Below are 111806 nucleotides of genomic sequence, written 5' to 3'. Positions count from 1 at the left end.
TCTGTTGTGTTGCATCAGTTTAAAGCTGGCAAGCTGGTACATCTAACTGCTGATTCAGAGAGGAGGTTGATCAGAGCAGGAGAAATCACCTGCTGGACAAACTCTGATTTGTTTTCGTGGCCAAACTTGAAAACAAAAAAGGAAATGTCAGCAGTGTGAAAGTATTAAGACATGTTCAAGCAAGGGAGGGACTGAGAGAAACTCACTGTTCTCATCAATCTAGTTACATCTATAGACTGAATACAAGACATGCACGCAGCTTACTGGTGTCACTCATTGGTCTGCAAATTTTTCCCTTTGCAGCCTGAAGTTTGCCATATTGGCGGTCACCATCTTGGTGTTATGAAGCCAGAAGTGACCACATTTAGAGGTGCGTGCAAATGCAAAGTTTTCAGAGTAATGCAGTGTATGCTTCAGGCAGCCAGCTAGTTATCTCACAGGATGAGACTCAAATTTTGGGAGCAAAATAAACCTGTGCAGCGTAGCAAACCAGTCACCCCCTTATGCAAATCTTGCGTGGTGCCTGGTGGGTGTGCAGAGAGATTTGGTAACTTGAAAAAAAGACTTCTTCTCTGCTGGAAAAAAAGAACAACCATTCTAACACCCATGCAGAGCTCCCACATGTTTGTGAGTGTGGTGAGTGCTGTCACAGATATCTGCTTATTATGGCTGGGCATTTCAAGCACTAATGTTATTTGATGGAGCGCAGGTTTGGCCTTGTGGTTAAATGCGCCCCATGTACGGAAGTTTTAGTACTTCAAGTGGACAGCCGCAGGTTTGATTCTAGCCTGTGCCCCTTTACAGAATGTCAGTCCCCGCCCTCTCTTCTACGATTAATTGAAACCTGTCCCCTCGGTGCAAACACAGGCAGGTGAGGTGAGAAAATTATATAGCTATATTTTTTTCTGTGATATGTAGGGGAGAACGGGGTTGGTTGTCACACTTTTTACTGTTTTGATGATTGCTCATCATCAAAACATCTTTCAATAGTCATTCCTACATTAAATTGAAGCTTAAGGTGTTGGCTTGAAATGTGTATCCCTCTCATTTTCCAACTCATTGTAACAAAGAGGCAATTAACTATCAAAGACACTCTGACACATTGTGACAACCAACCCCATCATGCACTGTGGGGTTGGTTGTCACACACTATGTGGTTGGTTGTCACACACTATGTGGTTGGTTGTCACACACTATGGGGTTGGTTGTCACACACTATGTGGTTGGTTGTCACACATTATGGGGTTGGTTGTCACACACTATGGGGTTGGTTGTCACACTATGGGGTTGGTTGTCACACACTATGGGGTTGGTTGTCACACTATGGGGTTGGTTGTCACACACTATGGGGTTGGTTGTCACACTATGGGGTTGGTTGTCACACACTATGGGGTTGGTTGTCACAATGGTATTTTAATGGGAAAAATCTTTTAAAAAAGGCAAGAAGGAAGAACTAAATTTGAAAGTTTAATTGCACTGACAAGTGATAGGCCTACATAACTTAATGCATTTTAACATAAAATGAGGAACATGAACAGGAAACACATCTTTAGGCCAGCCTATATAACAACATAAAGAACAAAACAAATAGGCCGAACAATAATGGCCGACTCAACTAGGCTACATGCAGTCACTGTCTGAGTTACAGTGATGGCAAATGTAGGGTCTGCACACTCCAACTCATTTCACCATGCATGATTTTGCCAACATAGGGGTTGGTTGTTACATGTGACAACCAACCCCAAAGAGAATGTGACGACCAACACCAGCTGGATTTTTTTGCTAGCATCAAAGCTAACAACCATCTAACAACTACTTAGCTAGCCAATAAAAGCCTAAACTATAGCTTTCCCCTCACACTTTGTAAGGGTAACACTTGTTTTGATATAAACCCATCGTTTAAAAGCCTAGAAGAAAAATACTGAGGAGCTGAATATTTACAATTTGACATGAAAAACACAAAAAGTCCTCTCACCTCAAGTTCAGCTGTCTTACTCCAGAGAAGACTATGTAGGTGAGCTCTGATCCTAATTCTGGACATGTCCATACCCCAATTTGAGAGACAGCGCCCTCTGGTGGCGAGATATAACGAGTGTGCCAACCAACCCGTGTGACAACCAACCCCGTTCTCCCCTACTGCATTATTAAATTAATGCAGTGTGGTTACATGTTCATCAATGGAGGATGAAATCGTATTTTGAAGTTGTGTCTTAAAGTCTATCTTTGCTGGGTTCAGCTCTCTGACAGACCCATGGAGAGGGAAAGACAACACTCAGACTACACCTCACTGTGTGAGCTGCAGGTGAATGAAAACACTCCAGTGATGGAGGGAATATGTTAACTTACAATCCGCCTAGCATAATTGAGCGTTTGCCTCGAGCTGGGTTTCTGTGACGCAGCAGCTTTGCGTGCATGAGTACTTTTTACAACCATCCAGGCCTTGCATGCACAGTCCCTGCATTTTTATACTGTTTTGAATCTCATAGTGTTAAACCTGTGTTAATTTACACAAATAGTTCTACTTCTTTTCTTATTTAATGCGGTTAGCCTTCATCTTCTTCTGCTATTTAATGCTAGCTTGCTTACAGCTTTTATACGTTCTACAAGCATCATCTGGCCGGAGTGATGCATTACAACCCGTCACCATTGAAAACAGAGGGTCATTTTATTTTTAAGATAAAAGGAAAGTTGCATGAACTATTTGGTTTTCCATAAATTAGCCTTTTTGGATGTTTTTCCAGTTCAATAAACCACACAGGAAGACGTATACTTTGTCTGATTTCTGCATTAAAAATTCTATTTGAGGCTCAAACAACACAAACACATCTGAGAGGTGAAGCTCAGTAAATGCATTAGCTGTTATGACACCTAGCACACAGCTAACAGCACCGATCTGTCACTCAACATGTTTACGCTTCTAATTCTGCATAACTTTATTCCTGAATATGATTCAGAAGAGCGAGTTTTCAAAAATATCCCCCCCCCTGAAAGGTTGATGAGTGTGGAAAAGCGAGATAAAGACCAAACTGTTTCCTGCTATCATGTTTAATGCTGCTGTTAATTTGGACACTTTAACATGAAGCCTGATGGGGATTCTCTCACTTTTGGTGCCAGCCTCAAGTGGCCACTGGAGGAACTGCGGTTTTTGGCACTAATAATTTGGCTCGGTTTTTAGCCCCAGAGTCTGCTGTTTGGCTGTATCACAGGCTCTTCTGCTCCTGGTATTGGCACGGTTAGCATACGTCAAAGAGTAAATTATCATCAACAACCACTGACACATTAAAGAGCATCTTAAGCACTGAGGCTTTTTGAAATGACAAATAAGTACACGCCTGCTCAGCACATTTCCTCCTCTGTGGTATCACTTAAGGTTAAGCTGTCTGAATGTCAAGCCCTGACTACAATGAGGAGACTGATGTGCTGAGTGCACTGGGCCTCTCCCCACCAGTCTGATTTGGAAAGACTTAAGAGGTTTCCATGTGTGCACTAAGCAGCAGAGAGGGGGAGAGAAAGGCAGAGATGTTCAAATGGAGCAGAATCTGTCCACGTCTGAGCCAGCCAGCCTGTCCCCCCCTCCTTCCAAATGTACCTCTACCACCATCACACCCACCCCCCACCCATTACCTCTCTGCCTCCATCTCCCATTCCTCTCTATGTAAAAGGCCTGACATGCACAGGCTATTTTTAATAAAAATGAAATAGCCTTGTTGCAGTGAAGCGACTCGATGCAGAGTGAAGTGAGACTGAAACAGCGATTTGCAATTTAGAGCTATGTCACCACCCATCATTCCTTTCCTGAGCCGGCAACCAGCAAATCGTCCTCACGCTTTCATCCTCTATCCCTGCCTTACATTTCACACATATCTCATAAGCGCTCGCACTCTAAAGACTTCAAACAACAGTGAATGACATGTTCTGCTGGCAACGAGGTTTTGGAGCGCTGCTAAAGCAGGCAGAGATGTAAGCCGTGAGAGCTCAGTCTATGCTAATACACAATAGCCGGGGAAGACAAAAGTGTTTCTGGATGAAGCACTTCTTGCATTTTGTGAGATTTAAGAAGATGCCAAACAGATGCAGATGCTGAACACGAGGCATTACAAACAGTATGAGGGAATTGCTATAATTGGTGTGCAGAAAATCAAGGCTGGTTGTCCTTCAGGAAGAAATGTGCAAAAGAACCGGCTATTTATTAATATTAAATATGATCAAATGCACAAATTGACTCGATTCTAAAGCTTCTCTTTTGAAAGTAGGTCAGTATCTGGAGTGAAAAAGAACATTGGTTTCAATTTCATGTGTCCTTCCTTTCATATGAGGCATATCATTGTGGATATATCAGAAACGCTTGGGTTCTTATTGTAGAGTGCCATCAAAGGCTTCTGCGTAACTATAGGCCCCCTCTGTGCTTATTTGCATTTAAATTAATCAAAGCACATGCTTCATTGTACATTTATTTAGTCAGATCACAGAGGAGGCTGTGCACGGTGTCAAGTACCGTATGTTCTTTAGCCAGCATACTATATGATAGCAGGACGTGCGGGGCAACCTGAAATCGCACTGTAAATCTGTGCAGAAGACGAACGCATTCATGAAAACTTTATAAAAACGTCTTTGAAGGCTGCATCCCTGTGCACCCATGACTCATGCCGTGTTGCTATGTGTGTGAGAGAGAGATAAGGTTAGACTCCATACGTGCACAAAGGTGGAAACCCGATGCCGAAGACTGACTTTCATTGCAGCGGAGACAGAGTGATGGATGCAGGTGGACAGAAAAACTGGGACTACAAAGTGTAAGCTGCCGACAATTTCCAGTTCATCAAATTTCAAAGATCAATGTCCGTGATCTGACTCAAATACTAACGAAAGTTAGATCATTAAACTTTTGGGAAACGAGGACAAGTCATTGATTAAATTATTTATGAGTCTAATTAATCTCTTAAGGGGAACTTCTCTCACCGTCAGGCATTGAGGCATGGGGGGACCATCTTTAAAGGGACGACATCAATCACGTAATGTCCAGGCACTTGTGTGTGACAGTGAACAGTAAAGTACCTGAGCTCCACCTCACCGCCGCGCCCGCGGGCTGTAGATTAATTGAAAAATTTTAAGACCACACTAAAGTCTGCAAGCATGCCGGAGTGATCGATATCACACAACAGCCATGGGAAAAATATGAATGACAGCGTCTGGTATAAAGGGAGTCCTGCTCTCTTATCAGACTGTAATGTTCATAGTTTCTGTGCAGCTATTTTTACTGCAGCCTGCAAGCGCTTCAGATTAGCAAACAGGAGGAAAATCTGAAAATGTCAAACTTCCTCAGTGTAAGATAACAAGGAAGACGTCAACTTCTCTTTGTCTTTCACTCGTGTGTCTTCAAAACTGCAAAACAAGGGAAAAGAAAGTGAAATGGGGAATGTATGACCTGAAATAAACAACAGAACAAGACCATTTTACTGTGCAGAGTTTAGGATAAATAGAGGTAGTGTATGTGTGAAAATAAGTGCACCACGGCTGGAAACAAGTACGTCTGACCCAAAGCCAGAACAGCATGACCCACTGCCTGATATTGTGTAGGCTTTCCTTTCATCAGATCAGGACCAAAAGAGCTCTGACCTGATGAGACATGGACTCCTCTAGACCTCTGAAGTTGTGCTGTGGTATCTGGCACCAAGATGTGAGCAACAGATCCTTTAAGCCCTGGAAGTTGCAAAGTGGGTCCTCCATGGAGCAGACTTTGGGCCCGATCTACTAAAGGTTTGCGTGTATAAAAACACGTGCAAACTTGATCGCGCGCTCAAAGCTGACGTACTAACCGGGAGCAAATGGGATTGCGTCTGTCAAATGAGCAAAATAGCACTCGCAAATCATTTAGCGCGTTTGCCTTCATGAATATGCAGAATACATGCAGATCATCAGGACGCGCAAAATACTGGGAGGAGGAGATGCAAATGTAAACATTTAACACACGCAATGTGATCTATCAAACCTGAAGCAGATAGTGCGCGCTGTATTTGCGTCTATATTTAGCAAGTTTGAAAGGCAGGTGCAAACTGGCACATTGTAAGGCTGATTTATACCTCTGCGTCTCCCCTACACAGCAGGGTCTGACGCGGACTTGAGCCCCACATACTTGTGCGTCGGTGTGTCCGTGTCGCGCAGCAATTCTCCGCCGAATCACTAGAGGGCAGTGCGCTCTCTCTGATAGGCGGTCGCCTGCTTCCTGCCCCGCTACGATCTCTGTTTACTTTTCCACAGAGTTTCAGAGCGTGTTATGTTAATCTATAGCTGATACATATTGCTGTTTATCATACAGACATGATTACATGAAGAATAGAGAGGAGGAGATGAAAAACACAGCCGATGTGCGGCCGATGTCCGGGATCCCGTTCATTGGTCCCGAGCGGACCAATCACAGGGCTTGAGGTCTGTGTCGGCTCTACGGGGAGTTACATTTTGGAGGAGGTGCACGTCAGCTACGTGCGTAGGCCTCGGCGTAGGTACGGGAGCTACGCGGACCCCCGGCGTAGGGTACGCCGTTGATTCAACGCAGAAGTATAAATCAGCCTTTACGCACACATGGCTGCGGTCACTGTAACGCTCATCATACCATCGCTTTACAACATGCCCGCAAAAGCTGGGCTTACAAGCATTACTACATGTTTTAGTCAATCAAACCAAGAGAACAAAATAATAATAATAAAACAACACAAATTCAAAGCAGTTCAGCACCACGGATAGCGACCGCATCATTCTGACACCCACTTTAACTTTTTCATATAATGAGAGCACAGTAGGTCACTGTATCAACAGCTATAAAGTTTAGTCAAATTGGCACAGCGTCACACATGTTCACATACAAACACAAAATCAATATGAACTAGGCCTACTCACCACTGTCTGGACGAGCCTTAAGCTCCGCGGACTTGTCCACGATGCACTGTATGTCCATTTTCTTTGATCTGTCATTCTCAATAGATAACATGACATGTCCACTCAGTCTATTCTGTCCCATCGTGCTCATCAAGGGGTTTTTAGTTAGTTTTAACTTGGAGAATGATTGCTCACTGAGCTGCGCCAGGCAGCTCTGCGTAACTCCTCATCTCGTGCTTGCAGCAGTGTGTTGGGGTGAATTGACTCAAATATGTTCCCAGTTCCATTTAAGCTGGTGAATCTTTAGGACAGTTGCTGGATGATATCAGGCATTAAAAACGTTCACCCGGAAGTTGCTCCCTGGGACAGTGAGGCGACTGTCTTCATCCAAGTGACGCCTAACTTTTCTAGAGCAAGAGTGGCAGACTTAGCCTCATCAAATCGCTCTCTAAACTCCATCAAAACACTGATTGCATTTTGGAGTAGAGTAGATGTGTTTATTTAATCGGCAGATCTTCTGTTTTTTTCTCACAGCATTCACCTTTTCACAGATGGCCTTCCAAATCGTGTTTCTAACGCTGAGATGTCTCTGCTGGAGTTCACCGATGTGTTTATTTCCCTCCTCCACAAAGACCTCCAACTCCATGGCTTCAAACTTCATTTATCGCTTAAGGCCACTCTGCTCTCTCAAACTCTCCATGGTGACAGCCGATAGCACACGCAAAATCCTCGTGAAATAGGGCGGTCCGCACCACTTTTGCACTCGTTATCATTTGCGCACGCAGTCTTAGTAGATCACCCGCAACACGCCCAGAAATAGCGCGTGCAAAATTATTATTTGCACACGCAAATTAGCGCTCGTTATTTGGGATCTTAGTAGATCAGGCCCTTTGTTGTCCTGCACATCCCACAGATGCTCGACTGGATTCAGATCTGGGAATTTCAAGTCAACACTGAAATGTTGCTCCAGGCCACATTCTTTTTTGCTCTGTGGACCAGTTCTGATGCTCGTGTCCATTGTAGGTGCCCTCGGCAGTGGACAAGGGTCAGCCTGGGCACCTTGACCTTGACTGGTCTGCAGCTACATGGGTGTGTTCTGACAGCATTCTATCAGAACCAGCGTTCACTTTTTCAGCAGTTTGAGCTCCGGCTGCTCTTCTGTTGGATCTGACCTCACTACAACACATATCCTGAGCCTTTGCTTACCATAACCCTGTCACTGGCGCACTGTTGTCCCTTCCTTAAACCACTTTATGTAGGTACTGAACCCTGCAGACCGGCAACACTCAACGAAAGCTGCAGGTTTGAAGACGCTCTGACCCTGTCGTCTCACCACCACAATCTGGCCCTTCTCAAAGTCACTCACATCCTCACACTCACACTATTTTTCCTGCTCCTAACACATCAACTCTGAGGACTAAATGATCCCCTGCTGCGTAACATTTCCCAGCCCCCGACAGGTACCATCGTAAAGAGATAATATGTGACACTCAATTCACCTGTCAGTGGTCATAATATATCGGCTGATCGATTATCTTAGTTTGTAGCACTTAAATTGAACATCCAGCTCTTTGCTAATCATCTTGAAATGAGGCTTTAAAATGAGGATTCACAGAGAAAACAAATGATCCTGACTACATGTACTCATGCTTGGAATGAGATTTCCCAGAAAAAAAAAATCTTGGATAAATTCACAGTCACACTTACGAGTCATTTAACTGAGTTTTTATTCTTCTACATCTCCACGCTGCTTCTCCCCTTGTTCATTAGTTCCCAAGATATTAGTGAATGGAGGACGCAGCTTTATGAAGTTTGGGGGTTTCCTTTCGGTTCATGTCAGTGTTCATTTAGTTAATGAAATTATGACGATAAATGTTTGTCAACGACTCATTTTTTCATGACAAAAACAAGACTATGACGAGTTAAAGCTGGGGTTGGTAGTCAGATTGAGACACACTTTTTGTTATACTGGTTAAAATGATCTTTATGTCCTGATGGCAATCAATACATAATGTGTTCTTAAAAAAGAGTGAAAAAAAGCTGCTATCTACAGCCGGAGTAAACCTGGGAAAACACCAACCAATCACCGTTTTTGGGTCCCAAAATTTTAAACCAATCAAATCCTATCCTTCCGTTCTGCCCGCCTCCTGCGCGTACATTTCCCCGGCGTGCACTCCCCATCCCCGTCCCCTGCCTCTGCTTCCCCTGACTCTACTGACTGCCCCTCTCGCTCGCTCGACCTCGGGCCTGTCCCTTATGACCCGATGAGGTGCTTTGCTCAGGACTGTAGTCCGGATCAGAGTCTAAAGAGCTCTCACCACGGGGGCTCTGACAAGTAAAAGAATAAATCCGTCCGGACGCTGTAGTGATGACGAGCCGGTTCGTGAACACGTTGATCTTTAATAACCGGTCTCTGTCGGCCGTGATCACGCCAACCAACAAAGCAACAATCAATGTTTGAATGAATGAAGAACTTCTCCTCTTGTCTTTCCTCTCTCCCGCTCACACACTCTACACCTCTCCTGATGCCTTCACTGACTGTCAACACTGTAGAAATTAAGAACATCTACACTGAACACGTTTAACAAACAGTAGAGCTGTTACAGTTTTATATATGTGTTATAACTTTTCTCCTGATATCATGTCACCAGTACAACTGGATAATGCTAGCATGATAGTTGTGAGTACTAACAGCAGCCATGTTTGTTTGTGTTTTTAACTTTCACTATGATAATGTTTTGGTGAGGACCGGTTTTGAATCAGTCACGATCATAAGGTCATGAATCAGCGGCGCTCGTGCATGGGGGGGAGGGGTTAGACGGAGTCCTAAAGACATGCTACATTCAAATTCATGCTAGTTTTCGGAGACTACCAACCCCAGCTTTAAAGAGCATCACTGATAATAAAAACTCTGACGAACATATGTTTGGATTTTGTTTACGAGACGAGACGAACGGACAAAAAGAAACCCATAATATTAATTTTCCTGTATTAAGAACTTAGATCACTTTAACACACTGTCTGAAGTGCAGCATTGACTGTTTAGGATTGCAGGAGTGCTCATATTGCTTTTTTGTAACATTTGAAATGACCTTCAAATGCCAAATGAGGACTGATTTTAAGTTTGAGTAAATTTCAGAGAGCTATTCGCCATAAAAAGGGTAAATATTTGTACTAAAATAGTCGCATAATTAAAAATATCTGCTGCAGCTTCTCTGTCTCCTGCTCCTCTGCTGTCTGCATGTCAGAGCTTAGCAGGGTCAGCCTGACACACACAGGAACACACTAAGAACCCTCTTTACCACACTAGATGTAAGCTACCCTCCTGAGACCCGGGGGGGTTCTCAGGATCAAGACTTTATGAAACGGTGACTAACTGTTCTGTATTCAATTCAAAGTCCTCCTGTTAACATTCAAGACCATCCACAACCTCGCCCCCCCCATACCTGTCCGACCTCCTCCATGTTCCCACTCCCTCCCGCTCCATCAGATCCCCTTCCTCCATACACCTGTCTGTCCCCTCCGCCCGTCTCACCACTATGGGGAGCCAAGCATTCAGCCGCTCTGCTCCCCGTCTCTGGAACTCATTACCACCTCAACTCAGAAACACTGATTCTTTCCCCCCATTTCAAATCACAACTCAAAACACATCTGTTTAAAACCGCCTACTCCATCTGACGCCAATTGCTCTGTCACTTTTTATTGTTTCTATTTTCTTAACACTGTCAGTTTATATTGTTTTCATTTTGAGTTTGATTTTGCTTCCTTTAATGTGTAAAATTTGTGTATGTATATATATATATATATATATATATATATATATATATATATATATATATGTGTGTGTGTATCTGTGCGGTGTCCCTGAGTGCAGAGAAAGGCGCCTTTATATACAATTTATTGTTATTATTATTATAACTAAAAGGTTGTTGTAGTGTTGTTGTTGTTCCCTATGAACCAGCAAGAGGCTTGACATGTATAGTCTTGCTCCTTCCACTCCTCACTGTACTTCGCACGCACGCACACACACACACACACACACACGCACACGCACACGCACACGCACACGCACTGATGATCACAGGCAGCCACCGTTTGGATGCACAGCACAGAACTAAGCACAGGTAAATAAGAATTTAAGCTCAGTGTGTTTTCAGGTGATTTGTTGAGAGAGTCACTGCACTGAAACTATGGCTGTTTTTGAAACCACCTACTATACTTGCAGTACTTTTCAAGATTCAAGATTCAAAGGTTTTTATTGTCAATTTTCACTGTATATACGAGACATACAGGAAAAACGAGATGCTGTTTCTCTCTCTCAGCTTTTAAATATCTAAAAATTAAATATAAAATACAATAAAATATAATAAAATACAGTTCTATAAAACATCCTATGTGCACAGTGCAGGTAGTGCAGTGACAGTTTTAAAAATGGACAATGAAAATAGATTCCAGTGCAAATGATATTAAGGTGCAGACAGTACGTACTGATTTGGCTAAAATTCAGTATGTAGTATGAACAAGAGCAAAACCTGCAGTATGCCAAAACTCCCTGGATGTCTACTGATTTGGGAAAATGTCTCAGTGTGCATCAGACCAGTCTGCCTCACGTGCTGTTTCCCACAATGCACAGCGCTCGTTCCTCTTTTTCTTTTTCCTTCTTTTTTTGACGAGAGGAAATCTGTTTTTGGGTGCTGTGGAAGTTATTGAATTACATACAAATCACTTCTTAACTTTTTAAATCATAAGCGGATGCTAAAGAAGCAGTTTCTCTATCGGCTTTGCCGCTGTTTGAAACAGGAAAATCCAGTGACGTCCGGCTCAGCATGCTGCATGACAGATCAAACAGGACAGTCATACTACATACTAAATTCAAACGCAGTATGTGGTAGGCTGCACCTACTGCCTACTACATTAGTAAGTAGTTTGTAGCAGGCCGTTTCAAAAACAGCCTATATCTCAGTCATCTACATGCTGGACTATGCATGCTGTGTGAGGACCTTGGATTTGAATTATCTTTACTTTTGCACCAAACGGAAAATGCCTCACCAAAACATTTTGGGACCAATGCTTGAACCTTTACACCTTTTGTAAGAAGTCTTTTTTAAAAGAAAAATCTCATCCTGCTGTTTTAACATCAAACCTATCACTCACTGTGAATATGAAAGGCTCTTTCCTCAGCGTGGTGTCAGTCCTCTGATCTGACACCGGCCCCCTCACAGCAGTCACAGGTGTTAAAAATAACAATGTAGGAATTGTCATTCTTAGTGCTGAAGGTCTCTTTTTTTTTTCTTTTTGAGGTCATTAAGAAGAATCACTGTTAAAGTGAAGTGCGTTTCATAACCAGCTAAAACTCCTTACTGGAGCTTTAAAATGAAAAGACGAGAAGACAAATATAAAAAGGAGACAAAACCAAGAACTTATCCAAACAAAAGACAGATCACTGGATTACCAGTTGTCTCCAGCACAAAGTGAAGTATCTCCAACAATCTAAACCATGTTGGCAAAAATAACCCACTTTGGGGAAAGAGATAAGGAGGGAAAAAACAGAACAGTCTTCACCACATGCTGCTCAGCGTGAGTGCCAGATAGCAAGCTTCAGCACTACCTGCTCCCCTGTAAACCCTCCTCCCCCTCGCTGAGTGCTAATGGCGCTCAGGTGTGCAGCAGTTAGAGGGAGACCAGAGACACCTGAGCGCAAGTGACGGTCATAACTTACCCTAAATCGATTGCAAATAACGAGACAATTTTTTTTACAACCAAAACAAGGCAGTGAAAAATACCGGGGCACATTTTTCACAAACAACCAAGGAAGTGCAGCTGGCATGGAGGCTGAGTGGTAAAAAGAAGAGACTTGATTTAAGAAACTGTCTTTGTTAAAGCTCTTGTTTTCTATTCATTATGTGTAATATTGAACCCTTTGTGTCGTCTCTCAGGTGATCCTGTGCAGAATGAGTCCGACCTGGAACGCTGCTAGAAAAGACGGTGAGATGAAGACTCACTATTCGGAGACGAGACAGATAAAGGAAGACGACACAAAGCATAAGAAGACAAGATGGACCATCATCTGATCAGCCTATCATTGTTCATCCTCTGAAACAAACTGAGCCATGGCTGCACACATTCTGCTTCTTCTTCTTCTTTTGTTCTTTAAAGTGGACAGGAACAGCCTCTCGCTGGTTGTGGGTCTGTTAGAAGAAGGGCAGGACTTGGGAGTATCAAACAAAAAACAAGCATTACCTCATGCAGAGAACTTTTTGGGAAGTTTGGAAGAAAAGGAAAGCCAGTTTGAAGATGCAAAGGAGGCTGCGAGACACTTCCCAAATGTTGCTTCCAGACTTAATGACAGAAAACGAAATGATTCTGACATTAAGGACAACATGAGGAGGAAAACAGTCACGCTGAAACGCCCCGAATCTGCTGCCAAATCCATAAAACCTAAACATAGCCCTGAACTCGCTCTGAACCGTCTGAAAAGAGGCAATTTGACTAATGGAGAGCTTGATGGTTTAATTAATGCTCCCAGTGAAGATGAGACGTACGCTCTTCAGACTGAGCCCCACTCAGAGGCAGGTGTGGATGACGTGGTGCTGCCTGAGAGGACGATCGCAGGGTCTAAATGGGTCAAGGAGGCTGCACGCGGTCGGTCGGGGCCTCAAGCCGGGCCTCGCTCTCGCCGCAGGAGGAGCTGGCTCTGGAACCAGTTCTTTGTGATCGAGGAGTACAGAGGGCCTGAACCGGTGCTCATCGGACGGGTAAGCTGTTAACACAACCATCTGTCATTAACCTGATATGATTGTTTGGAGTCAACACTGGGGCATGGGGAGCAATGGATGGATGGTGTGTTTGTCTGTTTCACGGTCAGGTAAAGAGTGCACATGCTTCTCCTCCTCCATGAACATACACTGGGTTCTCTCTGCAGTGAAAAAGAAACACAATCAAATGTAGTCGAGTCGAGGACATGAAGCATAACTTCTGACGTATATTCAGCGCCAAAAATAATCTAATTGGCTACCTTTGTGATCGTTGGATTCACAGCCAAGACATCCTTTACATTAATGAAGTTCCTCTAATGAAACAAGAACCCTCGGGGATAAACGAACATTTTTCTCATTGTTGAATCATTTTCAGGTTTAGCAGACGTGTCCTCACAGAAATAGGCACCATGAGAAATAATTGCATCAACTTTGTGTCTTCTGGCATCTTATTGCATGTTGTTGAACAAAAGCACGAACATACACTACCAGTCAAAAGTTTGGACTCGCCTTCTCATTCAATGGTTTTTATTTATTTTAATTATTTTCAACATTGTAGATTAATACTGAAGACATCAAAACTATGAAATAATCTGGTTTTACCATAATCTGGATTACAACAGTAGTCAAATCCATTGTGTACTAACCCTACCTCTGAACAACTCAACTGATGGTCTCAAACACATTAAGGAGGCAAGTCATTCTACAAATGAACTCTTGACAAGGTTCATGTTAATTAGAAACCATTCTAGGAGACCACTTCATGAAGCAGACTGAAAGAATACCAGGCGTGTGCAAAGCTGTCATGAAGGAAAAGGGGGCTACTTTACAGAATCTAAAATATAAAACATATTCTGCTTTGTTTAACACTTTTTTGTGAATTAGATAATTCCATATATGTTCTTTCATAGTTTTGATGTCTTCAGTATTAATCTACAGTGTTTCCAATGATTAAAATAAATACAAACCCTTGAATGAGAAGGTGTTTCCAAACTTTTGACTGGTAGTGTACATGAGCATCAAGTGAAATTTACGTTTTTTAAGTTGAGACAGATGCATGGAGGCGGGGAGAGCTGGTTCATAAAGCACACCTGCTGCAGGTAGCGACCAAGCTAACACTGCCCCCCTTAGATAATAACTCAGCCTGCTCTCCAGTAATGTAAAGGATTGTTCTTACGTTCAATAGTGGCCTCACAGAGGTAGCTTGTGAAAATTCTCATGCTGTTTTTTGTGATGCTGCTTCAAATGCGCGTTGAGGTTGGTCGTATTAAACTTCCCCGGTTCTGTTCCACCACATCTGCAACGCCTTTATACTGCCACACGGCCGACATCACTCCTACTCCTAGCACACGCTGTTGTTGTGATCACGTGGGCTCTGCATGCTGGATCCGGGCACTGCTGGATAGAAGTTCTGAAGCGGAGTCTGGAATGGACTGCTTATATCAGAGATTTTAGATGCAGGCCGATAAAATCCGATACTGGATTTTTTGGTTGATATCGGACCGATATCAATATCAGATCGGGACACCCCTAATTTCTAAACAATCAATTAATCAATGAATTGATTACATCCCTAGGCAGCAGTAACACCTGGTATTTTTTTAAACACTTACTCAGGTGGCCAACCCCAGCTATTCACCCTGTGACAGCATGCATTAATCAACCACCTGAACCAGACCTGACCTACAAACCACCTACTTTATGCATTAAAGTAGCACTATTGTCAGCCCTGAGCACCACAGTGTTCCCTAAGGGCCCGACCCCGCTGCAGGGAGCAGACAGAGAGTGCTCTCTGTCTCTGCCACAAACCCCGCCGCTGCAGCAGGAGGATCCGGGGCTAAACAAATAGACGACATTTAACTTGGCTGGCTGACAGTTGCCCTTATCACCCGATCCCTGTCAGTGCAATCAATTAAAAGTCCAGCAAAAGCAAATGCCTCCCAACATCACCTGGGAAGCTGTTATAAGTTACAGTCATGCACATAATGAGTTTTTTATTGCCCCATTATTCCTCCGCAGAGATATTTACATTTACGTCGATGAGTTAACAACAAGCTGCAACTTCCAGTGTTGAAAAATGATGTTAAAGAGTTCATTTTACAGCAGAATGAAACATTTGGTCTCTGTACATCATTTCTTTATCCATGTAAAACTGGAAGGGGGCGGCTTAGTCTTTCAAAATAAGGTATTGGCACAAACAGAAGACGACCGTGATGATAAAACAAACCCTCATTCTCAAGACTAAATCATAAAGACCAAATTCTTTTACATTTTTAAAGAAAAACTTTTAAAATTGTCACATTTAAATGAAACAAATATGATCAGGTCTGTAAACTTCTTTCTGTTTTGACTGGGAAATATCATCAATCAGTCAATCTTTATTTATAAAGCGCCAAATCCCAACAAATGTTATCTGAAGAGCAGGTCTAGACCGTACTCTATGTTCTATTATTAACAAAGACACAACATCAAGACAGGGTCAGATCCAGTCCCATCTTACAGACAGGACTCAGTCTGATTTCATCTTAATCCACCATGAGCAGAGCACTTTGCAGCATTTAGCAAGTTACAGTGGCAAGGACAAACTTCCTTTAACAGGCAGAAACCTCCAGCAGGACCAGACTCATGTTAGACACACATCTGCTGAGACTGAGTTGGAGAGAGGGATAGAGGGAGATGAAAAGAGAGAGAGAGAGATGATAGTGGTGAGACAGATAGTAGTAGTTGTAGCAGCTGGAGTCTGGCATGTCCACAGCAGCAGAGATCCAGAGGAACCTACGAGACAAGGGAGCTCAGGGACTCCAGAAAGGTCTATGGTTAGTAACTTTAATGGGACAGGGAGAGTTAATATCACACATTCACTTTAAGACAGTCTTTATGTGCTTGTCATTTCACTCTGTGGCTCCATATTTCACTTCATTTACAGCTGCTTAGCGTCTCTGCTGCATTGATAACCATTATCTTGAAATCAGAATCGTAACTCTGCCTAATTTTGATCCACTTTGTTTGCCTTCAATCGCCATGTCTTTATCTTCTGTCCCTCTAATATTGGAGTTGTGAGTGACAGCTGGCCTCAGTCATCAGGGGTGCACTCTCTTTAAAGATAAGTGACGCCGTCCACTGTTGTGCATGAATATCGGCATTTAGTTACTGAAACAAATATGAGACGATCTTACTTTTTCAAATTGATTTCAATGAAGAAACACTTCTTTTTTATTTTGTATATATATGCAATTTTTTGTGGCATTTTTGCCTTTATGGATAGGACAGCTGAAGAGTGACAGGAAATGCGGGGAGCAGAGAGAGGGGGAGGACATGCAGCAAATGGCCGAGGCTGGAATCGAACCTGCGACCCTCTGCAACGAGGACCATAGCCTCTGTACTTAGACCGCTAGGCCACCAGCGCCCCTTGAAACCTGTCTTTTAATCTGCTTTTTAAATTGAACCACGGTCTGTTTGTAGCTTGGTCTTGGCCCCAACTCTCCCTTTTTCAGAGAGTCAGCCTTTCCAATCTGGCGACCATCATCTTAAGGCTTCTTTACGCCTCTTCAGAGACTTGAAGCTGACATTACCAAGACTATGTCCATGTTTTATACAGGCGAAAGTTGAGACTGATGCTGCATTTCTTGTTAATAATCAAGTGAACCTGTGGATGAGCTCCTTGAAGCAGGTGAACTCAACTTCATGCATATGGGGGAAAAGCTGCTCTCCAAGTTTTACACTTGAATCGCCTGTGAGGAGTTTCTAACTGGCAACCAAACATCCTGAAATCTGAAAACTGATGCAACAACATCGTCTACAACAACAAACAAAACCTTCAGCAGCGTGATTGATTGTGTCTGTGTGGTCGTTTTTTTGACGCCTGAAACCGCTGCCATCTGGTAGATTTCAGACCATTCACAGCACACTGCAGAAACAGCCTTTGTTTACATTCTCTACTGACAGTAAGTGATACGACTGCCTGTTTAAAGACGACAGGATGAGATTTCTCTCTTTTTTAAGGTTATTTTTGGGCTTTTTGGGGCTTTTATGTATCTCTTTATTGAGAGATATGACAGGAGAGATGGAAATTGAGAGACAGAGGAATGACGTGCAAATGGCTGCAGGTTGGAATAAAACCCATATTGTCTGCTTTGAGGGTTACATCCTCTATACGCTTTGTCCAATGTGTCATTAAAGTAATAATAAAACTTTATTTATATTGCACTTTTCAACACAGTTAACCACAGATAATGAAAGCTCATGCACTTATGCAGATTACATTAAAAGAGTGTTTCTAACCTTGAACATTTACACATTTAAATTGAGACAAATAAATAATGATCACACAGTAACAGCTTTATTTGAAGGTGTGTTTTGAGTAGTGAAATAAAAAAATGGACTCACAGCAGGTCGGATCTCTCTCTTTAACAAGTTGGTTGAAAGATCCTCACAGGTGCCTTGAGCAATATTTGATTTAACTAAAGAGTAAGTTGCATCTTGTTGTAATATATTACTGTTATTGTTTTGTTGAGTTCTTTATGTATTCTATATTCAGTCCCTCCAGGATTTCGCAGGATTTTTTTGTGATTGTTGCGGCCCAAAAAGCCTGATTTTGCGGCAGCTTTTTGAAAAAATTGCGGTGAAAGTTGCGATTTTGTTCACATCAAATAATAGCACCTTAAATAGTAAACAGACGCCCCGTGGTTGTGTCTGTGTCACTAACACACACTGGGGGGTAAAAATCCTCAATGAAGAGTAGACAGATGCATGGAGGTGAGGAGAGCTGGTTCATAAAGCACACCTGCTGCAGGTAGGTGACCAAGCGAACACTGCGCACCTCAATCTATAAATAATAACGTTGTCATCGTCACTTGTCCTGCCTGCTGTCCTCTCTCTTCACCCGTTCTCTGTGCGTGTTTTGCTGTTGAAAAGTGCCGATCAAGTGAGGACTTACGTTTAGGGAAGTGAAGTTGATGACAAAACCGATGACGTGCAGGGGCTGAGGTTAAGGTAATTAGTCAAATTTGCAGGAAAGTTGTGGTGATTGTATAAAATTGCAAGGCCGCGAAAAAATCACGCTGATTGGTTGAATTTGCGTTGATAGTTGCGATCGCGAAATCGCGACTTCCTGGAGGGACTGTATATTGAATTCAAACACGTTTAATGTCCACCCTGACAGTGACACAACGGAGCACCGAACGAGCGTGATGCATTCAATGTACTGTAGGAAACAGTATGACTCTGCCTGTGACCCAAGGGGAGAGCACAACTCAAAACAATACTCTACTAAACTGACACACAGTACACAATTTCACATATATTTGTTGTAAATGTAAATCAAATTATGGAAATAACCTCAATCTGAGAAAAATAAAAATCTACAAACTAAAACTTCACAAAAATCTCATCTTACATTAAACAGTCCCTCCAGGAAGTTGCGATTTCGCGATCGCAACTATCAACGCAAATTCAACCAATCAGCGCGATTTTTTCGCGGCCTTGCAAATTTTACAATCACCGCAACTTTCCCACAACTTTGACCAATCACCTTAATCTCAGCCCCTGTACGTCACCAGTTTTGTCATCAATTTGACTTCCTTGGAACATAAACATAAGTCCTCACTTGATCTGCACTTTGCAACAACAAAACACGCACAGAGAACGGGTGAAAAGAGAGAGGACAGCAGGCAGGACAAGTGACGACGACAACGTTGTTATTTATAGATTGAGGGGCTCAGTGTTAGCTTGCTCTCTACCTGCAGCAGGTGTGCTTTATGAACCAGCTCCGCCTCCATGCATCTGTCTCATCTTCATTGATGATTTTTACCCCCGGTGTGCGTTAGTGACAAAGACACAACCGGGGGACGTCTGTTTACTATTTGATGTTTGACGTTGTTGCCGCTCTTACCGTAAAAAGCTTGGCGTCTACAGCTTGATTTAATCCAGTTTGGTGAAACATCAGACACATTCAGTAAGTTTGGATCAACTCATAGTAATCCAAATGCAGATTCATTTCAGAGTGCCGTGAACTGACTGTCAAGTGCCTCAGTCGCTGCGAGGTGCATTCAGGGACCGTCGTAAATGTGCAATACAGTCCTTTCATGGCATTTTTCTGTCAATCCAGAGAATCAAAATACAGTCAGTGGCCACATCAAGAATGTTTTCTAAAAAAAACTGTAATTTAGTGTATTTACTTGCCCCTGAGATGTTATTGGGGGGAAAAAGCAAAAAAAAAAATCGCAACTTTCACCGCAATTTTTTCAAAAAGCTGTCGCAAATTCAAGCCTTTTTGGGCCGCAACAATCACAAAAAAATCCTGCGAAATCCTGGAGGGACTGATTAAAGACCTGCATCCTGTTAGCACCATCAGAATCTGAATCAGAATCAGAATCAGCTTTATTGGCCAGGTATGCTTGAACACACAAGGAATTTGACTTAGGTAAACTGTGCTCTCTTTGTACAAAGGCATAATAATAAGACATACAAAATAAAAATAAAAAATGTAATAACAATAACATCAGCTATAAATACAAAAGAACAACAATTAGGCATGACTAATATGTACAGGCTAAAATAATATGATATTAGTGCAGTGGTGAGTAGCAGAGGTAGTTTTTACATTATAAAATAGTAGTTGAATAATAAAATAAATAGAAATATGGAATTCTGCTTGGAGAATTGCTGCATTGTGTATCTACATGTATATTTACAGAGAGTATTTATCTGACAGGTATGACACTGTTATGGTTTAGTGTTCATCAGAGTGACAGCCTGGGGGAAGAAACTGTTCTTATGGCGGGTTGTTTTGGCGCACAGTGACCTGTAGCGCCTGCCGGAGGGGAGGAGTTTGAAGAATTTGTGTCCAGGGTGTGAAGGGTCAGCGGTGATGCTACCTGCCCGTTTCCTGGCCCGGGACAATTACAAGTCCTGGATGGGGGGCAGGTCGACACCGATGATTTTTTCTGCAGTCCTTATAGTCCGTTGCAGTCTGTGTTTGTCTAGTTTGGTTGCAGATCCAAACCAGACAGTGATGGCGGTGCACAAAAACAGACTGGATGATGGAGGTGTAGAACACGATCAGCAGGTTGAACTTCCTGAGCTGACGCAGGAAGTACATCCTCTGCTGGGCCTTTTTTCTGATTGTGTCTATGTGGGAGGTCCACCTCAGGTCCTGGGAGATAGTGGATCCCAGGAACCTGAAAGAGTCCACAGTAGACACAGTTCTGTTCAGGATGGTGAGAGGGGGCTTCTCCTGAATTCCACTGTCATCTCCACAGTCTTGAGCGGGTTCAGCTCCAGATGGTTCTGACTACACCAGAGAGTCAGCTGTTCCACCTCCTGTCTGTAAGCAGACTCGTCTCCGTCCTGGTTGAGACCTATGACGGTGGTGTCGTCTGCGAACTTCAGGAGTTTCACCGAGGGGTCCCCTGAGGTGCAGTCATTGGTGTAGAGGGAGAAGAGCAGTGGGGAGAGAACACATCCCTGTGGGGCGCCAGTGCTGATGGTCCGGGTGCTGGATTCAAGATGTTCATCAGGAAACTAAATCCAGATACAAACTAACAAACTGTCTGGTTTCTTCAACTTTCACCCAGGACCAAAATCTGACTTTAAATTTAAATGAAATTATGATTTTATGTTTATCTTGATAACATAATTTTCCATATTGCCCAGCCCTAGGTGGGACACATAATACACACTTCATATCCAGCTTACTTCCTGGAGCAAACTCGTCTATATAAAAAGTTGTCATGCGTCACAGTGCAGCTCACATGTGGGGATTAAGACAGCCCCAGACTATTTTAACCCCTGATTATCATAATAATAGAAATAGCTTATCAATATAAACAGACTTTATGTACAGATATATTAACTTCTAGTCATCCAGCAGTGGGATAGTTGTCTTAATGACTGAAACAATTGAGCGTATCACCGCTCATCGTCACCACCAGCTCCCAGCAGACATTAAATATTTCACTCTAACTGTGCGGGGCTGTTAGCGCTGGTGTTTGTGAATAAGGTGTTATTTGCAAAGAGGCTTGTTTGCATCTAAAGGGACATATTTTGCTCCAAATGAATGCATAATGACTCATTTAAATGTATGCAAACAAAACTGGCGCACAGGGACGCTATTTGCTCGGCAGTGCACTTTGTGGAGCCTTTAACCCTTTCGGTGGTGCTTTGTGAATCAGATGATGTTTTGGCTCTTTTAGCAGCTGCAAGAGACGCTTCATCCTCGTGTGAATAAGACCCCTTGAATAATTCATTTTGCCACGTGGGGTATAAATTGTGGTATTTTATGACGTGCATGGACAAACCAGGGAGGCATGTCGAAAACAAAGAGTTCTGTTGTAGCGTATCTCTGAGTTTGAGGGGTACTACTGGTACAATCTCGCCTAAGGCACCAAAAACATGAGAACCAGCTCTGATTGTAAATGAGGGTTCTCTCATAAGTTTTTTTTTCCAGGTTTTGAATAAATGATGATGAGGATGATAATTGTGGACACACAAGACCATCTGTAGCACTTTTCCTCTCAGATGAGGCAAGAGGAGGAGGACCAAATGATTATTCCTACCTAAAGTATGATCTATGTGCATCTGAAGGCTCTCAAATCACCCCATCACATGCTCAGGATCGAGGCCCATATATAACTCTGTATAACTGCGGTCTTGGTGGATGCTTGTCATGCCGTGTTCTTGAGTTTTTACTGTCACTACACCGGCAACCTCACGCTCCTGTCGGTGTGGAAACATGAAAAGTGCCTGAGATGATTTAATCCACTGCGCACCTGAACCACTCAGGTCCCGGGGGTTTTTACTTGTAGCATTTCACAGTCAGGCGCTTGCCGCTAATGCAGCCGCTGGCAGCTACAGCGGGATTATATCAGCTGTAACGCTAACAGGGAACGCTGCCAGCCACTTTGTAGCTAGCAGTATACTTTATAGTGACAGTCTAGATTGGATTCTTACCAGTGCAGCATACACCTCATAAATGTTTAATCTCCCTCGCTGGTTGTTATTGATACAGTCAGGGAGGGGTGTTAAAGCAATCAGTAGACACACGAGACTGCTCATTCTTCTGCATGCACAGTCTCGGTGTTGATATTCATGTAATAAAGCTTTCCTGCATTCAGAGGCGGTGTTAGAAGCACGACTTCTCTCACAGTCTGCTACGTTTCTCGCCTGAAATAGAGACGATCATGTCAAACTATTTGCCAGAGCAAGGTTTGAGGTGTGTTATCAGCAGTTCAAATCACAGCTCCTTCAAAAAGGAGGAATTTATCTGCCAAAGAAAGCAGATATAAACCCAGAGGTGTATGTACTGCACGAGTGAGAGGAAGGGGAAAATTGGGATTACAGAGTTGCAGAAAAAGTAACAAAAGAATTGGAGAAGACAATTTCTTCTTTTCCAGCTTTGTTTGCACAGGGTGGATAAATATCTCCCCCACTGTGAGAGTGTTTTTCCACGCTGACTGAAGCACAGCAGGACTGAGCTGCAATTAGGCGGAGAGGAGAGGAGGATGGAGTGATGGTGGAGGGGCAAAGAGCAGGAGGGGGGGCGAGATAGGCTCCGACAAAGACGTCTCTGGTGGTGAAGTGTGGGATCAGAATCGAGGCTCGCTTTAAGGAAGAAAGGAAGGAGAGGGGTGTGGGTGTAGGGATGAATAAGAAACCCTGAGTCTCTTATCTAGCAATTTGTAGGGTATGCTATCATGACTTCCTATAATCCCCAACTTCATCCTTCAAGACATACACACACTTCCTCACACCACACCAACACACACACTAATCTTACATTTCCTCCTGGTCTGTGTGTGCATGCTGTGCAGCATGTGAGAGATGAGATACTAAGGCATGAACATATGTTGTTAACATGCATTATGCAAGAATGTATAGATCCTTTATGCAAGCATCTGTCAGCGATGCTGTTCAAAGTTGAATCTCTTTAAGCATCCAGTGAAATGTGGCAAAATAAACGTCCACAACTGTAAGAACACAGCTCAAAACACGCCTGATGGTTTTTCCTTTTAGACCACTTCTCAAGACAGCGTTGGCTCGGCCGATCGTATCTGGATTGACAGCTCCACACACCCAACAATCAGCGTGGTGCAGCCTGTAACAGGGTTTTTGTTGTCTGAGTCAGAATCAGAGGAGAAAGCTGAAATCCTGCTATCTGTCTTTATTTATCTCAGTCCACAATTGATGTGATACTGAAAATGTTTTGCTATCTGTTGTAAAGTTGGGTGTTTAAGACTCACTGTAACATCTTTCTTTCGTCTGAGAAGTAACCTGCGTCCTCCTCACTGATGCAACCAGTGGGATTTGGTGTTATACTATTTTTACCCAGAAGATGGCACAGTATTAGCTAAAGCTTTGTCACGTACATATGCTGTCATGGGCTGCACCACAGCCAGAAGGTGCCTGGTTCGAGTCCCCGGTCGGGAAGGTGCCTTTCTGTGCGGAGTTTGCATGTTCTCCCTGTGCATGCGTGGGTTCTCTCCCAAGCGGCAACCTCCGGTCTTAAAATATGAGTCCAATGCGGTAGTGCTAAAAACTGCAGTTCATCTAGGATCCACTAGAGGCTGGCTCCGGAAGTACTGGAAACCACATACACACCAATTCCAAAAAGCCGATCTTTACAGCAGAAATAAACATGTTTACAGCCTGGAACTAAAGACAAGTGTAGTCTGGATAGCTCATGTCTCGATCGGCACTCACTGTATGAGGGTGACTTTTTTCATAACGCAGTAATTTCAAAGATATTAAGATTTCAAGTCTTCCAATGAGAGGCACAGCTGACTTGATTGGCAGGCGGGAACACTGTAGCTGTTGGCTAGGAGGCTCAAACCCCGCCTCTTTACGTCACACTTGCTCGACAGCAGCAATATGGCTGCCGCCGCCGATTGGCCTCAAAACAGCGCTTCAGAAACAGATGGGTGACGTCACGTCAGTCAGTGTTCTCTCCGGGTACTCCAGCTTCCTCCTACAGTCCAAAAACATGCTCACCAGGTTGATTGATCACTCTAAATTGCCCGTAGGTGTGAGTGTGTGTGTGACTGGTTGTCGGTCTCTCTGGGTTAGCCCTGTGGTAGGTTGGCGACCTGTCCAGGGTGTACCCTGCCTTCCGCCCGAAGTCAGCTGGAATTGGCTCCAGACCCCCTTGACCCCAAACGGGATAAGCCGTCAAGATGATGGATGGATGTGCCGTCATAACTGTGCGGCACGCAGCCTGATGTAAAAGAAAAGTTGACTCTGTGTATTGCGCTGCAAAGTAAGCTGGGATTCAAAGTGACACTGACCAGGCTGCTGGTGTCACTTTCATGCATTTTAAGAAAACAATGGTATACTGTTTAGGAGATAAATCATGTTGAGTGCTGGTTTAATTCCTCAATTCAAGACAACAAAGACCAGGGGGAAAGTTAATGGAGGCTGAACTTAACTGTTCCAGTGGCTCGCTGGATAATAGACTTCACATGGTGAAACAGGTGGTATTAGAAATGTCTACAAAGCTGCACAGAAACTCCATAATATGGGGAGACATCTATTTTGGATTTTATGGTATTTGATAGTAAACAACTGGGGTCAAATGAGACCCTCATAGCTGTTAGAAATCGACCGCTGTCATTAATATTGAATATTGAATATTATTGCAAAATAATGCTAACACTCGTCGTTAGCATGCATCCATCCATCCATCCATCCATCCATCCATCCATCCATCCATCCATCCATCCATCCACCCAGGCATCCATCCATCCACCCAGGCATCCATCCATCCATCCATCCATCCATCCATCCATCCATCCATCCATCCATCCATCCAGCCAGCCATCCAGCCATCCATCCATCCATCCATCCATCCATCCATCCAGCCATCCATCCAGCCATCCATCCAGCCAGCCAGCCAGCCAGCCATCCATCCAGCCAGCCATCCATCCAGCCAGCCAGCCAGCCAGCCAGCCATCCATCCAGCCATCCAGCCAGCCAGCCAGCCAGCCAGCCAGCCAGCCAGCCATCCAGCCATCCAGCTATCCATCCAGCCAGCCCTGCATCCATCCATCCATCCATCCATCCATCCATCCATCCATCCATCCATCCATCCATTCATTTTCTTCCGCTTATCCGGGGTCGGGTCACGGAGGTAGAAGTCTAACCAAATTCACCCAGACATCCCTCTCCCCAGCAAAAACTTTCCAGCTCCTCCTGGGGAATCCTGAGGTGATCCCAGTGAGAAAGCAGGAGATGGGAAACCTCAAGCACTGCAGGTACCTGCACCAAGACAGGGTTGTAAATTCAGGTGGGAGGTTAAGGGGGTCTAGACATCACAATTTAAAACACAAAAGGAACCGAAATTGCCAGTACACCACCAATCAAGGCAGTCTTACCTAATTCACCTGCTGCATTCCTGATACAGGGACTCCTCAAAACTCAAATTCAACCATGCGACAATCCAACCCAATTCCTCCGTCAGAGAGTCTGAAATCTTTGGACCCTTGTTACATAATAAGAAGCCGACTGTAAGAAATGTAGGTCTTTCTTCATATCCAGGCCTTTGTTTTGACGACCGTGTAAAGAAGGTTCTCCAGTCATGTTTCTTCAATTCAGGTTAATTTCATAAAACTAAATCCTTCTTATGCTTTGAGGATTTAAAACCATAAGACCCTTTATTACATAATTAGAAGTCTGGTGCGGGTTTGGGTTTCCGGAGGCTTTAGTTCTGCATGTTTCATCATGCAGGCAATTACATTTCCCTGCTGCACAAACAGAATTCATGCAACAGAATGACAATGTCTCTTAAAATCATTTGAAACTGCCCTGTAGATGTTGCTGCTGAGTTGTTGTTTTTTATTCCAAAGATGAGGCTTTAGAGTATCTTGGGTCCACAGCGGAGGTTGTGAGTAAGCCGTGTGGATTATGAACATGTGCAGATGCGCCTCCAGGGCCGAGAGATGTGAAGGTTCCTGGTCAGAAAGCTCAGTGTGATGACGGCTGAGTAATCTCTTTAGCTTTCTATTTCTGTTTGCATGTGTGTGTGTGTGTGTGTGTGTGTGTGTGTGTGTGTGTGTGTGTGTGTGTGTGTGTGTGTGTGTGTGTGTGTGTGTGTGTGTGTGTGGCCTTTTACCTATCTAGCCCACACTAATATCCGCGCTGCCATTAAATACCGACTGAGTATCCTGCACCCGAGAGAAAAACAGATAGTCGTCCAAGGAGGAGAGAGAGGAGGAGGGTTTTTTTTGGTGAGAAATGTGAGCAGATGGGCGTTCGGTTTGAGCGAGGTAACTTGATGAAAGGAGAGAGAGTGAAAAAGAGGTGGTTTGAGAGGTACAAGGAAGTCGGGCAGATGGATTTACAAGACGGGCGAAGGAGACAGATGGGAAGAAGAGATGGAAAAGATTTACAGATGGATAGGATGGGGCTGTGCTTGCATGATGCATCTGTGAACATACATGTAGGACAGAGCAGGGCCACGGCCCACACTGATGTGCTTTTGCCCTGAACAAACCCCTGATGGCGTGTCTGGTCCAGTGACTTAATTAGCTGTATGCATCAGTACTCATCCTGGTCCCATATGGATCCTCCACACCTGGTGCTGCTCATTTCAAATTCACAGAGCACATCCAGTCTCAACATAAATCATCCTTTTCACACTGTCATGTTTGCGTTTCTCGCCAGACAAATAGATGAGTGTTAATGAGTGAACCTGCATCAGCACACTGTGTGTTTGCCTGAAGGTGTTACAGTCAGTTACTCTGTGTGTGTTTTCGTTCATGACGGCAGACGGGCAGGGCGGGGGAAGGATCAGAGGGCTGAACTGAGATACAAGCTGACATACTTTTTGTCTTAGCTGGTTTGCAAAAGCTAAAACTCCAGTCTGACAACCACCTTCATGATAACAGGTTAGGGCTGGGCGATAGGGAAAATTATGTTATGATATTTCCAAGATAAATATAAAATCATCATTTCATTTAAATTTAAATGCAGATTTTTGGTCCTGAGTGAAAGTTGAAGAAACCAGACAGTTTGTTATTTTGTATCTGGATTTAGTTTTCTGATGAGCTTCTTGAATCCATCATTTCTGATGGTGCTAACAGGAAGCAGGTTTCTAAAGCAAGTTTTAGTTTGTAGATTCTTCTTTTTCTCAGATTGAGGTTATTTCCATAATTTGATTTACATTTACAACAAATATATGTCAAATTGTGTACTGTGTATCAGTTTAGTAGAGTATTGTTTAAGATAAGATAAGATACTCCTTTATTCGTCCCACAACGGGGAAATTCATGGAGTTACAGCAGCAAACAAGAAGGTGTACAGTACAAGAATTTTAACAAGAATATATATATGAAAAGAAATGTCCATCAGAGACAGCTTGGCCATAATTCTCCTGTCAGCCACCACCTCCACAGGGTCCATGACCAAGCCAGCCCTCTTCACCAGCCCGTCCAGTCCCGCTCTCCTGTATCCTGTCCGCCCACAGCAGGTGAAATCCTTCCAATGTGGCGTTCGTGTCCGGTGTTAGCTCTGTTAGCATGATGCTACTCTGGTGCTGGGTTAGCTCGTCCACCTTATCGTACATTCCCCATAACGGTGGGTGGAAGGACAGGTCCATGTCGTCTTTAATTAGCTTGCACCTCAGTACCAGCAAGTCATCCTTGCCTCCTTCTCCTCAGCTCGCAGGGAACATCGGGCCTAGCATTGTTTAGCATCAACATGCTACGGGCTGCTAACAGCTGATCTCGTATGTAAACAATGCGACCATGGTTACACGCAGGATCTCCGGACACACACAGGAACAAAAACAGTAAAAACACCACTGCAACTAGTGGTGCAACGGATCATCGTTGATCCGTGATCCGTACGGATGCCTCTCCACGGGTCGGCACGGACGTGGTCCGCGGATCGGTTGATGAAATATAGTTGCGTGTGTTCACGTGATGACCGCATGTTCAATCCACACTCACTCGCCAAGCGCAGCTGTTGTCATGGCAAGTGAAGGAGCAGAGGGACTTGAAAACCCTCCTGCATCTTGTAAGTCACATGTATTGGAGTATTTTGGTTTCCCTGTGAAATACAGTGAAGGCTGAATGTGCTTGAGCCACGTTATGAAATTCCGTTGCGCACCCACTAGTTCGGAGGCCGTCAATACGCGGGCCGCATCCGGCCGCCTATTCATGGACCCCGAACTGTTATTCCTTCACTCTGTGTTTTGGTCGGGTCACCGTGTGTTTACCAGGACTTGTCTCCATGTTATATACGCAGACAGGCTGTTACTGGGTCACTTAAGAGTCCACTGCTGCGAGTGCAATTTTTAACTTTCACTTTGGTTTATGGAGCAGTTCGCATGTTGGCACTTTGCCAGCTGTAGGACCCTAGAATAAAACGGTGTGTTCACAGTTTGCAGCTCAAAGAAAAGTGGACGGTGAAAATCAGCAAATGAAAGAAGAATGGAGTGAAGCTTTTTAAGTTCCTCTGCTCCTTCACTTGCCATGCCATGAAATGCAGTGGATGAGGCAGGACTGGGCCCACAGATAGGGTGCTTTGCACAAGCAGTACATTTTGAGTTGAATCTTGTTTTTATTTAATGGGCAAAAGTTTACAAGTGTTTTACAAAATAAATGGAGGACAAAGTTATATTTGTCTTGTCTTCTTTTTTTTTTTTTTTTGCTGATCCGAAAAATGATCCGATCCGTGACTCAAAACCGTGATCCGATCCGAACCGTGAGTTTTTTGATCCTATGCACCCCTAACTGCAAACATAGCCAGTTTGAAATGTTACAACTGTCCCCGGTCTCCCTGCTAATAATTGGCATAATAATTTTATGTTCCAGCCCGATCACTGAGGTCCTCGAATGCTTCCCTTTTAAATGTTCCTCGTGTGTCTCACACAGGTGCCGGCCAGAGGGCTTTCTGTTTTTATGCCCCTAGGCTGTGGAACTCTTTGCCTCTGGACATGAGAACAGCAAGCTCTCTGGGTGTTTTTAAAAGTAACTTAAGACTTACCTTTTTAATCTAGCTTTTAATGTGGAGTAATTTATTTTAGCCCTGGACTGCATTATCAGTATCATTATTATTATTATTTTTATTATTATTTTATTATTTTATTATCATTTTTATTATTTTTATCATTATTATCTAAACCATTGTTTCAACATGTATCTATTTATCTTATTTATTTATTTATTTATTTATTTATTTATTGTGTTCACCTGATCTCGTTAACTCTACCTTATTTTTAACTTTTATTTCCACTCTTACTTATTTTATTAATTTTACTGTGTTGATTTTCTTTTCTTTTTTAAGTATTTCTTATTTTTTCATGCCTTCTATAATTCTACCATTGCTGTTGTTTTCTGTCTGTTACTCTGTGAAGCACTTTAGGCTACATGTTTCTATGTATGAAAGGTGCAATATAAATAAAGTTGAGTTGAGTTGAGTTGAATTTATTTCGGTGTTTCGGTTTTCAGTTTGCGGTTTCCTCACTTTCGGTTTTCGGTTTCGGCCAAGAATTTTCATTTGGGTGCATCCCTAGTTCAAAGGACCCGTTTGTTTGTCCATTTCTGCTGAAGGAGGTTTCATTCTGATGCATCACTTCCTGATTCCCCAAAATACAAGGCAGGGTCATAATCACAGAGCATGTGTGCGTTGATATCACATCGTCAAAGAATTTGCATTAACCTGTTATTCTTGTATCAACTTTTGCGGCCCTAAAACAGTCTTATGGCGTACTTCATGTGAAATGATCACAACACGTATTCCCAGAATTACTAAAGCACAAAACAAACATAGCAACAGGCTCCACTTACCTTGTTAGTGTGGGCGATGGCAGCATAGCATGACGTGGTCTGGTCTATTTTTTTCTTTTGTACATTGCCAGAAAATTATCCTGTTATTACAGCTGCATACATTATCTCAAGTGAACAAGAAAATGATGTTGTGATCGCAAGAAAACAACAGGAAACTACTCGCCATAATGGAAACCAGAGTACATCAAATATATGGACGTGTGTGTGTGTGTGTTTGTGTGTCTGTGTGAGTGCATTGTTTGTTATGCTGTTCTCTGAGACTGCTGCAAACAAATTTCAGTTGTGTTCTTTTATGTGATGACACTTACAGGCCCATCCAGTCTTTACCTATCCTATTTCTCATAAAACAGGACATTAAACACGTCATTAAGCTCTACTTCTAAAGGAAGCAGCACACCACCACGCTGTTATAAACTACATCCTAAACTTCCAGGAGCTGCAGCCCTCAGCCTTGTGCACACATGATGTAGTTCCTCGAACTCGCTCTGTCTTTGGAGACTAGATTAGAGAGTTTAATTTTCTAAGAAGATTTTGAAATCAAGATTCAGAGTGATTTGATTGATTGGTGTCATCCCTGCTTGTGAAAGTAACCTGCTGTTATATGAATGAAACTTTTCATGCGGCTGTCTGTCTTCACCATGAATCCCCCGTACAAGGGATTTTGTTGCTCTGCGTGTTCCTGGCGACATAAAGATTAAATAAACTAAATAAAATAATGATAAGCTTGTGGAATATAAAAAGTCACTCTGAGAAAAGCAAATCCTCTGCTGTAAATAAAGCAAGTGTGTTTATCTGAAAATGAATGTTTATTTTAATACCCCATACTCGCTCAGAGTCCCTCTCTTATTTCTTATGTTGTAACTGCACTTTGAAGAGCTCATAAACTTTAAATATCATACACATTATAGTCAAGAAGTGCATCTTTTGCCAAAAGGATGATGCAGTACACTGCTGAAGTTAAATTTATGACTTCATCCTGATCTGTTTATTTATTTTGAATCATAATTTTAACTTGTGTTTTGCTTCATCATTTTAAATGAGCTTGTATATATTTTTTATTTTATGTCAGTTAAGTAGTTATTTTTATTTATTGTCACATTTCCTCTCCAAATCAACTGTCTCTTTTATTTTTTTTCATGCATTATTTCTTTACTTCTTTCCTTCTTCCCCAATGTTTGGGGAAATAATAATAAAAATATAACTAATAATTCTGAAAATAATGATAATAGTGATAATAATACCATTATTAGTACAATAATAATGATAATAATAATAATAATAATAATAATAATAATAATAATGTTAATACAATAATAATAAGAAAATAATAATATAGTTAGTACAATAATAATAATAATAATAATAATAATAATAATAATAATAATAATAATGATGTCAATATAGTTAATACAATAATAATAAGAAAATAATAATATAGTTAGTACAATAATAATAATAATAATAATAATAATAATAATAATAATGTTAATACAATAATAATAAGAAAATAATAATATAGTTAGTACAATAATAATAATGGTAATAATGATGGTAATATTTATAATATAATGTACAATAATAAAAGTAATAATTAAATATAAAAGTAAAGATACAATAAGACCCCTACATCCAACAATCCAAATAAAAGTTAAAGAACGTCATATAAATAAAAGATGGTGCTGACGACCTGAGGTAATGTTATCATGAGATCTTAATGAGGAAACACTGAAGGTAGAATTAGATGATAAAACTCAAGATAGGAAACTAAACCAACCAATGTAAAATAAATCAATAAGATATTAAAATATTTAAAATAAACCAGTAAAAGAAACTGAGATACTACACCACAAGTCAAACAGAAATGACTGGAATAAGATGATGAGATCAAATAAATAGCTAATTAAATAAAGAGTGGTTTTATAAATAAATACAAAAAACTTCCATGTTGTGAAGTTTGTGTTGGGATGACTGTTAATGATTCAGCCACTAGGGGGCGTTCGCACAAAAAGTTCAGTTCCTGTTTGATCTCAATCCAGCTGTTCTTTTATTTGTCCCTGTGCCCGATTGCAGTAACTCCTCGAACCATCTTTCCTAAAAATTGTCAGCTATTCTTCAAAGTATTCTTCGTAGATGTGTCCTGCTGGTCTGCACCATAGACTGAAAATAAAAATGGACAGCGTTGCTCCGCCTCTTCCCGTTGTACGGTTCTGAAGCCAAAAAATCCCTCTCCTGGGCGCAGCCATTGTGCAGCCAGAGCCTGTGAAGCCACTGTAATAAGCTCCGCCCTACAGCGTAGCGTCACAAGACGCTGTGTGCTCTTTGAAGTTTCGTTCTACGGCGGCTGTGAATCAAAGGAAACAGGAAGTAAAACCCCGTTTTTTAAACTCTAATAACTAACGAAAAAGAAACTTTTCAGAAAAAGAGGCCTTGGACACAAAACACTCAGATACTAACTACATATCACCACAGCATACGGATGTGAGAAACATTAGTACCACGTGTATTTATTTTTTAAAGTTTGATTGCTCCCCATTCAAATGAATGGGGGAGACGGATTTTTTTACCTATACTGCAGCCAGCCACCAGGGGGCAGAAACGCTGCTGAAAGCCTCACCACCAGGGCCGTATCCGGCACGCTTGGTCTGCACTGACCCGTTAGGTCAAACTGCTCGACACTGCCCCCGACAGTGTTCGGTGGTACTGCAGCGTTTCTTCTTTATTATGTGTAGAACAGATTTACCCTGTCTGTCAGTCTGTAGTGTGATAATAAGAAAGAAACATACTTTATTAATCACCAGGGGGGAAATTACATTTTTCCACTCGTTATATTTTTTGGTCATGCTACACGCTCAGTTTGGTGTACATACATACAATTTAATGCACGGACATGCACTTAGGAAGAGATGTCAGAGTGAGGATGCTGCCATCAACCAGCGCACCCTGAGCAGTTGGGGGTTCTGTGCCTTGCTCAAGGGCACCTCGGCAGTGCCCAGGCAAGTGAACCAGCACCTCTCCAGCCACCAGTCCGCTTGCCAAACTTCGTCCATGCTGGGATTTGAATCGGCGACCCTCCGGTTGCCAAGCCAAGTCCCTATGGACTGAGCTACTGCCGTACAATGATAACTGATTTGTTTTCTGTCATCTGTTACTTCATGGTTTGATGGGTGTTGTCTGGACCTTATCATATTTCCTCATACTGTGAGCAGTATTTTGTTGTGAGACTACATTAAAACATCGTCTTATTTTCAATCAATCAATCAATCAATCAATCAATCAATCTTTATTTGTATAGCGCCAAATCACAACAAACGTTATCTCAAGACGCTTTTACAAACATAGGAGGTCTAGACCACTCTATGTTAAATTGTGAACAGAGACCCAACACCAAGACAGGGTCAGACTCAGTCTGACCCCGACTTAGTCCATCATGAGCATTGCACCTCGCAGTATTTAGCTAGTTACAGTGGCGAGGAAAAACTTCCTTTTAACAGGCAGAAACCTCGAGCAGAACCAGACTCATGTTAGACAGCCATCATGCCTCGACCGAGTTGGGTCTGGAAAGAGGGATAGAGGGGAGTAAGAGAGAGAGGTGATAGTGATGAGACGAGTAGTAGAAGCTGTTGCTGCTGGAGTCCAGCACGTCTATCAGCTGGAGTCTGGAGCATCCACAGCATTTTGTGGTAGAGTGATATTTATAGCGTCAAGTCTATTTTTTTATACCTTCTTTTTTATTGCTCTCCCTCCTCTCTGCGTTTATGCACTCTGCAATAAAAGTGTTTAAAAATAAATGTATGTTTTTATTTTCCAGCTGCACACGGACATGGACCGAGGAGACGGACGCACTAAGTACACATTGGAGGGCGAGGGAGTCGGCTCAGTGTTTGTCATCGACGGTAACACTGGGAACATTCACGTCACCAAGTCTCTGGACCGCGAGGAGAAGGATCAGTACCGACTCGTCGCCACCGCCACAGACCGGCAGACGGGTCGACCCCTCGAACCGTCGTCTGAGTTCATCATCAGAGTTCAGGACATCAACGACAACCCGCCCGTCTTCCCCGATGAGCCCTACACTGCCACGGTGCCAGAGATGGCGAACATAGGTACAAAACTCACACAACCTTAAAGTAATACTCTACCCATGAAAACTCCAAGTGACAGTATTTCTTTTCCTTCATGGGAAGCAGAACATGCAGTCACTTTAAACTCCCTTAGCTCACACTGGATAAAATACCCCTCCAAAAACAAGAAAAAAAACTTATTTCAAGGTACTTTTACCTTGAAATAAGCAAAAAAATCTGCCTATAGAACAAGTGAACATTTGCTTGGTAAGATTTCTTAAAATAAGAGGTAATATTTAGAAAACTGTGATCTTAAAATTAGCAGGGAAAACTTATTTTAATCTGTATTTAACCAGTATTTTAAAGCTTAGTGTCTCAGAATAAGCCAGGAATGCTCACAATTTGTATTTTTTCATTCAAAAATAGATTTTTGCACTAATACATTTCATGTCAACTTCTCATTTCAGATATATTCACCTTAATTTGAGTTGTATTATAGCGGCACTTCTCTAGGTTTAAGACCATCTTGTACTTGAAATAAGATGACAAAGTTTAATTTGAGCATTTTGAGATATAATGTCTTCTCATAGTGAGCTGGATATACTAATATTCAGTCATGTTGTTTTTTAGGATAAGCCAGCTATGCTCAAAAGTAGGTGTTTCATTGTGTGGATGTAGTTTGAGGATGTTTATTTTTTATCTGATTAAGAAGAAACAGTGCCTGAAAACTGAAACCCACCCTTAAAAACAACAACTTTTCTTTCTTTCTTTCTTTCTTTCTTTCTTTCTTTCTTTCTTTCTTTCTTTCTTTCTTTCTTTCATCAATGGAGCTGTTTTCTGATAGATTCTCAAATAAAATGCATTTACTTAAATCAAGTAAAGGGTTTGTCTTAAATCAAGATTATCCGTCTTCTACAAATAAGACCTCAGCTTGAAAAATGAAATGCAAAATAAACCTTGTTTCTTCTAAATTACAACTCAAAACAAGATCATTTCAAGATTGTTTGACTTAACAAGATATTTAAGATGTCTTAAAACAAGTCCCTCTATCTTCCTCAAATGTTACTTGTTAAGTAAATTTATCTTAAATCAAGTGGGAGAAGACATTTTGACTAAAAATGAGACAATTTCACTTTGTAAGAGTTTGAGTTTTTGCAGTGCACAATTCAGCACAATCACACAGCAGACAAAGCTCTGCAGCCTAGTATGTAGTTAGCATATCTGAATAATTGTACTGCCATCAAGTACAATCTGATTAGCATATAAAGATATTGTTGCAAAATGTATTGGAAACTTGGGGGAAATGATCAACAATGATCCTTTGCCCAAAGTTTCCAATAAATCATGTGGATGAGTCTTCAACTTCACTGCTCATCTCGTCTTTGGCAAAATACTCTGAACACGAGCAGAAGGGGAAGCGTTTATGAGGACCCGACAGAACGTGTCTGCCTGACTCTGTAGCCGTAGTCAGCGGCTTCTCTTTCCTTGAATTTCGACGTCAGTTGGAGCGACGAAGTCTCTACTGTCCCAGATGGTGTGTCCAGTTTTTAGATCCAGTTCTTAGTTCTTTGGGTGTTTTCAGGCTCATTTTAGTACGCCAGCATGGCTGTTTGTTTTAGAAGGCTCCGACGTTTTGACCATTGACAAAACTGTCAAAAATAAGTGGAGATGTGTTTGGTTAAATGCTTGGTTAAATGAAGATGTGCTTGGTTAAATGCTTGGTTAAATGAAGATGTGCTTGGTTAAATGCTTGGTTAAATGAAGATGTGCTTGGTTAAATGAAGATGTGCTTGGTTAAATGAAGATGTGCTTGGTTAAATGCTTGGTTAAATGAAGTGGGGGAGAATGGACAGCCTGTCGGTACGTGGTGCAGTCCTAATGTGCCATCAGTCAGAGGATGCACAAAAAGCCGCCGTTTGTGCTCTGCAGCACACCTCCTCCCTGCCAAACGCTTTATTAGAGCAGGAGTTCCCAAAGTGTGGGTCAGGACTCCCTCCGGGGTCGCTGGACACAAATGGGGGGTCGTGAGATGTCTTCCAGAAGGTTTTTTTTTTTAAAGTTATCTAAAAAATAGTGCATTTTACCCATGGCTGCAGAAATACCGGAAACCACATAGACATGAATGGGAAAAAGACGATCTTTGCAGCATTAATAAACATGTTTACAGCCTGGTTCAAAAAACGGCTTGGCCCTATGTAGCTAATCTCTCTATCGGCACACACTGTAAGGGGGTGAATTTTTTTCTAACGTGACGGTTCAGAAGATATTAAGATTACAAGTTTTTGCCCAAATAAGGACATGACTGACGTGACCCCCAGTCGGGAACACATAGCTGTTGGCTAAGAGGCTCAAACTCCGCCCCTTTACGCCACACTCTGCCTGGTTGAGTTCCGCATTTCCAATATGGCTGCCGCTGTTGATTGGCTTCAAAACAGCTCTCAGGAACAGATGGGTGACGTCACGGATACTACGTCAATATTTTATACAGTCTATGGAACACACCGAGAATATAGTCAATAGGTACAAATTCCAAAGAGAAACAAACTCCAGACTGTCTCTGAAATATTCAGCTTATTCAATAATTCACTTTTCCCTATAGAACCAGGCCCAGCGTTTGTTTACAATAACTTCTGGGCAGAAAACCCCAGAGTCACCTTCATACAGTTTAGAGTCCCAGTGAAAGCCGGCGGCAGAGTGCTTTTTTATTTCACATATTTACGTGTTTCCCTGTAAAAAACGATCACTGGGGAAGGACTTGTCACAGATATTGATTGGCATTTGCAGAAGCCAATAACGCAGGTGTGGGATACGACCCCCTCCTCATTAATCCTCAGGCAACTTTCAAACCAAACACACTGACAGAGCAAACCACAGAGGGGTTGAGATTTACCAACACGCCAGACGAACGCTACTCTGACTTGTTGAATCCTTTCTGCTGCTCTTCTCTGTCAAATCACAAGTACAGCAAAGCCCATATGTCATTTGAAAAACCTCAATAGGGTGATTACGTTGCTTTAAAATGCAGTGATAAGACAGTTTATGAAATTTTATATTGTGAGGAGAAAACTTTGTGAAACAGGAACGACTGTAACAAGAAAACCAACAGACTTACAATTCACAGGATGCTAACAGCTAGCTCTTGGAATGGCTTCAAGGATTCAAGGTTGTATTGTTGTATTGCGAACACCTGCTGTCACATGAGGTGGAATGAAATGTTGTACTCTGGTCTTAATTAAAAATACAAATAAGGCAAGGCAGCTTTATTTGTATAGGGCATTTCATACACGAGGGCAACTCAATGTGCTTTACATTAAAACATTAAAAGCATTGGAAACATTCAGACAGGCATAAAAGAACACAATTAAAATGACAAATATAATAAAACAGAAAAGAAAAGGAAAATTAGAATATATTAAAAATGTGCATTTAAAGTGAGTTAAAATAAGCTAAGATAGGAAGGCAGTGTCAAATAAAAAAGTCTTAGTCTTTGATTTAAAAGAGGTGAGAGTTGGAACAGACCTGCAGCTTTCAGGGAGTGTGTTCCAGATATGTGGTGCATAAGGAATAAACGCTGCTTCACCATGTTTCGTTCTGACTCTAGGGTCTGAAAGCAGACCAGTACCTGAGGTCCTCAGAGGTCCAGATGGTTCATACAGTAGCAGCAGATCAGCAATGTATTTTGGGCCTAAACCATTCAGTGCTTTATAAACCATCAGCAGGATTTTATAGTATATTCTCTGACCGACAGGAAGCCAGTGTAGAGATCTAAGAACTGGAGTGATGTGATCTACTTTTTTGGTCCTTGTTAGGACTCGAGCAGCAGCATTCTGTATGAGCTGCAGCCGTCTGATGGACTTTTTAGGGAGTTCTGTAAAGACCCCGTTATTGTAGTCTAGTCTGCTAAAGATAAATGCATGGAGGAGTTTTTCTGCATCCTGCTGAGACATAGGTCCTTTAATCCTTGATATATTCTTAAGGTGATAGTAGGATGACTTTGTAATTGTCTTAATGCAGGTGCTGAAATTAAGGTCTGAGTCTAAGACTACACCAAGGTTTCTGGCTTGGTTTGAACATTTCATAATTTGCAGATTGGAACTGAGCAGTAACCTTTAACCTTTCTTCCTTGGCTCCAATAACAGTCATTTCAGTTTTTTCTTTGTTTAACTGGAGAAAGTTCTGGAAGAAAAAAATAAGACGTGCAAGAGCAGCAAACATAACAACACTTTTTTTTGCATGTATGACAAATAAATAAGGTATGAGGTAGTTCAGTTTGCCAGTGGGTCTGTATTCTTGTCCATCAGCAGTCTTAAAGCTTCAGGAGAGAAGCTGCTCCTCAGTCTGGTGGTTCTGCTCCTGATGCTCCCCAGCCTCCTGCCTGAAGGGAAGGGGTCAGATGGTGTGTGTATCGGGTCCTTCATGATGCAGGAGCATCTTTTCCTGCATCTGTTGGTGTAGATGTCTTCTGTGGTGGATGGTAGGCTGCTTCCCACAATCCTCTGTGCAGCTTTCACCACCCTCTGCAGAGCCTTCTTCTCTGCAGCAGAGCAGCTTCCATGCCACACATTGAGGCAGGAGCACAGGACGCTCTCCACCACCCATCTGTAGAATGAGTTCAGGACTGAGCTACTGAGTCCAGCATGTGTACGCTTCATGAGAAAGTTAAGGCTGATTTATACTTCTGCGTCTCCCGGCTAAAGTTAAGAAAATATGGTCCAGGAACTCATCACGGTGCAAATGCATGCACCAGTAGAAAAAATTGGAGCTATTCAGTTTGCTGTCAGAAACCCCCTTTGTTTTGTTTTGGCACTATTTTCAGACGCACCTCGCAGACCGGTGTTCTTCCGCTGCATGAGCACGGATACACGCCGATCAGCTGTTTAGATCAACAAGCACGTAGCATTTTTAGCAGACACCTTTAGGAACAAAAACTACAAACTGCAGAAATGAGTGATTCTGACAGCGACGATGACATGCCGTTTACTGTGGACACAAGAGGATACCTCTATGAACCAGAGTTTACAGAGGAAGAACTCCAGATGCAGACCCAACGTACCAACGAAGAAGAGAGGGGAGAAAGTTCTGTGCTAACGAGTGAGCAGGAGAGATCCCACGTTACCTGGTGGTGCCGGTGTGTAAACTGTGAGCCCATGCCAACGAACCCAGAGAGCTTCTGCTGTCAGGAGAGGGACTTAATGACAACAATACTTCAGGACCTTTCTGAATCAGAGGATACCAGCGGCTCACATACGGCTCCAGTCTGCATCACTCATCATCCAGAGTTCCCTGCCTTACAGGAGGTTTCTTGTTTGAACAGGATAAAGACGTACCTGTCTTTATCCTGTTGATCCAAACAGCTGATCGGCGTGTATCCGTGCTCATGCAGCGGAAGAACACCGGTCTGCGAGGTGCGTCTGAAAATAGTGCCAAATTAAAGGGGGTTTCTGACGGCAAACTGAATAGCTCCAGTTTTTCTACTGGTGCATGCATTTGCACCGTGATGAGTTCCTGGACCATATTTTCTCAACTTTAGCGAAATTAAGTGAAATAGGTGGCCCCGTCCGCAGAGAATTGTAGCCTAGCTTGCCTGCCGGTCCTCTGGAAATTTTCTCATTAAAGGGAAAGAGCTCACTGGCACTCATTGTGGCTAGCAGGAGCAATAGTGTACTGTAACTCATACGACCCCACTTCAAAAAAACTGAAATGCCCCTTTAAGGTGCTGATCGGCCTTCTTGACCAGGCAGGAAGTGTTGAGGTTGTTTGTTCTGACAGCAATTTGTCCGGTGTGGTCATTGTGGCTGATTTCCTACACATCACTTCGCCAAGAGGACCACTTTTCATTCCATTTAACATCTTTCCAGGGTTGATAATGCAGGTATATTTGCAGCAGCAGAGTTTGAATACTCAGATATACATTGAAGACAGGTGATATAATGGGCTTGGCTTTGAAAACATCTTAAGTGTTGACAACCGTCTCAACAGCACTAGAAGGTGGCACAATAACTAGTCTGTCTTTTCAAGATTGCGGTTACTCTCTGAGACTGACCCTGAATTTCACAACAACGAGCCTCTGAGATTGGAAAGTGTTCTGTTCCAGACAGCTTACCTGAGTTAATTCAATAAACCCCAAGTGTTTTCACTCCGACTGGAGAGCATTTGGACGGCTTCAAAAGAGACTTCATCAATGAAGCTCAAATACAACGATTCACCATGGCAACAGGCAAGTTAAAGTTAAAAAGCGGGTCATCCTCCTTCACCCCGCTGGAGTCAGAAGTTTTTAATATGTGCTTAAGGCCAGAATGAGCTTTTTCAGAGGAAGATCAACACAGCTGCAGCAGAGAATTAGGATGGGAGAGGAGCGCTTCCCAAAAAGTCAAAGAGTTGGTTTGAATTTCGTATTCTGATCATAATAAGATTTAAGATTTAACCACACGTCTTTAAGATGCTGCAGGTCGAATGTGGTGCGCTGTAAAAGAAGAAAACTGTATTTGATTTTGGTGCAATCCCATGGACACCAAGGGCGCATTAAGCATTAAGCAGCTGGAGTATAAAGACATTCAATATTTCAAGCTGGTGATATGTTTCACTCCGGTCGACGAGACCATGATTCCACCTTTCTTTGCTTGAATCACATTTCACTTCTTAATGAGAAAATATTTAAATCAATGTTACAAATAAAGGTGATAACTTAAACCACACAGGGTTCCTTGGATTGTCCTCAAAGGTGAACCCCTTCTGTTTAATGATTGAACATTCTAAATGCTATCCTACCGAAAACCAAGGATGGGGATCGACACCCAGTCCTATAAAAGACCCTGTTCCACATTTTTAAAACCCCAAAATCATTTACTTAAGTGCTCATCAAATCTGCTGTTGAGTCCTGTGTGTTCAGTGAGGTACCTTTATATTATCATGTGATTTAAATGAAATCACAGGTGCACTAAAATACATATAATGTCTGATAAAGCTTTGGAATGACACTGAATTGCCAGCAGACAGATATTAAACCACATAAGGAAGGATCACAGTGGTGGGATTGTTGTCTGTGAGGATGGCTAAATGTGCACACAGGTCTCAAGTTTGGCTACCGAAGCAAAAGAGAAAGAGGGAGCGATGGTGCAAAATAATTTCTAGCAAGGGGAAACAAACAACAGGCACATAAGCACTGTGCATCAAATTAAACCAAATGCAGTAGCTCAGACCAAGGGTTCCCAAAGTGGATCCTGAGACACTGACTCCCCTTCCAAAAAACATAACAAAAAATTTGAATGATTTGAAATTACATATTTTACCCATTATAATAATAATAATAATAATTCCATCCATTCATTATCTTGACCGCTTATCCCGTTAGGGGTCACGGAAGGCTGGAGCTTATCCCAGCTGGCTTCGGGTGGAAGGCAGGGTACACCCTGAACAGGTCGCCAACCTATCACAGAATAATAATAATCATAATAATATATACAAAAACTGTAGTTCCCATTTAGATAACACCATCAGATAAAAAAAGTGATTAATTTCTTCCTTCCTTTGTTGTCACATGACCCCTGAGGAAATGATGACAGATGAAGGACAGTATCAGTTAGTTAACAGCAGCACAGTGAACACGTCAGACCGGTTAATGAAGCATGTTAGGCTTAAAGCCAGTGTGAAACTCAAGGACAAACCATAGACTGTATAAAATATGGACGCAGTATCCGTGACGTCACCCATCTGTTCCTGAAGAGCTGTTTGGAGGCCAATCGTCAGCTCCCCCATTCATTTGACGCTCAGCCTCTGAAAAGCGCCTAGTGCTTCCAGCACACAAGGCCTCAAAATCAAAATCACTAGCTGGACTCTTCTCTTCTGTTGTCCCTAAATGGTTGAATGAATTGGCCAACTCCATTCGATCTGCAGAGTCCCTCTCTACTTTCAAAAGACAGCTAAAGACCCAGCTCTGTAGGAAGCACTATGCACTTAGCTAGACTGTTCTCCACTGTTGTCCCCAGTGGCAGATCATGTCTTCCAGCTACAGTTGACTCACACTGTCCTGCTCTACTCTGGGAATCTGTGTTCAGGTCTGGAGTGACCCAGCACTTGGTACTTTGGTCATTATTGTGGTGATGTTAATTGTTGATGATGATAATGGAAGGACTTAAATTGTTTGGTTGCTTCATTGTAGATGTTCCTTATTTTGAAAAAAAAAAAAATCCTTATTTAATTTTGTGCATTGCCTTTACACTGCTTGGCAGTACCTGCACCCAAATTGACTTGAAGCACTTTGTTACTCTTACTGATCTTGTTTCCTCTTGTCTAGATCTTTGCTTGTGTTGTTCTTGTTCTCGTATGTACTACCGAGTACCGACTCACGTAAAATCAAACGGTACCACTATCACCTCTCTCTCTTACTCCCCTCTATCTGTCTTTCCAGACCCAACTCGGTCGAGGCATGATGGCTGGCTAACATGAGTCTGGTCCTGCTCGAGGTTTCTGCCTGTTAAAAGGAAGTTTTTCCTCACCACTGTAACTAAGCTAAATACTGCGATGTGCAATGCTCATGATGGATTAAGGTGGGGTCAGACTGAGTCTTACCCTGTCTTGAAGTTGGGTCTCTGTTCATAATTTAACATGGAGTGGTCTAGACCTCCTATGTTTGTAAAAGCATCTTGAGATAACGTTTGTTGTAATTTGGCGCTATACAAATAAAGATTGATTGATTGATTGATTGATGTTTCGGTACCTGAACGCATCCTTGTGACTGTGAGGGAGTGGAAGAGGAGGCGAGTTTCCATACTTTTGCCCTGTAATAAAGTCAGAGACTGATCGGGTGGACGTCTCTGCTCTCTGCTCTCTGCTCTCTGCATCTGCGCGGGAGTGCGCCAAACGGAGCCTGCATCTGACGGGCGCACGCACTCACCCCGAGGCAGAGCTGCAGGAGGATTAAGTTTATTTTATAGTCTATGGTTGAGACGGACTGTCTCGCTCCGACTACGTAACCCCGTTTATAACTGTTCCTGTGTGCGTGAATGCCCTACAAGTAAGTTGTGTGTCCTGTTATTATAAAGAGACGGAGAACTGACTTTTTCCGTCCGCAGGCATTCATGTGTGTTCTTGATAAACTCCCAAAAGAGCAATTAGACGCCACGAGCACGTGTCAGCTAATATATCTAATCACCTATATAATCCTGTTTTGTTCATTTCATGTTTAATTCAATAAATATGTTAAATTAAACAAATATGAGATTTTTATATTTTTTTTAATTAATATTTATTACTACATAAAAACACAAAAGTACCGAAAATTGAGTACCGGTACCGATTCCCAGGTACCGGGTATCGGTACCGTATCGGTTCAAATGTGAAAGGTACCCATCCCTAATTGTAACATTATATATACAGTCTATTATTGGAATATGAAGCCAGTGTGAGAGCGCTAAAACCTGCAGTTCCTCGAGTGTCCACTTGAGGCTGGTCCCAAGAGTCCTTGAAACCACATACACACCCATTGAAAACAGCTGATCTTTACAGCACAGATAAACATGTTTACAGCCTGGTTCAAAAAATGATTTATGTCTGAATAAATCATTTTTCTGTCTGCCAACACTGTACAGGGGCCGAACTTTTATGACTCATTAGTTTTGAAAATATTAAGGTTAAGAGTTTTGCTAAATTAAGGGCAAAGCTGACTCAACTGACAGGAAGTCACAGTGTAGCTGTTAGCGAGGAGGCTAAGGGCCTCGTGCTCAGGTGGAGTCAGCATTTGCAAATTAAGACAAAGACCCCTCTGCTTCCTGTTGGTGGTCTTGCTCACCATGTTAGGATTACAGTCTGCCGTAACAACCCGTTCACTTTACATGATCTCTTACTAAATTTCCTCTGACCTATATCTCACTGAGTAGATTAACATTTGAGCTTCACTCAGCCAAGAGAAAGCACGAAGAGGCCTGCAAAGTAAATAACCACCATGGTCCAAATGAAGATCTGCAGCCACAGAAGTGCTGACCCTGAGCTATAATGCTCAGTGACCTGTGCTGGAGGCTTCCCTGGACGGAGCACGACACAATTGCCCACATAAGATTAAATTGTTGTTGTGCGTTTCTCTTCTCTCTGCCTTGTTGAGCTTCCACAACAGAAGTCCTGCACTTGCAAAAAGTCAGTCCTCCGCAGAGTCACAGAGTTATTCAGAGAGGCTTACAGAGGTAAATATCTTATTATGTACGATAGCTGCTGGTGGGTTTTTTTGCCACTCAGTTGAAGTGATGAGAATAAATAATAAATGAGCAACCAGCTTGAAATTTCTTCTCCCTTATAACAGATCATGACTGGGCCTCACCAGGGGGAAGGTTCATCACCCCCCTTAGCATAGCTGTTTGGGTCTGCAGAGGTGTATAGATTATGTTAATTATTAGAACAATATACTAATAGTGGCATTTGTATTCCTGGAGACTAAATGAGATCAAATGTTACGTGAATGATCCGTCTGCATGGTGCTGTCGGGGGTTTGTAGGAGCGTCCTCTGTGAAGGGATTTCAGCATATTGCGTCTCAGATGGCTCCTTCATCCTTGAGATCTGCAGGGTGGATGTGGAGGTCTTCCTCAGGGTTGTTTATTTACAGCAGGGTGTTGCTCTCCTCTAATCTTGGCAATGTTATGACGAACAACACACGCAACAATAATGTCAAGTGCTCCGAGGTTACCCTGAGTCTACGTAAGGCTCTGGAAACAGGCTTAGAGCTGTCACAGTGATGACAGAAGACAAAGCACTGAGGAGCACACTGAAGACACAGAGCAGCAGGATCCAAATCTTTACTTCAAAGCAGGGTTTGGTACAAGGATCATCAGTCTGGAACAGAGTAAGGTATCAAAGACACAAGGGAGGACTGAATCAAAGAACACAGGGAACAAGGTCTTACAGTCAGACAGTTGTGGACCAGATTCTTACCCCCATTCACCTCTCTCTGCAGAACCATGAATCTCTGCCCACAAATGTTTTGCAGAAACTGCCTGATGATTGTGTGCCAAAGGCCTCCTGCAGCAGCCAAAGAGACGTTTTCTGTAACGAGAATGTTAACGAAGAGGGAACAAGGTCTAAAGCCGGACTCAGGCAGTTGTGGATTTTCACCTGATTGACCCCTCTCTATAATGTGAGGAAAGGACACAGTTTGGGATCTTGGAGAGTTAACCTAGGGTTAGGGTTGTGATTAGGGTTAGGGTTAGGGTTGTGATTAGGGTTAGGGTTGTGGTTAGGGTTGTGATTAGGGTTAGGGTTGTGGTTAGGGTTGTGATTAGGGTTAGGGTTAGGATTAGGGTTGTGATTAGGGTTAGGGTTGGGGTCAGGGTTGTGATTAGGGTTAGGGTTAGGGTTGTCATTAGGGTTAGGGTTGGGGTTAGGGTTGTGATTAGGGTTAGGGTTGTGATTAGGGTTAGGGTTGTGATTAGGGTTAGGGTCAGGGTTGTGATTAGGGTTAGGGTTAGGGTTGTCATTAGGGTTAGGGTTGGGGTTAGGGTTGTGATTAGGGTTAGGGTTAGGATTAGGGTTGTGATTAGGGTTAGGGTTGTGATTAGGGTTAGGGTTAGGGTTGTGATTAGGGTTAGGGTTAGGGTTGTGATTAGGGTTAGGGTTGGGGTTAGGGTTGTCATTAGGGTTAGGGTTAGGGTTGTGATTAGGGTTAGGGTTGTGATTAGGGTTAGGGTTAGGATTAGGGTTGTGATTAGGGTTAGGGTTGGGGTCAGGGTTGTGATTAGGGTTAGGGTTAGGGTTGTCATTAGGGTTAGGGTTGGGGTTAGGGTTGTGATTAGGGTTAGGGTTGTGATTAGGGTTAGGGTTGTGATTAGGGTTAGGGTTAGGGTTGTGATTAGGGTTAGGGTTAGGGTTAGGGTTGTGATTAGGGTTAGGGTTGGGGTTAGGGTTGTGATTAGGGTTAGGGTTAGGGTTGGGGTTAGGGTTGTGATTAGGGTTAGGGTTGTGATTAGGGTTAGGGTTAGGGTTGTGATTAGGGTTGGGGTTAGGGTTGTGATTACGGTTAGGGTTGTGATTAGGGTTAGGGTTGGGGTTGTGATTAGGGTTGGGGTTAGGGTTAGGGTTAGGGTTGTGATTAGGGTTAGGGTTGTGATTAGGGTTAGGGTTGTAATTAGGGTTAGGGTTGGGGTTAGGGTTGTGATTAGGGTTAGGGTTGGGGTTAGGGTTATGGTTGTGATTAGGGTTACAGTTAGGGTTGTGATTAGGGTAAGGTTTAGGGTTGTGATTAGGGTTGGGGTTAGGGTTAGGGTTAGGGTTGTGATTAGGGTTAGGGTTAGGGTTGGGGTTAGGGTTAGGGTTGTGATTAGGGTTAGGGTTAGGGTTGTGATTAGGGTTGGGGTTAGGGTTAGGGTTGTGATTAGGGTTAGGGTTAGGGTTGTGATTAGGGTTTGGGTTAGAACCAGAACTAAACTTAAGCATACAGAACCAGAATCAAACTCAACCAGAACCGAACCAGAACCCTACCAGAACCGAACCAGAACCGAACCAGAATCGAACCAGAACCGTACCAGAGCTGAACCAGAACCGAACCAGAACCAAACCAGAATCAAACTCAACCAGAACCGAACCAGAACCCTACCAGAACCGAACCAGAACCGAACCAGAACCGAACCAGAACCGTACCAGAACTGAACCAGAGCCGAACCGGAACCGTACCAGAACCAAACCAGAATCGAGCCGAACCAGAACCGTACCAGAACCGAGCCAGAACCGAACCTGAACCGAACCAGAACCGAACCAGAACCGAACCAGAACCGAACCAGAACTGAACCAGAACTTAACTGTAACCGAACCGAACCAGAACCATACCAGAAACGAACCAGAACCTTACCAGAACCGTACCAGAACCGAACCAGAACTGAACCAGACTTGAACCAGAATTGAACCAGAACAGAACAGAACCAGAACAGAACCGAACCAGAACTGAACCAGACTTGAACCAGAATTGAACCAGAACAGAACAGAACCAGAACAGAACCGAACTAGAACAGAACCGAACCAGAACAGAACCAGAACCAAACCAGAACCAAACTCAAGCAAACTGAACCAGAACTAACTCGAGCAAACAGAACCAGAAACAAACTCGAGTAAACAGAACCAGAACCAGAACAAACTCAAGCAAACAGACATCGGCTTTACATCGGTGCGATTTTTTTCAGAGTTTATGGTAACTCAAATAAAAAAACGTGACATTTGCTTTGGTTTGTACCGACCACTTAGCAGGATGAATATCATGATTAAGCAGGTATATTTTGAGTCTCAGTTGAGTTGAGAAACATTTGTGACCATTTTTGTCATTCAGATCTATTTAGGTCATTAAAGCACTCATCCTCTGATCATTATTATTATTTAATTATTTCAATAAGGAAGCTTCCAGATTCCTTTGCTGGCTCTTTTGTTTTTTTCTTAGCTCATTTTATATTTTTTGAGAAAAGAGAAAGCTGAGATGTTGCTCATCATTGTTACTTGGTTGCTCTAATAAAGTGAAGTGCTGTACATCTGTGGTTGCATTATTCTATTATTAATTTGCCATCATTTTTAAGTATGTAAGAGATGATTTCATTGATAGCCATAGACTACATGTCTTTCAATGTAGACTTCCACTGAGAGGAACATATTAGACTATTTAGGAACTAAATTAGGAACTAAATTTAGACTGTCATACCAGCTTGATCATCACTGAAAATGTCCTGGAAAATGATCTCTGGAAAAGAGTGGGAACCCTGCTTTAGTTTCCACTAGGGGCTGGCTGCAGAAACACCCGAAAACTACATACACACCCATTCAAAAAATCTTCACAGCAGAAATAAACATGTTTACAGCCTGGTTCAAAAAATGATTCTGGTCTGAATAGCTCAATTTCTCTATTGGCTCACAATGTACGGAGGTGAGTTTTTTTAGAACTTGTTATTCTTTAAGCTATCAAACTTTTGAGTTTTGCCAAAATAAGGGCAGAGCACTTGACTGACAGGCAGGCACCCTTTGATTGGCTTCAAAACTCTAATGGGTAACGTCACACAGACTACATCCATGTATCATACAGTCTAGGATCCAAACACTGCAGCAAAACCCTTTGAATCCAGAGTGTCTGCAGAAGTGATCGGATGGTAGATCCATGGTTTTGACGTCCCAACCCGAAGTCACAACAGGATTCTTGCAGGGTCTTAATCAGACTCTCATTGTAATGGGAAGTTTGACGACTCTTAAATTAGTGTTTGTTTTGTTTCCTCTCTTTGTTCCCCTCGACTAATCCGGTGCACACAGTGCTGCAGGAGCCTCATTCCTCAACAGAGCTGTTGATCAATGTTCTTTAGCACCAAATAAGTGATTAAAAGTAAACTGCTCAGAAAAAGGAACACAAAACTCAGCTTAATAAGACCGAACTGCAACCACAGAAACCATGTTTGAGAAAAATGTATTTGACTTATATTTTGATTTCCTGGTTTGACCCATTTCCCATCTGTTAACATGGAGGAGGCAGGCTTTGTGACCTTCACTGCAGCCAGTCAGTCAGGGCTCCAAATGCTCTGGCTTCACTTTTTGTCATCCATTTTTTAGTACAGTCAATATCAACGAGCAGTTGGCCAGGGAAGTGTATGGACAGATTTTGAGTTTGTGGACGATGGGGATGGTTTTCGTCCAAATCTTCACTGAGCGCGTGCAGATCTGCGGCCCATGATACACTCAATATACATTCATGAGTCATGCACAGAGCCACTTGGCTTTAATATTTATAGCTAAGTGTGTGAATCAGATGAGATGTTGACGGTGCAGAGAATGAAAGATTTGCTTGCCGTATAATGTGATGTATGGACTTTGACAGATCTTTATATATATATGCACATCAAGTACTTCAATCGCAGAGTTTCCTTCACTGACTGAAGAAGCAGTGATGGGGATATATGTGCCGTCGTTGCAAGCCCTCTGATGCAGCATTAGCAGAGTATAATTTAAAATATCATCATTAGCTTCAACTGAATAATTTCTACATCAGTCACCTGCAATCCTGTGAAATTTCTCTCCCATGGTCCTCTGAGGTTTGAGCCCAGGGAACATAACTTAAATGTGCAGTAAGTGTTTAAGTGCAGGGGAAACTTTTCTCACGGTTCAGCAAACAGTTTCCATGTGATGAAGCTGGCACAGAAACCGAGAGCAACGAAAAGAACCTGCTCTGAAGTGAGAGCACTTTAGCTGTGTGTAATGTCAGAGATATAAGCCTGTAATGGAGCCATATAAGATGTGTTTTTAGTTGTAATTAGGAGTGATAGTTCAACTTGGTTTGGTCTCATATGCAGATTTATTCATTTTCGACATTGACTGGATGTTCAGAGCAAGGACATCCCGCATTCATCAGCTGCTTTTCAGGCTGAGGAGAAAAAGTGACGTGCTAAGAAACTTGGGTTATCCCTGAAACACTCCAGTCAACCTCACAGGTTGTCAAGGTCCCGCTCCCAAGGGTTTAAAGGTGGGGTTGGTAGTCTCGGATAACTAGCATGAATTTGAATGCAGCATGTCCTCAGGACTCTGTCTAACCCCTCCTCTCCTCCCCTCGGAGCTCCTCCAAAACGACACCCCCGCTCACATGAACAAGCGCCACTGATTCATGACCATGTGATGGTGACTGATTCAAAACCGGTCCTCACCAAAACATTATCATAGTGAAAGTTAAAGGTGACATATCATGCAAAATCGACTTTTTAATGGTTCTCTACCTGAAATATGTGTCAAACCCTCCGAAAGTGAAAAGAATCCATTCTGCCCCTGTTCTGATTTCTCCACCTTTCTGTAAATGTGTGCTGAAACCAGCCGTTTCAGTTTTCAGTGTTTTTCATACGTCACAACGATATCCGGTCTGTAACTGAAGTCAGAGCTCAGAGCTTGTTCACTCCATAGACTGTATAAAATACAACTCAACTCCTCCTCCGTTTTTCATTCCCTGCACACATGTGTGCTAACAAGGAGCTTAGGAGGGAGGCATGCTAGTTGTAGGCTGTCTTAATAAACACAAAGGTCGGTTTTACTCCCCACGTCTGCAGATTTGAAGATCTAGTGGATGATTTTTATTTTTCATGTAAAAGTGCTAGCGCTAGTTAGCATAGCCACATAGCTACATGTTCGTCGCTGTGTACCAAGACACACGTCGACATACTGACAAATAAAACAACAAGAAACACAAAATCTGTGACCAATCGTTCAGAAAGGTCCTGCTGCAGGCGCCTCTCCATCAGGATCAGATTCTGGATCAAATTCAGAGGGTTGAAGTAACGCAGGTCTGTGAGCAGCCAACATGTAAACATTAGATCAACATGCTGGAGAGCCGAGGCCACATCCACTTCCTGAAGGGGCGTGGTCAGAGGGAAAACAGCCTGTTCTGAGCAGGACTGAAGAAGAGGGATTTTCAGGCATGCCAAAATCTGATTTCAAATTGTTTTTTTGAGCATAAACTTTAAAGACATGGGGACCTCTTAGACCAATATATGTTGATGAAAAAAGCGTAATATGTCACCTTTAAAAACACAAACAAACATGGCTGCTGTTAGTACTCACAACTGTCATGCTAGCATTATCCAGTTGTACTGGTGACACGATATCAGGAGAAAAGTATTAACACATATATAATACTGTAACAGCTCTACTGTTTGTTAAACGTGTTCAGTGTAGATGTTCTTAATTCCTACAGTGTTGACAGTCAGTGAAGGCATCAGGAGAGGTGTAGAGTGTGTGGGCAGGAGAGAGGAGAGACAAGAGGAGAAGTTCTTCATTCATTCAAACATTGATTGTTGCTTTGTTGGTTGGCGTGATCACGGCCGACAGTGACCGGTTATTAAAGATCAACGTGTTCACAAATCAGCTACAATACATAATAATTTTCTGTAGGACTTACCAAATGTCATTAATTCTTTTGGTGAGAGCTTTTAGACTCTGATCCGGACTACAGTCCTGAGCAAAGCACCTCATCGGGTCAGAGGGGACAGGCCTGAGGTCGAGCGAGAGGGGCAGTAAATAGAGGCTGGGTACGGGGAGTAAACGCCGGGGAAATGTACGCGCAGGAGGCGGGCAGAACGGCAGGACAGGATTTGATTGGTTTAAAATTTTGGACCCCAAAAACTGTGATTGGTTGGTGTTTTCCCAGGTTTACTCCGGCTGTAGATAGCAGCTTTTTTTCACTCTTTTTAAGGAACACATTATGTATTGATTGCCATCGGGACATAAAGATCATTTTAACCAGTATAACAAAAAGTGTATCTAAATCTGACTACCAACCCCAGCTTTAACAGTGTCCCTTATATAAAGTCTAAAGTTTACCAGTCTGTCACTGGTTATATGTCTCTGTTATAAGCTAATTTCCTCCCATGCGATTAGACGTCAAACCAGCCCAATGGGATTTCTCTTGGTGCTCCTGACGCCTCGTCAAACTGTGCCGAGGAGGGATGCGAATGTGTGCAGCAAACCTCATGGGAATCTATTCATAGTTAACATGAAATCTTAATCCAAACATGTCATGTCGGGGCTGAGGAAAAAGCCAGGGGGATCCCTGAAGTCATCGGGAGGCACTCTCTGGAAACCTTGAATGTCAGCGATTTAAAGCTCAGTAGTTCCTGGGACTTTTCTGCACCAACCAACATTAGGCAGTTAAGCCTCGGTCGGTTGGGGAAGGACCCTTCATGGGCTTCACACAGGGCTCATCTGGGTGGAATATAGTCCACTTGGTCCCATGCATTACCTATGTTCTGCTGTCTAAATAACTTGACACCTGTTTCCTGCTCATGTAGGAACCTGATCTGAGCCCATGCCCAGTTGAAGCCCAGCTAAGCCAGGGGCAAAAACAGTTAGCTTTAGCTAAACAGTACCAGATTTCCCTTTCTTACAGTCTTGCAGCTACTGTGTTCATCTTTGAGATATATTTGTAGTGTTCCTGCAGCATGTCAGATTAGATACAGAAAGGTGGAAAGGTTGATCATTAACTGAATTGCCTACTCATCAAAACTAAATATAATGAAAACAAAACATCAGTGCATGAGCAAAGCATTACCACAGTGCATAATTATGCAAAATGTACTTTACCATCTTACTCGACTGTCAAATGAATAGAATTACTGCATCGTCTGCATGATGCCTCACAGTGAATAGCAGTGGGTTACCTCCACAGTGTGCCTGTCTGTTCCCTTCTGCAGACTCAGGATGTAACAAAACAGGACTCCAACAGGAGCTGACCAAACAGAAAGAGGCACAGTCACAAAGTAAAAGAGCCAACTATGAATTATTACACAGTTGTTCTTAATGTTTCAACAATCCATTTAAGTAACTTTGTGTGAAAGATGCTAAGACATCATTGAACCAGCATCAAAGACGTGTGACTGAAACTCTTCATTATTCAGCCAAAAAAGAAACGTGACAATTTCTGTTAATGTTACCGGCACCAGACCTAGGGGAAATCTGGACCGGCAGCAAGGGTTACACAGGCTAGGGAACACTGTGTAGCCTAAACATAAACCGCTCTGTGGATTGATAAGGAGAGGATGAAAGTTAGCATCTTGCTCAGGCTGGAGCTGGTTTATTTCTGACACAATTGCAAATCATTCAGTCACAGTACATCTTTTATCTCTCTGACTACAGTGCATTAAATTCATACTCCATACTTCATACTAAACAGTCTCACAAAGAAAATAATAAAAAGTGTAACTAAAATGACAATAAATAATATCAAGCATTCAGTCTAAAGTAAAATAAAAACACAAGCATCCAATCGATATAACAAATTCCATATAAACAAAAGTTGGCTTAACTGAAAATGTGCATCTGTACCAAAATAAAATAACCCAAAATACACATTCACTCTACTCTTATGCCTACAGTCAGTCACATTTTAACACATACGCATACATACGCATGCACACACACACAACATGGCGCGACAACGCTATTGTTAGCAAACTGACCGGAAATGTACAAACTAGTATGAATATGGTCACCTTCTACTCACTGCTACCTGGCAATTACTCTTAACAATATTTCAAACACATTCAGTAACGTTACAGGTTGCTAATGTCAGTTAAATACACTTATAAAACTACTGTGTACTACTGAAGTTCATGGACGGAACTACTAGCATGCCTCGAACTCGTCGTAACACTTAGCTCAACAATGAAGCTCATTACACTTACTAGACGTCTCAAAACCATATTTAAACAGTACACTTACTAGTGGTGCAACGGATCATCGTTGATCCGTGATCCGTACGGATGCCTCTCCACGGTTCGGCACGGACGTGGTCCGCGGATCGGTTGATGGAAAAAAAAAAAGGTTGCGCGTCTACTCACTCGTCAAGCGCAGTGGTAGTCATGGCAAGTGAAGGAGCAGAGGAACATTATAACCCTCTTGCATCTTGGAAGTCACATGTATTGAAGCATTTTGGTTTCCCTGTGAAATACAGTGAATGCTGAATGTGCTTGAGCCACGTTATGAAATTCCGTCGCGCACCCACTAGACCAGAGGCCGTCAATACACGGCCCGCGGGCCGCATCCGGCCGCCTATTTGTGGCCCCCGAACTGTTACTCCTTCACTCTGTGTTTTGGTCGGGTCACCTTGTGTTTACCGGGATTTTTTTCTCCATGTCAATGATACGCAGACAGGCTGTTACTGGGTCACTTAGAGTCCAATGCTGCGAGTGCAATGTTTAACTTTCACTTTCCTTTATGGAGCAGTTCGCATGTTGGCACTTTGCCAACTGTAGGACCCTAGAATAAAACTGTGTGTTCAGTTTGCTGCTCAAAGAAAAGTGGATGGTGAAAATCAGCAAATGAAAGAAGAATGGAGTGAAACTTTTGAAGTTCCTCTGCTCCTTCACTTGCCATGCCATGAAATGCAGTGAATGAGGCAGGGCTGGGCCCACAGATGGGGTGCTTTGCACATGCAGTACATTTTGAGTTGAATGTTGTTTTTATTTAATGGGCAAAGAGTTTTACAAAATAAATAGAGGGACAAAGTTGTATTTGTCTTGTCTTCTTTCTTTTTTTTTTTTTTTTTGTTGATCCGAAAAATGATCCGATCCGTGACTCAAATCCGTGATACAATCCGAACCGTGAGTTTTTTGATCCGTTGCACCCCTAACACTTACACTTACAACAACATTCACATTAGTTCCCGACTAAGGTCAAGGATAGAGAACCGAGTTTTGCAGTACCTGTGGATTGATAAGGAGAGGACGAAAGTTAGCGTCTTGCTCAGGCTGGAGCGGGTTTATTTCTGAGCTGCGCATGAGCAGAGCGTGTAGCTAAAGTCTCCCTAGTGAATCCACAGCAGCACCAGAGCACCATCTACTGACGTGGTAGTGTATTACCATAATGAAAGGATTGTACAAAAAGTGTTAAAATAGGTTCAAATATAAACAAAAAATAGAGGGGGTGTCTGTGTAATAAAAACTTAGGATGCAGCATTTCCAACCTACTACATTAACAACAAATCTGCTAATCTTTCAGCTTTTTTCCTTCTGCAGGTGTAAACAACTCTCCCGCTGTCTAAACATATTCTCAGTATCTTGCAAAGAATCCTATTTTTGCCAATCTGGAGGCGAAATACACTTCTTCTGGCACCGCTACTGAGATTCAAGGGCAAACACTCAACATGAGAACTGGGTATTAAGTCATGTTTTATCTAACAGATAACTGTTTTGACGATACTGCGCTTACAGATAGAAAGCAGAAGGGTACATTATCCTTCTAATCCTACAGATGTAAGGACTTTGTATTCAAAAGACAGATGGGTAGAGTATCGCTCTAAGCTTATTAAACTGCCACCAGCTTTGACTGCTTTACTTTGAAAGGGCCATTTCACCTCTTACCTCTGTCGCCTCTTCTCTTTTCACAGGCACGTCTATAATCCAGGTCACAGCCAGGGACGCAGATGATCCCACGTACGGAAACAGCGCCCGGCTGGTGTACGCCATCACTCAGGGCCAGGACTATTTCTCTGTGGACCCACAGACAGGTCTGAAAGCTGTTTACCATAAAAAACGTCTCCTCTCTCCATCTGATGATTACACTTTACACGATAAATCCCAGCGGTCTGGTGAGAAATCACATGTTGTGTCTCCGCTGCCATATGTCCAGTGTGGATAAGTACAGGATAATGCCCCGTGAGGTGTCCATTATCAGGAGTTTATGGGCTTCATGGAGGCCTGAACCATCTGAACCTGCAGCAGAGTCCTTTATTCCCGGATGAAAAACACTTTAAACAACAATATTCCAGTTATAATGTAACTTACTTTTAATCATAATGTAAATGGCTGAGGTTTAGTCTAAAACCTGGGAAATCATGACTATACACAAGATTATTTTGCAATGGAAACATCATTTAGTACTCCAGTAAACAGAACAGACCTTAGATTCAACTAACAATGGGAGATATATCTAGTTGGCTGACACTCAGTTCATTCAAGGTGTTGGCACAGCATCCTTTTGCCTCTAATTCTCAGGGTGAAAGGCTCATTAATTTTGGATATGATAATTGCTGGTGTAATTCTTCTAGTACTGTGTTACAAGTTTTAAGATGTATAAATGTCTGGAGCTTGATTATTACTTTCACTTCAATGTATGTGAAACTGAGAACACAGTTCAGTCCGACACTTAACATTTGTTTTTGTTGAACTTTTATTGCAGCAGCTGAATTCGTATGTATTTGGCATAGGGATGACCACATTGTTGTTAAGAAATTACTCGAAACACACATTTTTGTTATCAATTTTCCGTCACGTGGAACAAACATCATGTGGTCTCATATTACACTCATCTATCAGGGAGGTGTTTTAAGTTTAAAGCATGTTTCGATGGGAATCAGCTGTTAAAGGTGTTGCGCACAGTAGTGACGCTCAGCTGGAGGCTGCGGCTGTGCGTCAGGTCTCCACGTGCGCTTTTTAAAAGAGGATCAATACAAAACTGCTGCCAACAACAACACGGACACAAAGGTTGACAGCTTTAAACAGGATATTTCCCACCTTTGGATAAGAAGGCAAAAGACAGGTGGGAAATTCTGGTACGCTACGTTTACAGAGCAGCAACATCAGATCCGTCTGAGCTTTTCTCCAGCAGGACTGATTATGACCCGGTTGCGCTCCCTGCTGACATCTGACCGAATACACATGTTTATTTTTCTCAATAAGAACGAGTAGACAGAAAACTGGACACTGTGAGTCTGAAGTACTTTTCTCTTAGTATAATGAGCCTTCACATTATAAGACTATGTCCGCAGAGAATATTTTAATGAGCCTGATCGTTGATATTCTGCGTGTCAAACGTGTACCCGTATTCAATCCCGTCAGTTAGATGCATTTTGTTGCTGTAGAAAATACAATTTAGGGGGAAAACAACCTATTTGGCATTGTTTTTGACGTAAGAATAATAATGTTTTTTCTTATCAAATAATCGATAATTGATCGTTAACATTTCCAAAAATCGATCACGGAAAATACTTAAAATGTACATCCCTAATTTGGCATCAAGACTCTGACTCCTGTGGAAATGCAGAAAAATTAAGTTATAATGAGATAATATTGTAACTTAACCCCACCAAACTATTTTTTCCATACATTCTAAATAATGTCAATCAATGAGTCTGAGAAGTTACCAGAAACCGAAGCAAACCACTTCAGTGTTTCCCCTAGGTTTAGGGAGGGGGGGGCAGACATGGCTATCTATCTAAGTATTAAAATTGTCAACATTACACTCTTTTAACACTTTTAATTTTGTAAGTTAAAAAAAGTCAAAAGAAAACATTCTTCACGTGACCACTATATCTGATTCTCATGATTCTAATAAAAATGCCATGAACGCAAAATATAGGTCTGCATTGCACTTTTACGACGGTCCCTGAATGCACCTGCAGTGACAGTCAGCTCAGGGCACTCTTTGATGCCAATGTGTTGATCATAACTTACTAAATGTGTCTGATGTTTCACCAAACTGGATTAAATCAAGCTCTGGATGCAGAGCTATTTCTACGTTGAGAGTGGCAAAAACGGTAAACGGCAAATATTAAACAGACGGTTGTGTCTTTGTCACTAACGCACACCGGGGGTAAAAATATGCGATACAGAGAGCAGAAGAGCATAATGACATCCCGTCATGTAAATAAGATAAATAACATAAGGATATTTAGTCTGTTTAGTAAAAGAACAAGTTTAAGACCTGATCTATAAGAGAGGTAACCCTGAATAACTTCTGCTGTGATCTGGCGCTATATAGAAAATGAAATTTACTGAACTTCCAAGGGGGGCGGGTGCCACTGTTGGGGGGGGGATATAATGGTAGGGGAAACACTGCACTTATACTGACAAAAACGTGTTAAATAAACTGACAAGTTTAAGATAGCAAGCGTCTCATGTTTGCGTTCTGAACAAAATGATTGAAGTTCTTCTGAGAACTTTCCATTCGTGTTGATTTTAAGGGAAGGGCCCGTGTAGTCGACTGAAAAACTAAATGTCATCAACCTCACTGGTCGATACCTGAATCACAAGACAGTTGGAGGAGTTATTAATATTTCAACATTGTTTGCCCAAAATCAAGGTCACATGTTGTGTCTAAGCTGAAGTGCCACCGGCCAGGGCTGTAGCTCCGGTAAATGTCTACTGCCATAAAGCTCCAATGCGCCATACTTCCTGGAAGTAAACAAGCACAGGTGACAGATGTCGTCTCGCAGCAGGGCGTGGTTTGTCAGTATGTTGATTTAGTGCAGTATCTCACAAAAGTGAGTACACCCCTCACATTTCTGCACATATTTAATTATATCTTTTCATGGGACAACACTGAAGAAATTAAACTTTGATACAATGTAAAGTAGTCAGTGTACAGCTTGTATGACAGTGTAAATTTACTGTCCCCTCAAAATAACTCAACACACAGCCATTAATGTCTAAACCACTGACAACAAAAGTGAGTACACCCCTAAGTGAAAATGTCCAAATTGGGCCCAAAGTGTCAATATTTTGTGATGCCACCATTATTTTCCAGCCCTGCCTTAACCCTCTTGGGCATGGAGTTCACCAGAGCTTCACAGGTTCCCACTGGAATCCTCTTCCACTCCTCCATGATGACATCACGGAGCTGGTGGATGTTAGAGACCCTTGCGCTCCTCCCCCTTCCGTTTGAGGATGCCCCACAGATGCTCAATAGGGTTTAGGTCTGGAGACATGCTTGACCACTCCATCACCTTTACCCTCAGCTTCTTTAGCAAGGCAGGGGCCGTCTTGTGGATGTGTTTGGGGTCGTTATCATGTTGGAATACTGCCCTGCTGCCCAGTTTTTGAAGGGAGGGGATCATGCTCTGCTTCAGTATGTCACAGTACATGTTGGCATTCATGGTTCCCTTAATGAACTGTAGCTCCCCAGTGCCGGCAGGACCCATGCAGCCCCAAACCATGACACCCCCACCACCATGCTTGACTTTAGGCAACACACACTTATTTTTGTACTCCTCACCTGGGCGCCGCCACACAGCTTGACACCATCTGAACTAAATAAGTTTACCTTGGTCTCATCAGACCACAAGACATGGTTCCAGTAATCCATGTCCTTAGTCTGCTTGTCTTTAGCAAACTGTTTGCAGGCTTTCTTGTGCATCATCTTTAGACAAAATGTGAGATACTGTAAATGGAGGTAAAGTTGTATGAAGGCTGTGTCTGGTTAAACTGACATATATTCACTCCACCAGGGACATGAGGAACCAGCACAGGCATGAGGACGTTAACCTGCAAGGAGGACTGAAGGCTGGTGGAGCTCGCTCAATAACAGACTTATTGTTTACCTGTAGAATTTGTAAATAATAAATGTACTTATATAGCGCTTTTCTAGTCTGTCTGACTACTCAAAGAACTTTTACACATGACTCGTCACATTCACTCATTCACACCACATTCACTCCCTGATGGTAGAGGCTGCTAATGTAAGGGACCATCAGTATTAGCTAATCTCATTCATGCACATTCACACACCTCTGAACAACAGAGGAAGCAACCGACTCTACCCCATGAGCCCACAGCCGCTTCTTTGTGATCCCGGTCAGTCGTTTTCAACCAGTCAGTTTGTCAGATTTTAAATTTCCATTTAAAGGTGACATATCATGCAAAATCGACTTTTTAATGGTTCTCTACCTAAAATATATGTCCCTGTCTACAAACCCCCCGAGAATGAAAAAAATCCATTCTGCCCCTGTTCTGATTTCTACACCTTTCTGTAAATGTGTCTAAAACAAGCCGTTTCAGACTTCCGTGTACTTGTTACGTAACAACAATATCCGGTCCGTGACACAAGTCAGAGCTCGGAGCTTGTTCAGCCCATAGACTGTATAAAATAATACTGAATCCCTCCTCCGTTTTTCATTACCTGCACACATGTGTGCTAACAAGGAGCTTAGGAGTGAGGCATGCTAGTTGTAGGCTGTCTTAATAAACACAAAGGTCGGTTTTACTCCCCACGTCTGCAGATTTGAAGATCTAGTGGATGATTTTTATTTATCATGGGAAAGTGCTAGCACTAGTTAGCATAGCTACATAGCTACATGTCGTAGCTGTAGCTGTGTACCAAGACACACGTCTACATACTGACAAATAAAACAACAAGAAACACAGAATCTGTGACCAATCCTTCAGAAAAGGTCCCGCTGCCTTTCTGGCAGAGGTCGGTTTTACTCCCCACGTCTGCAGATTTGAAGATCTAGTGGATGATTTTTATTTATCATGGATAAGTGCTAGCGCTAGTTAGCATAGCCACATAGCTACATGTTCGTAGCTGTGTACCAAGCATAGACTGTAAAAAATATGGACGTAGTATCCGTGACGTCACCCATCTGTTCCTGAGAGCTGTTTTGAAGCAAATCGACGGCGGCAGCCATATTGGTAATGCGGAACTCAACTAGGCAGAGTGTGACGTAGTGTGAGTCTCTTAGCCAATGGCTGTGTGTTCCCGACCGGGATTGACGTCAGTCATGTCCTTATTTGGGCAAAACTCATAATCTTAATATCTTCTTAACCGTCACGTTAGAAAAAAATTCACCCCCCGTACAGTGTGTGCCATTAGAGAGATTAGCGTTGTAGGGCCAAGCCGTTTTTTGAACCAGGCTGTAAACATGTTTATTAATGCTGCAAAGATCGTCTTTTTCCCATTCATATCTATGTGGTTTCTGGTGTTTCTGCAGCCAGCCTCAAGCGGATTTTCGATGTATTGCAGTTTATAGCACTTCCGCATTGGCTTCATCGTTTGAGACCGGAGTTTGCCGCTTGGTACCAAGACACGTCGACATACTGACAAATAAAACAACAAGAAACACTAAATCTGTGACCAATCGTTCAGAAAGGTCCTGCTACAGGCGCCTCTCCGTCAGGATCAGATTCTGGATCAGATTCAGAGGGTTGAAGTAACGTGATCTCTGAGCAGCCGTGTATATTCAGCCAACATGTAAACATTAGATCAACGTGCTGGACAGCCGAGGGCACATCCAGGAGGGGGCGTGGTCAGAGAGAAAACAGAGTGTTCTGAGGAGGACTGAAGAAGAGGGTTTTTCAGGCAGACCAAAATCTGATTTCAAAGTGTTTTTGAGCATAAACTTTAAAGACAAGTTTTGGGGACCTCTTATACCAATATATATTGATGAAAAAAGCGTGATATGTCACCTTTAAAAAATGTGGAAATACATAGCTCCAGAAACATCCCTCCTCTAAACAGAGACCCTGGCATAAACACATTTTCTCTCACATTTTCTATAGAATCCATTCTGAAAGAGACGTGGCCTTAGTCATATGTTTTTCAACATCATGACTCTAAATGTATGCATCTGACTCACTTTGACGGTTATTACCGGAGACGTTTGTGTCACTCTGAAATTCGTTGCAGTTGTGATTTTTGCTCTCTGTCCTGCTGTCCTCCCCACCAGGCGTCCTGCGGACAGCTGTACCTGACATGGACCGGGAGACTCGGGACGTCTATCTGGTCGTCCTCCAGGCCAAAGACATGGGGGGGCATCTGGGGGGATTATCCGGGACCACCACCGTCACTGTGAGGCTGACTGATGTCAACGACAACCCCCCTCACTTCAGACGGAGTAAGCACCGCTGTTATCAGATCAACACTTAACTGTCGGATGCTTTCAATCTCTGTGGCAGCAGAATGTGTGTGACTGAAGATTAAAATGACTAAACATCTTGTAATGGCATTTGTGACAGCAGTCTGATATTTCCTGCCTCCTTTGGGCCCTAGCTGCCTTGGCAGGTTGGAGATAAGGTATAAGCTCCAAAGCAGCTAAACAGCTTGTCAGTCTGGTATTGCTCTTTTTATTTATGCACCCTAAGTAATCATTGTTTTTAATATCAGCGGGAAAACATAACCTCAGCCAAGACGACTGCCATTTACGCTCACACAAACACGCCCCCCTGGTCCCCATGATTCAAATGGACTGTGCCTTGATGTAGAAGAGTGAAAGATCATGTCTGTTTTTTTCTTATCCCAGCTTTTCTCTGTTCCCTGCTATTAATATTTCATCTTAAAGTTCAGTGCTTTCCGCTTCAATAGACAGTAAAATCACTGCAGAATGTGTCTAACACTGGGAGACATACACTGCATTTCTCTATATACCACCTCTCCTGTTCCCTTCTCTTTTTTTCCTTCCTACTTCTTCTTCCTGACAGTCTCTGCTTTCTGCCATTCATCTTAATGTTTAAAGCCCCCGCTCCTCACTTTGATATATCGGGCTGTGATACTGCACTTTATAGAAGCAATTTAATAATTCCAAATGCCAGCTGTGTGTTATTTATTTTCTTTTATCTGACTACATCTTCCCCCCATCTCCACCTCACTGCAGCTCATTATTTCTGTTTGACAATGACGCTGCGATTTAAGCAAACGGCTCATTTAGCATGCTCTTTGGATGTGAGGGGTGTGGTTACTGAATGATCTTCATAGTGTGGAGGACTTCACTGATTCACTATCAGCAGCAGTGCTGCATTAATATGAAAGTGTTTCTCTGCATTTAAAGCTCAAAGCAAGTGTTGAAGAGGTCATCATGTGACGCCAAGTGTGAAACACATGATCTCTCACAGATCGGTGGCTGCCATTTCATGCTTGATAAATGGGCAGAGTGTAATTGAATGTAAACAATAACATCTCTTGAAAGGCTGAAGTTCTCAGGGATGAATACAGCTCCTGATTTCTTTATAACAAATGGGACAGCTTTATCAATTATTTCAAGCTTTAAAGTCCAAATTTTATCTAGAAATGTTGACAGAATGATAAAATGAAGAATCTAGGGCCACAAGGAGTTTCAGGCGATGGCATTATTTTATTATTAAAGGTATTTTTTATATAGGATCCCCATTAGTTTACACTGCAAAAACAACAACTCTTGAAATACCAGTCATGTTGTGTCTACCACTAGCAGCTGCTGTAGCTCTGATTACTGTCATAAAGCTCTACTACCTGGATGTAAACAAAAACAGGTGACAGATGTCACCTTGTATTGCGGAGTGCTTTGTCAGTGTGTTGATTTAGTAAATGGAGATAAAGTTGTATGTAGGCTGTGTCTGGTTAAACTGACATATAACCACTCCACCAGAGACATGAGGAACCAGCACAGGCACAAGGACGCTAACCTGCAAGGAGGACTAGCTCTGCTAGCGTTAGCTTTTATGTTTTCATGCTTGTGTTTGTTTAATAATAATAATAATAATAATAATAATACATTTTATTTTGGGTGCCTTTCAGATCACCCAAGGTCACCTTACAGATCATAAAAGCATACATCATTAAAACATCATAAAAACAAACAAACAAACAAAAAGTAATAAATGAAAACTAAAAACTAGTGAGGTGCAGAGAGTCCAGTTTAGAGTGAATATGCCAGTTTGAACAGGTGAGTTTTGAGTTGGGATTTGAATGATGTTCTGGAGTCCGACTGTCTTATGTGTGGGGGGAGGGAGTTCCAGAGTCTGGGTGCTGAGCAGCTGAAGGCTCGGGCACCCATAGTAATGAGGCGTGATGGTGGAATTGTTAATAGTCCAGCAGAGGTTGAGCGGAGGGAGCGGGAGGGAGTGTATTCATGAAGGAGGTCGCAGAGGTAAGTGGGGGCCAGGTTATGAAGAGCTTTGTAGGTGAGGAGAAAGTTTTTGTAATGGATGCGGTATGGGACAGGGAGCCAGTGAAGTTGGATGAGAACAAGAGTGATGTGGTCAGATGATTTGGTGCGGGTGATGATCCGGGCAACCGAGTTCTGAATGATTTGCAGTCTGTTGATCAGTTTGGTGGGGAGTCCGGTGAGAAGGGCGTTGCAGTAATCGATACGGGAAGTGACAAATGAATGAACCAGGATTTCGGTCATAATGTCATATTTTAAATTGGGTTCTTTCTGACAAGGTATGGCATTATGGAATGAATCTGATATTGGATCTACAATTAAATGCTGGGCTTACGGGCACCCTGCGGGGGTGTCAAGAGGTCTGAGCCAGCTTCGGGCTGCGACTCGACTCAGTAAAGACTCAGTGTGTGAGTCTTAATCCTTGGGAAGAAGTTTTGAGATTAAAAGGAATGATTAAAGGGTTAATTTTGGTTAAGACAAGACCAGTTGTGATTCTGTGTCCGACAGGACAGTAAGACTCTGCAAGTTACGGACTTCAGAGCAGTGAGGGGGGCTGATTATTTAGAATAATCCCTCCTAATTTAAATAAATAACAAGACCCAACACTATTTACTATGTACGTTGTGACATCATGAGAGGTTTCTAGGGCGGTACGAGTTTGGAAAGTGTAAAATCAATCCGAAACAGTCTCAGATCAGGTTCAACAAAAAGGAGGGGTTTATTCAACCACAGGTATAATCACACAAAACAAAAAGGTAACTCAGGTAATTCTTCAAACAAGGTCTCAATGGTAACTTAAAGCATCCCGTAGGAGAGAATAGTTCCTTTTAAAAGTAATCAAAAATTAGTCCATTCAACTTAAAGTCTCTGTTATCAAAACACAAGGTTCCTTTCAGTCACTTTCCTGTGCTCAGTTCTCAGTGCTCTTTCTCCTCTTCCAGCCGTGTGCTCCCCTCTCCCAGTCTGACTTCCAGCTCCTTTGTCCTGCCTCAATCAAGGCTCTTAAGCACCTGCAGCTGTCCAGGTAGTGGTGGCTGCTGGGAGTTGTAGTGTGCTTACTGGCGGCCCTTTTGACTGGTTGCTGATAGCCATGGATTATATAGCACCCACCCACAACTTGTCCCCTTGTGATGCCAGAAAGTTACATAAGAGAGAGAGTAGATCAAACATAACTGGCTGCATATAAAATATAATGTTTGAAGTGTTTGCTGTGTGTTTTTGTTGATTGTTACTGTTCTGGTTTTTGTTTTTTAACTCTGTAAAGCACTTTGAATTGCTCTATGTATGAATGGTGCTGTATAAAGAAACTTGCCTTGCCCTTGCCTTAGCTACACTCAGTTTTCCCAACCTCTGTGATCCTGTTTTCATCAATGCTAAACACATTTTGCTCAATTTAACAGCTTACTGAGTGTTTTCTTAGCTCAGACTTGGTTAGTCATTTTTAACGAGTCTTTCAGTCAGAATTTAAATTTCCATTTATTTGGAAATAAATTGCTTCAGAATATTCCCCGTGTACCAGTGTTAGCCACTCTCTGCAAACCAATTAGACACTGTTTAGCTGCAGACTCTGACCATAGGTTTAGCTGTGCTACATACATTCTGCTCAATTTTGAATGTTTTCTGAGTGTTTTCTTAAATCAGACTCGTTTAGTCAGAGTTTAAAGTTCTGTTTCTCATCTGAAGATGAGTCACTTCAAAACATCTTTATTGCTTTTTACGCCTTCTGCTGACAAAGTGATTCCTTCCATCTCGCCATGCTTTCTGGTTTTAGTCAGGTGTCACTCGCTGGGATTGTTTGCTGTGAAAGCAGTACAAAAAATGCTCTTTCTTTAGAGTCCCATCAGACGCATGGTCTGACAGCTACCACTTTGCAACAGACCCTTAAAAAAATAACAATATTGAAATTGTGATTCTGGTTGTCAGTGGTCTCAGTTTCTTTCTTGGGTAATAAAAAAGCATCACTTTTATTTTGTGTCTGCTGACTCTGAGATTAACCCACACCAACAAGACTACAGCACTTTACAGTGTGAGAGAAGTTTATTTGAATTATGCTCAGGGTCCAGGTAGAGTGGGATTAGAGAGTGGGGTGAGTTGGGGGGTCAAAGGAGGGTGGGATGAGGTAGGGAAGGAGATGAGTCAAGATAGAGGTGGGGGTAGGAGGAAATGAGGTTGAGATGGGGAGAGATGAGTAGAGGTCGAGGAAGCCTGAACTGTTGGAAAGTGGGGGTCAAGACTCAGAGTGGGGGCTCGTCTCAGGAGAGGAGAGGAGAGGAGAGGAGAGGAGAGGAGAGGAGAGGAGAGGACTTTACTGTATATATGTACACCCAGGTAGTGGCACAGGTGAAAGAGATGATAAGATGCAGGTGATTGAATTGGGTTCAGAGGTTTGGTCCTGTTCCTGAACCTGTGTTTTAGATAAAGACTGAGGATATCAAAATGAATGTATTTCAAAACTAGGATCAACCAAATTCACAAAACAGGGTCAACTTCACAAACATTGGATTGCTGCCACCCTGAGAACTGTAAATTGTGCATCCCTTGCAGTCTCTCTGAGCCGTGTCTCAGTGTCCAATTCTCAAAATGACTATTGACATCGCAGCACAAGTACACTCATAAAGTTTGCAGCAGTGTCGTGCAATTTTCCTTGATATGTGTCTGATTGTAATTACCCATGTGCAAATTGTATATGTGGTCGCCAAGAACACAGTCATCAGGAGAATGTCAGTAAAATCCAATATTCTCCTTGGAGATATCAGTTCAGGAGCTCACTGGCATGACGATGCCTTCACCCTGTTCATTGGAAAGCGCGGATGTGAAAGCCTTTTGTGCTTCAGCTATCAGAAAGCCTCTGAAGAGGCTAATAATCTCACTCTATTTGCATGTGGCTGTTAGCGCTGCTGTTTGTTAATTGGACTTTTCCTGCGATGAGTCTCATTTGCATAGAATGGGGCCAATTTTGTGTCATATGCATGCATATTGCCTAATTTAAAGACATGCAAATAGCAGCGGAGCACTGAGACTCTATTGGCTTGGCAGCTATAAAGGGCTGTTATCACCTTCTGCGATTGCTTTGAGAATTACACAGCTTCTTTCTGCCTTATTTGTGCTGGCACTCCTTTTATAGATTTGTCTGCCATCCCGAGATCTGGGCTGCTTGAAAGGCTGCATCTCATGGTAACAGCCTTAGTTAGTCATTAGACTAAAACATGGGACAAAAAACAGAGTCAAATACAAAAGTAGTTCCAGGGGACCGATTAGAAGTCCTTAAATGGTTTCTTTTTGTTATGTGTGATCAAAACTATAAACACACAGACATTCACTTTCAAATCACCTACTCCTCACTTCATCTTAAATAAAAACAGAAAAGATACAAAATTCACCTTACTTACATTTTTGTCTCAAACATGCCAATGCATTTATGTCCTTTAATCCACCCTAGTTCTTCTTCCAGGAGAGAGACCTCTCCTTCCCACAATACAAGAGTAACAGATGAGGATTAACCCTTGTACCTTCAGTGTACATGCTGTCTTAAAATGAATGTGTTATCTAAGACTTGATTTAACAACGCTAGCGTTAACTGTCAGTGAAGGTCCGTCATCCAGGTCATGATAATTCAAAGCTGTATTTGAAAAGGCAACTGGACTTGGAAGAAATTCTTGAAATCCTTTTGCCTCTCCATCGAAAGGCTTAATTTCTACCAAGTCCGGTTTCCTTTTCAGATCAGCTTTGAGCCAACGTGAACTCTAATGATTTCATTACAAAGCAGGTAACACACATGTTCCTAGAGAAAATGTATGTTAGTAGGCTAACACCAAGCGGCAACCTCCGGTCTAAAAATATGAGTCAATGTGGAAGTGTTAAAAGCTGCAGTTCATCGAGGAGCCGCTTGAGGCTGGCTCCGGAAGTACCGGAAGTCACATACACATGAATGGGAAAAAGACGATCTTTGCAGTATTAATAAACATGTTTACAGCCTGGTACAAAAGATGAGTGTAGTCTGAATAGCTAATTTCTCCACGTCCTCTCACTGTGAGGGGGGTGAATTTTTTTCTAATTCTGCAATTTCAAAGATATTGAGATTACCAGTCTTCCAATGAGAGGCACAGCTGCCTGTGGGAACACTGCAGTTGTTGGCTAGGAGGCTCAAAGCCCGCCTCTTTACGTCACACTGGCTCGACAGAAGCAATATGGCTGCCGCAGCCGATTGGTCTCAAAACAGCTCTTCAGAAACAGATGGGTGACGTCACAGATACTACGTCCATATTTTTTACAGTCTATGGCTAACACGTGTTACCCAGCTTACAGCTGTAGCAGTGTTTGTATAGCTAATGATTTTGTTATCTTACTGCTAACGTTGGCTCTTGTGTTGGGTTGCCACCCGTCCCCTAAAATACGGAATTATCCCGTATGTCGCAATTATATATTGCGTCCCGTTTTGAATCAATTACGGGACGCGGTTTGTCCCGTATTTCCAATTTGCCTTGAACGCAGCACAATTCTGCCCGAATTCAACACCAGATAGCTCCCACCTACTCATAGCAGCAGTTGGTTTGGTTGGTTGATTTTAGGCATGAGGAATAAGTGATGGGGTTAGAGAAAGTCATAGGAAATCAGAAGTAAAGCCCCATTGAAACGCAAACGGATGCAAAAATACAGACGTGAGTGGGAAAATTCATTCCTGAAGCATCCCCTGAGGCAGATACAGTAAGCTTATTAATAACTAATAATATATAATTGATTTGGAAAAATGTATCTTACTAATTAATCAACAGTATGAGATGTTAAAAAGGAATACATAATGTGTTGAAGCTACCACAGTGTTTCACTTCATATATTTTCGTAGATCTCTCATCAATACATCAAGAATAGACATTTCATCAATACAATGAGAAAAATAATTCAATACAATATTGATTGTACCATTCATGATTTCATGAGAAAAAAATAAAAAGACAGACAGGACAGAATCATTTCAAAAAATACTATAAAATCCTTACTTTATTTATTTACAAATCTGTTATCCTACTCCCCCCTAAAGGTCCCCCTGTCAGCTACAACAGTTCAGACTGTGGACACAAACTTAATCAGAAGATACTCAGTGATTCCAAAACTGGAAAGAAAATGTCTCTAAGGGAGATAAAGGTAACATATCATGCAAAATGGACTTTTTAATGGTTCTCTGCCTGAAATATGTGTCCCTGGCATGTCTACGAACCCCCCGAGAATTAAAAAAATCCATTCTGCCCCTGTTTTGATTTCTCCACCTTTCTATAAATGTGTGTGAAACGAGCCGTTTCAGACTTCCGTGTTTTTGTTACGTAACAACAATATCCGGTCTGTCACGGAGTCAGAGCTCGGAGCTTGTTCAGCCCATAGACTGTATAAAATAATACTGAATCCCCCCTCCGTTTTTCATTACCTGCACACATGTGTGCTAACAAGGAGCTTAGGAGGGAGGCATGCTAGTTGTAGGCTGTCTTAATAAACACAAAGGTCGGTTTTACTCCCCACGTCTGCAGATTTGAAGATCTAGTGGATGATTTTTATTTGTCATGGAAAAGTGCTAGCGCTAATTAGCATAGCCACATAGCTACATGTTCATAGCTGTAGCTGTAGCTGTAGCTTTGGCTGTAGCTGTAGCTGTGTACCAAGACACACTGACAAATAAAACAACAAGAAACACAGAATCTGTGACCAATCCTTCAGAAAGGTCCTGCTGCCTTTCTGGTAGAGGTCGGTTTTACTCCCCATGTCTGCAGATTTGAAGATCTAGTGGATGATTTTTATTTATCATGGATAAGTGTTAGCGCTAGTTAGCATAGCCACATAGCTACATGTTCGTAGCTGTGTACCAAGACACACGTCTACATACTGATAAATAAAACAACAAGAAACACTAAATCTGTGACCAATCCTTCAGAAAGGTCCTACTGCAGGCGCCTCTCCGTCAGGATCAGATTCTGGATCAGATTCAGAGGGTTGAAGTAACGTGATCTCTGAGCAGCCGTGTATATTCAGCCAACATGTAAACATTAGATCAACGTGCCGGAGAGCCGAGGGCACACCCACTTCCTGAGGGGGCGTGGTCAGAGGGAAAACAGAGTGTTCTGCGGAGGACTGATGAAGAGGGTTTTTCAGGCATGCCAAAATCTGATTTCAAAGTGTTTTTTTGAGCATAAACTTTAAAGACATGTTTTGGGGACCTCTTAGACCAATATATATTGATGAAAAAAGCGTGATATGTCACCTTTAACTAGCTTGTAAGCATTTACTCAATTTGTATGATGTGTATTTAATTGTTGTATCTGCTTTTACACAGTTTGTGTTTGCAGATATTTTCTGAAACACAGTGTGTTATAAAGTACTTCAGACTTTAACTAATACTTAATTAAAACAATGTCTTGCCCCCGCAGAGTGGCACCCTGGCTGCCGGGGGGTTTCCTTTATTTTTCTGCTTGGAAGGTGGAAACCCTAGTTAGTAGGCTAACACGTGGTACCTAGCTTACAGCTGTAGCATCCCCCTGCTGCTGGAAGAAAACAGTGTTTGTATAGCTAATGATTTTGTTGTCTTACTGCTAACGTTGGCTCTTGTGATTTCACCATTACAGAATGGATTCGCATAAATTACTTTAACTTGCAGGTTAAGAGTCCAGAAAACAGATGATTCCTGTCTGAAGATAGTGTGCGCATGCTAACAATTATTTCAGCTAGCTTAGAATGTCTTCTGAGGTCAGAAACAGTTTCATAGTTCATAGTTCTGTTAGCTAAGACTTGATTTGATGTCACATTGATACCAGATTTGAGAGGAAAAGGTCAGTTTTATGCTAATGTTAGCTCTTGTGACCGACTTTACATAGAGATGTAAACAATTGTTCCACCTTTGAATATTGCCAGATGTCCCCACTGACCTTTCACCTCTCGTTCTGATGATTGGTTGAGCAGAGATGAAATAAAAGCAACTGGAAGTGTGTCATCAGAAGACTAGAGAAAGCGCCACATAAACACAGTCCATTAACCATTTCACACAGCAGCACGCTATAAAACCAGCATTTATCCACCTTGAGTGAGGAAAATCACCGTCAGAGAAAAAGAGTAAATTTGCTGCAAATTGTGAAACCACGAGATGATGGCACCTTCCTAAGGCTGCAAAGGGGCATGTGAGGACAAAATGAGAACCAATCCTTCAAACTGGGTCATGAAATGTGTAAATAAAAGCCACAAAATGACACAAAATTGTGCCAGACTCCATCCTGCTGCTGCACCTCATCCAGATTCAGAGCCAGTGCTCAGAGCCATTATATTCACTGTTATCTTCCCTGCAGGTGCGTGGTCATTCTCTGTGTCGGAGCTGGCAGCACCAGGTGTGGAGGTGGGCCGCCTCACCGCCGCTGATCCTGATCTGGGAGAGAATGCACAGCTGGAGTTTACCATCCTAGACGCAGAGGAGGCAGAGACATTCAACATAACCAGCAGAGACCAAGAAGCTGTGATTGTGCTCAACAAGGTGAGTGATGATGAGGACAGAAATTAATAACAAATGTTGTCAGACAGCTACGTGGAGCTGGATTCACTTTAATGGCCACATAATGAAACAAATTTGCTTTGGTCTCAGTTTGCAAATTAATTTGATTTGGTCATTTAAACACTTTGTCGCTCCGCTGAAACACACTCTGCCGCTGACAGGTTCACACTCCCAAGGCTCTGCACGAGCAATTAATGAGCAACAATGAGCTAATGAGAGGCTGGTGAAAAATTGCAGCTCATTTGATGTGAGAAGGCCATGTTAGAGGCAGCCAGCGTGAGTTTGTCTTTTCAACTTGAAGGGTTTAACAGCATTGTGGCATTCAAAGATAATTACTGCTCAGTGAAATAATAAATTAAAACAGTCGTGGAGGGTGAGAAATGACGAGGCTGAAGATTGATAGCCAAAACATGTAGAAACAAATGAATCAAGAATAGGTTGTTGTATGTGAGTCAGAAGTTAAGAAGCATACAGTATCGGTGGATTACTACAGAATTCACTTCAACAATGATAACAAACTTTGGACTTTCTTACACAATACCTATGGATGTAACAGAATACAGCACAGCAGAAACAAACAACCTGTTAGTCTGAAGGTTTTCTGCTTAGACTTCAAGCACATGTAGGAGTACACACCCACCTCTGACTGCAGAGCACAGTTTTAGCAGCTGGTGACGGGAGTGGAGGTTTCTGCAAGAGAGAAAGAAACAGCTGAGCAGAAACAGAAGTGATGGTAAAGTGAACTCCTTCGAAGACAGGGAAGTTTTTGGACAAAACAGAAGAAAGAATGAAAGAAAGAAGCGTACTGTATTAATCCCCAGGGGGAAATTCAATTTTTTCCACTCGTGTTATATATTTTGGTCATGCTACACGCACAGTTTGGTGTATATACATACAATGCACAAACATGCAGTGGACATGCACTTAGGGAGAGATGTCAGAGGGAGGATGCTGCCATCAACCAGCACACCCCGAGCAGTTAGGGGTTCGGTGCCTTGCTCAAGAGCACCTCAGTAGTGCCCAGGCAAGTCAACCAGCACCTCTCCAGCCACCAGTCCACTTGCCAAGCTTCGTCCATGCTGGGACTCGAACTGGCGACCCTCCGGTTGCCAAGCCAAGGCCCTATGGACTGAGCTACTGCACCCCCTTATATGACATAAAAAATGTGCAAGTTAGTTGCAGCTCAGCTTGCAGCCCCCTCACCAGATATCATCTGACACATTCTGTGCATGTGTATTCTTGTTTTAATGACCTCTGCAGATAATCCTTTATAAACCTAAACTAAACGATCCTAACCGAAAACCTAAAACCAGTGCTAACGTTATTGGCAGCTCAGCGCCCAGCCCCTCCTGACCTGCTGTGTTTGGGATTTGCAACCAGATTATTTGCATGAAACTGTCCTTTTTAGTGTGTTTAGAAGTTCATTCACCAGGTCTGTTGGTTTCAAAGAGGAGGATCCTACACCTGAAGATAATCAGGCCTCCATTTGAAACCTGATAAGTTGTCCAACATGGTCAGCTCAGCTCTCAGCCCCTCCTGACCTGCTGTGTTTGGTAACACTCAGATTTTTATTGTAGAACTGTTCTTTTTAGTGTTTGTAGTAGTTTAATTTACCAAGTAAGTTTGTTTTAAAGATGAGGATGCTGCTACAGATAACCGAGCTTCCATTTGAGAGCTGATAAATTATCCAACATGGTCAGCTCAGCTCTCAGCCCCTCCTGACCTGCTGTGTTTGGGATTTGCAACCAGATTATTTGCATGAAACTGTCCTTTTTAGTGTGTTTAGTAGTTCATTCACCAGGTCTGTTGGTTTCAAAGAGGAGGATCCTACACCTGAAGATAATCAGGCCTCCATTTGAAACCTGATAAATTGTCCAACATGGTCAGCTCAGCTCTCAGCCCCTCCTGACCTGCTGTGTTTGGTAACACTCAGATTTGTATTGTGGAACTGTTCTTTTTAGTGTTTGTAGTAGTTTAATTAACAAGTCAGTTTGTTTTAAAGATGAGGATACCGCTACAGATAACAAGCTTCCATTTGAGAGCTGATAAATTATCCACCAATGTCAGCTCACAGCTCAGCTCACAGCTCCTCCTCAAGTCCTCTGCCAAAAATCACCTGGGAAGCTCTGATTTGGTGTGAACATCACTTCATTCACTGTTTCTACTAGATATAAATATCCTAAAGAATAATGAATACAGTCTGAAAGATGTGTGACATCAAACTTGTGTGCATTTTTAATAAACTAATGAATAGTTTTGTTTCTCCAGGCGTGCAAATTACACTTCTCAAAGTGGTAAAATAATATAGAAGAAAGTTCTGTGATCATGTGTAATGTTATATCCTGCAGCCTTAGTAAAATACATCATTATATATGTAAGAGCTTAAATGAAGTAAAGCCCACTGTCTGGCATTGCTTTGTTCCTCACCCAACAGCTGCTGGATTATGAGACCCGCAATTCTTACACCTTTGCCGTGGAAGTTGTCAACCCTTTAGTTGACCCCAGGTACCTGAGGAACGGCCCCTTTAAGGACCAGGCGACAGTCCGAGTCATGGTTCTTAATGCTGATGAGCCTCCTCGGTTCTCAGAGGCTCGGTACCATCTGGACGTGTCGGAGAACTGCCCTCCTGTTTGCTCCGTTGGCCGGGTCTCTGCTGTGGACCCCGACACAGGACAAAGCAGCAACATCAGGTGGTTTATTACACCGTCACTCACTCATCTAGTCGCTCTCTCAGGGCTCTCTTCATTATCTTCTTCCTCTCCTTTTCTTTCTTGTCGTATCTGCTCGTGTATCTCAGGTACTCCATCGATCCCCAGTCAGACCCTGAGGCTCTGTTCCGCATCGCCTCTGACACGGGCTTTATCAGCACGGTGATGGAGCTGGACCGTGAACAGGAGCAGTGGCATAATATCACAGTCATCGCCACACAGAGGGGTATGTCAGCCCCCTCTGGCCCCCGGGCGCAATGAGCAGCCGAGCTTACAAGAGTCATTTGTCACCAAAAGCACCGCCTGGAGTTTGGCATGAAAAGTAACGAGTAAGAAATGATGGAAATTCTGTGAGGATTTCAACATTTCATGTCTGTTTCCTTTCCTCGCAGACAATCCAAACCTTGTGTCGAGGGTTGTCGTTGCAATAGAGACAATAGACCAAAATGACAACGCTCCAGAGCTGGACAGGGAGTACACCACGTCTGTGTGCGACTCCAGTGCCCCCGGTCAGGTCTGTTCTTGTTTTGTTTTGGAACAATTAAGCATCTTCTCTGCATGTTGCATTTTAAATGCTATACACTTTTGTTTAGTCAGCGTTAATGTGCAGTTTTAGAACCAGGAGGAGAGCTATTCAAAAATATAGGGCCATAAAACCTGAAAGCTGGCTCATCAGACATTTTTGGGGCGCTTAAAGAACCCTTAAAAGAAAAGCAGAGCAAGATCAGAGAATTTTGGATTGTACAAAATTGGAAACACAGTCAGTAATATGCAGAGGTGCTAATTAATGTAAGGCCTTGTAGGTGAGTAAAAGGACTAAACATGTCAAGTTTGAGTAAGTACATTGATTTAAATAATAATGATGATGAAGTTAATCAATCAGACTTTATTTATAAAGCGCTTAAATACAATGACATTGTAACACAAAGTGCTGTACGTAAAAACAACTTAAGATAGAATAGGGGAGAACGGGGTTGGTTGTCACACGGGTTGGTTGGCACACTCGTGATATCTCGCCACCAGAGGGCGCTGTCTCTCAAATTGGGGTATGGACATTTCCAGAATTAGGATCAGAGCTCACCTACATAGTCTTCTCTGGAGTAAGACAGCTGAACTTGAGGTGAGAGGACTTTTTGTGTTTTTCATGTCAAATTGTAAATATTCAGCTCCTCAGTGTTTTTCTTCTAGGCTTTTAAACGATGGGTTTATAACAAAACAAGTGTTACCCTTACAAAGTGTGAGGGGAAAGCTATAGTTTAGATTTTTATTAGCTAGCTAAGTAGTTGTTAGATGGTTGTTAGCCTTGATGCTAGCAAAAAATTCCAGTTGGGGTTGGTCGTCACATTCTCTTTGGGGTTGGTTGTCACATGTAACAACCAACCCCTATGTTGGCAAAATCATGCATGGTGAAATGAGTTGGAGTGTGCAGACCCTACATTTGCCATCATTGTAACTCAGACAGTGACTGCATGTAGCCTAGTTGAGTCGGCCATTATTGTTAGGCCTATTTGTTTTGTTCTTTATGTTGTTATATAGGCTGGCCTAAAGATGTGTTTCCTGTTCATGTTCCTCATTTTATGTTAAATGCATTAAGTTATGTAGGCCTATCACTTGTCAGTGCAATTCAACTTTCAAATTTAGTTCTGCCGTCTTGCCTTTTTTAAAAGATGTTTCCCATTAAAATACCATTGTGACAACCAACCCCATAGTGTGTGACAACCAACCCCATAGTGTGTGACAACCAACCCCATAGTGTGTGACAACCAACCCCATAGTGTGTGACAACCAACCCCATAGTGTGTGACAACCAACCCCATAGTGTGTGACAACCATCCCCATAGTGTGTGACAACCAACCCCATAGTGTGTGACAACCATCCCCATAGTGTGTGACAACCATCCCCATAGTGTGTGACAACCAACCCCATAGTGTGTGACAACCATCCCTGTGATGGGGTTGGTTGTCACAATGTGTCAGAGTGTCTTTGATAGTTACTTGCCTCTTTGTTACAATGAATTTGAAAATGAGAGGGATACACATTTCAAGCCAACACCTTAAGCTTCAATTTAATGTAGGTATGACTATTGAAAGATGTTTTGATGATGAGCAATCATCAAAACAGTAAAAAGTGTGACAACCAACCCCGTTCTCCCCTACATTTAAAAAAGATTAAAAAAGACACCCCCATTCCTAATCCCAACCCTGACTCCAAACACACCCCACAATCCTAAGGTTAAGAACACAATATATGCAACAATAATAATAATAACAATGAAAATAAAATTAATTAATTAATTTAAAAAAAAAAATAAGTTGCTGAACGAACTGAGGAAACGCTCTCATGATATCTTAATGAGGAAACACTGGAGGTAAATTAAGATGTTAAAACTCAACCCAGGAAATTAAACTCACCAAAATTAAATACATTTCTAAGATAATAAAACACTAAAATATTAAACCATTAAAATACAACAAGATGCTATACTTAAAATCAATAAATAATTAAATCAAATTAAATCAATTTGAACTAGATAATAAATAATAATGTGCATTAATCAACAGCAAGACAGATCAAATAATACATTGAAAAATCAGGAACCTTGAGACTGTCTCCGTGGTGTGAAGTATTTTTTTGGAAGCAAATTCAAAGTATTTGGGTCAGAGTGAAAGAAGTGGACCCTCTCTGTGTGGAGAACCTGCAGGGTGAGCCCTGACTGTGATGGTGCATGATGGTTACCTACATTTCATAAAAGCAGGACTGAGAGATGAGGGGGAGCCAAGCTTTTGTGTAAGAGCTTTATAAATAAATAAATATAAGTGCTGATAAACCAGGCCGGCTAGCTTTTTGGTACAGTAGACAGCCATGTGTCCCTTGACTATCACCAGAAATGAATCTCAGAGTGGAGTGGTATGTTACGTCCAAACAGCCGCGGTGTCCATCTGTTTTGATAATCCAACACAGAAAGAAAAACGTGGTGCAACAAATTCTTCTTCTGCAAATAAAATAAACACAGAAGCATGCCAGTGCATGTGTGTTTCTCATCCACACAAATGAAGAATTATTCATAATATTGTGTTCTCTCTATTATGGAATAAAAGATAGAATTTAGCCCGTGCATGCATAAGTTATTAAATAGCAAAGCAATGTTTTTAAATGCTATGAGACATTGTGAATCGTTGTGATGTAAGAATACATTGTATTTCATTTTCTTTATTGCGTTTAAAAAAAAATTATTGAATTTTTCGTCTTTTATCAAACGCTGTCAGTTTGTCACATCTCCATTGGGATGGAGAGAATCGATATGAATTCTTGAATTAAAGTTTTGAAGGGTTCGTCTCTAAGGTTTGAAGGTTTTCTGTCTTACACAGGAACAAAAAAAACACTTCAAAGAGATCAAACTACCTCAGTGGGTTTTGCCTGGAGGCAGCCAGAACAGCAGACACTTTATGAGAGAACATGGATTTGAGCTGAGCTGCACTCACTGAGTGAAACTGATGTGAAAACTTGCAAAAAATATTGTTGTCAAAAAAATCCTAAAACATAAATCAATTCATTTACAAAAGAAAAATCCTCAATATCAAATATTTTAAGAAGAATAAAGTCTAAATATTAGCATTAGTGGTGATAAAATACACCAATGCATGACATCCAATTAGAATAAATTGGACGTCATATGGTTGGCAGTTTTTTATTTCAAAAAATAAATAAAAAATCTACTTTGGTGCTTCTTATGTAATTCAGGGTCTCATGTATGTAAGGGTAGGCGATCTGAAAAATGAATGAGGTATGTGTTAAGTCAAAACTAACGTTTAAATTTATGCAACTTTTTATGACATTGAGTTTGAATCGAGCGTGGTTGTGCTGAGACATAATATTATAATGAAAATGAAAATGCTCAAACAATTCCAATCAGAGCTATTACCGTCCACAAAGGATCATCGTCACTGTGGAGGATGTTTGTCATCAAGTGTGGATGTTAATGAAGGTTGTCTCTATTTCTAGCAGTAGCAGGCAGTCGATTGTGTATTTTCTTTTCTAATTTGTTTCCATAACAATAAAGCTCGAGCTGACTAATAGAGCCGGCTTTTAGCATTGCAAGCGGAGCTTAAAGAACAAGTGTGGGGGCCGAGCCAGGCAGATGTCAATTTAAAACAAGAGAAGTGTCGATCAAAACAGGGAAGATGTTAATCAAAACCAAGCAGATGTCAATCAAAACCTGATCTGCAACAGCTCCAGAGTCTAAAGCAGCTCCCCAAACTGCAGAATCTGGTTTTCTAATAGCTCTGAACTTTTTGTGGATCCTTCATGAGGCTCTCAACTTTGATATCATACATGAATTTCACTATTAAAAGCCACATTTCCAATGGCTTCAAGAACGTTTAGATATTCAAAACTCTGAGGCGTGTCTAAACATGTATCTATTCTGATTTGTGTCATGCAGGTGGTTCAGGTCCTGCGAGCTGTCGATAAGGATCAAGGAGGCCAGGACGGCCCGGTTCACTTCAGCATCCCTCCAGAGTCCGGCTCTGCCCTCAACCTCTCCATCAGGGAATCTGGAGGTGGCTCTGCTTTCCTTTTTCACACACAATCCAGAAACACGACATAAGCCAAAAAAGAGTGGTGCAGGCTGTTTGTGCAGTGACCGTGTTTGATGTGTGTTTCTGTTCTCTTGTTATCAGGTGTGACAGCCAGCCTGGTTCTGCAGTCAGCCTTGGAGCCCCTCCCTGGCTTCTCCTCATCCTTACTCACCCTCTATGTGCCAGTTGTGCTTCGTGATGGAGCCTCAGGTCTGACCAACACTGGCACGGTCACCGTGACCATTTGTCCGTGTCTGCGGGGGGGCATGCAGACTGAAGATCGGGGGAAGCAGAGGGACAGGCGATGGGAGAGACACTTGGTTTGTCTCCCCATGCCTTCGTCCTCTGCGTCTCTCATTTTCAGTCTGGTCACCTTACTCGCCATGCTGGCGTGCGTCACCACTCTGCTCGGTAGGTTCTGCCGGTCCTCTGAAGTCTCTGAAGCGCTAAAAATCTGATGTTTGTGATTTTTTTGAAAGATGCTGACTTGTTGTGTCAGGTTTCCTTCTTATTGCTGAAGAGTGTGTGTCTGCTCTATGCCCTTTAGTGGTGTGTGCACTCTCGCTGTCATTGCGCCATCAGAAGCGAGACTCCCACTCCCCCTTCGAGGAGGATGATGTCAGGGAGAACATCATATCCTATGATGATGAGGGGGGAGGGGAAGCGGACACCGCAGCTTTTGACATCACAGCGCTGCAGAGCATGCACCGCATGCAGCACATGCACAACAGAAACATGTGAGCTGTTCCCAAAATAAAAACGAAGTTCATCCTTGTGACTGTGGCTGTTGGGAGTGTGTGCATGTGTGTGTGTATTTCTCTGACGTTTATCTCTTGGCACAGATGGTACACCCCGCAGAATCCACCCCGGGCCAGGACGTACAGCTGGAGTCGTAACCCGCGCCCCGGCCTGAGCCCTCAGCAGCGTCCGGGCTCCGCTCCCCTCTACGGACGCCTTTGTTACGGCCTCCACACGCTGCCTGTTCTCAGAGATTATCCAGTCGGGCCTCTGGAGGCGGGTGTGCAGCTAACACAGCTGACCCACAGGCTCACTGGAGGTCATGTCGGCGGGTCCCTGGTGATCCAGAACCAGAACACCTTTGATCCTCTGCTGCGCTCTCCTGAGATCAGCACCGGTTGTTATGAAGCAGAGCACATGCTGGGGAAGAGCAAAATCACAGACAGACATGAAGGCAGTGAAGCGTGCACAGCCGACACAAAGGAGACGCAGGATCAGGCCAAGGTCAGATAATGGTGTTCAAAACTTTTATATGGAGGCAAAGAGAGACCGTAAAATGTGAATTTTACTGGAGAGCGAGTTTCCCCATAAAATAGCCGACACTAGATATGCATTAGTGACATTTATCAGGGACTCACTTAGCTCTTAGATCGGCTAAATCAGCATTTGTGCTAAGAAGACAGTAATGTCACCTTTTTTATTGAGTGTCATCATCGTTGTGAACCAGTGCAAACTTTGTGTTTTACAGTTGCTCCAACACAGTTTGAACAGAAACATAATATATAGACATGAAGATGAAGATGTAAAATATATATGTATATAGGATATGTCAATTCTATGTACTAGGGGTGACCCCAAATAGTCGAATATTCGACGATTCGTTCTAACGAGCCTTAGTCGACTGCCAATCTCATAGTCGAATATTTGCATATGAAACGTGGATCATTCCATTCAAACCATGGGGGTGCTCAATGTCTAATTTTACATTATTTTCCTGTTTCCCTAAAAAATAGTGTCTCATATATCCTATTTTGATATAAATATAGACTTATTTAATGTAATTCTGAGAACAGCTCTTGAAGTGTTAAATCTCCTTAAAGTGGTAATTAAATCTCCCCTGGTAATTAAAGGTGGAACATTTAGCGGGACCTGTGGAGCAGACGTACCTCAGCTGGCCTTTAAATCTTTCTACGTTCATGGTAGCTCAAAATGTCAGAATATAAAACTTCAGTTGATCCTAAAAATAGTGATGAAGATGAGGAGCAGCTTCATGAAGAGGGCTGTGAGATCAAGGATTACCGGACCACACAAAAACTGCACGGGGCCAAAAGGACGAGCAGGAATACCCAAAGCTGTCTGAAGCCTCAAAAACAATCCACAGCATCCCATCCACCTCCACACCATCAGGCGTAAATCCTGTCATATTCTCTATGACAGGATTTACAGTCAACAAAGACAGGAGCGCACTTCTGCCCGTACACACGATGGTTTTCCTCACGTACAGTTTGAAAAGACTCACGCGGACAAAGACGCGATGAATGACTGTTTTAAAAGGTTCTGTTAAGAGATTTAAAAACCCTTTAGCTGGTTCAGGTTTGATTTTGAACATTATAAAAATGTTTAGTCTTAAGTTGGACAAACTACCCTCTGCAGCGCTGCTCTACACTGTTTAAATATCTCCTGATTCCTTATTCTATAGTGGCGCATTGTTCCATATTTAATGGATGGTGGCCTTATTTGAGTTTTCTCTCCTTCATCACCTCGTTGTTTTTGCAATATAGATTTAAAAAATCTAAGTTTTATACTTATAATATTCTGTTGTCCCTTTTACTTTAAGCTACGAGTCTCTTAATTGTAAAGGGTTATGCGTAATATTGTCATGCGGTCACCATCATGCAGACTTTGGGTCAATAAGGAAAAACAACAAACATTCGACTATTCGTCGACTATGGGCAAAATCTGATGAATCAGATTCCACTAAGCAAATCCTTAGTCGGGCTCACCCCTACTATGTACAACACAATGTAACAAACAGGCTAACCGGTGACCAAGACATTTAGTCTTATACATTTTGAACTTTATTCTTATAAATGTGTGACTTTATTCTAGCAAATACAATAAAATCCAGGCAATAGCATTGGCTTATCCTGCAGAGAGGTTTGACTGAAATAAGTATTGAAATAAAGTGGTACCTTTTAAATCCCAGCTTATTCCAGAATGATTGTGTCGTTTTGAGGTCTGATAGTGAGGTGCCATGGGTTTTCAGAGTTAATATTATTATCAGCACATGTTTTGCTTATCAGCTGGTGGCTCCCTCACAGCTTTATCTCATACCGAGTATCTCCTGCCGTCTGAAGATGTTTGCTCTCCCAAGTTACACAAAGTCAGAGGAAAAGTTAAAGTTTAACAGCTCTGTGCCCGATACAGAAGCTCACTGGTTTGTTTGACTTACTGTCCCTGAGGGGAAATTTGTTCTGCAGTCAAGTTAAACTTTGAAACACTGAGAAAGCGTGAGCACACGGACTCAGGAGAGAAACCATTGAAAACTCCACTGCAAGGATACCTTAGTTTAAAACCATCATCTGTCAACAGAAGTGGAAGGAATATGCTTCATTTAGTAGTTTGATTAAGATAAGATAAGATAAGATAGTCCTTTACTCGTCCCACAACGGGGAAATTCAAGTGTCACAGCAGCAAAGTAGACAAAAAAATATATAAAGCAAACAAGAGCCTATAAAATATCAATCATTAAAAAGTTATTATCATTTAAAATTAAATAGGTAAAAATAAGCATATCTTACAAGATATATATATATATTATGGGTATATAGTCTGACCACTGCAGGAAGAAAAGACCTGCAATATCTCTCCATGAGACACTGCAGGTGAAGAAGTCTGTCACTGAACGAGCTCCTTAGTGTTGTTATGGTCTCCTGGAGGGGGTGTGACGTGTTGTCCATCAGAGAAGATAGCTTTGCTATCATCCTCCTGTCAGCCACCAACTCCACAGGGTCCAGTGGGCAGCCCAGGACAGAGCTGGCCTTCTTCACCAGTCTGTTCAGCTTCTTCCTGTCAGCAGCAGAGATGCTGCTTCCCCCAGCAGACCACTCCAAAGAAGATGGCTGATGCCACCACAGAGTCAAAGAAGGACTTCAGAAGAGCCCCCTCCACACCAAAAGACCTGAGTCTCCTAAACAGAAGGAATCTGCTTTGTCCCTTCTTGTAGAGTGCGTTGCAGTTGTCTGATCAGTCCAGTTTATTGTTCAGGTGAACACCCAGGTACTTGTAAGATTTCACAATCTCAATTACTTAAAGAGGGGAGTATTCTGCTCATTGTCAGGCTTTATATCATCCCTCTGATAGCCCTGTAGTAGCTTTATATTATTTACAGCTCAAAAATGTCTATCTACCTCAGACTGGTGTCTTTGAACCTCGTCATTTCAGCTTTACTGTTTCTTTAAGGGCCTTTCTCCCCCCATCATTCTGGAGCCATCTTTTGTCTTTGCCATGCAACAAAGTTGTGCTCCTTTAAATGACAAATATGCCCTTTTAAGGACAACTTGTGATGTCACAGTTTGAGCAAGTCTTGTGTTAATCTCGCTGAAATCTCGTGTGACTTTTTTGATCAAGCCTATAGTCTAATCCGGGGATTACTCCAACAAACGCTGATCTAATGATTTGAAACTTGACCCACATTTAGTATTTATATCAAATACTTTAACTTAACATTTGTTTAAGTGAGAAATGTATTTTATACTCTGATGGACTTTGCCTCATCACAAACTTTTGCTAAATACAGTATCTCACAAAAGTGAGTACACCCCTCACATTTCTGCACATATTTAATTATATCTCTGAAGAAATGACACTTTGATACAATGTAAAGTAGTCAGTGTACAGCTTGTATAACAGTGTAAATTTACTGTCAACACACAACCATTAATGTCTAAACCACCGGCAACAAAAGTGAGTACACCCCTAAGTGAAAATGTCCAAATTGGGCCCAAAGTGTCAATATTTTGTGTGTCCACCATTATTTTCCAGCACTGCCTTAACCCTCTTGGGCATGGAGTTCACCAGAGCTTCACAGGTTGCCACTGGAATCCTCTTCCACTCCTCCATGACGACATCACAGAGCTGGTGGATGTTAGAGACCTTGCGCTCCTCCACCTTCCGTTTGAGGATGCCCCACAGATGCTCAATAAGGTTTAGGTCTGGAGACATGCTTGACCACTCCATCACCTTTACCCTCAGCTTCTTTAGCAAGGCAGGGGCCGTCTTGGGGGTGTGTTTGGGGTCGATATCATGTTGGAGTACTGCCCTGTGGCCCAGTTTTTGAAGGGAGGGGATCATGCTCTGCTTCAGTATGTCACAGTACATGTTGGCATTCATGGTTCCCTCAATGAACTGTAGCTCCCCAGTGCCGGCAGCACTCATGCAGCCCCAGACCATGACACTCCCACCCTCATGCTTGACTGTAGGCAAGACACACTTGTCTTTGTACTCCTCACCTGGTTGCCGCCACACACGCTTAACACCATCTGAACCAAATAAGTTCATCTTGGTCTCATCAGACCACAAGACATGGTTCCAGTAATCCATGTCCTTAGTCTGCTTGTCTTTAGCAAATTGTTTGCAGACTTTCTTGTGCATCAGCTTTAGAAGAAATGTGAGGGGTGTACTCACTTTTGTGAGATACTGTATGTCATGAAGCATTAGCTAGCTAACACTCTTATTTTACTGCACAGCCTCTCTTCAAACAGTCAGACTATGTCCAATGTAGCCAAGACATGTCAGCATTTCAAATGAATAAGTTTCAACAGTTAATGAGATTTTTTTTAAAAAGTGTAAAGCAAGCAAATGAGCTACAGTTTCCAGCTGCTAACAGAATGCAAAAATACCAAAACACATTGGAAAACCAAAGTTTAACACCATTTTCATATATTTGGGTTCATCCTCATAAAGCTCTGTTAGTCACTCGATCCAGAGAAAAGTTCAGACCAGCTGATTTTAAAGTAACATGTGAATTTTTCAACCCTTCCAGGAAAGTTTTTACATTCTGAGAACTTTAAATTACCCGGTCATACTCATAAATTCAGACAGGTAGTAAGTCCATGCTGCATTTAGATTTGAATCTTGAATATTTAAAGGATTCAGTTTCAGTTTTTCACTTGATTAAACTCTAAATCATTTTGGCCTCTCTTTTCCTCCCTATGTTTATCCCTGCTTGTCTTTCTGAATCATCTACAATCTCCACTCTCTTTTCCTCTTTTACAGAAAAACCAGACAGAAACAGAGGCGACACCAGCCAGCGTCTCTGCAGATCTGTCCCACTGTGACCCAAATGAGTCTTTATGCCAAAGTCACACCAGCTCCTCGTCAAACCAGCCCGAGGGCCGGCCGGGGTCATCGCAGACCCAGATCAGCACTGGAGCCACCAGCTGCACACTAGATGACATTGATACTGACTCCTCTATCCCCTCTGTTTCAGAGCGAAATTATTCAAACGGAGGTCAAATGGGTTCTGTAAACCCTCCTGTTTACCTGCCGGGAGACACGTACAGCATTGTGGGCTCGCTGAATCCAAACAGCAGAGGGACGTGTATGAACGGGACAAGCAGCGGCGGGTTGTTCCCGGCGGGAGTGCAGCTACTGAACATGTGCAAACTCCAGGGGAAGGATTTGACCTCGCAGCCTTTGTCCTTATCCGGGGGGCTGTTTGGGAACAGCAGAGGCTGGGCGTGCGGGGCGGAGCCTGCGAGAGGAGAGGCCGCCAACCCGCAGCCTCTACGGATGGAAGACCTCCTGAACATCCGTCTGGATCAGGTCACCTTTGACCTGTCGCAGCCACCATATGACTCACTGCAGACTTACGAGTTTGAGGGCCGTGATTCACGAGCCGAGTCACTGAGCTCACTGGAGAGCGACGGAGAGAAAGACGAGGGGAAGGTGGTGGGAGGGATGGAGGAGCTAAACCAGAAGTTTCAGCGGCTGGTGGAGATCATCCGAGAGAGGGAGAGGGAGAAGGAGAAAGAGAAGGAGAAGGAGAAGGAGGGAGAGACGAAGGCAGGAGAGACAGCAGAGGCTGCTCTGGATGAGACTCATGAACAAAAGGAGGACAAAGAAAAACAACAACAGAGATGGGATTTCTAGTCTGCCATAAAGGAAATGTTAGAGAGAGGAGCAGGCTGGTGACAGTGATGGATTTTAAACACAGCAGGGTGGATAAACACACAGTCTCTGACAGGAGGCTTCTTGTTCCGCCCCGCCCCCCCTGCAGGGAAAAATCCAGGAGTTCGACAGCAGAGTGAAGATTTGTGTTTGAATCAGTGCACAGCGTATAGTTTTCACCTCCACTGTCTTTATAGAAATGCATATGGAATCTGTCACTTTTCACATCGCTCATGTAGCTGCCATTAATAATGCACTTGGGCTTTCAAAGCTAAAGTTATGAAAAATTAACTTTTTTAAATATTGATTCTGAGCCCTGAAAGCTGCATTGTTAGAAAATAGGCCTCATTAAATATTGACCAGAATTGTGATATTTAATATTGATAGTTTAATATAGGCATGCTCACTGGAAATCCCTGGAATTTGAATGAAACTTCTGAATTAGAGCATTTTAAACTGACAGTATCGTACTGTAGATCTACACTGCCATGTGTTCACAGAGCCTGTCTCATGAGTCTAAGTGTGCTCTTTATAATTCTGTAGCTCTGCAGAGTGTCACTCCAGCAAGTAGTCTTCATTACCGTAGTGAAACCTGCTCACCAATAGGGGTGTCACGATTCTCATTCTGTATCTCGAATTGATTGAAAGGAGCTTAAGACTTCTCTGTGTTGACTTGATTGATCGCTCTAAAGGGGAAAAAACAAAGAAAGCTTTGAGGATGACACAGATTAGCTCAGCGCTAGCCTGCAGGTGCACGTTGGGAGACACCATGGTCTCTGCCAGAGTCAAAGCTTTGTGGAAACAAGTCCAGCAGAGCCGTGAAGTCCTTCTGTTTCTCTGTCTGCAGTGTAAGAGACCTGATAGTCTAGTTTTGTGCTCAGACCAAAAGCAGGAAAATGTTGGCCTGAAATCCACCCTTCCAGACGTGTTGGCAAACCAATCGCTGCTCGTGCAATCACCCAGAGGCTCGCACAGTTTGGATTTTTCACTGACATCCTGAGGAACTGTCTCTTGATTAACTTCACAGCCGTTCCAGCTACTTCAGGCTCAGCAGTTTGATGACCTGTTAGTGAGGTCAGACTCGGCTCAGCTCTGTACCAGCCTGGATATAAACAACTAGCATTCTGTTTTCCTGTTTGGATCAAGATCTACAGCTGAATGAACCATTTACAGATGAGTGACAAAGTAAATGCAAAGCTAATCGATCTGCAACGGCCTTAACGATCTTCACAAGGAGAAACATGCTGCAAATTTAGAAACAATGCAACCTTTTACCCACTTTTAACTTTTAAAATCCCAAAACACAAACACAGGAAACACATGCAAAAGAAAAACGCTACAAATCAAGACAATGAAGTGCTCCAGGCCTGTAGGGGGCGCTCAGTGGAACAGTTTATTGTTTGAAGTTAACTTTTTCTTCCCTTTTAATGTAAAATAAAATCAACAAGAAACTAATTCAGTCCGAAACAGTGGTGTATTGTAACATTATAATTACAGTTCTATCTGCATTAAGAGCCTGATGCCGGGCAGACTTAGACCAGCAAGCTGAGAGTCTCAGACAACCAGGAGGCATTCATTTTACTACCTGTCCTTTAGAAACTAGTTCTGGATAAAAGGTGTGTGTTTGTGTGTGTGTGTTTCTGTACTGGTTAAGTTGTGTATTTGCACAGTAGTCAGTCAGAAGGACACTCTGTTCCAGTGGTGTCTTATCATTATGTGGTCTGATAACAAGTTCCTTGTCTTCCCCTCACTCACTAAATGTTACAATCTGTTCCACTGAGTTTCTCCTTCAGGCCTGGACCTCTACTGTTGTTAAGTTTAAATTTGCAACATCTATGTGGGTATTCCAGAGTGACTAATACCATAAGAGAGTCTGTGAAAATATATATTGTTAAAATGCCTTGCAGAGTGTAGCTAACACTTGCAGAGCTAGCTCCAGCAGCCTTCAGTCCTCCTCGCAGGTCAGCAGGTCATGCCTGTGCTGGTTCCCATAGACTGTATATATAATGGACGGCGCCGCTCCGCCTTTTCCCATTGTACTGTTTTGAAGCCAAACTATCCCGTTCCAGACAAGGACAACTTGGAAATTTTCTGCAGCCAGAGTCTGCACAGTAGGGAATTTGTGTGTTTCCACGGTAACAAGCTCCGCCCTACAGCATAGCGTCCCGAGGTCCTACAGAGTTTCTCTCGACGGAAGCTGTCAATCAAAGTAAAACTGGATGTAAAACCCCATTTTTTAAACTCTAATAACTAACAAAATAATAAACTTTTCAGAAAAAAGAGGCCTTGAAGTTTGACCGCAGCCCCATTCAAATGAATGGTGGAGACAGAGTTTTTGACCTATTCTGCAGCCAGCCACTAGGGGGAGCAGTTTTTGTGGCGGCCTCACTTCAAGCCGGGCGAGTTACGTCCATTTTATATACAGTCTATGATTCAACCAGACACAGCCTGCGTACAACGCTATCTCCATTTACTAGATCAACATACTGACAAACCATGCCGTGCTACCAGACGACATCATCACCTGTGCTTGTTTACATCCAGGTAGTAGAGCATGATAGTGTTATTATGGCAGGAGACATTAACTGGAGCTACAGCCTCAGAAAGTGGTGGGTGGCTGTGTTACAGCTTAGACACACCACTTGACAGGGCGCTGGTGGCCTAGCGGTCTAAGCGCCCCACATACAGAGGCTACAGTCCAAGTTGCAGGGGTCGCCGCCTCGATTTCCCGGCCAGTTGACCATTGTCTTCCCCCTCACTCTACTTCCCACATTTCCTGTCACTCTTCAGCTGTCCTATAAATTAAGGCAAAAAGGCCAAAAATATAACTTGAAAAAAAGAAAAAAAGACACACCACTTGACCAGCAGTTCAGATTGACAATAATACAGATATAAATAATTAGTTCAACCAAGTAGGCTAGTAATCCGTGTAAGGGTCAACCTAATGTGCACATCTCTATCGCCCAGGTATTTGTTGCAGAACATTTCTGCTAATGAAGATCCTTTGGGCTGCTGCAGATCAGTTAGCCTTGTTGGCTACCAAGACAACAAGCTGAAGTACAACTAACACTGCTTGGTTTATTAATGGAGGTAGATCCATCATTTCTAGAGCTTGGAAAGAATCAGATGAATCTCAATGCTGACTGGCTCTGGGGACACAACCTCACAGGGATTCTTTTGCTCAAGTTGCATCTTGTTTATTTCAAGCAGTGCAACTATGTAAAGCAGTAATTTTGATAAAAGCCTTCATTTTTAGCACTTTATCAAAATCATAGTTACCAAGTGCTTCACGAAGGCAGCAAAACAAACTGATTCACATCATTCTCTCATTCTCAGAGCCAGACGTTAATCTGGGTCTTTGCATTAACTTTGTGATATAAAAAGTTGTGTGAAAACTTTCCTTTGGTCTGGTTAACATGCATTCAGTTCACTTTTTGCCCTAGATATGAAAAGAATATTCCTCCGAAGCTGTTTGAAAAAGAATATTTGCCTAATTCACTGTGATGAAGTCTCAGTTCAAACAAGAGGAGGATGTTTTACTGAGAATCCAACATTTCCAAATAATGCTCCTTAAACCTGAGTAATGAAGCCGTATCCCACCTGCTTTAATCAGTAAACACCAGATTTAAGACCTCATTTGGATCTTTGTCTGGGAATATGCTGTTTCCATGGCCTGCAGCATCACATATTGAATACTGTGATTAACAGGATAATACATTGGTGTTTATGTGAACACATTCATCGCCATCAGTAGGGGAGAACGGGGTTGGTTGTCACACTTTTTACTGTTTTGATGATTGCTCATCATCAAAACATCTTTCAATAGTCATTCCTACATTAAATTGAAGCTTAAGGTGTTGGCTTGAAATGTGTATCCCTCTCATTTTCCAACTCATTGTAACAAAGAGGCAAATAACTATCAAAGACACTCTGACACATTGTGACAACCAACCCCATCACAGGGATGGTTGTCACACACTGTGGGGTTGATTGTCACACACTATGGGGTTGGTTGTCACACACTATGGGGTTGGTTGTCACACACTATGGGGTTGGTTGTCACACACTATGGGGTTGGTTGTCACACACTATGGGGTTGGTTGTCACACACTATGGGGTTGGTTGTCACAATGGTATTTTAATGAGAAAAATCTTTCAAAAAGGCAAGAAGGCAGAACTACATAACTTACATAACTTAATGCATTTTAACATAAAATGAGGAACATGAACGGGAAACACATCTTTAGTCCAGCCTATATAACAACATAAAGAACAAAACAAATAGGCCTAACAATAATGGCCGACTCAACTAGACTACATGCAGTCACTGTCTCAGTTACAGTGATGGCAAATGTAGGGTCTGCACACTCCAACTCATTTCACCATGTGTGATTTTGCCAACATAGGGGTTGGTTGTTACATGTGGCAACCAACCCCAAAGAGAATGTGACGACCAACCCCAACTGGAATTTTTTGCTAGCATCAAGGCTAACAACCATCTAACAACTATTTATCTAGCTAATAAAAATCTGAACTATAGCTTTCCCCTCACACTTTGTAAGGGTAACACTTGTTTTGTTCTAAACCCATCGTTTAAAAGCCTAGAAGAAAAATACTGAGGAGCTGAATATTTACAATTTGACATGGAAAACACAAAAAGTCCTCTCACCTCAAGTTCAGCTGTCTTACTCCAGAGAAGACTATGTAGGTGAGCTCTGATCCTAATTCTGGAAATGTCCATACCCCAATTTGAGAGACAGCGCCCTCTGGTGACGAGATATAACGAGTGTGACAACCAACCCCGTTCTCCCCTACTGAAAAATGTTTCTGAGGAGAATCGTGACACCCCTCCACCTCACTATGCAACGTGCACACAGTTAGAGATGATTAGATGGTCACTGTCAAAGACGTGTGTGTGCTGTTGTGAGAGTAAATAATGTCCATGTGTAGATAAACATCAACTCCTGCTGTAGTGGTCGTTGCTCCAGAGTTGACTCTCCTTTGGGAGGGGTCTATTTACTGGAATCCACACAGGAAATGAAGCATCTGATTTTCAGTTATTAAACTGTTGCTGACTTACGTTGTTGCCCCTGATTTCACCCACACAAGATGATTTTTTTTTTAATTCTCTGCTCGTCTCGAATTATCTCCAAAGGCTTATTTATGTCCAGAGTTTAAAGCGACAGAATTAGGCAGAGCCATTATGTGATGAAGAACGTGCAGACATTGTTCCTGTGATGAGCGCGGCGCTCAGAGGAAGCTGCACAATAATCATCCTTTTAGGATTGTGTTGTTTTATTCAGGCCAGAGTCTCATTCTGTGGCTATTTCAAACTCATTATTTTTCCAGAAGGTATCAAGATGAGTTATTAAAATAATTCCAGTAAATAATGTGATCAAATGTGTTTGACTTCCTGCACTCTCTGTCACCCCTCACACTGAGAATTGATGTCTTAATGAAACAGCCGCCTAACAAGATTGTGATGCTTTAAACTAAATTTGACAGAATATGTTTGAGGAGGGAAACAGACCGAACTCCTGAGGCAAGAACACGAAATGACGAGGAAGAGGAGAGCGCTATTTCATGAAGAGCCAAATGATTAACAGTCATTTCCACGCTGCGTGTTATCAGCTCACTGTGGGTTTGTTAATGTGTCGAACCGAGAGCTGCAGAAACATCGTCACTCTAACAATGATGAGGAGAAGACTTCCTCACCTGCAGAACAGGAGCTGATTTAATTTAACAATGAACTAAAAATAGACTCTTATCTGAGAGAAGAACAAAAGTTAGTCCAAAAATAGAAACAACATTCAATTAAAATATGTTTGAAAGTCAGGTTTTTAAAGTTTCTCTTTCTCTCACACTTTGAAGGGAGTGAGGAAGAGTCATGTGAGGAGGAGAACAGCAGCAGCAGCAGTATCTGACCAGGAAACAGAAACATGATGATGGTACAATGGTGCCACCTAAAGGTAGACATGTGCATTACAGTTTTAATACCATCTTCCCTCCACACAGCAGGAAGTTTTGGTACATCAGTTTGAAATTCTGTTCCTCTCAGACAAAAGACAGAAGACTGGTTTGATTTGTCTAGTTTACAGGACAGTTCAAATGAGTCACATTGGTGCACAGTAGGGGTCGAGGTATGGAGGGACTAGATGGGGTCGAAGTATCTGAATAGTCTGGAATAGAGGGTCGAGACTCATGGTGGGGACACGCCTGGACCATAGACTGTATAAAATATGGACGTAGTCTCCGTGACGTCACCCATCTGTTTCTGAAGAGCTGTTTTGAGCCCAATCGGTGGCGGCAGCCATATTGCTTCTGTTGAGCCAGTGTGACGTAAAGAGGCGGAGTTTGAGCCTCCTAGCCAACAGCTGCAGTGTTCCCACAGTCAGCTGTGCCTCTCATTGGAAGACTAGTAATCTCAATATCTTTGAAATTGCCGGGTTAGAAAAAAATTCACCCCCCTCACAGTGAGAGCACATCGAGAAATGAGCTGTCCAGACTACACTCATCTTTTGTACCAGCCTGTAAACATGTTTATTTCTGCTGTAAAGATCACCTTTTTTGAATTGGTGTGTATGTGGTTTCTGGTACTTCCAGAACTGCAGCTTTTAACACTTCAGCATTGTTACAATGTTACAATGTTACAATGTCATTTAGCAGACGCTTTTATCCAAAGTGACGTACATACAAGAACAAGAACAACACAAGCAAAGATCTAGACAAGAGGAAACAAGATCAGTAAGAGTAACAAAGTGCTTAAAGTCAATTTGGGTGCAGGTACTGCCAAGCAGTGTACAGGCAATGCACAAAAGTAAGTAAGGATTTATTTTTATTTTTTTCAAAATAAGGAACATCTACAATGAAGCAACCAAACAATTTAAGACCTTCCATTATCTTCATCAACAATTAACATCACCACAATAATGACCAAAGTACCAAGTGCTGGGTCACTCAAGAGCTTTGGACTCATATTTTTTTGGACTCATATTTTTAGACCGGAGGTTGCCGCTTGGTCTGGACACACCTTTGGTTCAGTATCCCCCTTGGTTCCTTTATTAAGAGGACAGGAGAGGGAGAGAGAAGTAGAGGGGATGAGGGGAGAGAGAACTGAGACAAACGAGAGAGAATGGCCCAATTTCAATGTCCTCCCTGAGACCTGAGCCCTGAGCCCTTCTTGACTTAATTGACGTCAGCTGGAAAGTGATTGAGGGCAGGAGGCTGTGAGGGCTCAAACTGTAGAACTGGAATGGGACAGCACTTTGCGACTTCTCACGTGACCTGCATGACGACATGAAGCTCACCTTAGTGATATTAGGAAGTTTTACTGCACAATTTTTACTTTCCTCAAATTCAAGGCGCTTAAGGGACAGACTGACTGTCATGTGATCCAGGCTCTTACCGTACAGACTGCTTAACCACAACATTTAAAATATATATATATAGGCTATATAACTATAAATATAAAAATAGGCCATATAACTATTTTATATAAATTATACTGTATACACATCTGTGTGAAGAACATCATGATAAAAACATTAATTTGAAAACCTGACAGCTTTAAGAGTTCTTGTGTTTCTTCTTTATTGCCACCTTGAGGAATTCCCAGAGCTTTGGCTTTAAGACAGGTAGTCCATATGAAGCTTTTAGAGACGTTTCTGGATTGACTTTAGTTTTGTTTGTACGCTTGAAAGAAACTGCAAATGTACAGATGATTCAGAAGGTGATTAAGTTATGTGCTATAAGCAACACGCTTTAAGATGAAAGCTTGGGGCCATAAATAAATGGACCTTTGGCCGCAATTGGCCCCCGGGCCGTACTTTGGACATGCCTGCCTTACACACTTGATGATTTGACACTGGGACAGCCCTAAACCCTCACGGACTTAGAGGGAATGCGCCTCAACGTCAGTGAGTGCTTGAGAGTGGACATTGAGATTGGGCCCATGAGTTGGGCAGGTTTAGGTACACAGGTGCTGATAATTGCACAGGTGAAGGCGATAATGACCTGCAGGTGATTAGATTGGGCTCTGGATGCCTGGTCCTGCTCCTGAATTCGCATTAATCTAATACTAACTTCATATTAAAACTTAAAATGTAATATAATAACAAAATAATAGTCCGTCTGCTGCATATAAGTTGAAGCCAGTCAGAGCAGATTGAGCCCATTATCCACATCATCTTTGCAGAGTATTTGTACCCACAAAGGTCCAAAACCAGATTCCTCTCTTGATTGTTTGGAGGGATAAAACAGTTTGGACATAATCTTGGATGAGCATCTTGTGGGCACTTTGATGCACAATGCTATGAAATATCTCCATAAGTCAGACCTTCATCACTCAGCTCACAAAAGCCTCATACAGTCAGTAAATACAAGCGTGATGTTGGCTGTCACATCTTCCATAAATGTGTCCGGTATGTAATGAAAAATGAACTGAACCTCTTTTCAATGAAAACAAAAACCTGTTCTTGGCAGTTTTACGATTTGATTTAGTGGGAGTGCTACAGAACTGCAGCTTCAGCTGACTTCAGGGGGTTTCCCACCCACTCCCTCCCACTCCAGTCTGGAAGAAGAAAGAGGAATCCAACAAACATGTCAGCAGCAGAGATCTAACATCGAGCTGGAAACATCACATCTGGGACTCTGGTTTTGATCTGAACTTCAAATTCAATCAGATTTGAGGAAAAATGCAGGTTAAATATAGTCAGCAAGTAGTCTGAGACCTAACACCCAGATAAAGAACGGCAAGAAGACAAAATGATTTATTCAGCCCTCGAGGGCAAATTCTATTTTTCCCTCTGTTGTTATTTTTCACACATAGGCTTCAAACACACACACATACACACACATGCACAAACAGAATCTGAAGTGATGCTGAGATGTCAGATTTCTTTTCACAAACACACACGACTTCATTAAAATCCTCACACAGGGGATCTTTAATTCATCATCCTGTTAAGCAGAAAATTTTTACACATAAGCAGGAAAACTTTCCTCTACTGCAAAGCTGCACATGTTTGTTTCCTTCTGAGGCAGCAGGTGAGAAAAGCTAAAGACACTCTCTAAAGCAATGAAATCATGGAAATGTATAAAACTGTTTAATATCACAAGCTGTTAATAATCAACAACACCCTGACAATCATTGTTCTCAGTGCAACAGAGTCCACCTGGAGCAGCTTTCACCGTCCTCTTTCTTTTCTTTCGTGGAAGTGTTTTTAAAGATGATTTTTAAATCCGTGTGAATTGCTCGTCGTCTGAGAATGACATGTTGTAAGCGCCTTCGTTTACTGCGTTGCTTTCTTCATTGACCCCCACAGTTTTCTGTTTCTTTTTGCTGGAATGAGAAGGAAGACAAAACAATTAGAGAACACAACATTTCACAAAACACCAAATTAAAAAAAAAACTATACCCAGGTTTCTGACTAATCACCCAGCTGGGTTAAATACTTGATTCTGATTGGTCGAAACCCATTAACAACAGTGATTTATTCTGAATAGCAGGACCAACATGTGGAACAACCTGATCACACATATAATATCAAATTGTTTTGCAGAAAGGTGTTCAGCACGTTTATAAAGCTTATGATCTCATCTATCGGGCACCATTTGTGATGTTGTGCACACCGAAAATAACAGCAACATTTCTCCACATTTAGCTCCAAAACGTCATTATATGTAGAGTGAATTTTTAACTCGTTTTTTTTTATCACATTTAGATTCATATTTATATTTAACATTTATATTTATATTTAATATTTTGATTTATATTTAACATTTATATTTATATTTCATATTTAGATTTATATTTAACATTTAGATTTATATTTAACATTTAAATTTAGATTTAATATTGAGATTTAGATTTAACATTTAGATTTAGATTTAACATTTAGATTTAGATTTAATATTGAGATTTAGATTTAACATTTAGATTTAGATTTAATATTGAGATTTATATTTAACATTTAGATTTAGATTTAATATTTTGATTTATATTTAACATTTAGATTTATGTTTAACGTTTAGATTTAGATTTAACATTTAGATTTAACATTTAGAGTTATATATTTAAAATTTAGTTTTATATTTAACATTTAGATTTAAATTTAATATTTGGATTTATATTTAACATTTAGAATTATATTTAATATTGAGATTTATATTTAAAATTTAGAATTATATTTAACATTTAGTTTTATATTTAACATTTAGTTTTATATTTAACATTTAAATATAGATTTAGCATTTGGATTTAACAATTATTTCAACTTAAAATATTTTTCACAACAAAATTAAGTGTGAAGAAGATCACAAATATTCCTCTAAATGTGATAAAAAAAAGTGACTTAAAAATTCACTCTACGTTTTTATGACGTTTTGGAGCTACATGTGGAGAAATGTTGCTGTTATTTTCGGTGTGCACAACTTTACAAACGGCGCCCCATACTCACCGCTTCCTGTTGACACTGTCAAAACATTACTTTCAGTTTCAATTCATTTTAAAAGCACATAATCTTAGATTGCTTTTTAATGATTGATCAGTTAGCAGCAGAGAAAAGAAGAAAAAATAGGATTTCTTTTCTTCTTAAACTAACAGACTATCCCTTTCCGTACATTTCACACAGCAAAGCTACCTTTAATAAAACACAGCAACAATTATCAAAAACAGTGATATTTCAATAAAATTGACATTGTACAAAAACTTTAACTAAAAAAAATCAATGATACTTGCAAAAAAGGTTTAAAAAAATCCCAAGGTAAACACAAGGTAATTATTTGAAATAACACAAAGCACAATAGCTTTGAGGTGGAATTGCCTTTTTCCTTTTAAAGCAGTCATCCAAACACTAGGTTGCGCTGTCTTCCTTTTTGTGTGTGTGTGTGTGTTTAGTGAATGGATGTTTGTTTGTTGAGTTTTTTTAAATGCTCTGGGTTTTTTGTTTTGTTTTTTTAAAGCTCCTCTGAGGAACTTTTGGTTCTTGCAGATTTTGGCGCCCCCTTTGGACAAAATGGTACATCTCATCTATTTGCTGATCACGCCTGTACATGTAAAAAATATTGTTTTTTACAATGATGTCACATTGATTTCTTTTAAAGGCTGATTTATACTTCTGCTGCGCCCCTACACAGCAGGGGCTGACGGGGACGTGAGCACAACCGGTTCCGGCCCTGCTACGATCTCTGTTTACTTTTCCACAGCGATTCAGAGCATGTTATGTTAATCTACAGCTGATACATGTTGCTGTTTATCATACAGACATGATTACATGAAGAATAGAGAAGAGGAGATGAAATACACGGACCATGTGCGGCCGATGTCCGGGATCCCCGAAGTGCTGTAAATGCAGGAAACACAATGCCGCTGAGCGGACTAATCACAGGGCTTGCGGTCTGCATCGATTCTATGGGTAGTTATATTTTGGAGGAGGTGCACATCAGCTACGTGTGTAGGCCTCTGCATAGGTACCGTCGTTTCGACACAGAAGTATAAATCAGCCTTAACACTCAAAATTAATCAGCCATCAAAAATCTTTGAGGTGCTTTAACTCACCTAGTGTGACACCTACCCCCTGGCAGAGGTTTTAGGCATCAAAAATAACAGCAAGGCAAGGCAAGGCAAGGCAAGGCAAGGCAAGGCAAGGCAAGGCAAGGCAAGGCAAGGCAAGGCAAGGCAAGGCAAGGCAAGGCAAGGCAAGGCAAGGCAAGGCAAGGCAAGGCAAGGCAAGGCAAGGCAAGGCAAGGCAAGGCACGGCACGGCACGGCACGGCACGGCACGGCACGGCACGGCAAGGCACGGCAAGGCACGGCACGGCACGGCACGGCACGGCACGGCAAGGCAAGGCAAGGCAAGGCAAGGCAAGGCAAGGCAAGGCAAGGCAAGGCAAGGCAAGGCAGCTTCATTTGTATAGCGCATTTCATACACGAGGGCAACTCAATGTGCTTTACATTAAAACATTAAAAGCATTGGAAACATTCAGACAGGCATAAAAGAACACAATTAAAATGACAAATATAATAAAACAGAAAAGAAAAGGAAAATTAGAAATATATTAAAAATTACATAAAAATTTTAATTTAAAGTGAGTTATAATAATCTAAGATAGGAATGCAGTGGGAAATAAAAAAGTCTTAGTCTTTGATTTAAAAGAGGTGAGAGTTGGAGCAGACCTGCAGCTTTCAGGGAGTGTGTTCCAGATATGTGGTGCATAATGACTAAACGCTGCTTCACCATGTTTCGCTCTGACTCTAGGGACTGAAAGCAGACCAGTACCTGATGACCTCAGAGGTCGAGGTGGTTCATAAAGTAGCAGCAGATCAACAATGTATTTTGGGCCTAAACCATTCAGTGCTTTATAAACCATCAGCAGGATTTTAAAGTCTATTCTCTGACAGACAGGAAGCCAGTGTAGGGATCTAAGAACTGGAGTGATGTGGTCTACTTTTTTGGTCCTTGTTAGAGCTTTTTCTGTCGCTGCTCCCAAACTGTGGAACGCTCTTCCTTTAACCGTCAGACAAGCCCTCTCACTGTCCACTTTTAAAACTCGTCTTAAAACCCATTTTTATTCCCTGGCTTTCAACTCAGCATGAGACCCTGCTCTTGTTTTAGTGCCTTTTTATTTTTATTTTTTATTTTTCATTGTTTAACTTTATTTTATCTCACTGTTCTTATTAATTTTATGATTTTATTGTTTGTTTTTATCCATTATGTTTCTGTACAGCACTTTGTGTCCAGCTGCTGTTGTTCTTAAAGTGCTTTATAAATAAAGTTGAGTTTAATCATCTGCTTACCGCTTCGTTTGGACCACAGACGACCCGATGAGGAAGATGATGCCAGCGAACACAACACCCATGACCACCCCGAACACAATGAGCCATGGAGGGGTGTCAGGTTCGAAGGGGGCTGTCAGGATGGGGGGGATATCTATAAACTCCAGAGTGTCATCCGTCAGCATGAAGGCATTGTTGAAGCGATCCCTGTGCTTTCTGTAGGAGAAGAATAAAGTGCTGATTTTAATGAATCATACTTTAGATACTGAGAAACTGTAGTTATCACAGGACTTCAGAGCCTTGGCAGCTTTCTCTAGCTTCTCCTGAGGATCTCTAAGTGTTTGAAACAGATGAATTAATACAAAGCCACGTTTTATAACTCCTGTCCTGAGTGATAAAAAAAAAAATTGTTCTCAATTCTTCAAATGTGGGCTAGCTTTGATTATCCAACTCAGGACAGCTAAATAATTCATGGAGGCCTAACCTAAAAGCACAAATATGGATTTTACAGAACGCCCATCTCTACTTTTCCTCTCACATTATTTATTAAAGAGGTCCCGAGAAACCCTGCTGTGTTTCAGCAACTACAGAAGACTGTGACTTATTTTTAGTCTTTTTAATTAAGATGAAGTGGGGTCCATATCAATTCTGTTTTCTAATCAAGTTCCATATTGAGGTTTAGCTTTGGGCAGGATATTAGTTTAGGGAAATGAGAGGCCTCTCTTTGAATTAGAACAGAGCTACTAAAATAAGACTCAGTTATGCACATTCATTCATAACAAATACAACTCTGAGAATTCAGATTATGATGTGCTTTGCTGGGGAGCTAATTTTAGCTTATATTACATTTACATACGGGCATAAAAACAGGAAAGTCACAACCTTTGTTACTTCATGCTTAGATTATTGTAACTCTTTGTTTGTTGGCACTGGTTGCCTGTGAACTTTAGGATCCAGTTCAAGGTCTTATTAATTGTTTTTAAGTGTTAAAATGGTCTGGCACCGTCTTATTTATCAGACCTTGTACAGCCTCACAGTACTTCCAGAGCACTTAGGTCATCAAACCAGCTGCTCCTGGTAGTGCCTCTGTCCAGACTCTCTACTCATGGGGACAGAGCCTTCTCAGTGGCGGCCCCAAAGCTGTGGAGCAGCCCACCTTTCCAGGTTAGAGCTGCACAGTCTGTTGATCACTTTAAAACACTGCTGAAAACCATATTTTCTCCTTGGCGTTCAGTCCCAGCTAAACAAGAATCCTTGGCTTTTTACTTTTTACTCTTTTATTTCCTAAATTGAGCTCTTACTATTTTTTTATTGTTTTTATTAGGACCCGAGCACCGATGGTGGCAAAGGCCCTATTGTAACCCTAAGGATTGTTCTTTCTTCTGCCACTTAAAACGCATTTTTGGACCCCTGAACTTGAATGAAACGCGGATATTTTTGCACACTCATCGGGCCTGGTGAAAATTGCAAGTAATTATAGGTCTCACAAAAAAATTCTCAGTAGCGCCCCCTAGAGGTAAAAAAAAAAACACCCTACGAATAGAGTTTTTTTGAGCTACATGCATGAAAAGATCTACGCATATTCATGGCATCAGGACGCACAAAAAAGCATCTTGCACCCATATTTGAAACTCAACAGGAAGAGCGCCACCTAGCTTTGAACATGAAAAATGGGGCCAAAATGGGTCCGTGCAAGGGTGCATACTTCTGCTAATTTCTCCTAGAGTTTTTCTCTGATTCAGTCCAAACTAGGCACATTCTATAGTAAACCCAGTGACGATTAATACAAAGTAAAGGCATTCCGTTTAGAGGAAAGTTGTGGGCGTGGCAGACTTTGGGGCGGGGCATAAAAAATAAAACGTCGGAAAATGGATTTTTGGGACTTGAAAATGCACGTAATTTCACCATATCCAACACTGCGACATTTTATGGGTTTCGCAAAAAAAGTCGAAAAAAATGTGCTCACTAGCGCCCCCTACAGTTTTCAAAAACCCCTCCCCATAGGGGTTATTTTAAGCTACATGCTTGAAAAATTGTACGCATATTCATGGCATCAGGACGCACAAAAAAGCCTCTTGCACCCATATCCCAAACTCAACAGGAAGAGCGCCACCTAGCTTTGAACATGAAAAATGGCGTCCAAATAAGGGTGTATACTTTCGTTATCTTCTCCGAAGGCATTTCTCCGATTCATTCCAAGCCAAGTGCAACCTATAGTAGACACATTGACGATTAAAAACTGTTCGAAGAATTCCGTTCAGACTAAAATTGTGTGCGTGGCAGGCGTTGAGGCGGGGCATCAAACGCACATACAGCTTTGAATGTGAAGAATGACGCCCAAATAAGGGTGCATACTTTTGAGAGCTACTCCTAGGGCTTTTCTCCAATTCAGTCCAAACAAGGCACATTCTATAGCAGACATATTGATGATTAAATTATTGTTAAAGGAATTCTGTTCAGATAAAAAAAATTTGGCGTGGCACACTGTCAAGTCTGGAGGTTTTCTTGGCAATCTGCCAAAAACTTGCAACATTTGCACCACCTAAGTCTGCATATACTCTCAGATCTTGCTATCGCATCATGTGGTGGCAAATATCAGGCGGCGGTTTACCTGTGGCGGTGGCTGAAGGTGTGCGAGGGCCCGTTCATCGCCGCTTGCGGCTTTAATTTATTGTTATATTTGTGTGTGATTATATTGTATTTTAATAACTGTACAGCACTTTGGTCAACTGTGTTTGTTTTAAATGTGCTCTATAAATAAAGCTTGACTTGACTTGACAACCAATACATTAAAACACGAAACAGATGAAACTGCTCTGAAACTCTGAACCTCTGTCTTTGACCTCATTCCGGACTCAAAGGCAATAATGATTTCCTAAATGGGGATTTAATGATGTAGTGTCACTGCATCATGAGATTACCTGACAGCCTCATTTACGTGTTCTTTCCCCACAAGGACGCCTGTGTTCGGTCTCGTCACCACGAACCAGAAGGACACTCTGGCAGTCTCGTTACATACGAGGATGTCTGACACTCTGGGGAAGTTCCACAGGACAATAAAGAGCACATTAGTGTCGAAACATGTTCATAAACCATGAGTCACTGCTTTTATTGTGGGTAAAAGACATTATGTAACACTTTTATAGAGGATGGAGCCCATCTTATAAACACAAAGCAGTGTCCTTTAACTTCTTTATTGTTTTTTTTTAATCACACAACATTTTTCTCACTCGAATATCTGTCCCATGATTTGTCTCCTCATGGCGTACGCCACGGTTGCTCGGAAATAGAACATTTCGTTGTCATCCCACGCATACTGCAACGACAACAACAACAACAAGGAAAGATCACATGCTGCTTTCAGGAGGCCTTCAAGGTTAACTGATCACCACATGGACCTTGTCCTTAAGGAGTCACACTGAGGGAGCAAAATCAGCACATTACAGTTTTTCAGGCCAGCTTTGGTTTCATAAATGATCAGCTGGTTATTAATTTGACGTTGGAGTCGTAGAAAGCACAGAAGATAGTTAAGATTCAAGCAATGATTCGTGACGAGAGGCTTTGATCGTTTTGTGCAGGCGGATGAATATTTAAAGATATACGCACGGCTTCATCTCCAAGAGCAGTTTTGATGCTGAGTCGCACTTTGTTGCTGACTGAAGCATCTGCAGAGATAAAGACAGATTCAAACACAGGGTTCATTTACAGTTTCCTGAGTTCAGCGCTCAATCACAGATAATTGCTGCAAAATAATGCATGAAAATCATCACAACATGTCACAGGAGTGCAACAGAAAGAACATTTGTTATTGTTTGTCATCATTTCATCACATTTAGACGGATTATGAAGATAGTTCACAAGTTTCACAGTTCCAAAATACTAATTTCAGGAGATTTTTCATTCATCTTTCACTACACTGCAAAAACCCAAAATCTTACCAAGTGAAATTGTCTCAATTTTTAGTCAAAATGTCTTCTCCCACTTGATTTAAGATACATTTACTTAACAAGTAACATTTGAGCAAGATAGAGGGACTTGTTTTAAGACATCTTAAATATCTTGTGAAGTCACACAATCTTGAAATGATCTTGTTTTGAGTTGTAATTTAGAAGAAACAAGGTTAATTTTACATTTCATACATTTTTCAAGCTGAGATCTTATTTATAGAAGACGGATAATCTTGATTTAAGACAAACACTTTACTTGATTTAAGTAAATGCATTTTATTGCAAACAGCTCCATTGATGAAAGAAAGAAAAGTTGTTGTTTTTAAGGGTGGTTTACAGTTTTCAGGCACTGTTTCTTCTAAATCAGATACAAATATCCATCCTCAAACTACATTCACACAATGAAACACCTACTTTAGAGCATAGCTGGCTTATCCTAAAAAACAACATTACTGAGTATTAGTATATCCAGCTCACTATGAGAAGACATTATATCTCAAAATGCTATAAATAATGGACGTAGTATCCATGACATCACCCATCTGTGCCTGAGCGCTGTTTTGAAGCCAATAGTTGGTGGGAGCCATAGTGGTAATGCTGAACTCATCCAAAAGAGTGTGACGTAAAGAGGAGGGGTTTCAGCCTCCTGTTCCAGCCTGACAATCAAGTCCATCATGTCCTTATTTGGGCAAAAACTTGTAATCTTAATATCTTCTGAACCGTCTCATTAGAAGAAAATTCACCCCCGTACAATGTGTGCCGATAGATAAATTAGCTACATAGACCCAAGCCTCTTGTTGAACCAGGCTGTAAACATGTTTATTAATGCTGTAAAGATCGTCTTCTTTGAATGGGTGTGTATGTGGTTTCCAGTGTTTATGCAGCCAGCCTCAAGTGGATTGCAGTTTACACTGGAAAAAATGCTCCAAAATCTTCCAATAGAACAAGGGAAAATTTGCTTGGTAAGATTTCTTAAAATAAGATAATATTTAGAAAACTGTGATCTTAAAATTGCAGGGAAAACTTATTTTAAGTAATATTTTACCAGTATTTTAAAGCTTAGTGTCTCAAAATAAGACAGGAATGCTAACAATTAGTATTTTTCACTCAAAAAAGATTTTTCCACTAATACATTTCATGTCAGCTTCTTCATTTGAGATATATTCACCTTAATTTGAGTTGTATTATAGCAGCACTTCTCTAGGTTTAAGATCATCTTGTACTTGAAATAAGATTACAAAGTTTAATTTGAGCATTTTGAGATATAATGTCTTCTCATAGTGAGCTGGATATACTAATATTCAGTCATGTTGTTTTTTAGGATAAGCCAGCTATGCTCTAAAGTAGGTGTTTCATTGTGTGCATGTAGTTTGAGGATGTGTATTTTTATCTGATTTAGAAGAAACAGTGCCTGAAAACTGTAACCCACCCTTAAAAAATACAACTTTTCTTTCTTTCTTTCTTTCTTTCTTTCTTTCTTTCTTTCTTTCTTTCTTTTATCAATGGAGCTGTTTTCTGATAGATTCTCCAATAAAATGCATTTACTTAAATCAAGTAAAGTGTTTGTCTTAAATCAAGATTATCCGTCTTCTACAAATAAGATCTCAGCTTCAAAAATGTATGAAATGTAAAATAAACGTTGTTTCTTCTAAATTACAACTCAAAACAAGATCTTTTCAAGATTGTCTGACTTAACAAGATATTTAAAATGTCTTAAAACAAGTCCCTCTATCTTGCTCAAATGTTACTTGTTAAGTAAAATGATCTTAAATCAAGTGGGAGAAGACATTTTGACTAAAAATGAGACAATTTCACTTTGCAAGATTTTGAGTTTTTGCAGTGTATAACACGTCTGCATGGGCTTCTTATTCTAAGACTGACTGACCCACCTGTCTGTCAAAGTAGCCACGCCCTTTTTTATGTAAATATGTTTACAACTCTCAGTCTTGATCGAGTCAAACAGGATGCATAATAACAAAATGTAACTCTTGTTCTGTGTGTACGAATAAATAAAAGAACTACATACACAAACTCTTGTTTTGAGGATGTGAACACAGAGCCAAGATCCAATCAGCAAGCTGTTATTCCCTTTAATGCTCACATCAAAGTTCTCTTTCACATTATCAAACAGAAAACTGAATCTTTTGACTCTTGAAGTTAACACCTGAAGTTCTTTAATACAATAACAGACAGTTCCCTTCAGAAGAATTACAGTCAACATCAAAACATCAAAATACTTCAATTAACTTCTTTTTTGAAACACATTTTTCAACACATTTGACACAATAACTCTAATTTGACTTGTGAATATGAGTCTCTTCCCATAGGAAAATAAATTTAGAGAGGAGATCTCAAAAGTGTTTCATTTATGTCTCCTAGACAACAATGAGATCTGTTTGAAAGCTAAATGAGACTATAGCTTATGTCTCCTGTTTCTCATTCTTGCCTCCAGAAAAAAAGTTTCAAAAAGTCTCAGCTTAGTCTCCCTTTCAGTTCAAAAGGAGATCTGGTCACAATCTGAAATGATTCTCAGGTATTTCTGAAGTGTTGTGACTCCTTCTGAGCTCAGGTGGAGAAATCAGGGAGCTCTCTCAATCTAACCTCATCCATTTGTTTTTGTCAGACTCAGTTTTTGTGTCTCAATTTGAGCTCAGATGGAGCAAAGAAAGAGCCTGAGCTCATCTTTTCATCAACATTTATAGTGCCCTGCAAAATTAAGATTTCAATGTAATTGTCCACAAACTTACAATTCTCATTAAAACATTTGAACCACTTCAAGATCAGCTATTTAGATGTCAAATGATCTTTTCTTTGACTTCACAATATGGTCCTTCCTTTACAAGTCTGTTTGGAACAAAACAACTTCACAAAGATTTAGTGGATTTGAGAGAAATTGCAAAAGATAGAGATTTCATACCAGGTATGACAGACCATTTATTTAAAATATGAGCCGCAAAAGGGCTGACCAGATTTAGCCAGATTATTACAATTAAAGGGGTGGATTCTTTTGGGTGCTGATGGCCTAGCAGTCTAAGCGCCCCACATACAGAGGCCACAGTCCTCATCACAGGGGTCACCGGTTCGACCATCTACTGCATGTCTTCCCCCCGCTCACTACTCCCCACATTTCCTGTCTCTCTTCAGCTGTCCTGTCAAATAAAGGCAAAAAGGCCAAAAATATATTTAAAAAAAGAGAAGAAAATGAGCCATTAATGAGATCTCTCATTTAAGTCTCAAATAAGACTCATGTCATGGTCTCAACTATTTCTCCTAGTGAATTTTAGGAGAAACCAATGAGAACTATTTGGATCTTGAATGAGTCTGAAGTGAGAATCTCAATATGGTCTCCAGAAACTTAGAAGAGAAATCCCAAGGGAAAATTTTACTGCTCAAGGCTTTCTCTTCTAAGTCTCTGGAGACAAAATTGAGATTCTCACTTCAGCCTCATTCAAGATCCAAATAGTTCTCATTAGTTTCTCATTAGTTTCTCATTAGTTTCTCCTAAAATTCACTAGGAGAAATAGTTGAGACCATGACATGAGTCTTATTTTAGACTTAAATGAGAGATCTCATTAATGGCTAATTTTCTTCTCTTTTTTTAAATATATTTTTTGGCCTTTTTGCCTTTATTTGACAGGACAGCTGAAGAGACAGGAAAAGTGGGGAGTAGTGAGCGGGGGAGGACATGCAGGAAATGGTTGACCGGCCAGGAATTGAACCGGCAACCCCTGCGATGAGGACTGTTGCCTCTGTATGTGGGGCGCTTAGACCGCTAGGCCACCAGTGCCCAAAATAATCCACCCCTTTAATTGTAATAATCTGGCTAAATCTGGTCAGCCCTTTTGCGGCTCATATTTTAAATAAATGGTCTGTCATACCTGGTATGAAATCTCTATCTTTTGCAATTTCTCTCAAATCCACTAAATCTTTGTGAAGTTGTTTTGTTCCAAACAGACTTGTAAAGGAATGACCATATTGTGAAGTCAAAGAAGAGATCATTTCCCATCTAAATAGCTGATCTTGAAGTGGTTTAAATGTTTAATGAGAATTGTAACTTTGTGGACAATTACATTGAAATGTTAATTTTGCAGGGCACTATAAATGTTGATGAAAAGATGAGCTCAGGCTCTTTCTTTGCTCCATCTGAGCTCAACTTGAGACACAAAAACTGAGTCTGACAAAAACAAATGGATGAGGTTAGATTGAGAGAGCTCCCTGATTTCTCCACCTGAGCTCAAAAGGAGTCACAACACTTGAGAAATACCTGAGAATCATTTCAGATTCTGACCAGATCTCCTTTGGAACTGAAAGGGAGACTAAGCTGAGACTTTTTACAACTTTTTTTCTGAAGGCAAGAATGAGAAACAGGAGACATAAGCTATAGTCTCATTTAACTTTCAAACAGATCTCATTGTTGTCTAGGAGACATAAATGAAACACTTTTGAGATCTCCTCTCTAAATTTATTTTCCTATGGGAAGCCTTGAGCAGGAACATTTTCCTCTGGGTTGTTTGATCTGAGCCTAATGTGGGTGAGATATCACTCTACAGGAGTTGAAGTATCAAAACTTGACTCTATAGGCGACTGACAAGCTTCATTATTTTAACCTCATAAAGCAGAAAGATGGCGTATCAATCTGCATGTGCTTCAATGTAAGTGTTGACGTCAAAGAGAGGTCATAGAAATGAAAAGAACATTTAAGTTTTGAGTTTAATCCGACGTTGTTTGAGATTAATCTGAATTCCTCACATAAGAGGAAACAGTCAGACAGACAGGAGGCCTCACAGTAACAACATCTCTGTTATCTAAGAAAGGAAGAATATACAAAATACTGTAGCAGAGTATTTACATGAAAGAGTGTGTAGGTGGTCACTCACCTGGTCTACAGAGCGGCTCTGCCACAGCAGACAACACACAGAGGAGGACGACCGTCTTCAACATCTCCTCAGGAAACCAGAGACACACTGATAATAAAAAAAAAAGGTGCAGAAGCTGAAGTGAAAATCTCAGCGTTCAGCAGAGGAGTGTCATTGGTTGAAGTTTAATGTTTAAACCCCGGACGCACCTGATCTCACCTCTTTAAAACACGGCGTGCAGCTCAGCCTCGCTGTAAAACATGGAGACTGGGAAGTGGCCGAGCTGCAGGGCAACTGTTTGTTCAAGCTTCCAAGATAGAGCAGCTAATGTGAGAGAGGCAGTGAGCTGTGCCTTTGTTTACTCTGCACAGAGCAGGCAGTGTTACACTATCAGGCACCTGTGGAGACAGAAACACACAGACTGTATCAGGAGTAAGAGGGCTGGGAAAGGTCAGATCTGAACATATCTGAGAGTTACTGCTTGAGCTGTTGCATTCTTTGTACGCACTGATGACACACGCCACATCCAGAACATACTGACCCAGCAGCGGTACATGCTGGACTAAGCAGTTATTTATTTCCCTCCTTTAATCTCAGTCTTCATGACAGGATGTGCCGTGCTCACTCCCTGCCTCTCCTACTTTTACTGTGAGGTAAACAATAAATTCAGAAGAAAAAAAAAAAAATAGGAAAAACCTTGAAAAGAAAAGATAAAATCAAAGTCTGTGCTGGCTTTTTGTGTTTACAGTTAATCATCCATAAGCTTGGCAGTCAAACTTACTGTCTGGTTAAATGTTAAACCATTCATGAGAAGCTGAGTTGACCCGCAGGTCAGATGAGGCGACAATGTGTTGCTATGATTGTTATTTTTAAGCCTCTCTCTTATGATAACAGAACAATAGACTTTATAATATGTGCACAGGACAAACTAATCAGATCACTACATTAAACTGAACCATGCAGGACTATAATAAAAGATCTCTTGCTCCAATTAAAGTCATAAAAAATGACAACAGCCCTAAACATGATAAGGCATCTTACTCAGCTTACTCAATACAACGCACACCCAGTTTAACAATCTTCCAACAGGATGACTGGAACCTTATGTTACAGATCACTTCACAAATGACTTAATCTTCTCCCCTGTGTGAGGAGAAACACAGGATGATAGCGACAGCTTGCTTCAGCTGTCTTGATTTTGGAGTGCTTCCAGTTCAGCCTCCGGTGAACACTGCTTCACATTTTGCTGCATTAACAGAGGCTGCAGTTATTTTCCTGAACAGTAGAGGGCAGCAGAGGCCTTGCAGCTGCAGAAAGTCTCAGTCATTATGACAAAGCATCAGTATTTATATCATCCTTTATCAGAAAATTCCAATAAAGCTACTCTAAGTCTGTCTTTTGACTGCAGGGAGTGAACGCTGATGCTGTGGTTACTCATTCAGTCATATTTTATTCCTGCAGAGCATTTTAGCAAAACATTCAAGAGGAATCATTTCAGTATCTGAAGGTTAAATTACTTTAAACCTCTACTGCACCACTTTCTAAATGCAAATGTTGAATTTCTCCCACTAAGGATTTCTACAAATATTTACAAGTGAGGCATTATGTATTTAAGAAGGCAAATACCCTAAATTTCTTCAGTGGTTCTCACATGTTAGAAGGATTCTTCCTGAATCATTTGAAGCTTGATTACTTTATATCAAGATTTTATTCTGAGTTACAGAATTTAAACTTGCACCACTAAGAACATCATGGTGTAGACTCCTAAATGTGACTATAGATGAAGAGACATGGGGGGAAGCTCTGACGCTGCTCTCCAGGATTTCAATATGCAACAGATATAGAGAATTGCAATACAATATATTACATAAGTGCAAAACAAATACTGGAACAAGAATACAATGTCTCTGGGAGTGTGAATAGATTCAATTATTCTGGAAGGCAGTATGTGGAGAAATAAGTACGGTGCACCAGACTCTTTGAGGACACAAAATGAAATAATTCAATTTCTTTTAATGTTGGTAAAGGAAGGCTATAATGACAAAGTGTGTGGGAGATGAATCTCCATCTATTATATTGTGGAAATCTCTGATATCTGATGTTGTCACTTTAGAGAAGTTGAGATACTGTATAGATAGATCTTTATTTGTCCTAAATAAGGAGATTTGTTGCCACCGTCTGTACAGGAATACATGTATGAACACAATAACCATAAACATCCACCCAGCCTCACAGCAATGGTGCCCCACATCCCACAAATATACACACCAGACACATATGAACACACTGGACACATATAAACACACCGGACACATATGAACACACTGGACACATATATGCACACCAGACACATATGAACACACTGGACACATATATGCACACCGGACACATATGAACACACTGGACACATATAAACACACCGGACACATATGAACACACTGGACACATATATGCACACCAGACACATATGCACACACTGGACACATATGAACACACTGGACACATATATGCACACCAGACACATATGAACACACTGGACACATATATGCACACCGGACACATATGAACACACTGGACACATATAAACACACCGAACACATATGAACACACTGGACACATATATGCACACCAGACACACATGCACACACTGGACACATATATGCACACCGGACACACATAAACACACCGGACACATATGAACACACTGGACACATATATGCACACCGGACACATATAAACACACCGAACACATATGAACACACTGGACACATATATGCACACCGGACACATATAAAACACACCGAACACATATGAACACACTGGACACATTTATGCACACCAGACACATATGAACACACTGGACACATATATGCACACCGGACACATATGAACACACTGGACACATATATGCACACCGGACACATATGAACTCACTGGACACATATAAACACACCGGACACATATGAACACACTGGACACAGATATGCACACCAGACACATATGCACACACTGGACACATATGAACACACTGGACACATATATGCACACCAGACACATATGAACACACTGGACACATATATGCACACCGGACACATATGAACACACTGGACACATATATGCACACCGGACACATATGAACACACTGGACACATATAAACACACCGGACACATATGAACACACTGGACACAGATATGCACACCAGACACATATGCACACACTGGACACATATATGCACACCGGACACACATAAACACACCGGACACATATGAACACACTGGACACATATATGCACACCGGACACATATAAACACACCGAACACATATGAACACACTGGACACATATATGCACACCGTACACATATAAAACACACCGAACACATATGAACACACTGGACACATATATGCACACCAGACACATATGAACACACTGGACACATATGAACACACTGGACACATATGAACACACTGGACACATATAAACAAACCGGACACATATGAACACACTGGACACATATATGCACACCAGACACATATGCACACACTGGACACATATATGCACACCAGACACATATGCACACACTGGACACATATGAACACACTGGACACATATATGCACACCAGACACATATGCACACACTGGACACATATGAACACACTGGACACATATATGCACACCAGACACATATGAACACACTGGACACATATATGCACACCGGACACATATGAACACACTAGACACATATAAACACACCGGACACATATGAACACACTGGACACATATATGCACACCAGACACATATGCACACACTGGACACATATAAACACACCGGACACATTACAGTGGCATTCTGTTTAGCAGTGCTATGGCCGATGGGACAAAGCTTCTGCCAAACCAGGCTCGCCTACAGCAAGGGGATCTGTATCTGCGACCGGAGGGGAGTAGTGTGAAGACCGAGTAGAGGGGGTGTTGGGGGTCCAGTGTTATAGTGCGTGCTCTGCGTATGATGGCTCTGTTGTTGAGGTCAGACAGGTTGGGTGTGGGGAGGCGGATGATTTTGGTGGCAGTGTTTGTGGTGCGTATGAGTTTGTTTTTGTTGGAGACAGTTAGCATGTTGTAGTAGCAGGGGGAACAGTAGAGGAGAATGGGTTGCATGATGCTTTGGTACAGTAACAGTAGAAGGTGGGGGGCGACAGAAAGTGCTTTGAGTTTGCGGATGGCAGAGAGTCTATGTTGGCAGCGTTTGTGAATGTCAGTGGTGTGTTGATCAAAGTTGAGTTTATTGTCCAGGGTGAGTCCGAGATATTTGAAGTGGTCCACTATTTCGACTGCTTGATTGTTGATGTGGATGGGGTTGTGAGCCGGGCTGTGAGTGCTGGAGGAGTGAATGACCAGTTCTTTTGTTTTTGAAATGTTCAGCTGATTGGAGGAAGAGCTCATCTTTTTAAAACAAAAAGGGAGAAACCTCTGAATCTTCTAAATATTAAGTGCAATTTATAAAGAGGATACTTAAGGGCTTAAGGATTGTTCTACTAATGTACAATACAACCGACTGTTACGACTGTACTATGCTGGACTGATGAATGCTGGATGTGACTATTAGACCAACTATGCAACAAGTATGTTAAGATTTCCTGAGCTATTGTTTTCAATGTGATAATCAGTAAAAGGAACTTCTTGCTTGTGCATCTGACAGCATTCCACCTTTTTAGGAATTTATGCCTGTTTATGAGAATCAATCACATCACAGGGTGTTTCTACCCTGAACGGTGTAATTTTCAGGCCTGGAGCAGATAAATGATCCCATACTTTACATCAAAGCTACACAAGTAACGATTTCCATAAAACCAAACAAAGATTTGATGCAACCTGTTTTCATTTTCTTCTTTATTACCAATCAATCTTTATCAATCAATCTTTATTTGTATAGCGCC

General features: G+C 41.8%; 2 protein-coding genes across 5 annotated transcripts; one reads left to right on the top strand and one right to left on the bottom strand.

Annotated features, from left to right (window-relative positions):
• Positions 1 to 12457: 12457 nt before the first annotated feature.
• On the top strand, positions 12458 to 88694 carry LOC117824926 (cadherin-24). The gene is made up of 14 exons (XM_034700436.1): positions 12458 to 12709; positions 12807 to 13625; positions 34215 to 34509; positions 55332 to 55451; positions 61386 to 61553; positions 70901 to 71082; positions 73535 to 73791; positions 73899 to 74035; positions 74202 to 74323; positions 78252 to 78369; positions 78490 to 78798; positions 78935 to 79124; positions 79230 to 79629; positions 84403 to 88694. The coding sequence occupies exons 2-14, from the start codon at positions 12981 to 12983 to the stop codon at positions 85276 to 85278; spliced, it is 3819 nt and encodes a 1272-aa protein (XP_034556327.1). The 5' UTR covers positions 12458 to 12709; positions 12807 to 12980; the 3' UTR covers positions 85279 to 88694.
• A 5519-nt stretch (positions 88695 to 94213) lies between these two features.
• On the bottom strand, positions 94214 to 107319 carry cltrn (collectrin, amino acid transport regulator). 4 transcript variants are annotated; one of them, XM_034700335.1, is made up of 7 exons: positions 107083 to 107319; positions 106895 to 106981; positions 101677 to 101735; positions 101301 to 101386; positions 100992 to 101105; positions 98092 to 98286; positions 94214 to 94636 (listed from the first exon to the last, which is right to left on the bottom strand). In XM_034700335.1, the coding sequence occupies exons 2-7, from the start codon at positions 106956 to 106958 to the stop codon at positions 94531 to 94533; spliced, it is 624 nt and encodes a 207-aa protein (XP_034556226.1). In that variant the 5' UTR covers positions 106959 to 106981; positions 107083 to 107319; the 3' UTR covers positions 94214 to 94530. The 4 variants fall into 4 exon arrangements, with proteins under 4 accessions (XP_034556226.1, XP_034556241.1, XP_034556220.1 ...); XM_034700350.1 differs by having other exon boundaries at positions 106895 to 106958; XM_034700329.1 differs by having other exon boundaries at positions 107093 to 107319.
• Between the last annotated feature and the right edge of the window lie 4487 nt (positions 107320 to 111806).

This window comes from Notolabrus celidotus, chromosome 2 (assembly GCF_009762535.1).
Source record: "Notolabrus celidotus isolate fNotCel1 chromosome 2, fNotCel1.pri, whole genome shotgun sequence".
Classification (NCBI taxonomy): Eukaryota; Metazoa; Chordata; class Actinopteri; order Labriformes; family Labridae; genus Notolabrus; species Notolabrus celidotus.
This window is presented reverse-complemented; position numbering and strand designations above follow the sequence as displayed.

Excerpts from the sequence above, each read along its gene's own strand:
- LOC117824926 (XM_034700436.1), top strand. The coding sequence starts at position 12,981 with ATGGCTGCACACATTCTGCTTCTTCTTCTTCTTTTGTTCTTTAAAGTG. Across the intron at positions 78,370-78,489 it reads CTCCATCAGGGAATCTGGAG|GTGTGACAGCCAGCCTGGTT; the intron begins GTGGCTCTGCTT and ends TCTTGTTATCAG. Across the intron at positions 79,125-79,229 it reads CACATGCACAACAGAAACAT|ATGGTACACCCCGCAGAATC; the intron begins GTGAGCTGTTCC and ends CTCTTGGCACAG.
- cltrn (XM_034700335.1), bottom strand. The coding sequence starts at position 106,958 with ATGTTGAAGACGGTCGTCCTCCTCTGTGTGTTGTCTGCTGTGGCAGAG. Across the intron at positions 101,736-106,894 it reads AGAGCCGCTCTGTAGACCAG|ATGCTTCAGTCAGCAACAAA; the intron begins GTGAGTGACCAC and ends TTATCTCTGCAG. Across the intron at positions 94,637-98,091 it reads TCTGTGGTCCAAACGAAGCG|CAAAAAGAAACAGAAAACTG; the intron begins GTAAGCAGATGA and ends TTCTCATTCCAG.